Here is a 144,179-nt window from a genome sequence, read left to right as displayed (position 1 = left end):
GATCTGCTAGTTCATCTTAGACTTATGTCATTTTTGCCATGATTATTGTGTGCATGATATGCCTGTGAGTCCTTGATATGTTTTGTTAAGTATTTTGTCTCCTTTTCAGAGGTGCAACCCATGCATTTTTAGGATGTGTGTGGTGACTTGTGCAAGCTTGCAAAGTGAGGCACCCGGTAAATCTGTTTTCAGGGACTTAGTAGTTTTCACTAAGTCTGGGATTATTTAGTTCATGATGCCATATGTTCTTGTTGTTCCCTAGTGATCCGTGCCTCTTTTAAGGATGATCAGTAAAGGAGTTTTGTTTATAATGTTATGCTCTATCCATCCATGTCTTTGTTTGAAATTATGGAGCGCCCTAGCTTGAGTCAATCGAGCTCTACTTTTGCTTCGTGGTGAATCTGGGCAGATCGTCAACTCGTTTGCGATTTTGCCGATGTTATTGTAGTTGATCCGTGCATGCTATGCCATTGTTCTTGCCATGTCTAGCTAGCATTTTATGCCTTCTTAATGGATGTATGCTTTCCTTGCCATGACTTGCACCATGGTGAGTGCATCGAGCTCGTTTACATGCCTTCGTGAGTTATATTTCAGCATGTCTCAGTTTTCACCAAGTCTGAAAACTGATTGTGTTTGAGCTATGTTCGTGTGCTTGTTAGTATATTTTGTGAACCCTTTTGGCCCTAGGTCACTTAGGGACTTTTGTTAAGCTTGTTGAGTATCTCCATGCCATCTTCTTCTTTGTCATAATCAGGTCATGTATCATGTTGTTTTGTTGCTCCGAAGAGGGCTTCGTGGTCTGAAATTTCAGACTAGTGTTAATTTCACTAAGTCTGAAATCTGTTTTGCAATTGCGTTTTTGCCATGCTTGTTTGAACCTCATAATGGATGAATTAGCCGTGGCTCAGTGCTAGTCTTTTGTTAAGCATCTTGTGTGCATCCCTGCCATGTATTTTGTTGTCATGTTTGGGTGCTGTAGCATGTTCATTTCATTGCATTTAGATGCCTACTTGCTGTAGATTGCAGACCGGTGTCATATCTTAAAACGCTTGCCATTTCCAAACCGTAACTCCGATTCCGGCGTTCTTTATATCGTTTTCAAGCGATTTCATCTCATCTTTCCAGTGGCACCCTTGGAATTCCAAGTTGAGGCCAGGTTCATGCATTTCCTGTCATATCTTGCATATTGCATCCCGCATCGCATCCCGCATAGCATATCATCATTTCATCATATTGCTTGTTCTTGCACGTGGTTGATTGTATCCTTGTTGCTTGTTTGTCTTGTTTGGGTAGAGCCGGGAGACGAGTTCTCTACCGAGGAGCCCGTTGAGTTTGCTTGTGAGGATCCAGTCAACTCTGACAACTGTGCAGGCAAGATGATCATACCCTCGAAATCACTACTATCTTTGCTATGCTAGTTTGCTCGCTCTTTTGCTATGCCAATGCTACGATGCCTACCTTTTGCTTGTCAGCCTCCCAATTGCCATGTTGAAACTCTAACCCACCATGTCCTAGCAAACCGTTGTTTGGCTATGTTACCGCTTTGCTCAGCCCCTCTTATAGCGTTGCTAGTTGCAGGTGAAGATTGGAGGCCGTTCCTTGTTGAAACATTTACTTACTTGTTGGGATATCATTATATTGCTATGTTATCTTAATGCATCTATATACTTGGTAAGTGTGGAAGGCTCGACCTCTCGCCTAGTGTTTTGTTCCACTCTTGCCGCCCTAGTTTCCGTCATATCGGTGTTATGTTCCTGGATTTTTGCGTTCCTTACGCGATTGGGTTATAATGGGAACCCCTTGATATTTCGCCTTGATTAAAGCTTGTCTAGCAATGCCCAACATTGGTCTTACCTTTTGCCACCTAGCCTTTTCTTTCCCTTGGGTTCTGCAGACTCAAGGGTCATCTTATTTTAGCCTCCCCACGGGCCAGTGCTCCTCTGAGTGTTGGTCCGAACTGAGCTGCCTGCGGGGCCACCTCGGGGAAACTTGAGGGTTGGTTTTACTCGTAGCTAGTCTCATCTGAGTGTGCCCTGAGAAAGAGATATGTGCAGCTCCTATCGGGATTTGTCGGCACATTCGGGTGGTGTTGCTGGTCTTGTTTTAACCTGTCGAAGTGTCTTGAATTACCGAGATACCGAGTCTGATCGGAACGTCTTGGGAGGAGGTCTATTCCTCGTTGACTGTGAGAGCTTGTCATGGGCTAAGTTGGGACTCCCCTGCAGGGATTGAACTTTCGAAAGCCGTGCCCGCGGTTATGGGCAGATGGGAATTTGTTAATGTCCGGTTGTAGATAACTTGAACCTTAATTAATTAAAATGAATCAACTGAGTGTGTTACCGTGATGGCCTCTTCTCGGCGGAGTCCGGGAAGTGTACACGGCGTTGGAGTAATGTTTGCGCAGGTTGTTCTCTAGCTTCTCGCCCGTGCTTTGCATCCTCTTCTCGCTCTCTTTTGCGTATAAGTTAGCCACCATACTTGCTAGTCGCTTGCTGCAGCTCCACATATATTTTGCCTTACCATTCCTATAAGCTTAAATAGTCTTGATCGCGAGGGTGCGAGATTGCTGAGTCCCTGTGACTCACAGATTACTATAACTCCAGATGCAGGTCCAGGTGATTCCGCTCCAGGTGACGAGTACGAGCTCAAGTGGGAGTTCGACGAGGACTCTCAGCGTTACTACGTTTCCTTTCCCGATGATCAGTAGTGGTTCCTAGTTGGGGTTTGATTCGGGGCCGTGTAGCATGTTGGGTTCTCTTCTATTTTGGCACCGTAGTCGGGCCATGAGTGTTTTGGATGATGTTATGTTATTTATGTTCTTTGATGTGACGTGGCGAGTGTAAGCCAACTATGTTCTTCCCTTTATTATTCATATTACATGGGATGTTGTGAAGATTGCCTAACTTGCGACATATGCCTTCAATGCGATTATGTCTCTAAGTCGTGCCTCGACACGTGGGAGCTATAGTCGCATCGAGGGTGTTACAATTATTTTCATAGGAACTAGAAGAACACGCTTTTATAAAGGCATCTTACTTAGCACGCATCCTAGCGGTTCTTTCTTTGCACTCGTCAATGGAACTTCTCATGGCTTTGAGAGACTCATTGATATCATGCTTAGGTGGAATAGATCTAAGTTTCAAAGAATCAACATCAAGAGCAATTCTATCAACGTTCCTAGCCAAATCATCAATCTTAAGCAATTTTTCTTCAATCATAGTATTAAAATTCTTTTGCGAAGAAAAAAATTCTTTACTATTAGATTAAAAATCAGAGGGCATCTTATTATAATTTCCATAAGAATTGTTGTAGGAATTACCATAATTATTAGAGGGATTACTAGGATAAGGCCTAGGATTGAAATTTCCTCTATACACGTTGTTACCAAAATTGTTCCTACCAACAAAATTCACATCCATAGATTCATTATTGTTCTCAATCAAAGTAGACAAGGGCACATAACTAGGATCAGAAGAAACACTCTTATTAGCAAATAATTTCATAAGTTCATCCATCTTTCCACTCAAAACATTAATTTCTTCTATCGCATGCACCTTTTTAGTAGATCTTTCAGTATGCCATTGAGAATAATTAACCATAATATTATCTAGGAGTTTAGTGGCATCTCCTAAAGTGATTTCCATAAAAGTGCCTCCCGCGGCCGAACTTAAAAGATTTCTAGAAGCAAAATTCAATCCAGCATAAATTTTTTGTATAATCATCCACAAATTCAAACCATGAGTAGGGCAATTACGTATCATTAATTTCATTCTCTCCCAAGCTTGTGCAACATGTTCCTGATCAAGTTGCTTAAAAATCATAATATCGTTTCTAAGAGAGATGATCTTAGCGGGAGGAAAATACTTAGAGATAAAAGCATCTTTGCACTTGTTCCATGAATCAATACTATTTTTAGGCAAAGATGAAAACCAAGCTTTAGCATGATCTCTAAGCGAAAAAGGAAATAGCTTCAATTTAACAATATCATTATCGACATCTTTCTTCTTTTGCATGTCACACAAATCAACGAAGCTATTAAGATAGGTAGCGGCATCTTCACTAGGAAGGCCGGAGAACAGATCTTTCATGACAAGATTCAACAAAGCAGTATTAATTTCACAAGATTCAACATCGGTAAGAGGAGCAATCGGAGTGATAAGGAAATCATTATTGTTGGTATTGGTGAAGTCACACAATTTAGTATTATCTTGGGCCATTGCGACAAACAAGCAATCCAACACACGAGCAAACAAAAAGCAAACGGGAAAAAGAGGCAAATAGAGAGAGAGAGGGAGGATAGAGAGAGAGAGAGGGCGAATAAAACGGCAAGGGTGAAGTGGGGGAGAGGAAAACGAGAGGCAAATGACAAATAATGTAATGCGGGAGATAGGGATTGTGATGGGTACTTGGTATGTTGACTTCTGCGCAGACTCCCTGGCAACGGCGCCAGAAATGGCTCGTTGTTGGGAGTCAAATCTTGACTTGCACGAACCTCCCCGGCAACGGCGCCAGAAATTCTTCTTGCTACCTCTTGAGCACTGCGTTGGATTTCCCCGAAGAGGAGAGGATGATGCATCAAAGTAGCATAAGTATTTCCCTCAGTTTTTGAGAACCAAGGTATCAATCCAGTAGGAGGCTACGCGTGAGTCCCTCATACCTACACAAAAACAATAGCTCAACGCAACCAACGCGCTTAGGGGTTGTCAATCCCTTCACGGTCACTTACGGAAGTGAGATCTGATAGAGATGATAAATAATATTTTTGGTATTTTTGGTATAGAGATGCAAAGTAAAAAGTAAAAGCAAAGTAAAAGCAAAGCAATAATAAAGTGATGGAGATTGATATGATGAGAAAGAGACCCGGGGGCCATAGGTTTCACTAGTGGCTTCTCTAAAGAGCATAAGTATTCTAAGGTGGGTGAACAAATTACTGTTGAGCAATTGACAGAATTGAGCATAGTTATGAGAGTATCTAGGTATGATCATGTATATAGGCATCACGTCCGAGACAAGTAGACCGACTCCCGCCTGCATCTACTACTATTACTCCACTCATCAACCGCTATCCAGCATGCATCTAGAGTATTAAGTTAAAAACAGAGTAACGCCTTAAGCAAGATGACATGATGTAGAGGGATAGTTTAATGCAATATGATAAAAACCCCATCTTGTTATCCTCGATGGCAACGATACAATACGTGCCTTGCTGCCCCTTCTGTCACTGGGAAAGGGCACCGCAAGATCGAACCCAAAGCTAAGCACTTCTCCCATGGCAAGAACAACCAATCTAGTAGGCCAAACCAAACTGATAATTCAAAGAGACTTGCAAAGATAACCAATCATACATAAAAGAATTCAGAGAAGATTCAAATATTATTCATAGATAGACTTGATCACAAACCCACAATTCATCGGTCTCAACAAACACACCGCAAAAAGAAGATTACATCGAATAGATCTCCACGAGAGAGGGGGAGAACATTGTATTGAGATCCAAAAAGAGAGAAGAAGCCATCTAGCTACTAACTATGGACCCGTAGGTCTGAAGTAAACTACTCACACTTCATCGGAGGAGCTTGGATGATGATGTAGAAGTCCTCCGTGATCGATGCCCCCTCCGGCAGAGCTCCCGAACAGGCCCCAAGATGGGATCTCGTGGATACAGAAAGTTGCGGCGGTGGAATTAGGTTTTTGGCTCCGCCCCTGATCGTTTGGGGGTACGTGGATATATATAGGAGGAAGAAGTATGTCGATGGAGCTTCGAGGGGCCCACGAGGCAGGGGGCGTGCCCTAGGGGGGGGCTCCCTCCACCCGCGTGACCGCCTCGTGGCTTTCTTGACGGAGGGTCCAAGTCTCTTGGATCTTATCTGATGAGAAAATCACGTTTCCGAAGGTTTCATTCCGTTTGGACTCCGTTTGATATTCCTTTTTTTTTCTGAACCCTAAAATAGGCAAAAAATAGCAATTCTGGGCTGGGCCTCCGGTTAATAGGTAGTCCCAAAAATAATATAAAAGTGGATAATAAAGCCCAATAAGGTCTAAAACAGGAGATAATATAGCATGGAGCAATCAAAAATTATAGATACGTTGGAGACGTATCAGACACCGGTGCTACGACTCACATGTTTGCTCATCCTGATAACCTTGCCTCCTTCACTCCTGTCTCCACCGACCGCCGCATCATTGTCGGCGACGGTTCCACACTTCCTATCACACATGTTGGGCACACTTCTTTTCCTTCTACTTCTACTCCATTATCTTTGTCAAACATACTTGTGTCACCTCATTTTATTAAGAGTCTCATTTTCGTTCGTTGTTTCACTCGTGAAAATCCTGTTACCATTGAATTTGACAAGCTTGGTTTTTGTGTCAAAGACGCTCGAACCAGGATGGTACTTCACCGATGTGACAACCCCGACGAGCTCTATCCGGTGCACTCGCCTTCATCCACCACCACCGCACCGGTTGCTCTTTCCACTAGCGTCGATCTCTGGCACGCTCGCTTGGGTCATCCCAATCCCGTCACACTTCATCATATTCTTAGGAGTTTCAGTTTCAGTTGCAATAAGATCGAGGATCACACTTGTCATGCCTGTCGAGTCGGCAAACATGTTCGCCTGCCGTTTAATAATTCCACCACCATTGCTTCTTTTCCTTTTCAGTTGATTCATAGCGATGTGTGGATTTCTTTGGTTCCCAGTAACTCGGGCTATTTATATTATCTGGTCATTCTTAATGATTATTCTCATTATGTGTGGACTTTTCCTTTGCGCAGAAAGTTGGATGCACTCTCTACCTTGACGGCCTTTTACTCCTATGTCCGCACGCAGTTTGGGCGTCCTATCCTTGTGCTTCAGACGGACAATGGAAAAGGGTTCGACAACCTCGCTTTCCGCACCTTTTTGTCGCATCACAGCACAGTTTCCACCTCACATGCCCATACATTTCACAGCAGAACGGTCGAGCCGAACGCGTCCTTCGCACTTTGAATGACTGTGTTCGCACGCTCCTGTTTTATGCCAACGTACCGCCTCATTTTTGGCCGGACGCACTCGCCACTTCATCACTTCTTCTTAACATTAGACCCTGCCGCCCACGGTGGAACTACGCACCTCACCATCTTCTCTTTGGTATGCCCCCGTCTTATGACGACTTGCGTATTTTTGGGTGCCTTTGCTATCCCAGCACTGCCGGCACTACTTCTCACAAGCTTGCACCTCGATCTGTCGCTTGCATCTTCATCGGCTACCCCTCCAACTCCAAGGGATATTGGTGCTACGATCCCGTCTCCCACCGTGTGTTCACTTCCCGGCACGTTTACTTTGATGAGCATGTGTTTCCGTTTCACTAGGTACCCTCGGCTGTTCCTCCCGCCACTAGTGACGTAGGCTCCTCGACGCTTCTCCCAGGGCGCTCGCGCGCCTCTCTTGGCCTGCCCCTGGCTTTGAGGCGCGCCCCCGCATGCGGAGCCTCCTACAGCCGCGACGTTGGCGCCCTCGACGCCCCCGACGTTGGCGCCCGCGGCCCCCGCGGCTCCTCCGGCGCCCCCGGCGCCCCCGGTGCCCGCGGCCCCCCGGAGCCCGTGGCCCTTCTGACACCTGTGGCTGGTCCGGTCACCCGCGCCCGTATGGGCATTTTTCGCCCAAGCTCGCGCCACGCCTCGGATGACTACGTCCATGCAGCGTCCACCTATGAGCCGTCGCCGTTGCCGTCCTTCGTTCGAGCCGCTCTTCATGACCCGCTCTGGATGGCTGCGATGCAAGAGGAGTTTGACGCCCTATTGCGCAACCGGACGTGGCAGCTTGTTCCCCGTCCCCGGCACGCCAACGTGATTACCGGGAAGTGGGTCTTTAAACACAAGCTCCGTCCTGATGGTACCCTTGATCTACAAAGTGTGTTGGGTCGTTCGTGGCTTCCGACCGCGTGCTGGCATCAACTTCACCGACACCTTCGCTCCGGTCGTCAAGCCCGGCATGATACGCACGGTTCTCCACCTTGCGGTCTCCCGTGCTTGGCCGGTGCACCAGATGGATGTCTCCAACGCCTTCCTCCATGGTCACCTCGAGGAGCAGGTCTTCTGCCAGCAGCCCACTTGGTTTGTTGACCCGGTGCTTCCCGACCACGTGTGTCTGCTTTCGCGGTCCTTGTACGGACTCAAGCAGGCTCCGTGCGCTTGGTACCAGCGCATCGCGGCGTTTCTCCACCAGCTTGGGTTCCGCTCTACCCGCTCGGACGCCTCGCTCTTTGTCTATCATCAGGGCTCTAACACGGCCTACTTGCTGCTCTATGTCGATGGCATCATCCTGACGGCATGTACGGCTGGTCTTCTCAGTCAGCTCATGGCTCATCTTCGTGCTGAGTTCGCCATCAAGGACTTGGGTCCTTTGCACTGCTTCCTCGGTGTCGAGGTGGTGCACCGTCTGGATGGCTTCTTCCTTCATCAACGAAAGTACGCTCACGAGCTCCTCGCACGCGCCAGCATGCTTAACTGCAAGCCCGCCGCTACGCCTGTTGATACCAAGGCCAAGCTTTCTGCCACGGATGGTTCTCCTGCTTCGGATGCTGCTTCGGATGCTGCTTTCTATCGGTCTATCGTTGGTGCTCTCAAGTACCTCACTCTGACTCGACCGGAGATCCAATATGCCGTGCAGCAGGTGTGTCTTAATATGCATGCTCCTCGAGACGTTCACTGGGCTGCCATCAAGCGGATTCTCCGCTATATCTGTGGCACTATGGATCTTAGCGTCACGCTTCACGCCTCCGCCGACACCGCCCTCACCGCCTACTCTGATGTAGACTGGGCGGGCTGCCCTGACACTCGTCGCTCCACTTCGGGCTATTGTGTCTATCTTGGACCCTCACTCATCTCGTGGTCGTCCAAGCGGCAGCCTATGGTCTCTCGTTCCAGTGCTGAGGCTGAGTATCGTGCGGTGGCCAATGCCGTCGCCGAGTATTCATGGATTCGCCAGCTGCTTCAGGAGCTCTCTTGCCCTGTTGACCGTGCCACGGTGGTCTACTGCGACAACGTCTCGGCGGTCTACCTCTCCGCTAACCTGGTGCATCATCGACGGACCAAGCATATTGAGTTGGATATTCATTTTGTTCAGGAACAGGTGGCCCTTGGCCATATTCGTGTTTTGCACGTCCCTACTTCCCAACAATTTGCCGATATCATGACCAAGGGCTTACCTACAACGTCATTTGAGGAGTTCCGGTCCAGTCTTCGCGTCAGCTGCGGTGCCGCTTTGACTGCGGGGAGGTGTTGAGTATATGTGTTATGTGCATATTGTGTATTGGACCTGCCTCCTAGTTCTTTGTATAGTTGAGGTCTGTGGCGCACCTTTGTACATCATATATACGTGCCTATGCATGAAAGGCAATACATCATGCAATTCACATATTCTACACTTAGAAGTTAGAAATAATTTCAGACAACAGATGTAGCATTTATTCTATTTTTTTGAGAAGAGTAGGTTGAAGATGTTGTATCAATGTTAGCTGCGTCCATTAGTATTGACACGCGAGAATATCTTAATACGGTAATTAAGAAAAAAATTGGACTGTAATTGTTCATTACATGTGGTATGTTTATTATAAATAAGTCTATAGTTAGGAAACCGGTGGTCTACTTTGTTATGTCTCAATAATCTAAATTTTCTATGTTGCTAATGTACTTAATGATGTATGTAATTAGGTAAAATAATTCATCTTAGTAGCAAACAAGGAGGAGATGACGTGATTGAAGAAATTGTGTTTCCATCTTCGCTGTCGCTTTTGAGGTGATGACCACATACATCGAAGTGGTACTTCATACTTTTGATAGCAGAAAGGAAAATCTGTGTTTAATATTGATGTTCATGTGATAATAGGTTGACTCCGTTCATATAATACCGGTGATGGATATCTATTTGAACTATTTTGACGCTTAATTGCATTCGCAAGTACATCCATATTGGAGCTGAGATATAAATGATGTCATAATTTTGTTAATATTTTTTATATTGATGTACTGTTGTGAATAATGTGCATGCCGCTGCGAATAATATTATTTGTAAATAAATGATTATTATCGTATGATATAAAATTTTTATTAAAACCGGAAGATATCAAAAGTTTTACCCATATGATATTAAAATGTTATTATCACACTATTCTGTTTAGTGGTTGTTTGGATAGCGAGTAATTACCCTCAGTTTTGTCAAAACCTGCTGTAAGAAAATTTTGTAGAAAACCAATTTTTACTAATAGTCATTTTTCCGAATGCTTAGTTTTTGCATGTTACGATAACCAATTTAGGATATTATTGGGGTAGTTAGAGAAAAGCAAACAAAGTTTTAGTTTGTTACGCTGCTAGACGAGTTTGAGAAAAATGATTCTAAAAACAAACCGAATATTTATTTGAACTATTTTGACACTTAATTGCATTGATAAGCACATCCATATTGGAGCTGAGGTATAAATGACGCCGTAATTTTATTAATATTTTTAAAACTGATGTACTGTTGTGAATAATGTGCATGCCGCCGCGAATATAATTATTTGTAAATAAATGATTATTATTGTATGATATGAAAAAAATTATATAAACCGGAAGATAGTAAATGTTTTACTCTGGTAGAAGAGTTTTAGTTTGTTACGTTGGTAGACGAGTTTGAGAAAAAATAGATCTCTAAATACTCGTTAACCAAACAACCCCTTAAAGTCTAAGCAAATGATTCTTAAAAACAAACCGAATATTTGTAATGAAAATATGGTTATTATTTTAGTCTTATGATATGTAAATGTTGTCATCGTACTACTACTAAATGTTCAGTTACTAATTATTTGAAATGTAAATATGGATGTTGGTTAGGTGCTATGGAAATTTTAGTAGTGTACTATGGGGACGTCTTACGCGACGGTCCTTTCGGAGTGGACGTGTCATCGTGCGAGTTGACTACAATTGTAGTGAGAGACATGGTGAACGTGGGTTATGCAGCAGTCAGAAGGTGCATCCGAGCAGTGTTTGGCCCAGGGATGCAGGGAAAAAAATTGACAATGGAGGCCTTTGTCGTTGACGGAGGAAATGATGGGACAGTTGCCCGTTGGGGTTTGTGGCCTGTCACAGGTGATCAGTCGTGGGGGTCGTACATGAGGTTTGCAAGCAATCCCAATAACTCAATGTTTGGTCAGCCGATGGTGTATGTGGAGTTCATTTCAGTCACTGATGTTGCCGGATGCAGTAGCAGGGGTAGTGAGGTCGAGTTGGCCATCACATCAGCCCCTAGCATCGGCCCATCGGAACCGACAGACGGCCAGCCTGTGTATGCCACATGATATTGGTCTGCGGCCGTTGACATGAGCGAACACATGGAGGGATTGCCGGAGGCGCTATATGATGACGATCATTCTTCCGCGTCTTCAGACTCAAGCGAAGAAGCAGATGTTCCTCCTCAGAGGGCGGTCGCGGCGACACTGCAACCTGGGTTATTACAGGATATGAGCATCACTAATGAAATTCACTCTATTTCTGGCCTAGAAGCGGGAAGCCTGGAGGTTGGGTAGGTTTCCCAAACAAGAAGTCTGCTTACCAGGAAATGGGTAGCTATGCAATCGCCCTCCACCGCCAGCATAGAGTGAAGCAGTCTGATATAAAAGAGTTGAAGGTCATATGCATCCACTCCGTGAATGGTTGCCGTGGAAGAGTTCTCGCTAGACTGAAGCCAAGGGTATGCCAGTCATGGCATATCACAAAAATAGTGGAGCATAACTGTGAGCAAACTGGGACTCTTTCAAATCACTGCAATGTGACTGCAAGATATCTGGCACGGCAGATGGAAACCATCGTGTAGGAAAGTCTCAACATTAGTATTAGGGCTTTGCAAAAAGCTTCATAAGATCAAATTGGCTTCCCTGTCAGCTACAACAAGGCTAGGCGTGCGAAGGAAAAGATATTCCAGAACTTGTATGGAACCTATGAGCAGGCCTGTTCTTATGCCCCGAGAATGCTTCATCAGATAGCAAGTGCTAATAGGGGGACTCAAGTTTGGTGGAGAGAATGTCCAAACCCAATGAACCCGGGTGGGCTAATCCTGGACCGCTTATTCTGGGCATTCGCCCAGACTATACAAGCCTTCAGGCAGTGTCACTCGGTATTATCAGTTGATGGTACCTTTCTCACTGGAAAGTACAAGGGCACACTATTGGTGGCAATTGCAGCAGATGCAAATAATCAGCTTCTTCCTATTTCATATGCACTGGTCGAGAGCGAGAACAAAGATAGCTTGTGGTTCCTGAGCTGCGTGAAGATGGGTGTCGTGAAAGAGCGTAAAGGTGTTTGCATCATCTCTGATCGCAGCACTGGATTATTAAGTGCTCTTGACATAATTAAGGCGTCATCAGAAGAGTGGGGGTGGCCGGTTCTAGAGGGAAGGTGGTGCATGAGGCATTTGGCAGCAAACTTTTACTCCAAATTCAAAAACAAGGATTGGTTCAAGTTATTCAAGAGGATGTGCATGCAGAAAACTGAAGCCAAAATGAATGCAATTTGAGCAGGTATCAATAGCGAGATCGAGCGCGCGGCCTTGCCGTAGAGAGAAGACCGGAGGGGTCATAGGACGCCCATAAATTTGAGCCAGTGGATCGGCGAGAATTTCCCTCATTTGTACGAGTGGGCGCATGCTCACGACATTGGGGCTCGGTATGGAATAATGACCAGCAACATGTCAGAGGTGTATAATGGTGTTCTTAAAGGGGTCGAGCACTGCCTATCACAACCCTAATTGAAGAAACTTGGAACCAGACACTGTCATACTTTGCAGACAGGGTCACCGTCGCCAATGCACAAGTTGAATTGAACAAGCCATGGTATGAGAAGATGCAAAGACATCTAGACAAGAAAGCAAAGAAGTCCCAAAGTCATGGCTGCAGGAAAGTGGACGCACTTAGGAATAAGTGGGAGGTCAATGTGCGAGCCAAGTACGTTAAGGGTCACCACAGAGGATCAAAAAAGCAAGCTGTCACCCTCGGCCCAATGTCCTGTGAGTGCACTTGTAACAAGCCAAAGCTTGAGCACTACCCTTGCAGTCATGTGCACCGGGCGGCTGCTGATGAAAAAAATCAGTGTCAAGCCATACATATCACCGTACTTCAACATGTACAATCTATACAACACTTGGAACAGTGAGTTCTGGGCCTAGGGCATTGATATGAACTACAAAATGCTGTGGCCAGATGGGCCGAATGGGTTCTGAACACCGACTTGATGAGAACCGCCAAGGTACGACGTCAGTCTAGGCATCATCGCAATGACATGGACTATAGCCATATGGGAGAACCAAGGCGATGCCATGTTTGCAGGTGTACTGGACATTCACGTAGAGAATGCCCGTATAGAGCCAACAACACCACATGTTGTTGATATATCTGTACTCGCTATGTCTATTTATATTCGTACTCGTTATGTGCACTTGTATTTAATTTAAATTGAATCTCTTTGTATTTTTGTACTCATGATGTTAACTTCAGATAATTAATGTAAATAGTATATCTTTGTATTTTTAAGTTATTTTTTATTTGCATTTGTATTTGTGTCTTCCTCATAATTTATATTTGTATGTTTGTGTGCAAGTTATGGCTGAAGTGCCAGTGCTTTTGCAGGGGCCCCATGACGCCGGCCACCGTTGCCACCTATTTTTGAACCCAAATACTAAACATGATTATTGGACTTCCAGACTTCGAACCGTAAAGAAAACATGGCCAATACACAATTCTTTCCTTGCTCACCTTGACGCTTATGGACTACATGGTTTTGCTAGGCTCACATCATGCGAAGACCAATTATGTTCGGACCCATCCCTTTCGACATCCCTCGTTGACCGATGGAGACCTGGAACCCATACCTTTCACTTTCGTTTTGGGGAGCTTGCACCTACACTGAAAGATGTTTCTATGCTCACTGCTCTACCAATTAGAGGTGAGCCGTTAGTCTCTCCTCGTGTGTCTCCATCTTGGACATTAGATATAGCAGCCCGTCTTGGGATGGCAATGCCAGAATCACAACGTTCTGGTGGCCCTCAGTGCATCCCACTCGCTTGGCTTCGTGACAACTTTCATATTTTATCTAGCTACGCTGATTCTGAGACGAGAAAAAGACATCTGTTTGCATATTTGTTGTGGCTCCTCGGGACTCTATTTCCAAATTTACACGGGGACGTAGTTCTCACTGGTGTCATCTACATTGTAGAGAATATGGTAGATGAATCTTTACCCGAGCAGCCAAAATACAGGTTTGGTTCTACCATGTTATGTCATACATATAGAGGCTTGTGTGATGCCACACAAAAGCTTCTTCCGCACAAAAAGCTCCATTACTTTGTGTCGCATAGGAGTTTCTACAGTTGTGGTCCTAGGAATACCTCCCTGTAGGACGACCTCGTATACTAAATCCCGTACACCCATACGATTGTAGCGAGGGCAACAGTGCAACTATGGCCACCAGGTGGACAAAGGCACGGAAACAATGGTGTCCAAATATTGCGAAAAATTGTTACCCTATATACCACCAGCAGTTTGAGATACTTTATGAGTCAGAAGTCACATGGAACCCGTGGACTCAGGACCAGATACAAATGGTCTTTGATATACGACCCATTAGAGCAGGCATCTTGAGCGATAGTGCATTTTGGCTGACTCGCTGCAACTTATTGTTCCTGTGGTGTGTCGAGCCTTACAACCCAGAGCGTGTCATGAGATAGTTCGATCTCTATCAAGAGATTCCACCACCTTTTCCAGGACGTATCAATGAGGAAACCCATAAGTAAGATGTGAGCTCCCTAAATAGTTAGTGTCTTTTTTAATTTACTAAGCTCACACTTTGTTACATAATTTGAAGGCTAACCAATATGGGCAAGGGTTGGAGTTGTTACGATTGGAGGGAACACAACATTCAATGGGTACACAAGTGGGAAAATGAAGCACTAGCAGATATAGTGCATCAACTTAGGTACATTTTATTTACATTATTTTATTACGATGACCATACGATGCGTGAATATGCTTTGCTTTCATCACAACGGCTGATGTAATTATTTAATTTTGCAGATCGTACGATGGAAGTACAAATCAAGCGTACAAGCAGTGATACTGCATCAGCACACGTCCTAGCCTGGCCAGTCAACCAGCTATGGTACCAACACATCTCACACAGGAGGAGCAGATGCAGAGACATATTAAGCTACATGCAGCTTACTATCATGACCAGCTGGTAATCACTTGTAACTTTTTTAGGTCCATCATTTCATAACCATTTCAACCAAATAACAACCAAATATCGTTTAGCTTGAAACTTGCAATGAAGTAGGGAAGATGGCGGCGGAAAGCATGCCGACCCGGGGCCCAGGTCGCAAGTCATTCCAGAATCGTCTTAAAGACTACATGGCAACAAAGTTCAGATGCGGTAGAGGCGACGACATTGTCACTGGAGTGTACAACATGTCGGTAGTGAGGTTAGCCAGACCGAGTGCAGCGCCGTTGTCCAGACCGAGTGAGGCGCGTACGAGCCATGGGCAGTGGGAGGAGGGTACGAGTACTACAACGGCATTGCCACGACATGAATCATCTCTGCCACTGCATCGCTCTTCCTCGGTGTAGCTTCGTCAGGGGCAGACATCTCAGGACCATGGCACGGGCTTGGATTCGATGCCTGAGCAGACTCTTTCCCTGAACCCATATGCGTACACAGGATATGGCGCATACACCTAAGGTGACGGATCTCAGTCGTATCTCTCCACACGAGGGATCTCCATGCCCGAGGAGACTCGTGTCCCAGATTTAAACCAATACCACGTACAATGGCCAGACAGTACATGCGAGGGATCTGATCAGGTAGTCATGTTTACATTTCAATGCATTTAATATCATATATTATCCTCTAACAATTTGTTTACAATGTTTCTATCTGTAGGACATACCTGATGTTAATTGGGACGATGAGGACACCCAACATGGCCTCAACACATGCATCCGGGGAGCTTCACATGATCATGGCGACATAGTTACATCATTAGTTACAGAGTTCTTCGGAGGGGATGTTATTGGCTCATCTTTTATCCCCAAGGAGTCACAACCATACACCTACAATTACGCACCAGGTTCGCAACAAGGATTCCAGACTCCACCACCTATGCACGAGTCGTAAACACATGAAGCCGAAGTGGAGTATGGCCGCGGTCTTCGTGTAACTCGACCACCTAATTGTTTGTCGCTTTCCGGTCCTAAGTAAAGGCCAGGTGGCTGTCGTCGACTAGGGTTATTCATCTATCCATGTGTGCGACCCATTGTATCTACATATGTCAGTATCAGACTTTCTGATTTAAACATCTATGTATGCTCAAAGAAAAATGCACTAGTCGGCAACAATGTCTCCCGCCTATATCTCCCGCCATACTATCCCACTTCTGAGTTCCCGCGTATACATCGCACCGCCCTTTCCCGCCTATATCTCCCGCCATACTTTCCTGCTTCTGTGTTCCCGCCATACTAGGCCGAAATGATTTTTTTTTAATTTTGCCTTATGAATATTGTGCAACCATTGCCCATCTTAGACATTGGAAAAATATATTTTCGCGCAACCCTTTCCCCTCAATATTTTCCCGCCAACTCTTTCCCTCCATATGTTCTCGCCACCCGTTTCCCGCCAACCCCTTCCCGCCATATCTTCCCGCCACCCGTTTCCCGCCAACCCCTCCCCGCCATATGTTCCCGCCAACCCTTTCCCGCCATACCGCACACATTCTTTCCCGCCATTTTCTCCTCTCTACATATAAAATCCCCTTCACACGGAGGTGGATAAGCAGTCCAGTGTAGTGTAGTCGAGATGTCCCATTATCCTTTCGATCGTAGTTTTCACCCTAGGATGAGCAAATGTCTTTTGAGGCTAGCCACCGATTTCAGGATGGACAATAGGATAGTTCAATGGGACGAACTCACTGGTAGTGACACCATAATGAATGAGTTGGCTCACAAATTACGTAGGTCTGGGTGGCCTAAAAGGACCTATGAGCAGGTACATAAAGAAATTCTTAGGTTGCATGAAAGGTGGAAGAAGGTAGTGGAGCCGAAGAGTGAAACTTTCAGAAGGACTGCAACAAAGAATCCATATTTATGGACTGATGACAGCGAGGACGAAGATGATATCTTCAAGGCGCTGCTTCCAGGTTCTGCATCGTTGAAGGGAAAGAGTTCTGCATAGTCCAAGGGCAAGAGTTCTGCATCCTCGAAGGGCAAGAGTTCTACATCGTCCAAGGGTAAGAGTTCTGCATCCTCGAAGGGGAAGAGTTCTGCATCGACGGAGGATGACGATGATGCCTTCATGTAGTTTTTAAGCTGTATTCCAGTTCTACCGTTTAATTCAGATGTACTTGCATTATTAGTTTGTACTGTCTTATTGTAGGGAATTATTTTTCTATCTTAATTTCATTTCATAGTTGTTGCACAACGTTCAATAATTAGTGGAGGGAAAGAAAATGCCACATTTTATTCTAAAACTATGTTTTTTTTTCATTGCGACACGGTACAACTGAAAATAAGATACATCGTACTATTGAAATAAAGCTACATTTAACTACTGAAATAAAGCTACATTAAACTGCAAAAATTAAGATACAAATGAGTGCAAAATTTAAAATACTACCACAGGAATCTACTGAGTCCAGCATGGATATTTTCCTTTTCCATCGCCAGCTTCTTCTGCTGCCTTGGCTCACGAGCCCTTTCTTTCTTTCTCTGTCTCTCCGCCTCACGAGCCTCCTTTCGCTGTCGTTCCTACTCCTCCATGCGACGAGCCTCTTCCCTATTTTTCTTTCCTAAATCCTGAAAAAACGGTGTTGCTCCGCATAGTATTCTTTTAACTCTCTCTCTTGCTTTGCTTTCTCCTCAGCTTCCGCCTTCTCGCGTCGCTCTTCCACATAGAAACTATTCCATGCATGGTGACTTCTTTCATGAATCTCAGTCACTGCCCAAGCCGGTATCTCTGTGTCACTCCAACGATAGTACATGCACAGAGGCGGAGGAGACTACAACAAGAAACAAGAATGTTATTAAAGAATCAATCAAAATACCAACAATATCTATTCGTGATGGTTAAAGCATACCGGAGGCTTGTCGTACTCTGAAATAGCTACGGGTGGATCTTCCTCATAATTGGCACACATGAAAAACTTCATGCCCAACCAATCTGAAAAATCCTTCACCTCCTTCACCTTGCAAAGATCGCCACACCAACACCGCAGGACTGCCACCCCCAGAGGCAAACTTGCATTCTTCATTTTCCTCGGCCTAATGCTTTGATCTGAGCAAGGCAAACTCATACCGACTGAAAAAGGCGGACACACTTTGCACAGTGGCGATTTCGAGGGTGGCTGGATGGCGGATGATGAGAGCCTCAGTGCCTTGTTTTATAGGCTCGGATGACAAATGATGGCGAGAAAATAGGCGCAAACAGACGAAATTTTAGAGGAGAAATACACGTGATTCAAGCAGTGCAGAGGAGCACTGTAGAGTGTCGGCACAAGTGTAAAAAATGCACCTAGCGCACAACATCGGATTCCCACCCATGGAAATGAGCGTCGTCGCGTGGGAATCATCGTCGTATGCCACAGCACAAGCTGGCAGGCCGCATGCAGCAGAAACAGTGCGGCCGCCTCCAGTAGTGGCGGCGTGGCCCACTGTCTCGTCACGCGTGCAACAGGTGCTATCTGCCTGGGCACGACAGTAGCAGTGCCAGCCACCTCACCTAGTGGCGCGTGGCCCACCTCACCTGGCACGTTCCGTCGCAGCGGTAGGGTGGCACCAAAATCCGTAATCTGCAACTGGCTGCCTCGTCCTTTGGCGGCAGGGCTGGCCGCCTCCTAGCGTGGCGGCAGGCGCCACGTGTCGGCTGTCGTGCCTGCCGCCACAGCTGAGGGGGTCTCTTTTGTCACTTATATCCGCAGGTAGTCCTTTCTGTCAAATGCGTTCGGCAACCAGTCCTTTTCGACAAAAAATCCCCAATTGAGAGCAAACTTGTCCTCAAGGTTGAAAATCAGGGAAAACCTTCAGAATGAAATCTGAATCCTCCCAGGTAGTTTCTTCTATTGGCAAATGTATCAATTTGACCAGTCATTGCACCACTAGAACACTGATTTCTCCTTGGACTCTGGGAATTAATTTTCTTTCAAGTACATCCAGTTCTGATGATTCCTTTCTCATCAATCAGAGGTAGTTTTGATGTTGGAACAACTCCATCCCCAATGTGTTTCTTAAGCTGGCTCACATGAAATGTGGGATGCAATTTGCAGTCCTCAGGAAGCAGTAGCATGTAACGACCCGAGACCGACGCTCCAGAAGTCTTCCATTTATTTCTGTTGTTGCGTGTGTTTCTTTTGTTTGTTGCATCCTTCATTGCATCATTTGCATTGCATCATGTCATCATGCACCCCCTTTTAAAACTCAACTAAATAAATTGCATAGATCGTTGATCTATTTAAATCGAGGGAATTCACATGGTGATTTCTCTTTATAACATATCCTCCCAATATTTTAGGGAGCTAAAATAAATATTCCATTAATTTGGAATTCACCATAACACACGTGCAATTTAACTCCATGCCTTTTTCTATCTCACTTGTTGACCTCCAACTTTGCCCATTTATTCTTTCATCACTTTTCCAGGCAACGCCTAAGTTCTCAATATTTTTGGACCTTCCAAACCCCCAACTTCCTATTCAAACCATTTGAATTTAATTCAAATGAGTTTGAATCCAAACTTCACACACACGCTCACTTCTATTTTCTTGGATCAAGCTCATTTTTATGAGTCGGGAAACTAAACCCCATGCTCAAATTCTTTCCCTAACACTCTCTTTCTTTTTCTTCTCTCTAATTCTTTTCTCCTAAAGAATAAAAGGGAGGGAGAGAGAGCTTGCGCCCATCGGCCTCTTGGGCCTGACCAACCAGGCCGACCGGCCCACCTAAACCCTCTATAACCCTAGCCCGATCGAACCCCCCCTCTCGCTCCCCTGCTCGATCCACCCAGCGCCACCACTCAACGACGCACGCACACATCCAGGGCCAGGAGGAGTGCCCGCGCCCGATTCCCATGGTGCGCCTCCCCTGCTAGAAGCACCACCGGCAACCGAGGCCGCCGGAGCACACCCGCCGACCTCCTCTGCTCCGCCTCCTTAGCGCAAGCGCCGCCCCTTCATCGCGCCTCCTCGCTGAGGCCCCTAGTTCATCCTCCACGCCATGGCTAATCCGACCCCAAGCTCCTACTACAGCCGCTGCTTCCCAGGTCCTCCCCTACTTCTCCGTCTTCGTCCTCGGCCAGACAGCATCGACCGGCCTCGCCTCCAAGCCACTAGAGCCTCGCCGCTGTTGCCTCTGCTACGCGCACACGCTCGTACCGCATCGCCTGACCGCTCCTCGACCTACCGCGGGGGCTGCCTCCTTCACCGCCGCCTCAAGCCACACCCATGGAGCCACCGCCGGCTTCCCGCACCGCTGCCAGGAATGGGTTTGCCGCCCTGATCTGCCCAACTCCAGCCTCTCTTGCAACACTCTTACACGCGACCCTCGTTGGCCTTCGATCCCCTGCCCGATGCCAAGACCGCAACTCCTTGTTCCCGTGGACGCAAGTTCTCTTTCCCTCCCTTTTATTCTTTAGCAGAAAAGAATTAGAGAGAAGAAAAAGAAAGAGAGTGTTAGGGAAAGAGACATCTTCAAGACCAGGAACGCCCTGTCCGAGACCGACAAGTACCACTATGACCATCCCTCGCCAAGACCCCTTGAATGACTCGGATTCATCAAGTGTGCAACGAGCAGTGTACAACTACGTGGATTCACCGAGTACCCTTCGCTTACACCAAGTTCGACCATATGGATACGACAAGTTCCTCTCTGGGCATGTACGACTACCGTTGCCAAGAACGCGAGTACCACTACCATCGCCTTGTAAGACTACTTCGACGATGACCCGTGAACAAATACATCCCATCGAACCCGAACCATCTCGAATGCACGCTTTGAAGGTATAACCACGATATGACGTCCGTGAACGAATGCATGTGTGTTGTATGAGATGCTCGTGTTTGCACCTTGTCTGAGTTGTCATTGCACGTTCCTCCTTGTTTTCCATGCCGTCGACCTGTGGGAATCCGGTAACCGGGATCACCCCACCATCTTTTGCATGTTCCATACATCCACACTTTCTTTTGCACCGACATCTCGATGAGTTGTCGGATCATCGGAATATTGCCGTGGCACCCTTTTCGTTCCGCCATGGTGACCAAATGCTTCATAACATGCTGATGTCAACATTTTCATAAAATTGCATAAGACTTGTATATGTCATCCACATCATGATAACAACATTTAAAATGTTTAAAATTGTTGTTTGCATTAAATTGCTAAATGGCATGTGGGAGTTTACCAGAATTATTGTTTGTTATTTCCGGCCTCATTTAAACTTGCCTAAATAGTTAGTTTACTCATGCTTCACCTTTTTCCATGTTAACCAACATTTAATCTTGTCTTGTCATAAACGAGAGCAAACTAAATAATTTGAATGTGGTGTTTCATCAATATGCAACTCGTTGCATATTGAGTTCCACTTAATGTGTAGTATCATTTGTTGCACTTTGCCATGCCATGCCTTATTAAACCGGACATGCATCATACTTGATTGTGCATCATGCCATGTTTATGTTATAGTTGTTTACCATGATGTTTGCTTCTTTCCGGTTGCGCTTCTCCTTGATAGTTTTGGTTACGTTGCGATTGTGAGGATCCGTTCGACTATGTTGGTTCGTCTACTTCATGGCCCGGTCTTCTTCCTAGCGGGATTTCAGGCAAGATGACCATTACCCTGGATACCACTACTATCTTTGCTTTGCTAGTTGTCTCGATGTTATTGCTATGTCACGCTACCTACAACTTGTTTATCAAACCTCCTAATATGCCATGAAACAACCTCTAACCTTTTCCCCATCCCAGCAAACCGTTGTTTGGCTATGTTACCACGTTGCTTAGCCCCTCTTATAGCGTTGCTAGTTGCAGGTGCAGTTGTAGTTTATTCCATGTCGGAACATGGATTTCATGGGATATCACAATACCTCTTATTTAATTAATGCTATATACTTGGTAAAGGGTGGAAGGCTTAGCCTTTTGCCTGGTGTTTTGTTCCACTCTTGCCGCCCTAGTTTTCGTCATATCGGTGTTATGTTCCTTGATTTTTCGTTCCTAACACGGTTGGGGTTTATGGCCCCCCTTGACAGTTCGCTTTGAATAAAACTCTTCCAGCAAGGCCCAACATTGGTTTTAACATTTGCCAACATAATAATACTGAATTAATTAATTAACTCATCGGGCGTCATGAACCCGAGGATTCTTATTCCACATATTACAAGGGGCCAGTGCTGATGGTGTTGGTCCCAAATGGGCAGCCTGCGGGGCCACCACGGGGAAACCCGAGGATCTGGTTTTACTCGTAGCTTGTCCCATCCGGTCGTGGCCTAAGACGAGATATGCGCGGCTACTATCAGGGTGTCGGCACATCGGGAGGTCTTGCTGGACTTGTTTTACCATTGTCGAAATGTCTTGTGAACCGGGATTCCGAGTTTGACCGGGTTGTTCCGGGAGGAGGATTTTCCTCCGTTGATCGTGAGAGCTTGTCATGGGCTAAGTTGGGACACCCCTGCAGGGTTTAAACTTTCGAGAGCCGTGCCCGCGGTTATGTGGCAGATGGGAATTTTTAATATCCGGTTGTAGAGAACTTGACATCATATCCGATTTAAAATACACCAATCACGTGTGTAACCGTGACCGTTTCTTTTTGAGTAAGTTCGAGAAGAGAACACGGTGGGGTCATGTTTGAACATAAGTAGTTCAGGATCACTTCTTGATCATTACTAGTTTGCGACCATTTGCGTATTTTCTCATCTTACTCTTGTACTCGTAAGTTAGCCACCATACAATGCTTTGCTAGTCTTGATACCCATGGTAATGGGATTGCTGAGTCCTCGTGGCTCACAGATTACTACAACAACAGTTGTAGGTACAAGTAATGCCATGATCTGACGTGAGAGCGATGCTTGCTTGCTTTTGGAGTTCTTCTTCTTCTTCGATCAAGGGATAGGTTCCGTGTCGGGAGCCTAGGCTTAGCAGGGTGGATGTCATTCTTCTTTTTTGTTTGATTACATACGTAGTCAGATCCTGCTCTTTTGTATGATGATTGCTATGTATTGATGAGCTATTGTATTCGTGTTGTAGCTTGTGGCGAGTGTAAGCCTTTATCTTGTATTCTCATCTATTCAGTACACGGTATATTGTATTGATGTCCACTTTGCTTGATGTCCACTTTGCTACGCGCTCGAAATGCGATTGTGCCCTGATCATGAGTTCATCACGTGATTGGGATAGAATCGCCTCTTGGGTGCTACATAACAGTACCTTGTAAGCAGTTGCAACTCCATATCCATATGTGAAGGCTTCCCAAAGCCCTGTAAATAGAGGCCCTCACCTCAACTTTGTACCCAGACTATGTACCTACTACCTATAATAGAACTTGTTGTTCTTATCTAAGATCTTGGAGTAGATCTTGTGCTCTAGGAGTTCTGGATTGAACTCTTGCTGCCATATCGGCCTACATTCGTCTCTAGAGTGATATCTAGCGCAACTCGTTGAAGTTGTTCCTTCAACATTTGTGCTGTACACATTGTAGCAACAAGGTGGAGTTGCTCCTCCAAAACCTTTGTCCTGCTTCACTCAGGTAGCTGGAACATAGGGTCTCTGACAGGGAAGCTTCGGGAGCTAGTTGATGCAACGATGAGGAGAGGTGTTGATATCCTTTGCATCCAAGAAACCAAATGGAGGGGATAGAAGGCGAAGGAGGTGGAGGATACCGGCTTCAAGCTGTGATACATGGGGACGGCTGCAAACAGAAATGGCGTCGACATCTTGATCAACAAGAGCCTCAAGTATGGAGTGGTAGACGTCAAGAGACATGGGGACCAGTTATCCTCGTCAAGCTTGTAGTTGGGGACTTAGTTCTCAATGTTATCAATGCGTATGCCTTGCAAGTAGGCCACAATGAGAACACCAAGAGGGAGTTCTGGGAAGGCCTGGAGGACATGGTTAGGAGTGTACCGATTGGCGAGAAGCTCTTCATAGGAGGAGACCTCAATGGCCACATGGGTACTGTTGGAAATATGCCCTAGAGGCAATAATAAAGCATTATTATTATATTCCTTGTTCATGATAATTGTCTTTATTCATGCTATAATTGTGTTATCCGGAAATCGTAATACATGTGTGAATAACAGACACCAACATGTCCCTAGTGAGCCTCTAGTTGACTAGCTCGTTGATCAACAGATAGTTATGGTTTCCTGACTATGGACACTGGATGTCATTGATAACGAGATCACATCATTAGGAGAATGATGTGATGGACAAGACCCAATCCTAAACATAGCACAAGATCGTATAGTTCGTTTGCTAGAGTTTTCCAATGTCAAAGTATCTTTTCCTTAGACCATGAGATCGTGTAACTCCTGGATACCGTAGGAGTGCTTTGGGTATGCCAAATGTCACAACGTAACTGGGTGACTATAAAGGTAGACTACGGGTATCTCCGAAAATGTCTGTTGGGTGACATGGATCAAGACTGGGATTTGTCACTCCGTATGACGGAGAGGTATCACTGGGCCCACTCGGTAATGCATCATCATAATGAGCTCAGAGTGACCAAGTGTCTGGTCATGGGATCATGCATTACGGTACGAGTAAAGTGACTTGCCGGTAACGAGATTGAACGAGGTATTGGGATACCGACGATCGAATCTCGGGCAAGTAACATATCGATAGACAAAGGGAATAGCTTACGGGATTGATTGAATCCTCGACATCGTGGTTCATCCGATGAGATCATCGTGGAGCATGTGGGAGCCAACATGGGTATCCAGATCCCGCTGTTGGTTATTGACCGGAGAGTCGTCTCGGTCATGTCTGCTTGTCTCCCGAACCCGTAGGGTCTACACACTTAAGGTTCGGTGACGCTAGGGTTATGAAGATATGTATATGCAGAAACCCAAATGTTGTTCGGAGTCCCGGATGAGATCCCGGACGTCACGAGGAGTTCCGGAATGGTCCGGAGGTAAAGAATTATATATAGGAAGTGCTATTTCGGGCATCGGGACAAGTTTCGGGGTTATCGGTATTGTACCGGGACCACCGGAAGGGTCCCGGGGGTCCACCGGGTGGGGCCACCTGTCCCGGGGGGCCACATGGGCTGTAGGGGGTGCGCCTTGGCCTAGATGGGCCAAGGGCACCAGCCCCTATAGGCCCATGCGCCTAGGGTTTCCACCATGGAAGAGTCCATGTGGTGGAAGGCACCCCTAGGTGCCTTGGGGGGGAGGGAAACCTCCCCTTGGCCGCCGCCCCCCCTAGTAGATCTCATCTACTAGGGCCGGCGCCCCCCCATGGCACCCCTATATATAGTGGGGGGGGGAGAGGAGGGATTTCACACCAGCCCCTGGCGCCTCCACCCCCCCGTTACGTCTCTCCCTCGTAGTCTCGGCGAAGCCCTGCTGCTGTGACGCCCTGCATCCACCACCACGCCGTCGTGCTGCTGGATCTTCATCAACCTCTCCTTCCCCTTGCTGGATCAAGAAGGAGGAGACGTCTCCCGTCCCGTACGTGTGTTGAACGCGGAGGTGCCGTCCGTTCGGCGCTGGTCATCGGTGATTTGGATCACGTCGAGTACGACTACATCATCACCGTTCTTTTGAACGCTTCCGTGCGCGATCTACAAAGGTATGTAGATGCATCTAATCACTCGTTGCTAGATGAACTCCTAGATGATCTTGGTGAAACGAGTAGGAAAATTTTTGTTTTCTGCAACGTTCCCCAACAGTGGCATCATGAGCTAGGTCTATGCGTAGTTCTTCTTGCGCGAGTAGAACACAATTTGTTGTGGGCGTAGATTTGTCAACTTTCTTGCCGTTACTAGTCTTTCTTGCTTCAGCGGTATTGTGGGATGAAGCGGCCCGGACCAACCTTACACGTACGCTTACGTGAGACCGGTTCCACCGACTAACATGCACTAGTTGCATAAGGTGGCTGGCGGGTGTCTGTCTCTCTCACTTTAGTTGGAGCGGAATCGATGAACAGGGTCCTTATGAAGGGTAAATAGAAGTTGACAAATCACGTTGTGGCTTTAACGTAGGTAAGAAAACGTTCTTGCTAGAACCCTAATTCAGCCACGTAAAACTTGCAACAACAATTAGAGGACGTCTAACTTGTTTTTGCAGCAAGTGGTTTGTGATATGATATGGCCAAAGTTGTGATGAATGATGAATGATCTATATGTGATGTATGAGATGTTCATGCTATTGTAATAGGATTCACGACTTGCATGTCGATGAGTATGACAACCGGCAGGAGCCATAGGAGTTGTCTTTATTCTTTTTATGACCTGCGTGTCATCGAGAAACGCCATGTAAATTACTTTACTTTATTGCTAAACGCGTTAGCCATAGTAGTAGAAGTAATAGTTGGCGAGCAACTTCATGGAGACACGATGATGGAGATCATGATGATGGAGATCATGGTGTCAAGCCGGTGACAAGATGATCATGGAGCCCCAAGATGGAGATCAAAGGAGCTATGTGATATTGGCCATATCATGTCACGTTTATTATTTGATTGCATGTGATGTTTATCATGTTTTGCATCTTGTTTACTTAGAACGACGGTAGTAAATAAGATGATCCCTCACAATAAATTCAAGAAGTGTTCCCCCTAACTGTGCACCGTTGCGACAGTTCGCTGTTTCAAAACACCACGTGATGATCGGGTGTTTTATTCAGACGTTCACATACAACGGGTGTAAGACAGATTTACACATGCAAACACTTAGGTTAACTTGACGAGCCTAGCATGTACAGACATGGCCTCGGAACACAGAAGACCGAAAGGTCGAGCATGAGTCGTATAGAAGATACGATCAACATGAAGATGTTCACCGACGTTGACTAGTCCGTCTCACGTGATGATCGGACACGGTCTAGTTAAACTCGGATCATGTAATACTTAGATGACTGGAGGGATGTCTAATCTAAGTGGGAGTTCATTAATAATTTGATTAGTTGAACTTAATTATCATGAACTTAGTCTAAATATTTTACAATATGTCTTGTAGATTAAATGGCCAACGTAGTCCTCAACTTCAACGCGTTCCTAGAGAAAACCAAGCTGAAAGACGATGGCAGCAACTATACGGACTGGGTCCGGAACCTGAGGATCATCCTCATAGCTGCCAAGAAAGATTATGTCCTACAAGCACCGCTTGGTGACGCACCCGTTCTCCCTGCAGAACAAGATGTTATGAACGCTTGGCAGGCACGTTCCGATGACTACTCCCTCGTTCAGTGCGGCATGCTTTACAGCCTAGAGCCGGGGCTCCAAAAGCGTTTTGAGAGACATGGAGCATATGAGATGTTCGAAGAGCTGAAAATGGTTTTCCAAGCTCATGCCCGGGTCGAGAGATATGAAGTCTCCGACAAATTCTTCAGCTGTAAGATGGAGGAAAACAGTTCTGTCAGTGAGCACATACTCACTATGTCTGGGTTGCATAACCGCTTGACTCAGCTGGGAGTTAATCTCCCGGATGATGCGGTCATTGACAGAATCCTCCAGTCGCTTCCACCAAGCTACAAGAGCTTTGTGATGAACTTCAATATGCAGGGGATGGAAAAGACCATTCCTGAAGTATTTGCTATGCTGAAATCAGCAGAGGTAGAAGTCAGGAAGGAACATCAAGTGTTGATGGTCAATAAAACCACTAAGTTCAAGAAAGGCAAGGGTAAAAAGAACTTCAAGAAGGACGGCAAGGAGGTTGCCGCGCCCGGCAAGCAAGCTGCCGGGAAGAAGCCAAAGAATGGACCCAAGCCCGAGACTGAGTGCTTTTATTGCAAGGGAAGCGGTCACTGGAAGCGGAACTGCCCTAAGTACTTAGCGGATAAGAAGGCCGGCAAAACAAAAGGTATATGTGATATACATGTAATTGATGTGTACCTTACTAGTGCCCGTAGTAGCTCCTGGGTATTTGATACCGGTGCAGTTGCTCACATTTGTAACTCAAAGCAGGGGCTGCGGAATAAGCGGAAACTGGCAAAGGACGAGGTGACGATGCGCGTCGGGAATGGTTCCAAGGTCAATGTGATCGCCGTCGGCACGCTACCTCTGCATCTCCCTTCGGGATTAGTTTTAAACCTTAATAATTGTTATTTAGTGCCAGCTTTGAGCATGAACATTGTATCGGGATCTCGTTTAATTCGAGATGGCTACTCTTTTAAATCTGAGAATAATGGTTGTTCCATTTTTATGAGAGATATGTTTTATGGTCATGCTCCTATGGTGAATGGTTTATTCTTTATGAATCTCGAACGTGATGCTACACATGTTCATAATGTGAGTACCAAAAGAAGTAAGGTTGATAATGATAGTCCCACATACCTGTGGCACTGCCGCCTTGGTCACATAGGTGTCAAACGCATGAAGAAGCTCCATGCTGATGGACTTTTAGAGTCTCTTGATTATGAATCATTTGACACATGCGAACCATGCCTTATGGGTAAAATGACCAAGACTCCGTTCTCAGGAACAATGGAGCGAGCAACCGACTTATTGGAAATCATACATACTGATGTGTGCGGTCCAATGAGTGTTGAGGCTCGCGGTGGCTATCGTTATGTTCTCACCCTCACTGATGATTTAAGTAGGTATGGGTATATCTACTTAATGAAACACAAGTCTGAAACCTTTGAAAAGTTCAAGGAATTTCAGAGTGAGGTTGAAAATCAACGTGACAGGAAAATCAAGTTTCTACGATCAGATCGTGGAGGAGAATACTTGAGTCACGAGTTTGGGCACACTTAAGAAAATGTGGAATAGTTTCACAACTCACGCCGCCTGGAACACCTCAGCGTAATGGTGTGTCCGAACGTCGTAATCGCACTCTGTTAGATATGGTGCGATCTATGATGTCTCTTACCGATTTACCGCTATCCTTTTGGGGCTATGCTTTAGAGACTGCCGCATTCACTTTAAATAGGGCTCCGTCGAAATCCGTTGAGACGACACCGTATGAATTATGGTTTGGGAAGAAACCTAAGCTGTCGTTTCTAAAAGTTTGGGGATGCGATGCTTATGTCAAGAAACTTCAACCTGAAAAGCTCGAACCCAAGTCGGAAAAATGCGTCTTCATAGGATACCCAAAAGAAACTATTGGGTACACCTTCTACCTCAGATCCGAAGGCAAGATCTTTGTTGCCAAGAATGGGTCCTTTCTGGAGAAAGAGTTTCTCTCGAAAGAAGTAAGTGGGAGGAAAGTAGAGCTTGATGAAGTATTACCTCTTGAACCGGAAAATGGCGCAACTCAAGAAAATGTTCCTGAGGTGCCTGCACCGACTAGAGAGGAAGTTAATGACAATGATCAAGATACTTCTGATCAAGCCCCTACTGAAATTCGAAGGTCCACAAGGACACGTTCCGCACCAGAGTGGTACGGCAACCCTGTCTTGGAAATCATGCTGTTAGACAACGGTGAACCTTCGAACTATGAAGAAGCGATGGCGGGCCCGGATTCCGACAAATGGCTAGAAGCCATGAAATCCGAGATAGGATCCATGTATGAAAACAAAGTATGGACTTTGACTGACTTGCCCATTGAGCGGCGAGCCATAGAAAATAAATGGATCTTTAAGAGGAAGACAGACGCGGATGGTAATGTGACCATCTATAAAGCTCGGCTTGTCGCTAAGGGTTATCGACAAGTTCAAGGGGTTGACTACGATGAGACTTTCTCACCGGTAGCGAAGCTGAAGTCCGTCCGAATCATGTTAGCAATTGCCGCATTCTATGATTACGAAATATGGCAAATGGACGTCAAAACGGCATTCCTTAATGGTTTCCTTAAGGAAGAATTGTATATGATGCAGCCGGAAGGTTTTGTCGATCCTAAGAATGCTGACAAAGTGTGCAAGCTCCAACGCTCGATTTATGGGCTGGTGCAAGCATCTCGGAGTTGGAACATTCGCTTTGATGAGATGATCAAAGCGTTTGGGTTTACACAGACTTATGGAGAAGCCTGCGTTTACAAGAAAGTGAGTGGGAGCTCTGTAGCATTTCTCATATTATATGTAGATGACATACTTTTGATGGGAAATGATATAGAACTCTTGGACAGCATCAAGGCCTACTTGAATAAAAGTTTTTCAATGAAGGACCTTGGAGAAGCTGCTTATATATTAGGCATCAAAATCTATAGAGATAGATCGAGACGCCTCATAGGTCTTTCACAAAGCACATACCTTGATAAGATATTGAAGAAGTTCAATATGGATCAATCCAAGAAGGGGTTCTTGCCTGTGTTACAAGGTATGAAATTGAGCTCAGCTCAATGTCCGACCACGGCAGAAGATATAGAAGAGATGAGCGTCATCCCCTATGCCTCAGCCATAGGTTCTATTATGTATGCCATGCTGTGTACCAGACCTGATGTTAACCTTGCCGTAAGTTTGGTAGGAAGGTACCAAAGTAATCCCGGCAAGGAACACTGGACAGCGGTCAAGAATATCCTGAAGTACCTGAAAAGGACTAAGGAAATGTTTCTCGTTTATGGAGGTGACGAAGAGCTCGTCGTAAAGGGTTACGTCGACGCTAGCTTCGACACAGATCTGGATGACTCTAAGTCACAAACCGGATACGTGTATATTTTGAATGGTGGGGCAGTAAGCTGGTGCAGTTGCAAGCAAAGCGTCGTGGCGGGATCTACATGTGAAGCGGAGTACATGGCAGCCTCGGAGGCAGCACATGAAGCAATATGGGTGAAGGAGTTCATCACCGACCTAGGAGTCATACCCAATGCGTCGGGGCCGATCAAGCTCTTCTGTGACAACACTGGAGCTATTGCACTTGCCAAGGAGCCCAGGTTTCACAAGAAGACAAGGCACATCAAGCGTCGCTTCAACTCCATTCGTGAAAATGTTCAAGATGGAGACATAGAGATTTGTAAAGTACATACGGACCTGAATATAGCAGATCCGTTGACTAAACCTCTCCCTAGAGCAAAACATGATCAACACCAGAATTCCATGGGTGTTCGATTCATCACAATGTAACTAGATTATTGACTCTAGTGCAAGTGGGAGACTGTTGGAAATATGCCCTAGAGGCAATAATAAAAGCATTATTATTATATTTCCTTGTTCATGATAATTGTCTTTATTCATGCTATAATTGTGTTATCCGGAAATCGTAATACATGTGTGAATAACAGACACCAACATGTCCCTAGTGAGCCTCTAGTTGACTAGCTCGTTGATCAACAGATAGTCATGGTTTCCTGACTATGGACACTGGATGTCATTGATAACGAGATCACATCATTGGGAGAATGATGTGATGGACAAGACCCAATCCTAAACATAGCACAAGATCGTATAGTTCGTTTGCTAGAGTTTTCCAATGTCAAAGTATCTTTTCCTTAGACCATGAGATCGTGTAACTCCCGGATACCGTAGGAGTGCTTTGGGTATGCCAAACGTCACAACGTAACTGGGTGACTATAAAGGTAGACTACGGGTATCTCCGAAAGTGTCTGTTGGGTGACATGGATCAAGACTGGGATTTGTCACTCCGTATGACGGAGAGGTATCACTGGGCCCACTCGGTAATGCATCATCATAATGAGCTCAGAGTGACCAAGTGTCTGGTCACGGGATCATGCATTACGGTACGAGTAAAGTGACTTGCCGGTAACGAGATTGAACGAGGTATTGGGATACCGACGATCGAATCTCGGGCAAGTAACATATCGATAGACAAAGGGAATAGCGTACGGGATTGATTGAATCCTCGACATCGTGGTTCATCCGATGAGATCATCGTGGAGCATGTGGGAGCCAACATGGGTATCCAGATCCCGCTGTTGGTTATTGACCGGAGAGTCGTCTCGGTCATGTCTGCTTGTCTCCCGAACCCGTAGGGTCTACACACTTAAGGTTCGGTGACGCTAGGGTTATGAAGATATGTATATGCAGAAACCCGAATGTTGTTCGGAGTCCCGGATGAGATCCCGGACGTCACGAGGAGTTCCGGAATGGTCCGGAGGTAAAGAATTATATATAGGAAGTGCTATTTCGGGCATCGGGACAAGTTTCGGGGTTATCGGTATTGTACCGGGACCACCGGAAGGGTCCCGGGGGTCCACCGGGTGGGGCCCACCTGTCCCGGGGGGCCACATGGGCTGTAGGGGGTGCGCCTTGGCCTAGATGGGCCAAGGGCACCAGCCCCTATAGGCCCATGCGCCTAGGGTTTCCACCATGGAAGAGTCCATCTGGTGGAAGGCACCCCTAGGTGCCTTGGGGGGGAGGGAAACCTCCCCTTGGCCGCCGCCCCCCCTAGTAGATCTCATCTACTAGGGCCGGCGCCCCCCCATGGCACCCCTATATATAGTGGGGGGGAGAGGAGGGATTTCACACCAGCCCCTGGCGCCTCCACCCCCCCGTTACATCTCTCCCTCGTAGTCTCGGCGAAGCCCTGCTGCTGTGACGCCCTGCATCCACCACCACGCCGTCGTGCTGCTGGATCTTCATCAACCTCTCCTTTCCCCTTGCTGGATCAAGAAGGAGGAGACGTCTCCCGTCCCGTACGTGTGTTGAACGCGGAGGTGCCGTCCGTTCGGCGCTGGTCATCGGTGATTTGGATCACGTCGAGTACGACTACATCATCACCGTTCTTTTGAACGCTTCCGTGCGCAATCTACAAAGGTATGTAGATGCATCTAATCACTCGTTGCTAGATGAACTCCTAGATGATCTTGGTGAAACGAGTAGGAAAATTTTTGTTTTCTGCAACGTTCCCCAACAGGTACACCTAACACATGTTTTGAAGGGGTGCATGCTTTGGCCATGTCATCAGGAATCAAGAAGGAGATGCCTTAAGCTTTGCTCTAGCCTACAACATGATTGTAGATAACACCCTCTTTAGAAAGAGAGAATCATATCTAGTGACTTTTAGTAGTGGCCAACACTCTAGCCAGATTGATTTCATCCTCTCGAGAAGAGAAGATAGGCGTGTGTGCCTAAATTGTAAGGTGATACATGGAGAGAGTGTTGTCCCTCAGCATAAACTGGTGGTTGCTGACTTCCGCTTTCAGATTTGTGTCCAGTGGGATAAGTGTGCCAAAGTCGCTAGAACAAAGTGGTGGAAGCTCAAGGGGGGAGGTAGCTTAGGTGTTCAAGGAGAGGGTCATTAAGGAGGGCCCTTGGGAGGAAGGAGGGGATGTAGACAATGTGTGGATTAAGATGGCGACTTGCATTTTAAGGTGGCCTCGGAGGAGTTTGGAGTACCCAGGGGAAGGAGAAGCGAAGATAAGGATACCTGGTAGTGGAATGATGATGTCTAGAAGGCGATTAAAGAGAAGAAAGATAGTTTCAGACGCCTATACCTGGATAGTAGTGCAAACAACATAGAGAAGTACAAGATGTCGAAGAAGGCCGCAAAGCGAGCTATCAGAGAAGTAAGGGGTTGTGTGTATGAGGACCTCTGCCAATGGTTAGGCATGAAGGAAGGCGAAATGGACATCTATAGGATGGCCAAGATCCGGGAGAGGAAGACGAGGGATATTGGCCAAGTCAAATGCATCAAGGACGGAGCAGACCAACTCCTACTGAAGGACGAGGAGATTAAACATAGATGGCAGTAGCGGGAGTATTTTGACAAGCTGTTCAATGGGGAGAATGAGAGTTCTACCATTGAACTAGATGACTCCTTTGATGAGACCAGCATGCGTTTTGTGTAGAGAATCCAAGAGTCTGAGGCCAAGGAGGCATTAAAAATGATGAAAGGAGGCAAGGCGATGGGCTCTGATTGTATCCCCATTGAGGTGTGGAAAGGCCTCGGCGACATAGCGATAGTATGGCTAACCAAGCTTTTCAACCTCATTTTCGGGCAAACAAGATGCTCCCAGAAGAATGGAGATGGAGTATATTAGTACCAATCTTCAAGAACAAGGGGCATGTTCAGAGTTGTACTAATTATTGTGGAATTAAGCTGATGAGCCATACAATGAAGCTATAGGAGAGTCATTGAGCACCGCTTAAGAAGAATGGCAATCGTGACCAAAAATCACTTTGGTTTCATGCTTGGGAGGTCGACCATGGAAGCCATTTTCTTGGTACGACAACTTATGGAGCGATATAGGGAGCAAAAGAAGGACTTGCATATGGTGTTCATTGACTTGGAGAAGGCCTATGATAAGATACCGTGAAATGTCATGTGGTCGGCCTTGGAGAAACATAAAGTCCCAACAAAGTACATTACCCTCACCAAGGACATGTACGATAATGTTGTGACAAGTGTTAGAACAAGTGATGTTGACACTGCTGACTTCCCGATTAAAATAGGACTGCATTAGGGTTTCAACTTTGAGCCCTTATCCTTTTGCCTTGGTGATGGATGAGGTCACATAGTATATACAAGGAGATATCTCATGGTGTATCCCTTTTGTGGATATGGTGCTAGTAGATGATAGTCGGACGGTGGTAAATAGGAAGTTAGAGTTATGGAGACAAACCTTGGAATCGAAAGGGTTTAGGCTTAGTAGAACTAAAACCGAGTACAAGATGTGCGGTTTCAGTACTATTAGGTGTGAGGAGGAGGAGGAGGTTAGCCTTGATGGCAGGTGGTGCTTCAGAAGGACACCTTTCGATATTTGGGGTCAATGCCGAGGAGGATGGGGGTAAGAAGATGTGAACAATTGAATCAAATCCGGATAGATGAAGTGGCGCCAAGCTTCTGGCATTCTCTGTGATAAAAGAGTGCCACAAAAGCTAAAAGATAAGTTCCATAGGATAGTTGTTCGACCTGAAATTGTAAGGCACTGAGTGTTGGTTGACTAAAAGGCGACATGTTCAACAGTTAGGTGTGACGGGGATGCGTGTGTTGAGATGGATGTGTGCCCACACGAGGAATGATGGAGTCTAGAATGATGATATACGAGATATAGTTGGGGTAGCACCAATTGAAGAGAAGCTTGTCCAACATCGTCTGAGATGGTTTGGGCATATTCAGCGCAGACCTCCAGAGGCTCCAGTGCATAGCGGACGGCTGAAGCATGCCGAGAAAGTCACGAGAGGTCGGGATAGACCAAATTTGACATGAGAGGAGTCCGTTAAGAGAGACCTGAAGGATTGAAGTATCACCAAAGAACTAGCCATGGACAGGGGTGCGTGGAAATTTTCTATCCATGTGCCAGAGCCATGAGTTGGTTGCGAGATTTTTCTAACTTTCACCTCTAGCCTGTCCCAATTTATTCGGGACTAAAGGCTAGTACCTTTCCATATAAATGTTACTTCAGGTATTGCAATATTGATACACCATGTCATGGTAGTTTTTGCATTAGTGTGACTTATTATGCTGCCCTCGTCCCGGCCGCGGCGCTGAGCGGCGATCTCCTCGAGGGCGCGGTGTAACACCCCGGATATGATTTTCCTTATATGTAATCCAACTCTTGCCGTTTCCGGCCTTAAGTTATTTTATTTTCTCGGGTTCGGGTTTTGTCTCTGTGTGTTGTTGTCGTTGTCATGCATCTCATATCATGTCATCATGTGCATTGCTTTTGCATACATGTTCATCTCATGCATTCGAGCATTTTCCCCATTGTCCGTTTGGCATTCCGGCGCTTCGTTCTCCTCCGGTGGTCATTTCTACCTTTCTTTCGTGTGTGGGGATTAAACATTTCCAGATTAGACCGAGACTTGCCAAGCGGCCTTGGTTTACTACCGGTAGACCGCCTGTCAAGTTTCGTACCATTTGGGCTTCGTTTGATACTCCAACGGTTAACCGAGGGACCGAAAGGCCTCGTGTGTGTTGCAGCCCAACACCCCTCCAAGTTGGCCCAAAACCTACCTAAACCCTCTCCATCATCTAGAGCGTTCGATCACGACCGCGTGGCCGAAAACCGCACCTCATTTGGACTCTCCTAGCTCCCTCTATGCCTATTTAAAGACACCCCCGAATTTCTCCTTCCCCTTCCTCCCGAAACCCTAGATCCAACCTCTGTCGCTGCCGGACATGTCCGTCCCTGGCCGGACGCGCCGCGCCGCCGCGCCCAGCCAGTAGCCGCGCGCCACGTGTCCTCCCGCCGAACCGCCGCCGCCCGAGGCCCGCGAAGCCCGCTCGGGGCCCCCGCGAGCCCATCGCCTGCCGCCGCCGATCCTCGCCCGCACCCGCGCCGCTTCCTCCGTGCCTCCGCCGCCCGTCCGCCGCGCCGACGCGCCGCCGGCGAGCCTCGCCACCACCGGACGCCGCTTCCCCTGGCTCCTCCCGCCTCGGCGCCAGCCTCCATCGCCGCCCCCGACCACTACCTCCTCCGCCGCGCAGGATCCGGACCTCCCCGCTTCTTCTTCGACTCTGACGACCGGAGCACCGGCCGGATCCGGCGAAGACCCCATCTCCGGCAAGCTTCAAGTCCATCTCTGGCGAGCCTCGTAAACCGTGCGGCCAGATCTGGATCCGGATCCCGTCTGGGTTGACTTTTCTACCCGAAACCCTAATTATTTGCTCATGTTCATCATGTCGTAACTCCTCATCTGTAGCTCCGTTTTGGGCATATAGGATATCAAAATGTTCGCCTCAGAGAGCACATCATTTCATCTCATTGCATCATTTTCATTTGAGTTCATCTTGATGCCCGAAATGCTGTTAGAAGAGTAGTATTTGAGATAATTGTCAGATCTGCTGCTCCAATTAGATATTTGTCATTTTTGCCATGTTTATTGTGTGCATGATATGCCCCTGAGCTCTACATGAGTTTTGTTATATGTTTTACCATCTATCCAGAGGTGCAACCCATGTATTTTTGTGATGTGTGTGGTGACTAGCACAAGCTTGCAAAGTGGAGCATTCGTTAATGCTGATTTGAGGGACTTAGCATTTCCACTAAGTCTTTGATCTGTTTATCTCATTATGCCATATGTTCATGTTGTTTCCTAGTGATCCGTGCCTCTTTTGAGGATGATCAGTAAGGATGTTTTGTTAATCTTGTAGTGCTCTATCCATCCATGCCCTTGTTTGAAATTATGGAGCACCCTAGCTTGAGTTAATCGAGCTCTACTTTTGTCATTTCGTGAATCTGGGCAGATTATCTACTTGTTAGCGATTTTGCCGAGGATGTTGTCGTTGATCCATGCATGCTATGTTATTGTTCTTGCCATTTCTAGCTTGTATTTTGTGTATTCTTGATGGGTGTATGCTTAGGTTGTCATGACTTGCTCTGTAGCGAGTGCATCGATCTCGTAAACATGCCTACTTGATATCTGTTTCAGCATGCTCCAGTTTTCACTAAGTCTGAGAACTGATTATGTTTTTGCCATGTTCACATGCTTGCAAATGTATTTTCTGATCCCTTTTGGCTCAAGGTCACTAAGGGACTTTTGTTAAGATATTTGAGTAGCTCCATTCCATGCTTTATTTTGCCATGTTCAGGTCCTGTAGCATATTGTTTTCATGCTCCAAAGAGTGCTATCTGATCTGAAATTCCAGACAAGTGTTAATTTCACTAAGTCTGAAATCTGTTTACCAAATGCATTTTTGCCATGCTTGTTTGAACCTGTTAATGGATGAATTGGCCGTAGCTCAGTGCTAGTATTTTGTTCAGCATCATGAATGATCCCTGCCATGTATTTTTATGCCATGTTTGGGTGCTGTAGCATGTTCATCTTGTTGCATTTAGATGGCTACTTGCTGTAAATCGCAGAACGTGGTCATATTTGAATTGCTTGTCGTTTCCAAACCGTAACTCCGATTCTGGTGATCTTTATATCGTTTTCAAGCGATTTACTCTCATCTTTCCAGTGGCACACTTGGATTTCCAAGTTGAGTCCAGGTTCATTCATTCCTTGTCAAATCTTGCATATGCATCACATATTGCATCCCGCATAGCATACCATCTTTGCATCATATTGTTTGAGCTTTGCACATGGTTGATTGTGTCCTTGTTGCTTGTTTGTCTTGTTTGGGTAGAGATGGGAGACGATTTCGCTAACGAGGAGCCCGTTGAGTTTGCTTTTGAGGATCCAGTCAACTCTGACAACTTTGCAGGCAAGATGATCATACCCTCGAAATCACTACTATCTTTGCTATGCTAGATGCTCGCTCTTTTGCTATGACTATGCTACGATACCTACCACTTGCTTATCATGCCTCCCAAATTGCCATGTCAAACCTCTAACCCACCATGTCCTAGCAAACCATTGATTGGCTATGTTACCGCTTTGCTCAGCCCCTCTTATAGCGTTGCTAGTTGCAGGTGAAGATTGGAGACCGTTCCTTGTTGGAACATTATTTACTTGTTGGGATATCATTATATTGCCTTGTTATCTTAATGCATCTATATACTTGGTAAAGGTTGGAAGGCTCGGCCTCTCGCCTAGTGTTTTGTTCCACTCTTGCCGCCCTAGTTTCCGTCATATCGATGTTATGTTCCCGGATTTTGCGTTCCTTACGCGGTTGGGTTATAATGGGAACCCCTTGATAGTTCGCCTTGATTAAAGCTTTTCCAGCAATGCCCAACCTTGGTTTTACCTTTTGCCACCTAGCCTCTTTTCCCCTTGGGTTTCCGGAGCCCGAGGGTCATCTTATTTAAACCCTCCCGGGCCAGTGCTCCTCTAAGTGTTGGTCCAACCGAGCAATGTCCGGGGCTACCAGGGGCAACTCTGGGCTGGCCTACCCGACGTCTGGCTCATCTGAGTGTGCCCTGAGAACGAGATATGTGCAGCTCCTATCGGGATTTGTTGGCACATTCGAGCGGTGTTGCTGGTTTTGTTTTAACTTGTCGAAGTGTCTTGAAGAACCGAGATACCGAGTCTGATCGGAACGTCTCGGGAGGAGGTCTATTCCTTCGTTGACCATGAGAGCTTGTCATGGGCTAAGTTGGGACTCCCCTGGAGGGATTTGAAATTTCGAAAGCCGTGCCCGCGGTTATGAGCAGATGGGAATTTATTAATGTCTGGTTGTAGATAACTTGAACCTTAACTTAATTAAAATGAATCAACTGTGTGAGTTACCGTGATGGTCTCTTCTCGGCGGAGTCCGGGAAGTGAACACGGTGTTGGAGTAATGCTTGCCGCAGGATGCCCTCTAGTTTCCCGCTCGCGCTTTGCCTCCTCTTCTCACTCTCTTTTGCTAACAAGATAGCCACCACATATGCTAGTCGCTTGCTGCAGCTCCACATAATTGCCTTGTCTTTCCTATTAAGCTTAAATAGTCTTGATCGCGAGGGTGCGAGATTGCTGAGTCCCTGTGGCTCACAGATTTCTATTAAACCAGATGCAGGGCCTGATGTTTCCGCTCCAGATGACGCGCTTGAGCTCAAGTGGGAGTTCAACGAGGACTCTCAACGATACTACGTGTCTTTGCCTGATGATCAGTAGTGGTACCCAGTTGGGGTGATCGGGACCGTGTCGCATGTTGGGTTATCTTTTATTTTGGCGCAGTAGTCGGGCCATGAGTGTTTGAATGTTGTAATGCTATTTATGTACTTTGATTGACGTGGCGAGTGTAAGCCAACTATGTATCTCCCCTTTTATTATCTATATTACATGGGATGTTGTGATGATTGCCTAACTTGCGACATTGCTTTCAATGCGGTCATGTCTCTAAGTCGTGCCTCGACACGTGGGAGCTATAGCCGCATCGAGGGTGTTACACGCGGCGCTAGCGCTCCATCTCCTCGCGGACGTAGTCATCCCGCGCCCAATTCAGGTCAGTTTCCTCGTCGGCGGCCATGGCAAGGTGCTCATGCTTGATGACTGGTGGCATCACCGGCTCCTTCTTCGGCCTGACCAGGCGAAGGTGGCCGCGGGGAGGAGGGGAAGGCTGGCGGTGCCCCTTGTTTATGATGAGGCTGTCGTCGAAGTTACGCCAATGCTTTAGCGTCTCCAGGGGCTCGGCCTTAATGGTGGTGAGTGGCGCCATGCTGGAGGAGTGGGAGGAGGAGGAGGAAACACCCGCCATGCGCCTCAGCAGCCAAGAGCTGCCGCTCCTACGGGAGAACATGGGCGCCGGGTACTCGAACGGCGGCTCATTGCCGCCCAGGAGGTGCTCGAGGACGGCATGGAGCGTGCGCCCGGGGATGCCCTACCACAGGCGGTGGCCGTCAGAGCTGTGGCGCCCCCTCGGCGCCGACGCGTTGTTGGTGGAGGCAAGTTGCTCCTCGTGGCGGCGCTGGAAGTATGCCATCCATAAAACGTGGTTGTCGTCGGCATACTTCGGAAGGTCCCACACCTCCTCCGACAAGGATGCCCGAATGCGCGCGATCTCGCCGCGATGTTCGTCGGTCGACGGCAGGGGGATGGGGACGCCTTCGGCACCGAGCCTCCACGATCCCGACACACGCATGTCCGGAAACGTCGGGTAGTTTGCCTCGTGGAGGAGGTGCACCTCCTACTCGTGAAGGTGGCGGCATCCGAAGCCATTGGCCATCGCTCCATCGCCGAGGAATCGCTCGGCCATCTGTGGCTTGAGATGGGGAGAGAGAGTGAAAAAGGAGAGAGGGGCGTCGGCGGCGAGAGAGAGAGAGAGAGGCTGTGGCGAGGGAGTGTGGCTTTATAGCGGCAGGTGGGCAGCGTGTCACAACCCTAGAATTGCTTGTAACTAATTGCATGAAAGCATTCATGTCATCATGTTTAAACTCAAGAAATTCGAAATGGGGATTGATCAAACCCTAGCACATGAATTCAAATAGGTTCAAATAAAATCTTTTTCAAAGAACCCAAAATGCCCTTTGAAAATGTTCATGATTTCTGATAAAGGCGAAAACCTCTGCCAAAAATGATGAGCATATTTGTTGGCCATTTATGGATTTTTGAATCAACCCATATTGTATTTGAATTGGAGCATTTAAATACTATTAATATCTTAAATGACCCAACAATTTTGGAATTAGTTGAGTGCCTCTGTAATGACTCATTTAGTGCCCATAACTATTTTCAGAATTTTTAAAAGTGATTTGGTTTAAAACAAAATTAAAACAAATTTGCAAAATAGAAAATAGAAAACAAAAAATGGCAGAAGACTTACCTGGCGCTTTCCTGCAGCAGAGCCGGCCCAGCTCATATTCTGGCCCAACCCACCACCATAGCCCCCCTATCATCTTCCTCCATGCACAAAAGGATAGGGGCGCGTGGTCGCCGCGCGTGGGCACGCGCCCTGGCCAGCTCCGCCCTGCCTGCTATCCCCGACCTCCCCTAAGGACGCCACGCGACCCCCTAGAGCCGTTAGGCTCTCCCTCTCTCGCTCTCGAGCGTCCCCCCTCCCTTGGACCTCTCTCACCCACCCGAATGGGGTCGTCGCTGCCGCTTGCCATAGCCGTGCCCACCGTGCTTCCCTCGCCTCGCTGCTGTGTCCTAGTATTCCGCCCCGTCGCCAGCTTCATCTTCGTCAAGCCACGCAACTGGCGACACCCTGCTTCGACCTCGCTGCCATCGTTTTCAACCGCGGGCGTCCGAGATCGCCGTCGTTGCTCCGTCGCCTCCCTTGATCAGCTGCCCTGCTCTTCGACCTCGCTGTGAGCCCCGGCGTGTTTCTCCTCACCTCTCCCTCTCTGGCCCGTCCCCTAGCTAGCTGTGCCACCATGGCCGTAGCTCGCCATCCGCCATGGCCACTAGTCCTGCTGCTGCCGAGCCTCCCTCGAGCCCTGCTGCTGTTCGCCGTGCTCCTGGGGCATCCTAGTTGCCGCATCGCTGCTCGCCTTGCTCTCCCGCGTGCGCTAGCCACCCCAGCCGCAACCACCAAACTTTGGTCGCCGTCTCCCTCGCCGCCGCTGATGCCACAGCCCACCCGAGCACCTGTCATTGCCACCGTTCAAAGCGCCACAACAGCGGCTCTACATCACACCCACCCGCGCAAGCTCTAGCCAACGGAAACGGCTGGACGGGCATCGCCGCCGTGCTCCGGTTATCGCCAGAGTTAATACGGTGACGCGGACAGATTAGATTAGTCTAATTACTATGATTAATCTAACTAAAGCCACTGACACCGGGCCCCATAGTGGTCAATCCCCAGTCAGCGATGGGTTTGACCGGGATTAGTACCCATTTCACTAACGTGTGGACCCCACATGTCAGGTTTGACCTGGAGTGGATAGTTGACCTGCTGAGGTCATCATGGCATCATGCTGATGCAGAAAATGTTTTCTGGGATTTAAATAAATCAAAAATGATTTATTTATTCCAGAAAATGTTTAAAACTTCAAAAATTTATAGAAAATAAACCGTAACTCCAAATGAAATAATTTATATATGAAAAATGATCAGAAAAATTCAACCTATCCATCTGTACCATTTTCATGCATGTTGGAACAATTTATAGTTTCTGAATTGGAAAAATCAAACAAATGGCATTTGAATTTCACATATGGAGTTTGAATTTGAACCTCGGGTTCAAACCAACTTCATTTAACTTGTTGCTAGTTTCATTAGCTCAATCAACAACATATTGCCATGTCACATGCATGCATCATATTGTCGCATTGCATTGATTGTTTTCCCTCTTGTTTGCCGGTATCTGTTCCCCCTCAATGGACGTAGTTCCGACAAGGATTTCGATGGCACCGATGAAGAGCTATACTATCTTCAGTAGTGCGAGTCAAGAAAAACCCCATTGTTCATTCCGATACAATCCCACTCTCTCGCTGCTGCTCTTTTTTACAGCATTAGGACAACAATGATTCAACTGTTACCTGCTGCGGTAGTTGAACCTCTTTCCTCTGCATGACCTGTCATTGCCACTGTAAATAGATGAAACCCACTAGCATGAGTAGGAGTTGATGGAGCCCTGATATGCCTACTCATTCATGCTTGCTGTCATGCCTGCTACTGCTTAGAGTTGAGTCGGGTCTGATTCATCGGGGATGAATTGGAATGTGGTGAACATGTCTTACTGTTGAGAGCTAAGTGTGTGAACATGATTTGGTAAAGATAGCGGCGGGAGGCCATGTAGGAGTACATGGTGGGTTGTCTCATTGAAACCGTCCTCAGGAACTGAGTTCTGTGTTTGTGATCCATGAACATCTACTACCACACGTTGGCCCTGAAATATGACCCCACTCGACTTATTAACTTCCCTTGTCCTCTGTCCAGTAGTTGCAAGTAGTTTCTGGTGTTTGTAGTATGCTGGAGGCCGTGCGTAGCGCTGACCCGAGGGGTGGGTTGTGATGCGGTAGGCACGTGGCCCGGTGTACTAAGTCGCCTGTTTGGTGACCCGGAAACCCTGCACACATCGTTCGGGGCCGTAGTGGAAACCTCAACCGGACTCCTTGCAGATAGAACCTGAATAGGCGATAAACCTGGACTAGGGACTTGTGTGGTTAGTCAGGTCATGGTCTACACCCACATTGACTTTCGCTTGAAGTCTGCCGAGCACATGTCATGTGCAGACGCTAAGTGGTGTAAACATGTGTGAAGAAGTACACCCCTGCAGGGTTATAAATGATCTATTCGAATAGCCGCGTCCATGGTAAAGGACTTCTGGGTTGCCTATACAGTTCATAGACAAGTGAAAGTGGATACTCTAAAATGCGCAAGATAAGCGTGAGTGATATGGATGGCGTTCTCGTAGGGAGACGGGAGCGGTTCCATAGTGGTGTATTGATTGGTGAATCTGTGGACTCATGTGCGCCACCTCAAAAGAGTTACTTGCAGATGTAGTTCAGGATAGCCACAATCAAAGATGGCTTGCTAGAGTTAAATTCCACCACCCCTTTGTTGATACTGATGCATATGTAGCTAGTTCTGATGTAAGTCTTGCTCGGTACATTTTTACTCACGTTTGCTTAATTTATGTTTTTGGACAGAGACTTCAGTCTCACTAGTAGTTCTGCGTGGACTTCCACGTTTAGCTTGTTACCTCAGCTATGATCTTGTGCCCTCGGTAGGGTCTTGTAGATAGTCAGACTTCTCAGGCTTTTTCATTTGTAGTTGTCTGTACCCAGACAAGTTAAGCTTCCGCATGTGCTTATTGCTTGTATGACTTGAATGTAGGGTCATCAGACCCATGTTTGTAATATCGGGCTCCTTGGAGCCCAATGAATAAATACTCCAAGTCATGAAGTTTTGTTGTGATGCCATGTTGTATTTGCACATATCGAGCATATTGTGTGTATGTTATTGAAATGCCTGGTATGTGTGGGATCCGACAACCTAGTTGTTTATTCTTGGTAGACTCTCTTATCGGGAAATGTCTACTTGTGCTTCCACTGAGCCATGGTAGCTTGCTACTGCTTCGGAACACTTAGGCTAGCCGACATGTGTCCTTCTTCATTCCTGTGTCTGTCCCTTCGGGGAAATGTCACGCGTTGTTCCTTTAAGTTCTTGTAGCTTGCTACGACTTGGGTTCATACGTTGATGACCGACACGGTCATTGCTGGGTCATGTATGCCTGTCCCTGTAAGTTAGTGACACTTTGGATTCATGACTAGTCATGTCGGCCCGGGTTCTCTGTCATATGGTTGCTAGAGACACTATCATATACGTGAGCCAAAAGGCGCAAATGGTCCCGGGCCAGGTAAGGTGGCACTCGTGGAAATACCGTGCGTGAGGCCGCAAAGTGATATGATGTGTTACATGCTAGATCGGTGTGACTTAGGATCGGGGTCCTAACATCTTTGGTACCAGAGCCTGACTGCCTGTAGGATTACCAAGCAAAACTGGTCGAAGTCGTGTCTAGAAATGTTTTAGTTATATAAGGGAGTTGATTGTGGAAGGGAACATAAGGCTCTTTTTACTCCTTTACCTTATGCCCTTCTGATCTGAGTCAACCTCTTATTTTTCAACTAGGCTTCTCATCTTTCTATCAGGATCACGTGTTACTAATCCGTAAACTTATATGATTGATGGTTTCAAGCCCCAGTTCAGTTCCTACTACTTCTGTGTGTTGATAGTTGATCTCAGAACCTTGATATTGTGACGTTAAGTGGTTATGCCACCATTTTGCAGGATGTCTCAAATATTTTTGAGCATTTACAGCCGTTATGTTGTCCAAGTCATCCTAGGTTTCTAAATAGTCTGATGCATTTGCAAATCCCTTCTTTCCGTTCTCGATGTTCCTTTGGGCCAGATTATCCACACTAATCATCGAGTTGAGGTACTCCGTTGCCTCGACGTATATGTTGAAGCCATTATTATGACCCTAGGCGTCTTAGAGAACCACTCAGTAATCTAGCAATGCTTTGTATCCCCAGTGTGATGATTCTGGCCATTATTTTTGAAAGCATCCCGTGATGCCATTTAGTTAGTAGGCATTCTATTTCTGGGTTCTTGAGCCCAAGATTCACTCTACTTACCTGATGTTGGTAGTGTTTGCTCGTTCCTTTAGGATATTAGTAACCTTTGTGATAATATTTGAGGTCCGTGATATATCATTCTTCCAATACCATGAACCATTATGGTAGAAGATCTTTGAACCAATGATCACAACATGAGTGCTCTTGATGAGTTCTCCATTCAAAAATTATGAATCTGCCAGTACTTCCTCTTCCGCATGGATTATTCGAAAGAAATATGTTGAACTTGTTCGACATACTAATCTATGCGTCCACAACTCATAAAATTATGTGTTCCTTTGAGTTGTTCTCTTTAGTTGTATTCTGACCTCCATCTATCAATTAATAGTTAGGAGAAGTTGTGCATTTGTGTTCATCGATGCCTTTTACTCTTGTGGTCCGTCAAGCCATTCTATTTCGGAATGACAAGGAGAAACAAACTCCAGTACCTCATCCATATCCATGATTGAGTCAAAGTAGTCATACTCCGTAGATCAAAATGCCAATCCAGCTTCTGGTCTATTCTACCCTAAAGTATTACCCACTTTATGTCAGGATTGTCATGAGAATTGCACCACCTCTTATGAATTCTTGATGCAGTGATACTTCTCGCCATCATTGTTCATTTCTCAGTTCCTGTGTTATTGTAACCAGAATGCTGACAAGTGAACCATGATGTGTGAAATCAATACTTCTAGTAACCCTGTTGCTTTGTAGTTAAAGGATGATAATTTGATTCCTAGCATGTTGGTTACTGAGTCATCCTCCTAAGATTGATCGTGCTACCAGTCCATATTTCCTGGTGCACTCTTCGATCAATGAGTTAGGATCATATCAATCCCTTGCTTATTTGATCACATCAACTTGCCTCAAAAGTAAGATTGTTCTCGAGCTTAATAGCATATCGGTGGTTCGTGACTTTCCGAATATCTTCTCAGAAGTATTACCAGGTTGTCCCTTGACCGTTATGTTGAGTTCGTGATCAAGTTGGTTTCTTGTACACCACCCCTTCTCCAAGAATCTGTGTTGGATAGCCCTAAGCTAGTTGGTTAAGCTAAACAACAACTTGGAGAGTTGAAAGATAAAAGCTTGCCTGACTTAGTTAATTCCAAATGGGTATCTCTTTGTATATGTGTGTTGAAGAAAGATGATATCTTCATCGATTGATCTCCATGACCAATTGCTGGATCTATTGTCTTGTCCAAACTTTGATTTGAGTGTGGGATATCATCAAATCAACTCAGAACCAACGATATTCGTAATGTTGTCTTACTCGTGGTTGATCCCTCTAGCATACACCATTACATCTTTTGGTCTAACCAGTGCTATCACCCTGTTCACATAATGGTGAAATTCCAGTGATATGGAAATCCCGATGAGTTGTTGTTGAGCCCATCAGCAGCATTTTATCTCCTCCGTGATTCATGTTGAACATTAAGCTAGTGTTGGAAACTTTTGAAAGCATTTCTTCATGCTAGCTCATGAAGCATATGTTTGGATGGAAGAAGTGACTTCCTCTAATTCATGTGCATTTGATGCAAGTTGCCGCCGTGAATTCGATAAAGCTTGTTTTTGCTTCCTCTGGAATCGTCCGATTTAGTCACACACGTGCGAAGTACTCTATGGTTCGATAGGTTGGCCGCCTCCATTCTATATGTGTTCCTAGCACACCAAGCCACTGAATGACTTGTTCTAGGTAAATAAGTCTAATTTAAGTGCACAAGACTTCGATATCCTCGATGATGGTTCCCTACCAGGACTCGGTAGTGTTTTGTTGTAAGACTACCATGTGGTCATGTTTGTCTCGGACAACATGTTCACATGTGTGTAGCAGAACCAGCTCATGTTTTGGAGCTTACTACCATAGTCCATTTCCTGAGAATCTCACAACGTTATCTCGTCGATTTGTGTTGCAACTCTTCTTTTCACACATGTTGAGTCTGAAGTATCCTGTAACTAACCAGATCTGAATCTCAGGCATATATGATGGTTGGAACATTCCAACATTTGCATTTTGTTCCCATCTTGCACCGCCATTGTGCCAATTTCCCATGGGCTGCCCTTCACAGCAATTGTTATTCGGGATCATCTTCAAAAGTGGACTTACCATGGGTCCCATCCATTTCCGATGATAAGCAAAAATCATCCATTGCATTGTCTTCAACAAGGTAGTCCACATCATCCATTCTAGTCCGAGTATGTCATTCGTCCGGACTTCTTCGAACGATCGATTGCGAATTTCCCTAGCCTGGTATAGAGAGTTTCAATGATCTCTATATCAAAAGTAATTCTTTTTGCCACTTAAAGGAATATTCTACGAGTCACCTCTTCTAGGGTGCCCCGTTATGGAATCATGGCAATCTAGCTCCTAGCTACTTTGAAACGCATCCACCATCCTTTTAAGTTTGGGATTGTTGCTTCCCAAATTAAACCTTTGTCATCTATTACTTTCCATCTCTCTCGATGTGTGTTTTGACTCTCAACTCAAGAGGTGTTCCTACGTCTCATTCCGTGAGTTGATCGTCAGTTGCTCGATCTTCATGAAGATCGATTCTTCTAGAGTTTTCCCTTTCTTCTTGTTGTCATGTTGGATGAAGTTCTCAGAGTAAGACATCGAGACAAGGAGGATGATCGAATCAACATTCTTATGAAGTGCAACCTAGATCATGAAGACTGTGTTAGCTTTGTGCCCCCTTTGTCTTCTTACCTCACATCTTGAATCTTGGGACGAGATTCTTGTTTAGTGGGGGTGAGTTGTCATAGCCCTAGAATTGCTTGTATCTAATTGCATGAAAGCATTCATGTCATCATGTTTAAATTCAAGAAATTTGAAATGGGGATTGATCAAACCCTAGCACCAGAATTCAAATAGGTTCAAATAAAACCTTTTTCAAAGAACCCAAAATGTCCTTTGAAAATGTTCATGATTTTTGATAAAGGTGAAAACCTCTGCAAAAAATGATGAGCATATTTGTTGGCCATTTATGTATTTTTGAATTAACCCATATTGTATTTGAATTGGAGCATTTAAATACTATTAATATTCTTAAATGCCCCCAAAAATTTGGAATTAGTTGAGGGCCTCTGTAATGACTCATTTAGTGCCCATAACTATTTTCAGAATTTTTAAAAGTGATTTGGTTTAAAACCAAATTAAAACAAATTTGCAAAATAGAAAATAGAAAACAAAAAAGGCAGAAGACTTACCTAGCGCTTGCCTCTAGCAGAGCCGGCCCAGCTCCTATTCTTTCCCAACCCACCACCGCTGCCCCCTACCGTCTTCCTCCACGGACAGAAAGACAGGGGCGAGTGGTCGCCACGCGCGGGCACGCACCCTGGCCAGCTCCTCCCTGCCTGCTAGCCCCGGCCTCCCATGAGGACGCCACGCGACCCCCTAGAGCCGTTCGGCTCTCCCTCTCTGGCTCTCGAGCATTCCCCCCTCCCCTGGACCTCTCTCTCTCACCCACCCGAACGGGTTCGTCGCCGCCGCTCGCCATAGCCGTGCCCACCGTGCTTCCCTCGCCTCGCTGATGTGTTGCTCTGCCCCATCGCCTACACAACCCGGGACGCCCTGCTTCGACCTCGCTGCCGTCATTTTCAACCGCGGACCTCCGAGATCACTGTCATCGCTCCGTCGCCTCCAGAGCCTCCGCCGAGCCGCTGGCCTGCTCTTCGACCTTGTTTTGAGCCCCGATGTGTTGCTCCTCACCTCTCCCTCTCTAGTTCGTCCCCTAGCTAGCTGTGCCGCCATGGATGTAGCTCGCCGTCCGCCATGGCAACTGGACCTGCTGTTGCCGAGCCTCCCTCGAGCCCTGCTGCTGTTCACCGTGCTCCTGGGGCATCCTAGTTGCTGCATCGCTGCTCGCCTTGCTCGCCCGTGTGTGCTAGCCACCCCAGCCGCAACCACCAAACTCCGGTCGCGGCCTCGCTCACCGCCGCCGACGCCATAGCCCACCCGAGCACCTGTCACTGCCACCGTTCAAAACGCCGCAGCAGCAGCTCTACAAACGGGCATGGCCGCCATGCTTCGGTTATCGCTGGAGTTAATCCGGTGACGTGGACAGATTAGATTAGTCTAATTATTGTGATTAATCTAACTAAAGCCACTGGCAACCCGCCCCACAATGGTCAAACCCTAGTCAGCGCTGGGTTTGACCGGGATTAGTACCCGTTTCACTGACGCGTGGACCCCACGCGTCAGGTTTGACCTGGAGCGGATAGTTGACCTGTTGAGGTCATCATGGCATCATGCTGACGTAGTAAATGTTTTCTGGATTTAAATAAATCAGAAATGATTTATTTATTCTAGAAAATGTTTAAAACTTCAAAAAATCACAGAAAATAAATTGTAACTCCAAATAAAATAATTTATATATGAAAAATGATTAGAAAAATTCAATCTATCAATCTGTACCATTTTCATGCATGCTAGAACAACTTATAGTTGCTGAATTGGACAAATCAAACAAATGGCATTTGAATTTCACATATGCAGTTTGAATTTGAACCTAGGGTTCAAACCAACTTCATTTAACATGTTGCTAGTTACATTAGCTCAATCAACAGCATATTGCCATGTCACATTCATGCATCATATTGTCGCATTGCACTGATTTGTTCCCTCTTGTTTGCTGGTATCTGTCCCCCCTTAGTGGACGTAGTTCCGACGAGGAGTTCGATGAAACCGATGAAGAGCTATACTATCTTCAGAAGTGCCAGGCAAACAAAACCCCCTTGTTCATCATGATACAATCCCACTCTCTCGCTTCTGCTCTCTTTTACAGCACTAGGACACCAACGATTCAACTGTTACCTGCTGTGGTAGTTGAACCCCTTTCCTCTGCATGACCTGTCATTTCCATAGTAAATAGATGAAACCCACTAGCATGAGTAGGAGTTGATTGAGCCCTGATGTGCCTACTCATTCATGCTTGCTGTCATGCCTTCTACTTCTTAGAGTTGAGTCGGGTCTGATTCATCGGGGATGAATTGGAATGTGGTGAACATGTCTTACTGTTGAGAGCTAAGTGTGTGAACATGATTTGGTAAAGGTAGCGGTGAGAGGCCATGTAGGAGTACATGGTGGGTTGTCTCATTGAAACCGTCCTCAGGAACTGAGTTCTGTGATTGTGATCCATGAACAACTACTACCACATGTTGGGCCCTGAAATATGACCCCGCTCGACTTATTAACTCCCCTTCTCCTCTGTCCAGCAGTTGCAAGTAGTTTCTGGTGTTTGTAGTATGCTGGAGGCCGTGCACAACGCTAACCTGAGGGGTGGGCTGTGATGCGGTTGGCACGTGGCCCGGTGTACCAAGTCACCGGTTTGGTGACCCGGGAACCCTGCACACATCGTTCGGGGCCGTAGTGGAAACCTCGGCCGGACTCCCTGCGGATGGAACTTGAATAGGCGATAAACCTGGACTAGGGACTTGTGTGGTTAGTCAGGTCGTGGTCTGCACCCACGCCAGCTTTCGCTTGAAGTCTGCCGAGCACATGTCGTGTGCAGACGCTAAGTGGTGGAAACATGTGTGAAGAAGTACACTGATAACCCACAAGTATAGGGGATCGCAACAGCTTTCGAGGGTAGATTATTCAACCCAAATTTATTGATTCGACACAAGGGGAGCCAAAGAATATTATCAAGTATTAGCAACTGAGTTGTCAGTTCAACCACACCTGGAAACTTAGTATCTGCAGCAAAGTGTTTAGTAGCAAAGTAATATGATAGTGATGGTAACGGTATCAAAAGAGTAATGAAAGCAAAGTAATGTTTTTGGTATTTTGTAGTGATTGTAACAATAGCAACGGGAAAGTAAATAAGCATAAACCAGTATATGGAAAGCTCATAGGCATTGGATCAATGATGGATAATTATGCCGGATGCGGTTCATCATGTAACACTCATAACATAGGGTGACACAGAACTAGCTCCAATTCGTCAATGTAATGTAGGCATGTATTCCGAATATAGTCATACGTGCTTATGGAAAAGAACTTGCATGACATCTTTTGTCCTACCCTCCCGTGGCAGCGGGGTCCTAATGGAAACTAAGGGATATTAAGGCCTCCTTTTAATAGAGAACCGGAACAAAGCATAGCACATAGTGAATACATGAACTCCTCAAACTACGGTCATCACCGGTAAGTATCCCGATTATTGTCACTTCGGGGTTAACGGGTCATAACACATAATAGGTGACTATAGACTTGCAAGATAGGATCTAGAACTCTCATATATTGATGAAAACATAATAGGTTCAGATCTGAAATCATGGCACTCGGGCCCTAGTGACAAGCATTAAGCATAGCAAAGTCATAGCAACATCAATCTCAGAACATAGTGGATACTAGGGATCAAACCCTAACAAAACTAACTCGATTACATGGTGAATCTCATCCAACCCATCACCGTCCAGCAAGCCTACGATGGAATTACTCACGCACGGCGATGAGCATCATGAAATTGGTGATGGAGGATGGTTGATGATGACGACGACAACGAACCCCCCTCTCCGGAGCCCCGAACGGACTCCAGATCAGCCCTCCCGAGAGGTTTTAGGGCTTGGCAGCGGCTCAGTATCGTAAAATGCGATGATTTCTTCTCTCCTATTTTTCTCTCCCCGAAAGCAGTTATATAGAGTTTGAGTTGGAGTCGGGGGGTCTCCAGAGGGCCCACGAGGTAGGGGGCGCGCTCTAGGGGGGGCACCCCCACCCTCGTGAGAAGGGTGTGGCCCCCCTGGTCTTCATCTTTGGCAATGATTTTTATTATTTATTGTAAGATATCCTGTGGAGTTTCAGGTCATTCTGAGAACTTTTGTTTTCTGCACATAAATAACATCATGGCAATTCTGCAGAAAACAATGTCAGTCCGGGTTAGTTCCATTCAAATCATACAAGTTAGAGTCCAAAACAAGGGCAAAAGTGTTTGGAAAAGTAGATACGTTGGAGACGTATCAACTCCCCCAAGCTTAAACCCTTGCTTGTCCTCAAGCAATTCAGTTGACAAACTGAAAGAAATAAAGAAAAACTTTTACAAACTCTGTTTGCTCTTGTTGTTGTAAATATGTCAAGCTAGCATTCAAGTTTTCAGCAAAGATTACAGCTAACCACATTTGAAATAATTCTCAGGTCTCATGATTACTCATATCAATAACATAATCAACTAGCAAGCCATAATAATAAATCTCGGATGACAACACTTTCTCAAAACAATCATAATATGATATAACAAGATGGTATCTCGCTAGCCCTTTCTGAGACCGCAAAACATAAATGCAGAGCACCTTTAAAGATCAAGGACTGACTAGACATTGTAATTCATGGTAAAAGAGATCCAATCATAGTCACACCCAATATAAATTAACAGTAATGAATGCAAATGACAGTTGCGCTCTCCAGCTAGTGCTTTTTAATAAGAGGGTGATGACTCAACATAAAAGTAAATAGATAGGCCCTTCACTGAGGGAAGCAGGGATTTGTAGAGGTGCCAGAGCTCGGTTTTGAAATAGAGGTGAATAACATTTTGAGCGGTATACTTTCATTGTCAACATAACAACCGAGCGATGGCGATATCTTCCATGCTACGCACATTATAGGCGGTTCCCAAACAGAATGGTAAATTTTATACTCCCCCTCCACCAACAAACATCAATCCATGGCTTGCTCTAAACAACAAGTGCCTCCAACATACATCCGATCCCAGGGGAGTTTTGTTTGCAATTATTTTGTTTAGTTTGCATAAAGCATGGGACTGGGCATCCCGGTGACCAGCCCTTTATCTCGTGAATGAGGAGGAGAGTCCACTCCTCTTGAGAATAACCCGCCTAACATGGAAGATACAGACAACCCTAGTTGATACATGAGATATTTGAGCATACAAAACATGATGATTATTTGAAGGTTTAGAGTTTGGCACATACAAATTTACTTGAAACGGCAGGTAGATACTGCATATAGGAAGGTATAGTGGACTCATGTGGAATAACTTTGGGGTTTAAGGAGTTTGGATGCACAAGCAGTATTCCCGCTTAGTACAGGTGAAGGCTAGCAAAAGATTGGGAAGCGACCAACTAGAGAGCGACAACAGCCATGTACATGCATTAAAATTAATAAACATTGAATGCAAGCATGAGTAGGATATAATCCACCATGAACATAAATATCGTGAAGGCTATGTTGATTTGTTTCAACTACATGCGTGAACATGTGCCAAGTCAAGTCACTTAAATCATTCAGAGGAGGATACCACCCTATCATACCACATCATAACCATTTTAATAGCATGTTGGCACGCAAGGTAAACCATTATAACTCATAGCTAATCAAGCATGGCATAAGCAACTATGATCTCTAATTGTCATTGCAAACATGTTTATTCACAACAAGCTGAATCAAGAACGATGAACTCATCATATTTACAAAAATAAAAGAGGTCGAGTTCATACCAGCTTTTCTCATCTCAGTCAGTCCATCATATATCATCATAATTGCCTTTAACTTGCACGACCGAACGATGTGAATAATAATAAGAGTGCACGTGCATTGGACTAAGCTGGAATCTGCGAGCATTCAATAAACAGGAGAAGACAAGGCAATATGGGCTCTTTTGTCGGATAAACAATAATGCATATAAGAGCCACTTCAACAATCTAATCAAGGTCTTCTCCTACTGACCCCCAAAGAAAATAAATAAAACTATTTACACGGGAAAGCTCCCAACAAGCAAAAGAAGAATGGGAAATATTTTTGGGTTTTCTTTTTAATTACTACTACAAGCATGGAAGGTAAATTAATTAAAAGCTACAACTAAATTTTTTGGTTTTTTCTTTACTTAAGGTTTATCAAACACACAAGAAGAAAACATAAAAGAAAATAAACTAGCATGGATGATACAATGAAAAAGTATGAGCACCGACATCTGGCAATGAGTGTGTGTGAACATAAATGTAATGTCGGTGAGAGATACGTACTCCGCCAAACTTAGGCTTTTGGCCTAAGTTTGTCTATGGCCACGGCTGGCCTGGCTGATATCCATAATAATAGTTGTTGGGGTCATACTGTGATGAGGAAGAAGAAGGCTCCTGTTGCCACTGGTTGGCAATCATCTCCGGATCCCACTGATAGTTAGACTATCGTGAAGGATCAAATTGTGGTTCCGGTTCTGGCTCCTCGGCTGGTGTAGGGTTCCGGTAGGCGTGGGTAGCCGTCAACGAAACAAGGTACTTGCCTACAGTCAAATCAAACAAAGCAGGAGCAGGCAAGGTAATAGTCTCAGGATGATGTTTATTAAAGAACAATTGATATTTAAGCTCTCCTGCCCTATTCTTAACAATAAAATCATGTGCCACCATACTTTTATAATCTAGATAAACACGAGGCAGCACTTTTTCCCCTTCTCAGCATGCCTAATAGGTATGTTAAAATGTGCAGCTAGGCGTGTGGCATAGACGCCTCCAAAGATGGGACACTTAGTATGGTTCATACTTAACCGTCTAGCACTAATGCCGCCCATACTAAAAGTGTTATCACTGTATAAACCTTGGAGCAAAATAATAATATCAGGGATACTAAGGTTTCCAGAGTTTCCGCGACCAATTAAGCAACGACTAGCAAATAATGCAAAGTAACGTAAGACAGGAAAATGTATGCTAGTGATTCGTGCATCAGAAACCTTCCTAGTTTCCCCTACAGTGATAGTATTAATAAATCCCTCCACATCATCATGATGTGGTTCTTCTGTCTTGCCCTCAAAAGGGACTAAACAAATCCAACAGAAATCATAAAGTGACATCTCCTTATCCTCATCATATAAATGAAACTCCACCATAGGTGGCGAGTTCCTAGAATGGAAATGAAAGTCTTGCACAAAGGTATTTGTGAGTAAGAGATACTGATCACATTGGTCGTGGAGGAAAGCGGTGAGGCCTGCATTATGAGCCAACTCATGAAAATCTTCATAAATCCCGGCTGCTCTCAAGAAATCCTTAGAAGGCCATTCACACGCCCGAACCTCCGCAGTGCACGACAAATTATACCTAGGCTTCGTTGCCTTTTCCTTCAAGCTTTGGCTCGATGAGCCCCTCAATAATCTCCTCATCATTTTCTGAAAAATTCTGAAATTTTTAGTAACTTCAAAATAAAAGTAAACCAAACTCAATAATATTGATAGCAACTACTCCTACAAGTGCCTAGGGCCTATATCATGCATCAAAACTACTTTTGACCATATAAATTTTACATGCAAGCTCAAGAACAGGGTCACCTAAACAACACAAATTTGCAATGAATAAAGCACTAGAACAAAAACTAATTGGACCAATGGAGGAGTCACATACCAAGGAACAATCTCCCCAAGCAGTTTTGTGAGAGGTGCTTTGAGCAAGGAGATCACAAATGGCAGCAAAACGAGCTTGGACTTGGGTTTGAGTTGGTTTTTCGTGTTTGGGGGAGGAAGATGAAGTGTGTGGCTGAAAGAATAAGTGGAGGGGGCCACCATGGGCCCACGAGGCAGGGGGCGTGCCCTAGGGGGGTGGGCGCGCCCTCCACCCTCGTGGCAAGGTGGTTGGCCCCCTGGTGTGTTCTTTGTTCCATAAATCCTCAAATATTCTAGAAAAAATCATATTTAATTTTCAGGGCATTTGGAGAACTTTTATTTTCGAGGTATTTTTATATTGCGCGGATAATCAGATAACAGACAGAAAATTATTTATTTTTATTTTATTTCAACTAAATAACAGAAAGTATAGAGAGGGTACAGAAGGTTGTGCTTCTAGTTTCATCCATCTCATGCTCGTCAAAAGGAATCCACTAACAAGTTTGATCAAGTCTTGTTAACAAACTCATTCCGATTAACATGAAACCAGAGAAATTTCGAATAACACTAGGTTACCTCAACAGGGATATGCACATCCCCAATAATAAGTATATCATATTTCTTCTTGACGGTAGGAAGAGGAAATTCAAAACCTCCAAATATAATCAATGGAATTTTTCCGATAGAATTGATACTATGAACTTGAGGCTGTTTCCTTGGAAAGTGTACCATATGCTCATTACCATTAACATGAAAAGTGACATTGCCTTTGTTGCAATCAATAACAGCCCCTGCAGTATTAAGAAAAGGTCTTCCAAGAATAATAGACATACTATCGTCCTCGGGAATATCAAGAATAACAAAGTCCGTTAAAATAGTAACGTTTGCAACCACAACAGGCACATCCTCACAAATACCGACAGGTATAGCAGTTGATTTATCAGCCATTTGCAAAGATATTTTAGTAGGTGTCAACTTATTCAAATCAAGTCTACGATATAAAGAGAGAGGCATAACACTAACACCGGCTCCAAGATCACATAAAGCAGTTTTAACATAGTTTCTTTTAATGGAGCATGGTATAGTAGGTACTCCTGCATCTCCAAGTTTCTTTGGTATTCCACCCTTAAAAGTATAATTATCAAGCATGGTGGAAATTTCAACTTCCGGTATCTTTCTTTTATTTGTAATAATATCTTTCATGTACTTAGCATAAGGATTTGTTTTGAGTATATCAGCCAATTGCATACGCAAGAATATAGGTCTAATCATTTCAGCAAAGCGCTCAAAATCCTCATCATCGTTTTTCTTGGATGGTTTGGGAGGAAAAGGCGTGGGTTTCTGAACCCAAGGTTCTCTTTCTTTACCATGTTTCCTAGCAACAAAGTCTTTCTTATCATAACATTGATTCTTTGATTGTGGGTTATCAAGATCAACAACAGGTTCAATTTCTACATCATTATCATTACTAGGTTGAGCATCATTATGAACATCATCATTAACATTTCATTAGGTTCATGTCATTACCAGATTGTGTTTCAACATCAGAAATAGAAATATCATTTGGATTATCAGGTGGTTCAGCAATATGTTCACTAGAAGTTTGCACAGTTCCATCATTTTTCTTTTTCTTCCTTTTAGAAGAACTAGGTGCATCAATTTTATTTGTCTGAGAATCTCGTTCAATTCTCTTTGGGTGGCCTTCAGGATACAAAGGTTCATGAGTCATTCTACTAGTTCTAGTAGCCACTTTAACAACATAATCATTTTTCTTACTATTCATCTCATCGAGCAATTCTTTTTGAGCTTTAAGTACTTGTTCTACTTGAGTGGTAACGATAGAAGCATGTTTGCTAACAAGTTTAAGTTCACCTATAATATTAGCCATATAGTCACCCAAGTATTTAATCATATTAGCATCTTGTTTTAATTGTCTACCAAAATAAGCATTGAAGTCTTCTTGCTTAAACATAAAATTATCAAACTCATCCAAGCATTGACTAGCAATTTTATTAGGAGGGATTTGAGCTTTATCGTATCTATAGAGAGAAATTACCTGTACTACCTGTGTTGGGTTATCGAGGTCTGGAGGTTCTTCAATAAATAAAGGATTAAGATCATATATTTCTTCATCGGGCGGTAAATTGAGACCATGTAGTTCTTCAATAGGAGGTAAATTCTTAACATCTTCAGCTTTAATACCTTTTTCTTTCATAGATTTCTTTGCCTCTTGCATATCTTCAGGACTGAGAAATAGAACACCTCTCTTCTTCGGAGTTGGTTTAGGAATAGGATCATTAATTGGAGCAGAAGCTGGCTCAGGAGGTGCCCAATTATTTTCATTTTTCAACATATTATTCAATAAGATTTCAGCTTCATCCGGTGTTCTTTCCCTGAAAAGAGAACCAGCACAACTATCCAGGTAATCTCTGGAAGCATCGGTTAGTCTATTGTAAAAGATATCAAGTATTTCATTTTTCTTAAGAGGATGATCAGGCAAAGCATTAAGTAACTTGAGAAGCCTCCCCCAAGCTTGTGGGAGACTCTCTTCTTTAATTTGCACAAAGTTGTATATTTCCTTTAAAGCAGCTTTTTTCTTATGCGCAGGGAAATATTTAGCAGAGAAGTAGTAAATCATATCCTGGGGACTACGCACACAACCAGGATCAAGAGAGTTAAACCATATCTTAGCATCACCCTTTAATGAGAACAGAAATATTTTAAGGATATAAAAGTAGCGAGATCTCTCATCATTAGTGAACAGGGTGGCTATATCATTTAATTTAGTAAGATGTGCTACAACAGTTTCAGATTCATAACCATGAAAAGGATCAGATTCAACCAAAGCAATGAAGGGACCTTCCCATTTGGGCTCAAGCTTGTTCTTTTTCTTATCCGGCAGACGTAGAACTAGTTTGCCAACGTTATAAGTTTTGGCCCGTACTTCTCTGCTTTGGTATCTGCGAGCCTATTGCTGATAAAATGCGGAATGGGCTTTTGCCACGTCGCGCTCCTCCTCCAAGTTGTCCAGACTGTCCTACCGATCAAGCTCGGCTTCTCTTTCTTCGTACATGCGCACTCGAGGTGAGTCATGAATTATGTCACAGGGCAAGACTGCCTCTGCGCCGTACACCATAAATAAGGGTGTATATCCGGTACTATGGTTCGGCGTGGTCCGCAGCCCCCAGAGTACAGAGTCAAGCTGCTCTACCCAGTGTGTGTTAGACTCTGTTAAGGACCGCACTAACCTGGGTTTAATGCCGCTCATTATAAGACCGTTCGCGCACTCCACTTGACTGTTGGTTTGTGGGTGATAGACCGAAGCATAATCGAGCCTGATGCCCATTTTGCTGCACCAGAGTTTTACCTCATCGGCAGTAAAGTTCGTGCCATTGTCAGTGATGATGCTGTGAGGGATGCCATAACGGTGTACGACCCCGGATATGAAGTCTATCACCGGTTCGGATTCGGCTGTTTTAACAGGTTTGGCCTCTATCCATTTGGTGAATCTATCCACCATGACGAGTAAGTATTTTTTCTTGTGGGTTCCCCCTTTAAGGGGTCAACCATGTCAAGCCCCCACACCGCAAAGGGCCACGTAATGGGGATTGTTTGGAGGGCGGTGGGTGGCATGTGGCTTTGATTTGCAAAGAGCTAGCAACCGACGCAATGTTGGACCAAGTCCTATGCATCTGCCCGGGCCGTTGGCCAATAGAATCCTGTACGGAAGGCCTTGCTTACGAGAGCCCGGGCTGTGGCGTGGTGATCGCCGAGTCCGGCGTGAATTTCTGCCAAAAGGTTCCGCCCTTCCTCTTCGGAGATGCACCTTTGAAGGACTCCGGTAGTGCTTTTCTTGTACAATTCTCCCTCATGGACCCTGTAGGCCTTGGATCGCCGCACCATGCAGCGTGCCTCATTTTGGTCCTCCGGAAGTTCCTGTCTAGTTAGGTATGCCAGGAATTGTTCTGTCCACGGGGAAGTGATGGCCATTATTATGTGGGCTGAAGGTGTTATTTCGGTGACGGAGCCTCCGATTGTGTCAGAGTGTTTGGTATCGGGTATTTTGGCCGGGTCCGGGCTGTTGTTACTAGTGTCCCCTTCCCATACTACGAATGGCTTGAACAACCTCTCCAAAAATATGTTGGGGGGGGGGACCGCATCGCGTTTGGCGCCGATGCGGGCGAGGATATCCGCCGCCTGATTGTTTTCCCGAGCCACATGGTGAAATTCGAGCCCCTCGAACCAAGCTGACATTTTTAGGACGACATTTCGATAGGCCGCCATTTTCGGATCCTTGGCATCAAAGTCTCCATTTATTTGGGATATTGCGAGATTTGAATCCCCACGCACCTCCAGGCGTTGAATGCCCATGGAGACTGCCATCCGAAGACCATGCAACAGAGCTTCATATTCGGCTGCGTTGTTGGAGTCTGTGTACAGTATTTGTAGTACGTACTGAATGGTATCTCTAGTTGGGGACATCAGGACGACACCAGCCCCTAGACCAGCCAGCATTTTAGAACCGTCGAAGTGCATGATCCAATTGGAGTATGCACCATACTCTTTAGGGAGTTCGACCTCCGTCCATTCGGCGATGAAGTCGGCCAATACTTGTGACTTAATGGCTCGTCGAGGTTTGTATGTTATGTCGAACGGGAGGAGCTCGATGGCCCATTTGGCAATCCGGCCCGTAGCGTCGTGGTTGTTTATAATATCATTAAGTGGCACTTCCGAGGCTACTGTAATCGAACACTCTTGAAAGTAGTGTCGCAACTTCCGGGATGCCATGAATACCGCATAGGCTATCTTTTGATAATGTGGGTACCGTGATTTGCATGGAGTGAGGACAGTGGATACATAGTATAGCGGCTTTTGAAGAGGGAATTTATGTCCGTCTACTTCCCGTTCGACAACAAGCACTGCGCTGACAACTTGATGAGTTGCTGCAATGTACAACAACATTGGTTCACCGATGTTTGGCATGGCCAGGATTGGGCTGGTTGCCAAAATGGCCTTTATTTCTTCCAATCCGGTTGTGGCCGCGTCCGTCCACTCGAAGTGTTCGGTGCGCCGAAGGAGGCGATAAAGGGGTAAAGCCTTTTCTCCTAAGCGGGAGATAAAGGGCTTAGAGCCGCCACGCATCCAGTTAACTTCTGGATTTGTTTGAGGTCTGTTGGGGTAGCCAACTGTGACAAAGCTCAGATTTTGACCGGATTAGCTTCAATACCTCTACCGGAGACAATGAAACCCAGGAGCTTTCCGGCTGGTACGCTGAAAACGCATTTTTCCGGATTGAGCTTGATGTCGTATGCTCGGTGGTTGTCGAATGTGAGCCTCAAGTCGTCTATCAAAGAGTCGACGTGTTTGGTTTTGATGACCACATCGTCTACGTATGCCTCTACTGTTTTGCCGATTTGTTTCTCCAGACATGTCTGAATCATGCGCTGATATGTTGCGCCGGCGTTTTTGAGCCCAAAAGACATTGTGTTAAAACAGAAGGGACCGTATGGTGTGATGAATGTCGTTGTAGTTTGGTCGAACTCCGCCATCTTGATTTGGTGGTAACCAGAGTATGCGTCGAGGAAACACAATGACTCGTGTCCTGCGGTAGCATCAATAATTTGATCGATGCGGGGGAGGGGGAAGGGATCCTTTGGGCAAGCTTTATTGAGGTCCTTGAAATCGACACAAAGGCGCCAAGATTTATCCTTCTTTGGTACCATCACCAGGTTTGCTAGCCAGTCTGGGTGTTTTATTTCTCTGATGAATCCGGCCTCCAATAACTTGGCTAGTTCCTCTCCCATGGCCTGTCTCTTAGGTTCGGAGAAACGCCGAAGAGCTTGCTTGACCGTCTTGAATCCCTTTAGGATATTGAGGCTATGCTCGGCCAGCCTGCGTGGGATTCCTGGCATGTCTGAGGGATGCCAGGCGAATATGTCCCAATTCTCGTGCAGGAACTCTCGTAGTGCGGCGTCCACAGCGGGGTTTAACTGTGCCCTGATGGAGGCTGTTTTTGTAGGGTCCGTTGCGTGGACTTGGAACTATTTCATCCGCTGGTTTAAAAGAGGTGGAATTGGATCTCTTGTCGAGTATTACATCGTCCCTGTCCACTGTGGAGCGTAGCATGGTTAATTCCTCGGCCGAGAGGGCTTCGGATAATGCCTTGAGGGTCAGGGCGGCTGTTTTGTTTTCAGCGCGGAGTGCTGTGTCCGGATCGCTGGCGAGAGTGATGATTCCTTTGGGCCCGGGCATTTTGAGCTTCATGTACCCGTATTGGGGTACGGCTTGGAAGATTGTGAATGCCTCCCGTCCTAAAAGAGTGTGATAACCACTGCTGAACGGGGCCACTTGGAATGTAATTTCTTCGGACCTGTAATTATCCAGCATGCCGAATACCACATCTAGTGTGATTTTCCCAGCACAGCGTGCTTCCCGAATGGGGATGATTCCTCTAAAGGTTGTGCTACTTTGCTCAATGCGGTTCCAGTCTATTTCCATCTTTTGAAGAGTTTCCTCATAGATGAGGTTTAATCCACTGCTGCCGTCCATGAGTACTTTAGTGAGTCGAAAGCCATCCACGATTGGGCTGAGGACCAGTGCAGCTGGTGCTCGGGCTGTTCGGAATTTAGGTTCATCACTGGTATTGAAGGTGATAGCCGTGTCACTCCATGGATTTATTGCTGCCACATGGCAGATTTCGGCAATGCTGCGAAGTGTTCGCTTGCGCCTATTATTTGATGCGAAGGTCTCAAAGACTGTTAATACCGTATTGCTATCCGTAGGATGCTGCTCTGCGGCATCTGGGATGAGAAGATCCTCACCGCTTTTAGCCACCTGCCGGAGTATCCAACATGCTCTAAGGTTGTGTGTTGGTATGGTATCCACCGTACTATGAATTTTGCAGGGGCCGTTAAGCCATCCCTCCAATACGGTTCCATGCCCTGTATAGGGTTTTTGCTTTTTGGTAGTTGACCCGGGTGTCTTTTGATAGTGCACCCTTTTATTTCGGACTGAGTTCGTATTTAGGGCCGGATTATCCCAAAAGTTTGTTTTGGTTTTCCAGGCACTTTCCATCGCACAGTACTTTCGTACTATGGACGCCAAGTCAGCGAAGCGTGATATCTCACGGTGATTTATGGCGTTAAGGATTCCCTTGTCCATGCAATTATTGCAGAAAAATAAGATTGCGTCTTCCTCGCGACAGTCCTTAACCTTGTTCATCGCAAGGAGGAATCTGGCCCAATAGTGATGTACTGTTTCATGGGGCTCTTGTCTGATGTTGGAAAGATTGTTTATGTCTGGGTGGGTGGGTGGATTTGAGTCCAAACCCCTACCCGATCCGAGACCCAGGGGCCGAGGGGTTTTCGATCTTGGAAGTTTGGATTCCGGTATGTTGCCCAATGTGTCTGGCCCGCTGCCTGACTCTAGGTTTAGGGTTTGGGTGATGTCCTCCCGTGAACGGGTATCCAACTCGGAGAGCTCAGGTATTCGGACATAGTTAGTCCTCAAAATAGAGGAAGAGTTGCCGCATTGTTCCTCCACAACCGCAACATGATGGGTGACCGGTGGAGAGTTAATCTCCCGTTGATCGGGTTTAAGCCCAATCCGATCATAGTCCGTAGCGACTCCCAAGGTGGCGATGCGATCCAAGAGTTTGTTTAGGGAGGAGAGCTCCATTGGATCCATCTGCTCGGCGAATTCCGAGCCGACGTGGAGGCTGTTTTCGATGACCCGAGAAGTCATTTTCGGTGCAGCAGCCGAACAGGCGGTCATGACGAAGCTGCCTAGCCGGAGAGTTTGGCCGACAGCCAGGGCTGCTCCGGCGATAATGTTGTTTTTAACAACGAGATGAGGCATCCTTCCTTACCGCGACGACAGAGAGGAACTCTCAATGAAAGCACCAATGTCGGTGTCAAAACCGGCGAATCTCGGGTAGGGGGTCCCGAACTGTGCATCTAGGCGGATGGTAACAGGAGGCAGGGGACACGATGTTTTACCCAGGTTCGGGCCCTCTTGATGGAGGTAAAACCCTATGTCCTGCTTGATTTATTCTTGATGATATGGGTATTACAAGAGTTGATCTACCATGATATCGGAGAGGCTAAACCCTAGAAGCTAGCCTATGGTATGATTATTGTCCTACGGACTAAAACCCTCCGGTTTATATAGACACTGGAGGGGGCTAGGGTTACACAAGGTCAGTTACAAAGGAGGAGATATACATATCCGTATTGCTTAGCTTGCCTTCCACGCCAAGTAGAGTCCCATCCGGACACGAGACGAAGTCTTCAATCTTGTATCTTCATAGTCCAACAGTGTGGACGAAGGATATAATCCGGCTGTCCGGATACCCCCTAATCCTGGACTCCCTCAATGATCTTCCAATTTGATTCGTGCAGAAAAGGGAAGATTCGTGTGATTTGTATTTCTGGGAAGTTGCTGATGTGGGGGGAACGCAACTATGCGGATTATTTGGTTAGCCGAGGAATCCCAATACCAGCAGGTTGGGGTGTTGGGCAAGTAACTGAAGGAACGACAGAAGAGGAAGAAGCAGAGCAGAAGGTTAAATATGCAGTTCCTCTAATCATGGCCAAGCAACAGCTGCTGAACGGCCTTGACAGCAATGAGGATATGAAAGAGCTTGTGAAGATAATGGGCAAAATCGATGTGCTTTGTAGGATGATTGTCTCTTTATTTGCAGTGTATGTAGCACTCATGATGTATTCAGTGGCTATGACATGAGCACTTTGCTGAAACTAGTAATGAATGAAACCTATGTAGCAGGCTGGGCGTAGCGTTCTGAACATCTAATGATTTCTATTAACAAAAATCAGAGGGTATGCCCTTTTGCTCATAAATAAATAAATAGCATAGGACCTTTTGGTAATAAATAAATAAAATAGCACAGGCCTTGTCGGGTTAGCTTTGTTCCCATTCGAAGACGTCGAGCAAATTGTAGTCCAACAGCAAACTATGTCATCAAATTCAAGTTTCACAGCCAAATATGATACAACCAAACAACAAGGTCATCATGTTTTAGTCGTCATACAATCACCAAACACAAATGAACATACATAACAAGTGATGTTCTCACAACAAAATACTAAACAACACGTTCATCAGGTTTCAGTTGTCATAGCAAACACAATTTCACATAGTAGATAAAAAACATCTTCTGACAAGCAAATACGACAAAAGCAATCTAATCATCATCCGCAGCAGCAGCGTCAACATCTTCGCCATGTGTATCAGTCTGAATCGTAATTCCCCAGAGTGTCATCATCTTCTTCATCCCCAATGTCCTCAAACGTTGGCTTCTTCTTGATCAACTCTTCTATGTCCACAGCACGACATGCAATTTTTTCGCCAGCGTCATTGACGTGATGGTTCTCAAAGATATTAGGAACATCTGTGGAATCTTGTACATCATGAGTAGTGTAAACATCATCTTTTTGTGCAACTTCATTAAACGAATTCCTCTGCTCAAACCTTTGCAATACTCTCCAGTCATCGCTACGTGCAAATGTGTCTTCCAAGAAAATATCTTTGTTGCTTGATTTGCCAAAATAAAAGGCTCGTTGGTCTGGTATGCTGCCTTGACATTGATGGATTTGAAATAATCATCAGCTCTAGGTTTTGCGATCCTGGAAAACAGGTTATACCAACGATAGCACAACAGAACCACACACCGATGATCCTCGAAACTGGAGATATACTGCAACTGAACAATGTCTGTTATGTTAGCATACATTTTAGTTGTCTCTCTGTCGTACGTATTGGTGCTCATGATGGCGCTGTTTTGTGTCTTCATGCCTCCGTCACATGCAAGGGTGTTGTAGCGCACATCTCCAACAACGTAAGATTCATAATGTCTTACCCGAGTATCAGGACCCATTGCTAGTGCGTAAAGGGCATCATCAACTGCCTGCCCATCCTCCCGCATCTTCTTAACCTATGGTTAGAAAATAGACAAGTTGATCATCTTATGTACTCAATATATTAAAAAACTGGTAGTGCAATTCAAAAGCTTACATGGCTCTTGAACCATTTCGCAAATCCTGCCATAATCAGTTTGTCAATGTTTCTTGTATTTTGCGGCAGTAACTCCTTTTTGTAGATGCTGCACAACATAGTGATGGCGTCAAACATGTAAATATATAAGAATGTGCTGCAAGTTTAGTAGATTACGATGTATAAGCTGCAGTACTTAGCGCTTACTTGATATAAGGTAGTATCTCAGGACAATTATTCAACACATACGAAACCATTTTGTCCAAATCTTTAGGTTTGTCCTCTTGTCGACTCTTCCCTGTAACTCGAACACAATAGTCGAAAACATTGAGCCCAGGATTGTCTTCACCCATCTCTTTGCTAAGCTGATCAGCTCTTTCAATGTATTTTGAGAAGAATGTCAATGCTTTGTAGCAATGTAGGCCTCTGCAATGGAACCATCGGGTCTAGCTCTGTTCCTAACATAGCCCTTGAAAGTGCCTAGCCTCCTTTCAATAGGGTACATCCATCCATACTGTACTGGACCTCTAAGTAGTGCCTCATCAGGTAGATGAACAACCAAATGCACCATCACATCAAAGAAGGCTGGAGGATATATCTTCTCAAGGTCGCATAGGATACTTGGTATCTTGTCTCTAAGACGCTCCAAAGCATCTACCCTAATATTTCTACTACAGAGTTCCCTGAAGAATTATCCCAACTCTACAGCTGCTCCGTATAAGTAAGGGCGGCCCAATCCTCTAAGGATAACATGTAAAACCCTTTGAAGTAGGACGTGGTAGTCATGAGTTTTCAACCCTTGTACCTTGTTTCCATCTGCACTGACTCTCCTTTCAGGGCTGGAAGCAAATCCATGTGGGAATCTCACACGTGATAGGACCTCGCATAATTCTTTTCTTTTTACCTTGTCCAAGACGTACACAACTCGTGCCATATCCCGTGGTTTACCTTCATCTTCCACCTGCAAATCCTTTCTGATACCCAAGTGTGTCAAATCAATCCTAGATTTTAAGTTATCTTTCGTCTTGCCTTCAATATTAAGAAGTGTGCCAATAATGCTGTCACATATATTTTTCTCGATGTGCATCACATCAAAATTATGCTGTAGATCCAAATCTTTCCAATACTCCAAGTCCCATAAAGTGGACCTGCGGGTAAACAATAATCTCTCTTCTGCCCTGCCACGCTACCTTTTTCCGCTACCATTACCAGGATGGTTTCCTGGTGTAATATGCCTGACCTTCTCTAATTCTAGTTGCAACTCATCGGCGGTGAGCCTCTTTGGCGCATCGCGGTTTCCATGCTTTGCATTGAACACATGTCTTCGGTATTTTGTAGGACACGGCTTGTCCTTGGCAAGGAAACAACGGTGTACAATGTAATAGATCTTGCTAGGTATTGCGTATGACAGCGGGTTCCTGTCACATCAAACACATGCATTGTAACCTTGTGTCGTTCACCCTGACATAGTGCCCAAAGCCGGATAATCATGGATGCACCAAATTATAACAGCACGCAGAAAGGAATCAGCTGGTGGGTGATATGTCTCCAACGTATCTATAATTTTTGATTGTTCCATGCTATTATATTACATGTTTTGGATGTTTATGGGCTTTATTATACACTTTTATATTATTTTCGGGACTAACCTATTAACCGCAGGCCCAGCCCAAAATGTTGTTTTATTGCCTATTTCAATGTTTCGAAGAAAAGGAATATCAAATGGAGTTCAAACGGAATGAAACCTTCGGGAGAGTTATTTTTGGAATGGAAGCAACCCAGGAAACTTGGAGTAGACGTCAGGGAAGCTTCGAGGAAGCCATGAGGCAGGGAGGCGCACCCTACCCCCTGGGCGCGCCCCCACCCTCGTGCGCCCCTTGTGTCTCCCCTGACCAACTTCTTTCGCCTATATATGTCCATATACCCTAAAAACATCGGAGAGTAGAATAGATTGGGAGTTCCTCCGCCGTAAGCCTTTGTAGCCACCGAAAACCAATCTAGACCCGTTCCGGCACCCTGCCGGAGGGGGGAATCCCTCTCCGGTGGCCATCTTCATCATCTCGTGTCACACCCTAGCTAGTTCATGCATTAGAGTGTTGCATCATGTCTATTTCATTTAACAGAAACCTGAAATGGGAATGACAGAACCCCCAGCCCCCTCTGAATCCAACTAGGGTTTACTAAAAATATTTTCAATGAACTTGAAATGCCCTTCTAAAATGTCCATCATTTTTGTCTTGGTCCAAAACCTCTGCCAAAAGTGATGCACAATTTCCTAGGTCATCCTAAGGTCTTTGAATTAAATCATAATTATTTGAATTTGGGCATTTAAAATTTATGAAATATTTCAAATGCTCAAATATTCCCAAACTAAAATGTTCCATGCTGGAAATATTCCAACTAAGGACCAGAGGCAGTTTGGTGAATTTTGGAATGACATAGGTATTTTTAGAAATTCAACAAACCTACAGAATAAAAACAGAAAACAGAAAAAAGGGAAAACTTACCTGGCGCCACCACAGGCCCACCAGCCAGCCCACCTGGCCGGCCCAGCCCGGCCACCGCTCCAGCGAGCTGCTTGGCTTGCCAGGCAGGCAGCCAAGGTGCTCGGCGGCGGCACCGCAGCTCGCCACGCAGCTGCACGTCGCCCTGCTTCCCCCTCTCGCCGCCCTGCTGGCCTGGACGAGCTCCACGTCGCGCCCCGACCCCCCTGGACACCTCCATTCGCCCCCAGTTCCTCTCCCTCGTGCTCCCACGCCATGGCCGACGCCACCGTCGCCGCACCGCCGCCGTAGCCGTGCTCCCCGTCGTCTCCACGCCGCGCCACCGTGTCCAGAAGCTCCGCCGTCCTCTACTTCTTCGAGCTAGCCGAGCCCCGAGCGCTCGCGTGCCCCGGAGCCGCCGCACCAACCTCGCCCGAACCGCCATCGCCGGAGATCCCCTTCGCCGTCGCCGCCGCAGCAGCTCGTCCCCGACCACGCCGTCCTTTCCATCAAGACCGCAGTGAGCTGGGCTAACTTCCCCTTCCTCTCTTTCTCTCTCTCGTGCACCACAGCGAGCACACTAAGCTCACCCGCACGCGCCGTCGCGGACCTCTTCGCCGACGTGCTCCCGGCCATCCTCCGGCCACCTCACCTTGCCCATCGCACTCACCACGCCGCGTTGGGGCTAACCATGCACTCCCCGCACCTCACCGCACACTCTAGCCACGAGTTCGTCTTCAACCGAACTCCGGCGGCCGCCAAAGTCGCCGCCGGCGCCAACTCCGGCCACCCCGAGCCCAACCACCACCACCAATAGTCGCGGCTCAACCTCAGCAACACGTAGATGCCTTCCGCCGTCCATTTGGTTGCCGGAATGGCAAAAAGCACTTTCGCCGCCGCGTCGGGCTCGCCGGCGGCTAGACGCCGGCGTGTTTGACTCTGACTTTGACCACGGGTGGGCCCCGGTTGACCCCCTGGGTCTATGACATGTGGGGCCCCCCTTGTTAATTAATCCAGTTAGTTTAAATCTAATTTAGTTAAACTAATTGAATACTGGCATGCGGGACCCACTGGTCAGTTTGACCTGGACCAGCCCGTTGACCACTGACGTCATCATGACGTAGTGCTGACGCAGTAATTTAATTACTGGAATTATTTTTACACAGGAAATTCCAGAAAATGTTTCAAACTTCCAAAATTCATATAAAATCAACCGTAGCTCCAAATCAAACAAATTATATATGAAAAATGATCAGAAAAATCCAATCTTTCCATCTGTACTGGTTTCATGCATGTTTAAACAAGCTAACCTGCTGTTTATCACAGAACAAGATAAAACACCTTAAATGGCAACTTATGAGTTTGAACTTTGAATCAATGGTTCAAATTAGTTCAAACCCATCTGTTCTTAGTTGCATTAGCCCAATACACTCATTTTGCCATGTCTCATGCATGCATCATATTGTTGCATACTGTTTGGTAATGTTTGTGTATCGGTGCTCTCTGCGGCAGGTTCTGCCCCCGAGGAGTACCGTGATAACCCCGACGAAGAGCAATACCAGTGCACCGACCCGTCAGGCAAGCAACCAACCATTTGATCATATCGATACAATCCCATGTTCTCGCTCCTGCTCTCTTTTACTGCATTAAGACAACGCGTTTCAAACTGCTGTGTGCCACGGTAGTTGAACCCATTTCCTCTGCATGACCTGTCATTGCCACAGTAACTAGATGAAACCCACTAGCATGTGTAGGAGTTGATTGAGCCATATGTATGTGTTGTTCCTACCTTGCTATGCCTGCTATGCTTAGAGTCGTGTCAGGTCTGGTTCATCTGGGTGATGGGCTAGAGTGAAATGATTATGTCGGTAATGAGAGTGGTGTGGTGAACACGATTTGGTAAAGGTATCGATGAGAGGCCATGTAGGAGTACATGGTGGGTTGTTTCATTGAAGCCGACCTTAAGCACTGAGATCTGTATGTGTGATTTAAGATACAGTTACTACCATGCATTGGGCCCTGAAATATGACCCCGCTCGACTTCTTATTCACCCTAGCTCTCTGTCCAGGAGTTGCAAGTAGTTTCTGGTGTTTGTAGCCTACTGGAGGCCGTGGACAGCGCTGACCGTAGGGGTGGGCTGTGATGCGGTAGGTACGTGGCCGGGTGTACCGAATACCCGTTAGGTATCTCGGGAACCCTGTTCACATCGTTCGGGGCCGTATGGGAAACCTCGGCCGGACTCCCTGCGGATGGAACCTGGATAGGCGATAAACCTGGACTAGAGGCTTAAGTGTTTAGGTAGGTCGTGGTCTACACCCACGTCGGCTTTCGCTTGAAGTCTGCCGAGCACATGTCGTGTGCAGACGCTAAGTGGTGGAAACATGTATGAAGAAGTACACCCCTGCAGGGTTATCATGATCTATTCGAATAGCCGCGTCCGCGGTAAAGGACTACTTGGTTGCCTATACAGTTCATAGACAAGTAAATGGAAACTGCTAAAAGCCTCAAGATAAGTGTGAGTGCCGAGGATGGCTCTTCCGTAGGAAGACGGAGGTGGATCCTCGGTAGTGTATTGAAGTGGTGAGTAGTGGACTCGTGTGCGCAAAACCATTTCAAGTTGAGGTATCGTAGGATAGTCTAGCCAAGAGTCAAAGCTGGCTTGCTGCAATAACTCCACCAACCCTTCTTGATAATATGCATGTATGTAGGATCTGATGTAAGTCTTGCTGAGTACCTTCGTACTCATGTTGCTATAATCTACATTTTTACAGAAGACGCTGCAACCCCTTCTGATGGGTTCTATGTAGACGTTGACATCAACGAGTAGGCTAAAGGCCCAGGTGGTGACCCTGAGCTTGTGAAGGACCACGTAATATAGCTAGGCTTTCCAAGCCTCTTTTATTTTACTAGTTGTCTGTACTCAGACAATGTACTTCCGCTGCTGGTTTGTATGACTGTATGACTTGTATGTTGGGTCGTGAGACCCGTACCTTTGTGTATGTTATGTATGGCTCTCTGAGCCTTAAATAAAGTACTTGTGTCATAGAGTCATGTTGTGATGCTTCGTTGTATTTGCACATATCGAGCATATTGTGTGTATGATTGAAATGCTTGGTATGTGTGGGATCTGACTACCTAGTTGTTTATCCTTAGTAGCCTCTCTTACCGGGAAATGTCTCCTAGTGTTACCGCTGAGCCATGGTAGCTTGCTACTGCTCTGGAACACTTAGGCTGGCCGGCATGTGTCCTTCTTCGTTCCTGTGTCTGTCCCTTCGGGGAAATGTCACGCTTTGAGTACCGGAGTCCTGTTAGCCCGCTACAGCCCGGTTTACCGGAGTCCTGCTAGCCCAGTGCTACAGCCCGGACCCATTTGCTGATGACCGACACGTTCGAAGCTGGGTCATGGATGCCTGTCCCTGTAAGTCTGTGCCACTTTGGGTTTACGACTAGTCATGTCAGCCCGGGCTCCTTATCATATGGATGCTAGCGACACTATCATATACGTGAGCCAAAAGGCGCAAACGGTCCCGGGCAAAGGTAAGGCGACACCCGTGGGGATACCGTGCGTGAGGCCGCAAAGTGATATGAGGTGTTACCAGCTAGACCAATGTGACATCGAGTCGGGGTCCTGACAGCGTTGGCATCAGAGCCGGACTGCCTGTAGGTTCTCCAAGCCAAACTGGTCGATGTTGAGTCTAGAAATTCTTTAGTTATATGTAGGGGAATTGTTTGTGGGTTGGAACATAAGGCTCTTTTTACTCCTTTATCTTGTGACATTCTGATCTGAGTCAGTCCATTCTTCCACCAGGGGTTAAGGAATTAGGACCTATTCTCTCTATCAGGATCACGTGTTACTAATCAGTAGTACCTTATAGGTATGATGGATACAAGCCTAGTTCAGTTCTTTTACCACATTATGTTGCTAGGATGGTCTCAGAACTTTGATATGATGATGTTGAGTGTGTATGAAATCCTTTGTCAAATGTCTCAAAATCCTTTTTGAGCATTTACAGCTGTTATGCTACCGAAATTTTGCTAGAAATTCTAATGCCTTTGCATTATGATTGTGCTTTCAGATGGCCACTCGCGACCTCAATCAAGTGGTTCACCTGACTCGATGCCTAGATGTACCCGGCCATACTGCCAAGTTGGTCAGGGTAATGACTGAGGCTGGATACCGCTGGTATCCTGAGTACACGGTCGAAGAGCAATTTCGGGACTTCAACCAAAGCCAGTATCTCTGCACTGTCCGGATATTTCCATCTTATCCTGGATCCACCGAGCCCCTTCACTGCTCCTATGGACTCGGGGTTACTATTGAGATGGCTGTGCAGGACGCCGCCTACTCTATGATGACCATTATGCGAGTCAGATCTGGTCTATTTCGGGACTCTGATTTCCGGTATATGCCAGGATCACTTCCGGGAGCACAAGGGTATCTCCAGGCTATCTATGCTGACCCCACTCAGGAGGATTCACGGACTCGCACCACTGCTGAGATGCTCGAGGATAAGGACCATGAAAATCGGGCCTTGAGGTTAGAGCTCTTCAATACCCGTGCTGACCACTGGGCCACTTTGACTCGGTTCGCACCGGCGGTGCAAGCTGGATATTCAGATATGCGCGATCTCTATCCTGTGAGATCTGCTCTGCCAGACGTGATGGGTTGGCGTGATGTAGGAGGCATCACCCCAACTCGCGGTCCCCGCAGGCCACCGTCTGTTGGTCCAAGGCCTCATCCTAGCCCCTATGGTCCACAAGCTCCGCGAGATCGTCTGTTTCCGGATGATCATGTTGAGCTTCCAGGCTATGGAGGTGACTTCTACGAGGACTACTACGGATCGGTCTGAGTTAGTGGTAGTATCACTAGTTCGCACTAGCTGTGTCATCTATCGTCCTGCGTGACTCGTGGGATATGACCTAGTTGTAATCTTTCCGGAGGTGTAGAAAAATAATGTATAGGAGCTTGGGATGCCTCCGATGAGATGTAATCCTTTTTTTTACCGTAATAGTACTTTGTTTGGTCTTGTACTAAACCCTGCATGGTGTGTATGACGATGGAATAAAAGAGGCAGTTTCTGTATCTACCATGTCATACGGATGATCATCTTGCATTCCGAGTTATTCCTTACATTTGGTATCCTATGTTGGAATTTTATCATCCTGACTAAATCATTGTCTTGTTTACCTAGGATGGTCAACACGCGCGCTAACCCTGCTCCTCAAGAGCAGGCCGAAGGCAGTGAAGTCAGGGATGCAAATCTGCCTCATCCTCCTTCACTAGCCGAGGTTATGATGGAAGCTGAGAGAAACAAGCGGGAGACCAACCGTTTGTTGGAGCGTATTGAACAGAATACAGCACACCATCAGAGGACTAACGTGGTGTCACTCAGTGATTTTATCAAATTGCATCCACCCACGTTCCACCACTCCGTCGAGCCTCTCGACGCTGATGACTGGCTTCGAGTATCGCTCACAAACTGCGTTCCGCGCTGGTAGCGGAGGATGACAAGGTCACCTTTGCTGCATATCATCTTGAAGGCCCCGCCAGTCTATGGTGGGAAAATTATGGAGCTATGCGCCCAGCGGGCCATGTCACTACTTGGGCTGAATTCAGCGAGGCTTTCCATGAACATCACATTCCGGAGGGTCTCATGGACCGTAAATGTGAGGAATTTTGCAGTTTCTGTTGGAAATATGCCCTAGAGGCAATAATAAAAGTATTATTATTATATTTCCTTGTTCATGATAATTGTCTTTTATTCATGCTATAACTGTATTATCCGGAAATCGTAATACACGTGTGAATAAATAGACCTCAATATGTCCCCAGTAAGCCTCTAGTTGACTAGCTCGTTGATCAATAGATGGTCACGGTTTCCTGGCTATGGACATTGGATGTCATTGATAACGGGATCACATCATTAGGAGAATGATGTGATGGACAAGACCCAATCCTAAGACTAGCACAAAAGATCGAGTAGTTCATTTGCTAGAGCTTTGCCAATGTCAAGTATCTCTTCCTTTGACCATGAGATCGTGTAACTCCTGGATACCGTAGGAGTGCTTTGGGTGTATCAAACGTCACAATGTAACTGGGTGACTATAAAGGTGCACTACAGGTATCTCCGAAAGTATCTATTGTTTTATGCGGATCGAGACTGGGATTTGTCACTCCGTGTAAACGGAGAGGTATCTCTGGGCCCACTCGGTAGGACATCATCATATGCGCAATGTGACCAAGGAGTTGATCACGGGATGATGTGTTACGGAACGAGTAAAGTGACTTGCCGGTAACGAGATTGAACAAGGTATCGGTATACCGACGATCGAATCTCGGGCAAGTAAAATACCGCTAGACAAAAGGGAATTGTATACGGGATCGATTGAGTCGTTGACATCGTGGTTCATCCGATGAGATCATCATGGAACATGTGGGAGCCAACATGGGTATCCAGATCCCGCTGTTGGTTATTGACCGGAGAACGTCTCGGTCATGTCTGCATGTCTCCCGAACCCGTAGGGTCTACACACTTAAGGTTCGATGACGCTAGGGTTATAAAGGAAGCTTGTAGGTGGTTACCGAATGTTGTTCGGAGTCCCGGATGAGATCCCGGACGTCACGAGGAGTTCCGGAATGGTCCGGAGGTAAAGATTTATATATAGGAAGTCCTGTTTCGGCCATCAGGACAAGTTTCGGGGTCATCGGTATTGTACCGGGACCACCGGAAGGGTCCCGGGGGCCCACCGGGTGGGGCCACCTGCCCCGGGGGGCGACATGGGCTGTAGGGGGTGCGCCTTGGCCTACATGGGCCAAGGGTACCAGCCCCAAGAGGCCCATGCGCAAGGAAACTTGGGGAGGGAAGAGTCCTCAAGGGGGAAGGCACCTCCGAGGTGCCTTGGGGAGGATGGACTCCTCCCCATCCTTAGCCGCACCCCTTCCTTGGAGGAGGGGGCAAGGCTGCGCCCTCCCCCTCTCCCTTGGCCCTATATATAGTGGGGAAAAGGAGGAGCAATCATACCTAAGGCCTTTGGTTGCCTCCCTCTCCCTCCCGTGACACATCTCCTCTCCCGTAGGTGCTCGGCGAAGCCCTGCGGGATTGCCACGCTCCTCCACCACCACCACGCCGTTGTACTGCTGTTGGATGGAGTCTTCCTCAACCTCTCCCTCTCTCCTTGCTGGATCAAGGCGTGGGAGACGTCACCGGGCTGTACGTGTGTTGAACGCGGAGGTGCCGCCCGTTCGGCACTTGATCATCGGTGATCTGAATCACGACGAGTACGACTCCATCAACCCCGTTCACTTGAACGCTTCCGCTTAGCGATCTACAAGGGTATGTAGATGCAAACTCTCCTCTCCTTTCTACTCGTTGCTGGTCTCTCCATAGATAGATCTTGGTGACGCGTAGGAAAATTTTGAATTTCTGCTACGTTCCCCAACAGTGGCATCATGAGCTAGGTCTATTGCGTAGATTCTTTGCACGAGTAGAACACAAAGTAGTTGTGGGCGTCGATATTGTTCAATATGCTTGCCGTTACTAGTCTTATCTTGATTCGGCGGCATCGTGGGATGAAGCGGCCCGGACCAACCTTACACGTACGCTTACGTGAGACCGGTTCCACCGACAAACATGCACTAGTTGCATAAGGTGGCTGGCGGGTGTCTGTCTCTCCCACTTTAGTCGGATCGGATTCGATGAAAAGGGTCCTTATGAAGGGTAAATAGCAATTGGCATATCACGTTGTGGTTCATGCGTAGGTAAGAAACGTTCTTGCTAGAAACCCATAGCAGCCACGTAAAACATGCAACAACAATTAGAGGACGTCTAACTTGTTTTTGCAGGGTATGCTATGTGATGTGATATGGCCAAAGGATGTGATGAATGATATATGTGATGTATGAGATTGATCATGTTCTTGTAATAGGATTCACGACTTGCATGTCGATGAGTATGACAACCGGCAGGAGCCATAGGAGTTGTCTTTATTTTTTGTATGACCTGCATGTCATTGAAGAACGCCATGTAAACTACTTTACTTTATTGCTAAACGCGTTAGTCATAGAAGTAGAAGTAGTCGTTGGCGTGACAACTTCATGAAGACACGATGATGGAGATCATGATGATGGAGATCATGGTGTCATGCCGGTGACAAGATGATCATGGAGCCCCGAAGATGAAGATCAAAGGAGCTATATGATATTGGCCATATCATGTCACTACTCTATTTGATTGCATGTGATGTTTATCATGTTTATGCATCTTGTTTGCTTAGAACGACGGTAGTAAATAAGATGATCCCTCATTAAAATTTCAAGAAGTGTTCTCCCCTAACTGTGCACCGTTGCTACAGTTCGTCGTTTCGAAGCACCACGTGATGATCGGGTGTGATAGATTCTTACGTTCACATACAACGGGTGTAAGACAGTTTTACACAGCGAAAACACTTAGGGTTAACTTGACGAGCCTAGCATGTACAGACATGGCCTCGGAACACAGAGACCGAAAGGTCGAGCATGAGTCGTATAGTAGATACGATCAACATGAAGATGTTCACCGATGATGACTAGTCCGTCTCACGTGATGATCGGACACGGCCTAGTTTGACTCGGATCATCTAATCACTTAGATGACTAGAGGGATGTCTATCTGAGTGGGAGTTCATAAGATGAACTTAATTATCCTGAACATAGTCAAAAGACCTTTTGCAAATTATGTCGTAGCTCACGCTATAGTTCTACTGTTTAGATATGTTCCTAGAGAAAATATAGTTGAAAGTTGATAGTAGCAATTATGCGGACAGTAGAAAGCTTATGTCCTCAATGCACCGCTCAGTGTGCTGAACCCCAATCGTCGTCTGTGGATGTTGCGAACATCGGACATGCACGTTTTGATAACTACGTGATAGTTCAGTTAGACGGTTTAGAGTAGAGGCACCAAAGACGTTTTCGAAACATCGCGGAACATATGAGATGTTTCGAGGGCTGAAATTGGGATTTCAGGCTCGTGCCCACGTCAAGAGGTTTGAGACCTCCGACGATTTTTCTTAGCCTGCAAACTAAGGAGAGAAGCTCAATTGTTGAGCTTGTGCTCAGATTGTGTGAGTACAACAATCACTTGAATCAAGTGGGAGTTGATCTTCCAGATGAAATAGTGATAGTTTCTCCGAAGTCATTACCACCAAGCTGCTAGAGCTTCGTGATGAACTATAACATATCAGGGATAGATATGATGATCCTTGAAATATTCGCGTTGTTTGACACCGCGAAAGTAGAAATCAAGAAGGAGCATCAATTGTTGATGGTTGATGAAACCACTAGTTTCAAGAAGGGCAAGGGAAAGAAGGGATACTTCATGAAACGGCAAATCAGCTGCTGCTCAAGTGAAGAAACCCAAGGTTGAACCCAAACCCGAGACTAAGTGCTTCTATAAGGGGAACAACCACTGGAGCAGCATTACCCTAGATACTTGGTAGATGAGAAGGCTGGCAAGGTCGATAGAAGTATATTGGATATACATTATGTTAATGTGTACTTTACTAGTACTCCTAGTAGCACCAGGGTATTAGATACCGGTTCGGTTACTAAGTGTTAGTAACTCGAAATAAAAGCTACGGAATGAAACGGAGACTAGCTAAAGGTGAGCTGACGATATGTGTTGGAAGTGTTTCCAAGTTTGATGTGATCTAACATCGCACGCTCCCTCTACCTTCAAGATTAGTATTAAACCTGAATAAGTGCTCTTGCACCTATAGGAATGGTTTATTGAATCTTGATCGTAGTGATACACATTTTCATGCCAAAAGATATAAGATAGTAATGATAGTACCACTTACTTGTGGCACTGCCATGTAAGTCATAATGGTATAAAACGCATGAAGAAGCTCCATGTTGATGGATCTTTGGACTCACTCGTTTTGAAAAGTTTGAGACATGCGAACCATGTCTATTGGTGTATATGCATGAAGAAACTCCATGCAAATGGATCGTTTGGACTCACTTGATTTTGAATCACTTGAGATATGCAAATCATACCACATGGGCAAGATGACTGAAAAGCCTCGTTTTCAGTAAGATGGAACAAGATAGCAACTTGTAGGAAGTAACACATTTTGATGTGTGCAGTCCAATAAGTGCTGAGGCATGCAGTGAATATCGTTATGTTCTTACTTCACAGATGATTCGAATAGATGTTGAGAATATTTACTTGATGAAACACAAGGCTGAATTATTGAATGGTTCAAGTAATTTCAGAGTGAAGTAGAAGATCATTGTGACAAGAGGATAAAATGTCTATGATACGATCATAGAGATGAATATCTGAGTTACGAGTTTTGGCACACAATTAAGACATTGTGGAAATTGTTTCACAATTAATACCGCCTGGAACACCATAGTGTGATGGTGTGTCCGAACATCATAGCTGCACCCTATTGGATATGGTGCGTACCATGATGTCTCTTATCGAATTACCACTATCGTTCATGGGTTAGGCATTAGAGACAACCACATTCACTTTAAATAGGGCACCACGTAATTCCGATGAGATGACACCGTATGAATTATGGCTTAGAGAAACCTAAGTTGTCGTTTCTTAAAAGTTTGGGGCTGCGACGCTTATATGAAAAAGTTTCAGGATTGATAAGCTCGAACCCAAAGCGGATAAAATGCATCTTCATAGGAAACCCAAAACAGTTGGGTATACCTCCTAATTCAGATCCGAAAGCAATATGGATTGTTTCTAGAATCGGGTCCTTTCTCGAGGAAAAGTTTCTCTCGACAGAATTGAGTGGGAGGATGGTGGAGACTTGATGAGGTTATTGAACCGTCTCTTCAACTAGTGTGTGACAGGGCACAGGGAGTTGTTCCTGTGGCACCTACACCAATTGAAGTAGAAGCTTATGATAGTGATCATGAAACTTCGGATCAAGTCACTCCCAAACCTCGTAGGATGACAAGGATGCGTACTACTTCAGAGTGGTACGTAATCCTGTCTTGAAGGTCATGTTGCTAGACAACAATGAACCTACGAGCTATGGAGAAGCGATGGTGGGCCCGAATTCCGACAAATGGTTAGAAGCCATGAAATCCGAGATAGTATCCATATATCAGAACAAAGCATGGACTTTGGTGGACTTGCCCGATGATCGGCAAGCCATTAAGATAAATGGATCTTTAAGAAGAAGACGGACGTGGATGGTAATGTCACCGTCCATGAAGCTCGACTTGTGGCGAAAAGTTTTTCACAAGTTCAAGGAGTTGACTACGATGAGATTCTCTCATCCGTAGCGATGCTTAAAGTCCGTCGGATTCATGTTAGCATTAGCTGTATTTATGAAATCTGGCAGATGGATATCAAAACGAGTTTCCTTACCAGTTTTCGTGAGGAAAGGTTGTATGCAATACAATCAGAAAAGTTTTGTCGATCCTAAGGATGCTAAAAGGTATGCTAGCTCCAGCGATCCTTCTAAGGACTGGAGTAAGCATCTCGGAGTTGGAATGTACGCTTTGATGAGATGATCAAAGATTTTGGATTTATACAAAGTTTATAAGAAACTTGTATTTCCAAAGAAGTGAGTGGGAGCACTATAGAATTTCTGATGAGTATATGTTGTTGACATATGTTGATCAGAAATAATGTAGAATTTCTAGAAAGCATATAGGGTTATTTGAAAGGTGTTTTTCAATAGAAAACCTGGATTAAGCTACTTGAACATTGAGCATCAAGATCTATAAGGATAGATCAAAATGCTTAATAATACTTTCGAATGAGCACATACCTTGACATGATCTTGAAAGTGTTCAAGATGGACCAGTCAAAGAAGGAGTTCTTGCCTGAGTTGTAAGGTACGAAGCTAAGACTTAAAGCTCGACCACGGCAGAATAGAGAGAAAGGACGAAGGTCGTCTCCTATGCTTAAGACGTAGGCTCTTCAGTATGCTATGCTGTGTACCGCACCTGAAGTGTGCCTTGCCATGAGTCAGTCAAGGGGTACAAGAGTGATCCAAGAATGGATCACAGGACAGCGGTCAAAGTTATCCTTAGAAATTAGTGGACTAAGGAATTTTCTCGATTATGGAGGTGATAAAAGAGTTCGTCGTAAAGGGTTATGTCGATGCAAGCTTGACACCTATCCGGATAGCTCTGAGTAGAGAGACCGGATACATGTAATGGAGCAATAATTTAGAATAGCTCCAAGTAGAACAGTTATTTGGAATAGCTCCAAATAGAGCGTGGTAGCTACATCTAGGAGATGACATAGAGATTTGTAAAGCACACACGGATCTGAAAGGTTCAGACCCGTTGACTAAGACCTCTCTCACAAGCAACATGATCAAACATAAAACTCATTGAGTGTTAATCACATAGTGATGTGAACTAGACTACTGACTCTAGTAAACTCTTGGGTATTAGTCACATGGCGATGTGACCTGTGAGTGTTAATCACATGGCGATGTGAACTAGATTATTGACTCTAGTGCAAGTGGGAGACTGTTGGAAATATGCCCTAGAGGCAATAATAAAAGTATTATTATTATATTTCCTTGTTCATGATAATTGTCTTTTATTCATGCTATAACTGTATTATCCGGAAATCGTAATACACGTGTGAATAAATAGACCTCAATATGTCCCTAGTAAGCCTCTAGTTGACTAGCTCGTTGATCAATAGATGGTCACGGTTTCCTGGCTATGGACATTGGATGTCATTGATAACGGGATCACATCATTAGGAGAATGATGTGATGGACAAGACCCAATCCTAAGACTAGCACAAAAGATCGAGTAGTTCATTTGCTAGAGCTTTGCCAATGTCAAGTATCTCTTCCTTTGACCATGAGATCGTGTAACTCCTGGATACCGTAGGAGTGCTTTGGGTGTATCAAACGTCACAACGTAACTGGGTGACTATAAAGGTGCACTACAGGTATCTCCGAAAGTATCTATTGTTTTATGCGGATCGAGACTGGGATTTGTCACTCCGTGTAAACGGAGAGGTATCTCTGGGCCCACTCGGTAGGACATCATCATATGCGCAATGTGACCAAGGAGTTGATCACGGGATGATGTGTTACGGAACGAGTAAAGTGACTTGCCGGTAACGAGATTGAACAAGGTATCGGTATACCGACGATCGAATCTCGGGCAAGTAAAATACCGCTAGACAAAAGGGAATTGTATACGGGATCGATTGAGTCCTTGACATCGTGGTTCATCCGATGAGATCATCGTGGAACATGTGGGAGCCAACATGGGTATCCAGATCCCGCTATTGGTTATTGACCGGAGAACGTCTCGGTCATGTCTGCATGTCTCCCGAACCCGTAGGGTCTACACACTTAAGGTTCGATGATGCTAGGGTTATAAAGGAAGCTTGTAGGTGGTTACCGAATGTTGTTCGGAGTCCCGGATGAGATCCCGGACGTCACGAGGAGTTCCGGAATGGTCCGGAGGTAAAGATTTATATATAGGAAGTCCTGTTTCGGCCATCAGGACAAGTTTTGGGGTCATCGGTATTGTACCGGGACCACCGGAAGGGTCCCGGGGGCCCACCGGAAGGGTCCCGGGGGCCCACCGGGTGGGGCCACCTGCCCCGGGGGGCCACATGGGCTGTAGGGGGTGCGCCTTGGCCTACATGGGCCAAGGGCACCAGCCCCAAGAGGCCCATGCGCAAGGAAACTTGGGGAGGGAAGAGTCCTCAAGGGGGAAGGCACCTCCGAGGTGCCTTGGGGAGGATGGACTCCTCCCCATCCTTAGCCGCACCCCTTCCTTGGAGGAGGGGGCAAGGCTGCGCCCTCCCCCTCTCCCTTGGCCCTATATATAGTGGGGAAAAGGAGGAGCAATCATACCTAAGGCCTTTGGTTGCCTCCCTCTCCCTCCCGTGACACATCTCCTCTCCCGTAGGTGCTCGGCGAAGCCCTGCGGGATTGCCACGCTCCTCCACCACCACCACGCCGTTGTACTGCTGTTGGATGAAGTCTTCCTCAACCTCTCCCTCTCTCCTTGCTGGATCAAGGCGTGGGAGACGTCACCGGGCTGTACGTGTGTTGAACGCGGAGGTGCCGTCCGTTCGGCACTTGATCATCGGTGATCTGAATCACGACGAGTACGACTCCATCAACCCCGTTCACTTGAACGCTTCCGCTTAGCGATCTACAAGGGTATGTAGATGCAAACTCTCCTCTCCTTTCTACTCGTTGCTGGTCTCTCCATAGATAGATCTTGGTGACGCGTAGGAAAATTTTGAATTTCTGCTACGTTCCCCAACAGTTTCACCCAAGGCCGACTTTCTGTGGATGTTTACAGCAGGGAGTTTGGTAACCTCGCACGATATGCAACTGAGGAAGTGTCTACTGATGCCAAGAAGCAAGCAAGGTTCCGTAAGGGCCTTAGTCCTGAGCTTCGCCGTGACCTCCGTCTGCATGAGTGCACATCTTTTCAGAAACTTGTCAACAAAGCCATCAGTGCTGAAACTGGTCAGACTGACTATGACGCAACACGCAAGCATGGCCGTGATATGGGTTCCTCATCCGGTGCTGGTCCTCAGAAGCGCTGCGTGTGGGTACCCAACACCGCCCTGCCACCCAGGTTCACACCGAGGCCATCCTTCCAGGCGCCTCGCCCCGTTCAACAGTCTGCACCGGCCAAGCCCTATGGGGGTCCAGCCAACAATGTTCCTCCACGTACCAGTTCCGTGACTTGTTTCAAGTGTGGGGAATCTGGCCACTATATGCGCGAGTGTCCCCAGACCAACCCCAACCAGTCTGCTAAAGCTGTTGGCCGTGGCAAGCCGACAGGGAATGTATTCCACGCCAAGCCGATCACCGCTTCACGTGGCCATGTCAACTGTATCTCTGCCGAAGAAGCTCAAGAGGATCCCAACATCGTTCTCGGTACGCTTCTTGTTAATTGCCACCCGGCATCTGTTCTTTTCGATACAGGAGCCTCTCATTCTTTTATATCCGAAAATTATGCTCGTTTGCATAACGTTGCATTCTGTGACATGCCATCCACTATGGAAATTTCTACTCCTGGCTCTAGATGGCAAACCTCTAGGGTAAGTTATGGAAATGAAATCCAAGTCGACAGACTTGTTTTTCTTGCATCTTTGATAGCCCTTAAATCTTCAGATATTAATATCATTCTGGGTATGGACTGGATGTCAGCTCATCAAGCCAAAATTGATTGCTTCTCTAGGACTGTTCAACTCACCCATCCTTCGGGGAAGATAGTCAATGTCTTGACCCGAATAGCCAAGCGACAGTTATATTCTCTTAACGCCAGCCCTTTGCCAGACCTTGAGGACGTTCCGGTAGTCCGTGACTTCCCGGATGTCTTCCCAGAGGAATTGCCAGGTGTTCCACCTGACAGGGATGTTGAGTTCGTAATAGACCTCATTCCAGGAACCGTTCCGATTGCTAGAAGACCTTATAAGATGGCACCACTAGAACTAGCCGAGCTTAAGAAACAACTCGATGAGTCCTTGAAAAAGGGTTTCATCCGACCTAGCTCATCTCCGTGGGCTTGCCCCGTCCTATTCGTCAAGAAGAAGGATGGTACGGACCGGATGGTTGTAGATTACCGACCTGTCAATTTGGTCACAATCAAGAACAAATATCCGCTTCCCAGGATCAACGACCTGTATGATCAGCTCGCTGGATCCTCAGTCTTCTCCAAGATGGATTTGAGGTTGGGCTACCATCAAATCAAAATCAGAAATGGGGACATTCCTAAAACAGCCTTTGTTACTCGTTATGGCCAATACGAGTACACCGTCATGTCCTTCGGTTTAACCAACGCTCCAGCCACCTTTTCTCGGTTAATGAACTCAATCTTTATGGAGTATTTGGATAAATTAGTCATGGTTTACCTCGATGATATACTCATCTACTCCAAGAACGAGGAAGAACATGCCGAACATCTAAGGCTAGTGTTGAAGAAACTTCGAGAGCATCGCCTTTATGCCAAATTTTCTAAATGTGAATTCTGGTTGTCAGAAGTGACCTATCTGGGTCATGTAATATCTGGTAAAGGTATTGCTGTTAACCCTGAGCGAGTTCAAGCCGTCCTTAATTGGACTCCACCTGAATCGGTCAAGCAAGTTCGGAGTTTTCTGGGCTTAGCGAGCTATTGTCGTTGCTTTGTCGAGAACTTCTCCAAAGTTGCCAAACCTCTAATCGAACTCCTCAAGAAAGATAAGAAGTTCGAATGGACTCCACAATGTGAGCACAGCTTTCAGGAACTGAAAAGACGCCTGCCCTCTGCTCCCGTACTGGTACCGCCAGACTTCTCCAAGGACTTTGTTATCTACTGCGACGCCTCGCGACAAGGACTAGGTTGCATTCTCATGCAAGATCGACACGTAATTGCTTACGCCTCACGGCAATTGCACCCACATGAGGAGAATTATCCTACTCATGATCTAGAGCTTGCAGCCGTAGTCTATGCACTTAAGACCTGGCGACATTACCTCCTCGGTAATCGTTGCGAAATATTCACTGATCACCAAAGTCTGAAGTACATTTTCACCCAACCGGATCTGAATCTCAGGCAAAGACGTTGGGTTGAGTTGATCATAGACTTCGACTTAGGAATAACCTACACCCCAGGGAAAGCCAACGTCATGGCTGATGCGCTAAGTCGTAAATCTTATTGTAACAACCTGATGTTACAACAAAGTCAACCGCTTCTCCATGAGGAATTTCGGAAGCTTAACCTTCACATTGTACCTCAAGGTTTTCTTTCCACCTTGGTGGCAAAACCTACCCTTACGGATCAAATCATCGCTGCCCAAAAGCGAGATAAAGGAATATCTAAAATCAAAGAGAACATTGCTAGCGGAGGTGCTAGTTGTTTCTCCACAAATGATCATGGTGTTGTGTACTTTGAGAACCGTCTAGTGGTTCCCAAGAACCAGCATCTACGGCAGTTGATCCTTAAGGAGGCTCATGAATCTCCTCTCACCATTCATCCCGGTAGTACTAAGATGTATCAGGACCTATGCCAGAGGTTCTGGTGGACTAGGATGAAGAGAGAAATTGCTCAGTTTATTGCAAATTGCGACGTCTGTCGTCGTGTAAAAGCAGAGCATCAACGGCCTGCTGGCACCCTTCAACCCTTAGCTATTCCTGAATGGAAATGGGATAAAATTGGTATGGATTTCATTACCGGTTTTCCCAGGACCAAGAGAGGGAATAATGCTATTTTCGTCGTGGTCGATCGTCTTTCCAAAGTAGCCCATTTCTTACCTGTTCGTGAGAGTATAACCGCTAGTCAGCTGGCAGACTTATACATCTCCCGAATAGTGTCCCTTCATGGTGTTCCTTTGGAAATTAACTCGGATCGAGGAAGTCTTTTCACCTCTCGATTTTGGGAAAGTTTCCAAAATGCTATGGGGACTCGTCTCTCCTTTAGCACCGCTTTCCACCCTCAGTCAAGTGGTCAAGTGGAACGCGTCAACCAAATTCTAGAAGACATGCTTCGAGCCTCTGTTATCTCATTCGGAATGGACTGGGAGAAGTGCCTTCCATTTGCCGAATTCGCTTACAACAACAGCTATCAATCTAGCTTGGGTAAAGCCCCTTTTGAAGTTCTCTATGGACGACGGTGTCGAACACCCCTTAACTGGTCAGAGACCGGGGAAAGACAATTCTTTGGCCCGGATATGATTCAGGAAGCAGAAGAACAAGTTCGTATCGTTCGTGAAAAGTTGAAAACAGCCCAATCTCGTCAAAAGAGTCAATATGACCGAAAACATAAGGCTATGACTTTCGAGGTTGACGAGAAGGCTTATCTTCGGGTCACCCCTCTGAAGGGAACCCATCGTTTCGGTATCAAAGGCAAATTGGCTCCTCGTTACATTGGACCTTTTCGCATTCTCGCCAAACGAGGAGAAGTTGCCTACCAGTTGGAACTACCTCCGCACCTCTCCAGAGTCCACGATGTCTTCCACGTTTCTCAACTCAGGCGTTGCTTCTCGGATCCTGTCCGTGGAGTGGACCACGAAACGCTTGATCTCCAAGATAATCTTACATATCGAGAGTACCCCATTCGTATCCTCGATCAGGCCGAACGTACCACCCGACGTCATAATATCAAGTTTCTCAAAGTTCAATGGTCGCACCATTCTGAGGATGAAGCAACTTGGGAAAGGGAGGATCGTCTTCGACTTGAGTATCCCGCCTTCTTCCCGGAGGAACCCAAATCTCGGGACGAGATTCTTTTGAGTGGGGGTGAGTTGTCACACCCTAGCTAGTTCATGCATTAGAGTGTTGCATCATGTCTATTTCATTTAACAGAAACCTGAAATGGGAATGACAGAACCCCCAGCCCCCTCTGAATCCAACTAGGGTTTACTAAAAATATTTTCAATGAACCTGAAATGCCCTTCTAAAATGTCCATCATTTTTGTCTTGGTCCAAAACCTCTGCCAAAAGTGATGCACAATTTCCTAGGTCATCCTAAGGTCTTTGAATTAAATCATAATTATTTGAATTTGGGCATTTAAAATTTATGAAATATTTCAAATGCTCAAATATTCCCAAACTAAAATGTTCCATGCTGGAAATATTCCAACTAAGGACCAGAGGCAGTTTGGTGAATTTTGGAATGACATAGGTATTTTTAGAAATTCAACAAACCTACAGAATAAAAACAGAAAACAGAAAAAAAGGGAAAACTTACCTGGCGCCACCACAGGCCCACCAGCCAGCCCACCTGGCCGGCCCAGCCCGGCCACCGCTCCAGCGAGCTGCTTGGCTTGCCAGGCAGGCAGCCAAGGTGCTCGGCGGCGGCACCGCAGCTCGCCACGCAGCTGCACGTCGCCCTGCTTCCCCCTCTCGCCGCCCTGCTGGCCTGGACGAGCTCCACGTCGCGCCCGACCCCCCTGGACACCTCCATTCGCCCCCAGTTCCTCTCCCTCGCGCTCCCACGCCATGGCCGACGCCACCGTCGCCGCACCGCCGCCGTAGCCGTGCTCCCCGTCGTCTCCACGCCGCGCCACCGTGTCCAGAAGCTCCGCCGTCCTCTACTTCTTCGAGCTAGCCGAGCCCCGAGCGCTCGCGTGCCCCGGAGCCGCCGCACCAACCTCGCCCGAACCGCCATCGCCGGAGATCCCCTTCGCCGTCGCCGCCGCAGCAGCTCGTCCCCGACCACGCCGTCCTTTCCATCAAGACCGCAGTGAGCTGGGCTAACTTCCCCTTCCTCTCTTTCTCTCTCTCGTGCACCACAGCGAGCACACTAAGCTCACCCGCACGCGCCGTCGCGGACCTCTTCGCCGACGTGCTCCCGGCCATCCTCCGGCCACCTCACCTTGCCCATCGCACTCACCACGCCGCGTTGGGGCTAACCATGCACTCCCCGCACCTCACCGCACACTCTAGCCACGAGTTCGTCTTCAACCGAACTCCGGCGGCCGCCAAAGTCGCCGCCGGCGCCAACTCCGGCCACCCCGAGCCCAACCACCACCACCAATAGTCGCGGCTCAACCTCAGCAACACGTAGATGCCTTCCGCCGTCCATTTGGTTGCCGGAATGGCAAAAAGCACTTTCGCCGCCGCGTCGGGCTCGCCGGCGGCTAGACGCCGGCGTGTTTGACTCTGACTTTGACCACGGGTGGGCCCCGGTTGACCCCCTGGGTCTATGACATGTGGGGCCCCCCTTTGTTAATTAATCCAGTTAGTTTAAATCTAATTTAGTTAAACTAATTGAATACTGGCATGCGGGACCCACTGGTCAGTTTGACCTGGACCAGCCCGTTGACCACTGACGTCATCATGACGTAGTGCTGACGCAGTAATTTAATTACTGGAATTATTTTTACACAGGAAATTCCAGAAAATGTTTCAAACTTCCAAAATTCATATAAAATCAACCGTAGCTCCAAATCAAACAAATTATATATGAAAAATGATCAGAAAAATCCAATCTTTCCATCTGTACTGGTTTCATGCATGTTTAAACAAGCTAACCTGCTGTTTATCACAGAACAAGATAAAACACCTTAAATGGCAACTTATGAGTTTGAACTTTGAATCAATGGTTCAAATTAGTTCAAACCCATCTGTTCTTAGTTGCATTAGCCCAATACACTCATTTTGCCATGTCTCATGCATGCATCATATTGTTGCATACTGTTTGGTAATGTTTGTGTATCGGTGCTCTCTGCGGCAGGTTCTGCCCCCGAGGAGTACCGTGATAACCCCGACGAAGAGCAATACCAGTGCACCGACCCGTCAGGCAAGCAACCAACCATTTGATCATATCGATACAATCCCATGTTCTCGCTCCTGCTCTCTTTTACTGCATTAAGACAACGCGTTTCAAACTGCTGTGTGCTACGGTAGTTGAACCCATTTCCTCTGCATGACCTGTCATTGCCACAGTAACTAGATGAAACCCACTAGCATGTGTAGGAGTTGATTGAGCCATATGTATGTGTTGTTCCTACCTTGCTATGCCTGCTATGCTTAGAGTCGTGTCAGGTCTGGTTCATCTGGGTGATGGGCTAGAGTGAAATGATTATGTCGGTAATGAGAGTGGTGTGGTGAACACGATTTGGTAAAGGTATCGATGAGAGGCCATGTAGGAGTACATGGTGGGTTGTTTCATTGAAGCCGACCTTAAGCACTGAGATCTGTATGTGTGATTTAAGATACAGTTACTACCATGCATTGGGCCCTGAAATATGACCCCGCTCGACTTCTTATTCACCCTAGCTCTCTGTCCAGGAGTTGCAAGTAGTTTCTGGTGTTTGTAGCCTACTGGAGGCCGTGGACAGCGCTGACCGTAGGGGTGGGCTGTGATGCGGTAGGTACGTGGCCGGGTGTACCGAATACCCGTTAGGTATCTCGGGAACCCTGTTCACATCGTTCGGGGCCGTATGGGAAACCTCGGCCGGACTCCCTGCGGATGGAACCTGGATAGGCGATAAACCTGGACTAGAGGCTTAAGTGTTTAGGTAGGTCGTGGTCTACACCCACGTCGGCTTTCGCTTGAAGTCTGCCGAGCACATGTCGTGTGCAGACGCTAAGTGGTGGAAACATGTATGAAGAAGTACACCCCTGCAGGGTTATCATGATCTATTCGAATAGCCGCGTCCGCGGTAAAGGACTACTTGGTTGCCTATACAGTTCATAGACAAGTAAATGGAAACTGCTAAAAGCCTCAAGATAAGTGTGAGTGCCGAGGATGGCTCTTCCGTAGGAAGACGGAGGTGGATCCTCGGTAGTGTATTGAAGTGGTGAGTAGTGGACTCGTGTGCGCAAAACCATTTCAAGTTGGAGTATCGTAGGATAGTCTAGCCAAGAGTCAAAGCTGGCTTGCTGCAATAACTCCACCAACCCTTCTTGATAATATGCATGTATGTAGGATCTGATGTAAGTCTTGCTGAGTACCTTTGTACTCATGTTGCTATAATCTACATTTTTACAGAAGACGCTGCAACCCCTTCTGATGGGTTCTATGTAGACGTTGACATCAACGAGTAGGCTAAAGGCCCAGGTGGTGACCCTGAGCTTGTGAAGGACCACGTAGTATAGCTAGGCTTTCCAAGCCTCTTTTATTTTACTAGTTGTCTGTACTCAGACAATGTACTTCCGCTGCTGGTTTGTATGACTGTATGACTTGTATGTTGGGTCGTGAGACCCGTACCTTTGTGTATGTTATGTATGGCTCTCTGAGCCTTAAATAAAGTACTTGTGTCATAGAGTCATGTTGTGATGCTTCGTTGTATTTGCACATATCGAGCATATTGTGTGTATGATTGAAATGCTTGGTATGTGTGGGATCTGACTACCTAGTTGTTTATCCTTAGTAGCCTCTCTTACCGGGAAATGTCTCCTAGTGTTACCGCTGAGCCATGGTAGCTTGCTACTGCTCTGGAACACTTAGGCTGGCCGGCATGTGTCCTTCTTCGTTCCTGTGTCTGTCCCTTCGGGGAAATGTCACGCTTTGAGTACCGGAGTCCTGTTAGCCCGCTACAGCCCGGTTTACCGGAGTCCTGCTAGCCTAGTGCTACAGCCCGGACCCATTTGCTGATGACCGACACGTTCGAAGCTGGGTCATGGATGCCTGTCCTTGTAAGTCTGTGCCACTTTGGGTTTACAACTAGTCATGTCAGCCCGGGCTCCTTTTCATATGGATGCTAGCGACACTATCATATACGTGAGCCAAAAGGCGCAAATGGTCCCGGGCAAAGGTAAGGCGACACCCGTGGGGATACCGTGCGTGAGGCTGCAAAGTGATATGAGGTGTTACCAGCTAGACCAATGTGACATCGAGTCGGGGTCCTGACATCTCGGTGCTCTCCATGATGAGGAGGGAGTAGTTTGTAACATCCCAAAATTCTAAATTTTGGAATGTTATAATAAATAGATAGATTTGATTGATTGTTTGATTGATTGACTGAAAGTGAGTGAATTCGAAACTTTTGAAAGTTAAATGAGAGGGAATAAAAGGACTTTCCCAAACTTTCATATTTGCTTTCTGATCTCCGCGAATTCAAATTCTTTTCAACCCAAAATCCTAGAGAGAAGATGACATGACTTCTTCCATTTAAATTAAATGAAAAGGGTTGTTGAAAATATTTGAATTTCATTTGAAAAATATTTCCAATTCTGAAACTTTATGCAACTCAATGATTTTCATGAGAGAAGATAAAATGACTTCTTCAAATTATATGAAATATGAGTTGGGAGTTTCAAAGAATTAAATTCAAAGTTCTTTTGAATTTCATTTTCAATTTGGATTTATTTGAGCTTTATTCAAATTATTTTTCTCCAAAAATAAAATATATGGAAATTAGGGTAACATGATTCCCTACAACAGAAAATTGGAGAAAAATTAATTTGAAATCATTTTGGTATTTTTAAAATGATTTTTGTTGAATTTTAATAGACCAGTAGCACTGTTTGAATTATCAGATTTTGTGTGTATTTTATTTAATGCTAGAAAAATGTTCATGTCGTAGAAAATCTTTTTCTGAAAATTTTGATATATTATATGCCTATATAATATTTTTAGTTATTTTGTTTTTATTATTTTAAGTTCTCTGAAAAAAAGGGTTTATAAAAAAAAGGGGTTTCCCCTCGCCGACTGGGCCGGCCCAACATCTCGCCAGGCCGCGGCCCAGCTCCCCGCCACCGTCCCAGCCGTCTCCGACAGGGCCTCCTTCCCCGGAGTCCGCCGCGCCGCCGCCTCCTCTGCCCCCTTCCCCACGCCACCCCTCGCCTCCTCCCGTGGCCTTTAAAAGGCGGCCCCCCGACGCCGCGCCCTCGACCTCGCCTCCTCACCGCGTTGCGCCGGCGCCGCCGCCGCCAGATCCATTGCGCCGCCGCCCGCTGCTGCTACCGCGCCGCACTTCGCCTCGCCGCCGCTGCTCGCTTGCCTCGCCACCGCGCGCTGCCACCTGCCGCCTTAGCCGCGCCGCCACCTGCCGCTGTCGCCGCTCCTCGCAGTCGCCGGAGCCGCGACACCCTCGCCGTAGTCCGTCACTAACTGCCGCCGGCGGTTTTCGATGGAAAACCGCCCCAAACCGGTAACCACCCCGGTTTATTCTCGGTTTAGTCCGGTTCTTAAAAAAAACCTAGAACGTTTTTTTTATAAAACCGATTTTCTTTCAAAGGGATCTATTTAGAGAACGTTCGCTGGTTAGGTATAGAAAACGAACGTTCGCCTTTTAGTTTTTTTTCTTTCTTTTTCTGTTATTTTGGCCAGGGACCCGTTTGTGAATAACTTATTTGCAGAATAGCCCCTGTTCTTCAAACAAGCATAACTTTTTGCTCGTTAGTCCAAATCCAACGAAACCAACGCCCACGTCTTCGTTATGATCTCCTCTATCCAGTAATCCAACTCAAACATTTTTTTCAAAGTTTAAAATTTGAATTAGATCAGATTTGAATTCAAACTTCTTTTGATCATAACTTGAGTTCCGTAGCTCCGTTTGAGTTGATTCTTTTTGCAAATCGAAGCTCTTGACCTAAACATTCTAATAAGGCCAAATTCACATAATTTTGGTACTGTTAGAAATTGATTTATGTTGCAAGATTTATTTGCTTGGTTTTGACGTTTTCCGAATTGTTTTCTTTGTTCTCTCCAATCTTTGAGTGATTGCTTATGTGTGGTTACTATTGCTTGCTTACGATAGATTGACCGGAGTGAGACGAGTAGATCTATCAAGATTTTTGAGTGCGAATCATCTTCAACAACATTGCAGGCAAGTTCACTCTTTGATCATATCCCCTTTCATACCCAGTTTTTATGCATTAGCTTCACCCTCAAACATTGCATGAGTAGGATTGATAACATGTGGGTATTGGGAAGTAGTTGATGAGGTAGGAAGCTATTGCCCTGCATTCAAACCTTGGGAGTTACTTTTACGTTATGCTTACAAGGCCATGCTATGCTCGTAGACGTGGATTGGGTTTGAGAGAATTTCATGACAGATGTGAGAGATTATTGTTAACTAAGGTTTAACTTAAGGTGGCTACTTTAATACACATCTGGGTGGATTGGTTGGGGCACCCTGGGGATATACCAGTGGACTTGCCCGGACACCTGGGGATATACCAGTGTTGTCCTAGGAGATCCCAGGGATATACCATGTGATCATCCTACGGTCCGCCACCCAGGCTCAAAGGGATCATGAGATTATTCATACTAGAAACTTCCATGTGCAGCCACAAGCCATTATGGGCTCTGGCATAGTTGATTAAGTCGTGCGAACTCTTACAGGGTAGACTAGCAGATGTAGGGGAAAGTAGGTGTACCGGTCTATCCAACGTAAGGTGCTAGCGCTTCTGAAAGGCTATGTCTCGGTCATCCGTTTCTCAAACACCATGTACTGCGATAAAACCAATGGAGGAGATCGAGTCTTGTGGGGAAAAGTGCGCAAACCTCTGCAGAGTGTATAAACTAATCATGATTAGCCGTGTCCCCGGTTATGGACATCTAGAGTATCTAGTTCTTGGATTATCCTGTTGATCTCATCACGTTACTTTAAATGAATATTGTTGGGTTTTAATGATGTTACTTAATTGGGATTAAGAATGCTGTCAACCATTCTCAATGTTCAACAACCACCATTATAGTTAAATAAAATGTATTCCTTTGCAGTAGGGAAAAATTGGCTTTTCGCAAAAACCTTATAACCATAGAGCTTTTCCACCAGCCAAATATGCATGTAGTGATAGCCTTTATTCATCATTCTCTATGGTGTGAATTTGCCAGTACATTCAATGTACTGACCCTTTGTGGCTGCAACGTCTCATGTTGCAGGATTATCTTACGACGAGTAAGTGATACATTAGGGTTACGATTTCTACACTCAACTTTGCCGTTGGTGTTGATGGGAATCCACAACCTTGTTACTTCCGCTATTTTGGATTGAGGTAATAGTATTTACGTTACTTATACATGTGATTTACCTCTGTTATAAATCCTCGAGTACTGTGTGTGTCAGCATACCGATCCAGGGATGACACTTAAGCACAGAGACTTGACCCATTCGGGTCGGGTCGCTACAAGATGGTATCAGAGCACATGTTGACTGTAGGACGTGACCCTAGAAGCTGGCAAGCCCATAGGAAAGATTTTCCCTACAACTTTCCTTTTCAAAAAGACCTTTTTACCTCTCTTCTCTTCTGAGCTTATTCAAATATTCCCTTTTAGTGAGGCTATACCCCTTTCCCCTTTTGACCACACGAAGATTCGACTGATGAGACCACTTCAAGAAGTACAAGATATTGGACAACTAAGACCACTACGGAATGAAGAAGATTTTACCGTGCATTATGATAATGGAAACTACAACGGTTGAAGACCGAAGACAAGTAGAATTTGAAGGCTCTGAAGAATTCCCAGATTTGTATGACCTAGGAAGGCTACCCTTATGGAACTTGATAGATTATGGAAGTTGTCAATACCCGAGATCAAGGTGTATCAGAGAAAGACTGAAACAAGGAGTATGAGAACTCGAAGTTTTGTCAAAGAAACCCTAAGGCAGGAGATATCAACTATGGAGATATAGCTCATGGAAATGACAAAGGGAAGAAACATGGATATCCATGAGGTTATCGCCCGCTTATGCTATTGTCACCGTGCTGAGTTAAGCATGCCTATGCATGGAAGGATTAGGTGGTAGAAGGCTGATGGATCACCTATCAGCAACATGAAGTTTTTAACCTTATCTAGTGTATCACCATGATCTGGAGTATTACATCAAGGATTTTAAGATGGACCTGCAGGAAGCTATATTCGACAAAGAAGCATTCCGTGAAGAACTTAGGACCAAGGAGCTGAAGTAGCCAAGCTGGAGGAGCAAAACCTCGAGATATCGGAGATTCATTAAGAACTGAAGGACAGCAGGATCATGGTTCATGTCAAGGATGTTGAAACCCGGAAGTTTGGAATGCAACTCCAGAAATATTAAAGGAGGTCACGAGAGACTTCACGTCAATAGAGATGATCTGGCAAAAGAACTGGAAAAGGACAAGCATGATCGGAAGAAGCCATTGGAGGCATGAACAAGACTTGATGGGTTTGATGACTTTGAAGATTTATTGACCTTTAGAAGACCAAACCCCTGTTATATACCTACGTTAGATGCGACGTTTGTGAGCTGTCATTTGTTTGATGTTTTTCCGACAGCCACAATAAAATCTGTCTTTTCAAAACTTTGTTTGTATTGTGTGTATCCCTCTCTATCTCTCTTATCTCACCCCAAAACCCATGGACCCAATAGAGGATGAATGGAGATGAGCTTGTATTTTCTGGACCGATGAGTCAATTGGAGACAGACCGATGGATTCAGAACATGGAGGATCACATGGAGAATAACCCTATAGTTGGAAATGATATGACCCAGCATGCTCTTCAGTGCTTTGAAAGAGGTGCTGCTACTTGGTGGAGGATGTACCAAACCATCAATGGATGGCAAGGAGTAACCACTTGGAAAGAATTTAAGTTGACTTTGCAAAGTCTCGGTTTGTGTCCCAGAAGTTGAAGCCTTATGGAAAGGATATGAAGAAACCTTGTGCATGCAAGATTTGTGGAGAAATAGGACACACCCATAAAGAACACAAGGATGAATGCCCTAATTGTGAAGGAAGTCACCCAGTTGAAGAATGCCCAACTAGGCAGATTACTTGTTTCTTGTGTGAAGGGACTACCCACTATCCTGCTCAGTGTCACATTTACCCCATGGTACAACGAACCATCCAGCAGAAGAAAGAAGTAATGAAAGGAGCCCTCATGGAAATTTTAGAAGAAACTTGATGAAGGAAGAGTGGAGGACACACCTAAAGAAGACCCGAGTAAACCCTGCACTAAGTCTTGCTATTCATGTGGAGAAGAAGGACACATCTCCCAAAATTGTTTGAATGGGGATCTAGTAGAATTCCCGACAGAGGAAGTAGAATATGACCCACAAGAAATAGAAGCCATGATTGGCATGGAAAGGTCCAGGAAGAGAAGCAGATTGGATTCCAGGAAGGACCTGAGTCATATCACCTGTTACAGGTGCAAGGAGTCAGGGCACTACCTCAACAGTTGCCCAAAAAGGAAACCTCGATACTTGTCAGAAGTAATATGTTTTAGTTGTAATGGAGCAGGGCACTTTGCCAGAGAATGCCCCAAGGAGAAGGAAACTTGTGCTAGATAGTTGAGTTTGCAACAAAAGAAATGGAGTAGTAGAAGTGAGAACATTTTCTTTTATATTGAGGTGTTGAGTTGAGACATGTAATGGAAAAGCGAGAGATTGTAATCATTGAGAATGAATAAAGTTAGCATCGTTGGTACTGATATGGATTTTATGAGTTGTTACTCTATGAAGAAGGATTTTGACCATTTTGAGGATATGAGAAATATGGTCTATGGAAGATTTGTGCATTTTAAGGGTGGTAGTACCCTGTAAGAACCTTGACCCCTGGAAAAGATAAGGATACTCCACTGAGTGGATTTCGGACAAAATGAATACGAGTTTTGTCTCGATATGTGTGATACCCCAAGAGTATGTGGGATGAAGTTGGAGACCGTCAGTTGTTTGGACCAAATGTGATCAAGGAGTCAGAAGAGAATGTTAAGTTGATTCGAGATAGACTGAAGGTAGCTCAGTCCAGGCAGAAGAGTTATGTAGACTCAAAAAACTCAAGGAGGTAGTCTATGAAATTGGAGACAGAGCATGTCTTCGTGTGACCCCTCTGCGAGGAGTTAAACGATTTGTAGTTAAGGGAAAGTTAGCCCCGAGATTTGTAGGACCATACCGAGTTTTGGAGCGTATGGGAGAAGTGGCCAACAAGTTGGAGTCACCCGAAGGACTGTCAGGAGTTCATGATGTGTTTCACGTTTCCCAGTTGAAGAAGTGCCATGCAGAGATGGCCAATATTCCCCTGTAAGGACGCTTGACCCTGGAAAGGATAATGATGTTCCACGAAATGAATATGGACTTCATAAGTATAAGTTTTTATCTCGGTATGTGGGATATCCCACGAGGATGAAGAGATAAATTACTATTGGATATAAAGGAGGTATGATGTCGGAAATATGGATCAATGGAAACTCCATGATGAGTCTGAGTAATCATGTCCTAGTTTGGTGCCAATAGAAGGAAGGAAGACAGTACAATTGGATGGATTTAAGAATACTAGGAAGTTGGAAGTTGGAATAATGATCAGTTGCCCGATGATAAGTTCAAGGATTACAAGTGATGAGATGGGCCATAACCCACAGGCCCCAGGACCTGCCAAGAAGCAAGCACATTCTTGCTGAAGGAAAAAACCCTGGAAGGGATATACCTTTTATCGATAGGATTTTATAGGAGTTACGCAAAACCTGAGAGTTGTGAAGGAACGATAGATGTTTGTTTGGCTTGCAGAATCAATGGATTATTCCGAACTTGGTTCGTCGACGAGAGAAATTCTGCAATGCTTGTGAGGATGACCGAGTGTTAGAATGCGAGATTCGCTAAACCGTATACAAGGTAATGATTTGGGTGCGGGATGGATTGATCACCATACCGACTTACTCTTATTATTCGCCTTGCTATATGGGATGGTAAATCTGAGTGACTTACCTATAGTAGAGAGACGACGATCAAAACCTTGTTTAAGCCTTAGAATGGTATAGGTATTTTTCCCTTGTACAAGGCAGCTTTGCCAACCGTAGGTTATACGGTGAGGATCACCCAGACCCATTTCCTGCAGGAGAAACCATAAATTGGTTGACCACCATGAGATATCGATAGTTGTTTAGTATTGGCGCCAGACCCGTCAGCTAAGAAGACCCAATCTCGGAATAACCTTACCAAGATGAAAGGACAGAAGAATTGAGGAAAAGGTTATGCCACTACCGGAAGAGCTCAGAGAAGGAATTTTCTCGAGGATCTGAGAAGACCGACACTGTCAAGAATAAGGATGGAGTATATGAGTTTTGATGGAACAGTAACCATGCTTCTAAGGGTGGTAGCACCCCAGACCCCTGTGATGATCGATGGATTTTGAGAAGACCCCAAACCCTAACCTTTTTCTTGCTAGCCTCTCCGAATCTCGAGGACGAGATTCATTTTAAGGGTGGTAGGTTTGTAACATCCCAAAATTCTAAATTTTGGAATGTTATAATAAATAGATAGATTTGATTGATTGTTTGATTGATTGTCTGAAAGTGAGTGAATTCGAAACTTTTGAAAGTTAAATGAGAGGGAATAAAAGGACTTTCCCAAACTTTCATATTTGCTTTCTGATCTCCGTGAATTCAAATTCTTTTCAACACAAAACCCTAGAGAGAAGATGACATGACTTCTTCCATTTAATTAAATGAAAAGGGTTGTTGAAAATATTTGAATTTCATTTGAAAATATTTCAATTCTGAAACTTTATGCAACTCAATGATTTTCATGAGAGAAGATAAAATGACTTCTTCAAATTATATGAAATATGAGTTGGGAGTTTCAAAGAATTAAATTCAAAGTTCTTTTGAATTTATTTTCAATTTGGAGTTATTTGAGTTTTATTCAAATTATTTTTCTCCAAAAATAAAATATATGGAAATTAGGGTAACATGATTCCCTACAATAGAAAATTGGAGAAAAATTAATTTGAAATCATTTTGGTATTTTTAAAATGATTTTTGTTGGATTTTAATAGACCAGTAGCACTCTTTGAATTATCTGAATTTTGTGTATTTTATTTAATGCTAGAAAATGTTCATGTTAGAAAATCTTTTTCTGAAAATTTTGATATATTATATGCCTATATAATATTTTAGTTATTTTGTTTTTATTATTTTAGTTCTCTGAAAAAAAGTTTAAAAAAAATTCCCCTCGCCGACTGGGCCGGCCCAGCATCTCGCCAGGCCGCGCCCAGCTCCCCGCCACCGTCCCTGTCGTCCCGACGGGACTCCTTCCCCGGAGTCCGCCACGCGCCGCCTCCTCTGCCTCCTTCCCCACGCCACCCCTCGCCTCCTCCCGTGGCCTTTAAAGGCGGGCCCCTGACGCCGCGCCCTCGACCTCGCCTCCCGCCGAGTTGCGCCGCCGCCGCCGCCGCCAGATCATCGCGCCGCCGCCGCTGCTGCTACCGCGCCGCACTTCGCCCCCGCCGCCGCTGCTCGCTTGCTTCGCCGCCGCGCGCTGCCACCTTAGCCGCGCCGCCACCTGCCGCTGTCGCCGCTCCTCGCAGTCGCCGAAGCCGCGACACCCTTGCCGGAGTCCGTCGCTAACTGCCGCCGGTGGTTTTCGATGGAAAACCGCCCCGAACCGGTAACCACCCCGGTTTATTCTCGGTTTAGTCCGGTTCTTAAAAAAACAAAAAAACCTAGAACGTTTTTTTATAAAACCGATTTTCTTTCAAAGGGATCTATTTAGAGAACGTTCGCTGGTTAGGTATAGAAAACGAACGTTCGCCTTTTAGTTTTTTTTCTTTCTTTTTCTGTTATTTCGGCCAGGGACCCGTTTGTGAATAACTTATTTGCAGAATAGCCCCTGTTCTTCAAACAAGTATAACTTTTTGCTCGTTAGTCCAAATCCAACGAAACAAACGCCCACGTCTTCGTTATGATCTCCTCTATCCAGTAATCCAACTCAAACATGTTTTTGAAAGTTTAAAATTTGAATTAGATCAGATTTGAATTCAAACTTTGTTTGATCATAACTTGAGTTTCGTAGCTCCGTTTGAGTTGATTCTTTTTGCAAATCGAGGCTCTTGACCTAAACATTCTAATAAGGCCAAATTCACACAATTTTGGTACTGTTAGAAATTGTTTTATGTTGCAAGAGTTATTTGCTTGGTTTTGAAGTTTTCCGAATCGTCTTCTTCGTTCTTTCTGATCTTTTGAGTGATTGCTTATGTGTGGCTACTATTGCTTGCTTACGATAGATTGACCGGAGTGTGACGAGTAGAGCTATCAAGAGTTTTGAGTGCGAATCATCTTCATCAACATTGCAGGCAAGTTCACACTTTGATCATACCTCTTTCATACCCAGTTTTTATTGCATCAGATCAAACCTCAAACATTGCATGATTAGGATCTAATTAAATTGTGGGTATTGGGAAGTAGTTGATGAGGTAGGAACCTATTGCCCTGCATTCAAACCTTGGGAGTTACTTTTACGTTATGCTTATATTGCCATGCTATGCTCGTAGACGTGGATTGGGTTTGAGTGAATCCATGACAGATGTGAGATTGTTATTTAATGGTTTAACTTAAGGTGGCAACTTGAAACACAATCTGGGTGGATTGTAGGGCACCCTGGGTATTACCAGTGGACTTGCCGGACCTGGGGATACCAGGGTTGTCCTAGGAATCCGGATTACCGTGTGTTCATCCTACGGTCCGCCACCCAGGCTCAAAGGGATCATGAGATTATTCATACTAGAAACTTCCGTGTGCAGCCACAAGCCATTATGGGCTCTGGCATAGTTGATTAAGTCGTGCGAACTCTTACAGGGTAGACTAGCAGATGTAGGGGAAAGTAGGTGTACCGGTCTATCCAACGTAAGGTGCTAGCGCTTCTGAAAGGCTATGTCTCGGTCATCCGTTTCTCAAACACCATGTAGTGCGAGAAAACCAACGGAGGAGATCGAGTCTTGTGGGGAAAAGTGCGCAAACCTCTGCAGAGTGTATAAACTAATCATGATTAGCCGTGTCCCCGGTTATGGACATCTTGAGTATCTAGTTCTTGGATTATCCTGTTGATCTCATCACGTTACTTTAAATGAATATTGTTGGGTTTAATGATGTTACTTAATTGGGATTGAGAATGCTGTCAACCATTCTCAATGTTCAACAACTACCATGATAGTTAAATAAAATGTATTCCTTTGCAGTACGGAAAAATTGGCTTTTCGCAAAAACCTTATAACCATAGAGCTTTTCCACCAGCCAAATATGCATGTAGTGATAGCCTTTATTCATCATTCTTTATGGTGTGAATTTTCCAGTACATTCAATGTACTGACCCTCTGTGGCTGCAACGTCTCATGTTGCAGGATTATCTTACGACGAGTAAGTGATACGTTAGGGTTACGATTTCTACACTCAACTTTGCCATTGGTGTTGATGGGAATCCACAACCTTGTTACTTCCGCTATTTTGGATTTGAGGTAATAGTATTTACGTTACTTATACATGTGATTTACCTCTGTTATAAATCCTCGAGTACTGTATGTGTCAGCATACCGATCCAGGGATGACACTTAAGCACAGAGACTTGACCCATTCGGGTCGGGTCGCAACATAGTTCACCCTCGGGGCTGAGGGTATGTACTAGTAGCTATGTGTTTGATCTCTCTCTCTCTCGTGTTCTTGATTCGCACGATCTTGATGTATCACGAGCTTTGCTATTATAGTTGGATTTTATGATGCTTCTCCCCCTCTACTCTCTTTTAATGGATTGAGTTTTCCCTTTGAAGTTATCTTATCGGATTAAGTCTTTAAGGATTTGAGAACACTTGATGTATGTCTTGCATGTGCTTATCTGTGGTGACAATGGGATATCACGCAACCCACTTGATGTATGTTTTGGTGATCAACTTGCGAGTTCCGTGACCTTGTGAACTTTTACATAGGGGTTGGCACATGTTTTCGTCTTGACTCTCCGATAGAAACTTTGGGGCACTCTTTGAAGTTCTTTGTGTTGGTTGAATAGATGAATCTGAGATTGTGTGATGCATATCGTATAATCATACCCACGGATACTTGAGGTGACATTGGAGTATCTAGGTGACATTAGGGTTTTAGTTGATTTGTGTCTTAAGGTGTTATTCTAGTATGAACTCTAGGATAGATTGAACAGAAAGAATAGCTTCGTGTTATTTTACTACAGACTCTTGAATAGATCGATCAGAAAGAATAACTTTGAGGTGGTTTCGTACCCTACAATAATCTCTTCGTTTGTTCTCCGCTATTAGTGACTTTGGAGTGACTCTTTGTTGCATGTTGAGGGATAGTTATATGATCCAATTATGTTATTATTGTTGAGAGAACTTGCACTAGTCAAAGTATGAACCCCAGGCCTTGTTTCCTAGCATTGCAATACCGTTTACGCTCACTTTTACCACTTGCTACCTTGCTGTTTTTATATTTTTAGATTACAAAAACCTTTATCTACTATCCATATTGCACTTGTATCACCATCCAATCGCCGAACTAGTCCACCTATACAATTTACCATTTTACTAGGTGTGTTGGGGACACAAGACTCTTTGTTATTTGGTTGCAGGGTTGCTTGAGAGAGACCATCTTCATCCTACGCCTCCCACGGATTGATGAACCTTAGGTCATCCACTCGAGGGAAATTTGCTACTGTCCTACAAACCTCTACACTTGGAGGCCCAACAACGTCTACAAGAAGAAGGTTGTGTAGTAGACATCAAGCTCTTTTCTGGCGCCGTTGCCGGGGAGGTGAGTGCTTGAAGGTATATCTTTAGATCTTGCAATCGAATCTTTTAGTTACTTGGTTTATCACTAGTTTAGTTTATAAAAGAAAATTACAAAAAAATGGAATTGATTTTGACTCATATGCTTCATCTTTTTAATGTCTTTCGTGAAAATAAGGATTCCGATAATTGTGCCATAGTGTTAGAAGAAGAATGTATTAAAATGTTTGGCACTAAATATCTGGATGACGAGCATGCTTGCAATGTTGTTAGTATGAATTCTTTGAATATCCATGATGCTAATGATATGCAAAGCAACAAGCTTGGGGATGCTATGTTTGATGAAGATGATATTTTTTGTCCCCCAAGTTTTGATGAGAAAATTTATTTTGATGATAGCATGCCTCCTATTTATGATGATTATATTGATGAAAGTGGGTTTGGAAGAGTGTCAACTTTAGGAAGTAATGATCCCACTATTTTGGAGGGTGTTGAATCTTATTGTGATAATTATGAAAGTGGGTTTGGAGAGGTCATGACTTTAGTTAATGTTAATCCCACTATTTTGGAAGAGTGTCAACTTTGCATACATGTGGATTGTGTTAAGAATATGTTTTGTGATAGCTATATTGTTGAATTTGCTTATGATCCTACATGTAATTATTATGAAGGAGGAACATATGCTTGTAGGATTTGCAATAATATCAAGTTTCCTCTCTATGTGTTGAAAATCTCAAAGATTTGCTTGTTTTACCTTCCTATGCAAGTTGATTCTTGTTCCCACAAGTTGTTTGCTCAAAAAATCTCTATGCATAGAAAGTGGGTTAGACTTAAATGTGCTAGTCATATTCTTCATTATGCTCTCTTTATATTTCAATTCTTATCTTTTATGTGAGCATCATTGAAATCATCATGCCTAGCTAGGGGCGTTAAACGACATCGCTTGTTTGGAGGCAACCTAATTTTATTTTTGTTCCTTGCTTTTTGGTTCTGTTTAGTAATAAATAATTCATCTAGCCTCTGTTTAGATGTGGTTTTATGCTTTTACTTTGTGTTTGTGCCAAGTAGAACCTTTGGGAAGACTTGGGTGAAGTCTTATGATCTTGCTGTAAAAACAGAAACTTTAGCGCTCACGAGATTAGCGGCCATTTTTTACTGGAGAGTGTTATTAAGTTGATTCATTTTGCAGAGGGTTAATAGAAAAATTACTCAGGTCCACCAATTTATTTGAGAATTTTATGAGTTCCAGAAGTATACTAAACCTACAAATTACTACAGACTGTTCTGTTTTTGATAGATTCTGTTTTCATTGTGTTGTTTGCTTATTTTGATGAATCTATGAGTAGTATCGGAGGGCATGAACCATAGAGAAGTTGGAATACAGTAGATATTACACCATAGAATGAGTTCACAACAGTACCTAAGTGGTGATTTATTTGCTAATATTAACGAGCTTACGAGTTTTCTGTTAAGTTTTGTGTTGTGAAGTTTTCAAGTTTTGGGTAAAGATTCGATGGACTATGGAATAAGGAGTGGCAAGATTAAGCTTGGGGATTCCCAAGGCACCCCAAGGTAACATTCAAGGACAACCAAGATCCTAATCTTGGGGATGCCCCGGATGGCATCCCCGCTTTCGTCTTTGTTCATCGGTAACTTTACTTGGAGCTATATATTTATTCACCACATGATATGTGTTTTGCTTGGAGCATCATTTTATTTTATTTTGTTTTGCTTCCTGTTTGAATAAAATACCAAGATCTGAAATTCTTAAATGTTAGAGAGTCTTCATATATTTACATAATTATTCGACTACTCATTGAGCTTCACTTATATCTTTTGGAGTAGTTTGTCATTTGCTCTAGTGCTTCACTTATATCGTTTTAGAGCACGGAGGTGGTTTTATTTTGAAGAAATAGATGAACTCTCATGCTTCACTTATATTATTTTGAGAGTCTTTAGAACAGCATGGTAATTTGCTTTGGTTATGAAATGAGTCCTAATATGATAGGCATCTAAGATCGGTATAATAAAAACTATCATAAAAAGTGCATTGAATACTATGAGAAGTTTGATACTGGATGATTGTTTTGAGATATGGAGATGGTGATATTAGAGTCATGCTAGTTGAGTAGTTGTGAATTTGAGAAATACTTGTTCTAAAGTTTGTGATTCCCGTAGCATGCACATATGGTGAACCGTTATGTGATGAAGTCGGAGCATGATTTATTTATTGATTGTCTTCCTTATGAGTGGCGGTCGGGGACGAGCGATGGTATTTTCCTACCATCTATCCCCCTAGGAGATTGCACATAGTACTTTGTTTAGATAACTAATAGATTTTTGCAATAAGTATGTGAGTTCTTTATGACTAATGTTGAATCCATGAATTATATGCACTCTCACCCTTCCACCATTGCTAGCCTCTCTAGTACCGCGCAACTTTCGCCGGTACCATAAACCCACCATTTACCTTCCTCAAAACAGCCACCATACCTAGCTATTATGGCATTTCCATAGCCATTCCGAGATATATTGCCATGCAACTTTCCACCATTCCGTTTATTATGACACACTCCATCATTGTCATATTGCTTTGCATGATCGTGTAGCCGACATTGTATTTGTGGCAAAGCCATCGTTCATAATTCTTTCATACATGTCACTCATGAGTCATTGCACATCTCGGTACACCGCCGGAGGCATTCATATAGAGTCATATTTTGTTCTAAGTATCGAGTTGTAATTCTTGAGTTGTAAGTAAATAAAAGTGTGATGATCATCATTATTAGAGCATAGTCCCAGTGAGGAAAGGATGATGGAGACTATGATTCCCCCACAAGTCGGGATGAGACTCTGGACAAAAAAAAAGAAAAAAATAGGCCATAAAAAATAAAGAAGGCCCAAATAAAAAAAATGAGAGAAAAAGAGAGAAGGGGCAATGCTACTATCCTTTTACCACACTTGTGCTTCAAAGTAGCACCATGATCTTCATGATAGAGAGTCTCCTTTGTTGTCACTTTCATATACTAATGGGAATCTTTCATTATAGAACTTGGCTTGATATTCCAATGACGGGCTTCCTCAAAATGCCCTAGGTCTTCGTGAGCAAGCGAGTTGGATGCACACCCACTTAGTTTCATTTGTTGAGCTTTCATACACTTATAGATCTGGTGCATCCGTTGCATGGCAATCCATACTCACTCACATTGATATCTATTGATGGGCATCTCCATAGCCCATTGATACGCCTAGTTGATGTGAGACTATCTTCTCCTTTTTGTCTTCTCCACAACCACCATTCTATTCCACCTATAGTGCTATGTCCATGGCTCATGCTCATGTATTGCGTGAAGATTGAAAAACTTTGAGAACATCAAAAGTATGAAACAATTGCTTGGCTTGTCATCAGGGTTGTGCATGATTTAAATATTTTGTGTGATGAAGATAGAGCATAGCCAGACTATATGATTTTGTAGGGATAGCTTTCTTTGGCCGTGTTATTTTGATGAGACATGATTACTTTGTTAGTATGCTGGAAGTATTATTATTTTTATGTCAATATTAAGCTTTTGTCTTGAATCTTGTGGATCTGAATATTCTTGCCAAAATAAAGAAGATTACATTGATAAATATGTTAGGTAGCATTCCACATCAAAAATTCTGTTTTTATCATTTACCTACTCGAGGATGAGTAGGAATTAAGCTTGGGGATGCTTGATACATCTCCAACGTATCTATAATTTTTGATTGTTCCATGCTATTATATTACACGTTTTGGATGTTTATGAGCTTTATTATACACTTTTATATTATTTTTGGGACTAACCTATTAACTTGAGGCCCAGCCCAAAATGTTGTTTTATTGCCTATTTCAATGTTTCGAAGAAAAGGAATATCAAATGGAGTCCAAACGGAATGAAACCTTTGGAAGAGTTATTTTTGGAACGGAAGCAACCCAGGAGACTTGGAGTAGACGTCAGAGAAGCTTCTAGGAAGCCACGAGGCAGGGAGGCGCACCCTACCCCCTGGGCGCGCCACCCACTCTCGTGGGCCCCTCGTGGCTCCCCTGACTGACTTCTTTCGCCTATATATGTCCATTTATCCTAAAAACATCAGAGAGTAGAATAGATCGGGAGTTCCTCCGCCGCAAGCCTCTGTAGCCACTGAAAACCAATCTATACCCGTTCCAGCACCCTGCCGGAGGGGGCAATCCCTCTCCGGTGGCCATCTTCATCATCCCGGCGCTCTCCATGACGAGGAGGGAGTAGTTCACCCTCAGGGCTGAGGGTATGTACCAGTAGCTATGTGTTTGATCTCTCTCTCTCTCTCGTGTTCTTGATTCGCACGATCTCGATGTATTGCGAGCTTTGCTATTATAGTTGGATTTTATGATGCTTCTCCCCCTCTACTCTCTTGTAATGGATTGAGTGTTCCCTTTTAAGTTATCTTATCGGATTGAGTCTTTAAGGATTTGAGAACACTTGATGTATGTCTTGCATGTGCTTATCTGTGGTGACAATGGGATATCACGTGATAAACTTGATGTATGTTTTGGTGATCAACTTGCGAGTTCCGTGACCTTGTGAACTTATGCATAGGGGTTGGCACACGATTTCGTCTTGACTCTCTGGTAGAAACTTTGGGGCACTCTTTGAAGTTCTTTGTGTTGGTTGAATAGATGAACCTGAGATTGTGTGATGCATATCATATAATCATACCCACGGATACTTGAGGTGACATTGGAGTATCTAGGTGACATTAGGGTTTTGGTTGATTTGTGTCTTAAGGTGTTATTCTAGTATGAACTCTAGGATAGATCGAACGGAAAGAATAGCTTCGTGTTATTTTACTACGGACTCTTGAATAGATCGATCAGAAGGAATAACTTTGAGGTGGTTTCATGCCCTACAATAATCTCTTCGTTTGTTCTCCGCTATTAGTGACTTTGGAGTGACTCTTTGTTTCATGTTGAGGGATAGTTATATGATCCAATTATGTTATTATTGTTGAGAGAACTTGCACTAGTGAAAGTATGACCCCTAGGTCTTGTTTCCTAGCATTGCAATACCGTTTACGCTCACTTTTACCACTTGCTACCTTGCTGTTTTTATATTTTCAGATTACAAAAACCTTTATATACTATCCATATTGCACTTGGATCACCATCTCTTCGCCAAACTAGTGCACCCATACAATTTACCATTGTATTGGGTGTGTTGGTGACACAAGAGACTCTTTGTTATTTGGTTGCAGGGTTGCTTGAGAGAGACCATCTTCATCCTACGCCTCCCACGGATTGATGAACCTTAGGTCATCCACTTGAGGGAAATTTTCTACTGTCCTATAAACCTTTGCACTTGGAGGCCCAACAACGTCTACAAGAAGAAGGCTGTGTAGTAGACATCAAGCTCTTTTCTGGCGCCGTTGCCGGGGAGGTGAGTGCTTGAAGGTATATCTTTAGATCTTGCAATCGAATCTTTTAGTTTCTTGGTTTATCACTAGTTTAGTTTATAGAAGAAAATTACAAAAAAATGGAATTGATTTTGACTCATATGCTTCATATTTTTAATGTCTTTCGTGAAAATTAGGATTCCGATAATTGTGCCAAAGTGTTAGAAGAAGAATGTATTAAAATGTTTGGCACTAAATCTTTGGAAGATGAGCATGCTTGCAATGTTGTTAGTATTAATTCTTTGAATATCCAAGATGCTAATGATATGCAAAGCCGCAAGCTTGGGGATGCGATGTTTGATGTAGATGATATTTTTTGCCCCCCCAAGTTTTGATGAGCAAATTTATTTTGATCATAGAATGCCTCCTATTTATGATGATTATATTGATGAAAGTGGGTTTGGAAGAGTGTCAACTTTAGGAAGTAATGGTCCCACTATTTTGGAGGGTGTTGAATCTTATTGTGATAATTATGAAAGTGGGTTTGGAGAGGTCATGGCTTTAGTTAATGTTAATCCCACTATTTTGGAAGAGTGTCAACTTTGCATAAATGTGGATCATGTTAAGAATATGTTTTGTGATAGCTATATTGTTGAATTTGCTTATGATCCTACATGTAATTATTATGAGGGAGGACATATGCTTGTAGGAATTGCAATAATATCAAGTTTCCTCTCTATGTGTTGAAAATCTCGAAGATTTGCTTGTTTTACCTTCCTATGCAAGTTGATTCTTGTTCCCACAAGTTGTTTGATCACAAAATCCCTATGCATAGGAAGTGGGTTAGACTTAAATGTGCTAGTCATATTCTTCATGATGCTCTCTTTATATTTCAATTCTTATCTTTTATGTGAGCATCATTGAAATCATCATGCCTAGCTAGGGGCGTTAAACGATATCGCTTGTTGGGAGGCAACCCAATTTTATGTTTGTTCCTTGCTTTTTGGTTCTGTTTAGTTATAAATAATTCATCTAGAATCTGTTTAGATGTGGTTTTATGCTTTTACTTAGTGTTTGTGCCAAGTAGAACCTTTGGGAAGACTTGGGTGAAGTCTTTGTGATCTTGCTGTAAAAACAGAAACTTTAGCGCTCACGAGATTAGCTGCCATTTTTTTACTGGAGAGTGTTATTAAGTTGATTCTTTTTTTCAGAGGATTAATAGACAAATTCCTCAGGTCCACCAATTTATTTGAGAATTTTATGACTTCCAGAAGTATTCGAAACCTATAGATCACTACAGTCTGTTCTGTTTTTGACAGATTCTGTTTTCATTGTGTTGTTTGTTTATTTTGATGAATCTATGAGTAGTATCAGAGGGCATGAACCATAGAGAAGTTGGAATACATTAGATATTACACCAATATGAATTTAGAATGAGTTCACAACAGTACCTAAGTGGTGATTTATTTTCTTATACTAACGGAGCTTACGGGTTTTTTGTTAAGTTTTGTGTTGTGAAGTTTTGAAGTTTTGGGTAAAGATTCGATGGACTATGGAATAAGGAGTGGCTAGAGCCTAAGATTGGTTGGGGGGGGGGGATTTTCACGCAATGGGCGGGGGGAGTTTGGCGCATGGTTGGTTTCTCCAAGTGCAGTCCCACGTGTCAGTGAAGAGGCAAGTTGAAGCGCGTTCCGTTTGCGTAAGCCATGTGCAGGGCTAAACGTGTGTGGGGTGCAATGCGACCACGATAGGGGTGCTGTGAGTTAACCCCCTTTTTCCTTTTAAGATAGGTGCTTCGCCCCCTTGAACAAAAACTTGGCGCCTCGTACGATCCATCGATACTACTACTAGTAATCCGGTAATCTCGACTAAAATGGAGCGGACGGGTCTTTTCCCGCGTGATATGCTGGGAGGTTGGCTTAGTTGGGTTTTTTGGACGAGTAATGCTACACCTACATAATATCAGTTACATAATTAACGTAATGTGAAACGTGTGAGCTGTTGATTGTAGATTGGGGGGAGGGAGGGGCCCACCACCATGAAAATTAGGGAGGAGAGAGAGAGAGGCAATTTACGTTAACCCTTTTGTAGGTTCTCGTAGATGTAGAAAGATGTGAAATGCGTGAATGTGTAGTGGACGTACTATTGGAGTGCCTAAGATAAATTGTGTATGTAGACCCTATGTGTTTATTTACTTTGCATGTTAGCTTTGTCTCGGTTCAATAAAAATAAAAAGCAGAGTTGGTGATGACACTATAGGAAACAGGAGATTTGCCGTCAGTACTGCTCTTTGCCGTCAGCATTTCGTCGGGGCAGACGGCAAAGACCAGTTTTGCCGCTAGCTGCTGACGGCAAAGAATGACTGGCGACAAAGACGTATTTTGCCGTCTGCTTTTTTTAGAGACGGCAAAGACATAATTTGCCGTCTGCTTTTTTTTTACAGACGGCGAAGACATAATTTACCGTTTGCTTTTTTTACAGACGGCAAAGAATGTCTTTGCCGGCTGTGAGAAAAAAGCAGACGACAAATTATGTCTTTGCAATCTGTAAAAAAATTGAAGACGGCAAAGTATGTCTTTGCCGTCAGTGTTTTATTTACAGATGGCAAAGAAGAAAACACACCACGGGGATCAAACCCACAGATCGATGACATGGCATCATCTGCTCCACACACACCCCGATCTCTCTCTGTCCCACGCCGACTGCACCACTCTCTCTCCCAACCCGCGCCGACCCCACCACTCTCTCTCCCAACCCGACCCCATCTCTCCCTTATCCCCTTCACGATCTCTCTGTCCCAACCCGACCCCATCTCTCCCTCGATACCTTCCTCCTCTGCCTCCCCCCTCCCTTCTCTTGATCTACCTCGCCGCCGCACTGGTCGACCCCACCTCGCCGTCGCCGGAGATGGAGGGCACCGCGTGATCTTCCACCTCCTCCTCGCTGCGGGATCCTCCTCCTCCTCCGTGCCTGCGACCTCGCCCCTCCTCCCTATCCCGAGCTCCCCAGCTCGTCAACTACCGTCGTCCTTCGATCCAGCCGCACCACAAGAGCTCGACGCCGCTGGAGCAGGGGGCCACCGCGGCATCCTCTCCCTCCTCCTCGCCGCGGAGTCCTCCTCTTCCTCCCTGCCGCGACCCCACGCCTCCCCCCGAGCTCTTCTATTCGTCAACTGCCACTGCCCTTCGATCTAGCTGCGCTGCAAGAGCTCGCCGCCGCGCGAGCGGGTGGCCATCGCTGGATCCTCCTTCTTCTCCCCGCCACGGGATCCTCCCTGACCGCGACCCCATGCTTCCTCCCGATCTCGAGCTCCCCTGCCCATCAATCATCGCCGCCTTCGACCTTGCCGTGCAGCAGCTTCATCAAGAGCTCGCCGGAGCTACGCTGTAGCACCCCTTTCTCCTTCCGTCTCCCTCGCCATCCATCTGCCCCTCTGCCATGGTAAAATTCGCCCAAGACCACCATCCGTCGCCTTGAGCTCGACGCTCACGCTCGGATCTAGCCGCTGGCAAGGGCCAGCGCGTCCTTTTTTGTGAAATATTGCTGTTTTTACGTGTGCTTATTCATTCATTTGTTCGTCATGTAAATGGGGAGCTTCATATTGTAAATAGTGTATTTCTGTGTAAATATTCTGATGATGGATATATTGTGCAAATAGAGTATTCATGTCTTGTAAAGTCTGTTCTATTGTCATACATTCTTGAACTGTAGATGGTGAAATCGCTGTGATTTTTTGTCTACGCCATCGAGCAACTGCGACCTCTGCACCTCGACTGGTGGTTCATATTTTTTAAATTAAATAATTTTCTTTGCCGTCTGGGGTGTATGAGGCAGATGGCAAAGACAGAGTCTGGCTGACGGCAAAGCTGCCTTTCTTTGCCGTATGCTATTATTTGGTTGACGACAAAGATGAAGTTTTGCTGACGGCAAAGATTTTGCCGTCTGCCCGACGAAATGCTGACGGCAAAGAATTCTTTGCCGGCTAATCTTTGCCGTCTGACTTTGCCATCTGCTGACTGACGGCAAAATCTTTGCCGCCTGTTTTTAGGCCTTTGCCGTCTGTAATCCACAGACGGCAAATTACCTGATTCCTGTAGTGTGATGGTGTGCCTACCATCCTGCAATATAGGCCGTCCAATTTATATCTAACGGATAGGAAGGAAACTATGAAAATTTACCCGCACTCCTCTCCACATTTGCAGATAAGGCCTTCCCTCATTCATCCTTTTCTCCCACAATATCTTGATGTTCCGTGCAACGCACGGGCATGTTGCTAGTACTCCTACAATATACTATATTGTTGTGAAAGTTCATATACACCGGCTGAGATTAATGCAAACACGAGAGCTTTTCATTACATTTCAAACTTTTATAGGACAGAAAAATAAAAGAAACCCAACCCTAAACCTATTCTATGGCGGCGACCGACATCCTCCATCTGCAATCTCCATGTACGGGGGCGGGCTTCAAGACGAAGGTGCGGTCTCCGGCAAGGAAGAGTAGAACACGAGAGATGGACCGGCCAGTTGGCACACCATGCCCTGCCGCCTCCCATGCCCTACTCATCCTTGAAGGAGTCCCCGACCTCGGCGGTACCGGACATTGGACGACAGCATGTAGGACGCATGGCTGACGGTGCTCCCGTCGTCGTCCGCCATCGTGGCCACCGCTTGTGCGGCCGAGTCCGTGTCTGGCTACGCCGCTATTACACCGTGAGCAGCGAATTGAGCAAGGGCAGCGACCTCGAGCTTCATCCCCGAAGACAAAGCTCTCCCGCGGAGAGTTCGCGGTCGCAGTCATGGCGGATGTGGCGCCAGGTAGCAGGACGATGCGCTATCGTGTGGAGGTTAGCTGGGCATTGCCGATTTAAGTAGCACATTCCGGTGAGGCCAAAGCGTCCGGGCACGTCATTAAGTCGCCGGAGTTTGTTCCTCGGGCACCAGGCCTCTTAACGATGGCATACATACGGACGGCATGAATGCGGGCAGCTGGCGGTGGCTGGGAACGCACCGCGCGACGGCGCGAGGGACGATGGGTTTTGGTGTGCCAGGGTAGTGAGCCGTGGTCGTGGCTACGTTGGAGATGCCCTTTGCTCACATGCGACCCCACATGTCATTGAAAAAGCAAGACGACCCGGCATGGTCTCATGTCCTGGGGATGCAGTTGGCCGCGCTACACCACTCCACGGACGCGTCACAGCGTGCACACACTTCGGTGCCCCGTGCATCCTCGACGAGCCGGGTGTTGATCTGCTGGTCGTACCACAATGCTAACGCCACCCCCGGCACACTGAAACCGACCATGTCCAGCGACGATGAGCATGCTGCTCACCGCGGTCACCCTGTCCAAAGGCGGTGCTGGAGCTGCGCCACGTTGCCGATCCCCACAACTCACATGAACGGTTGCTGGTGGCGAGGAGGTCATGAGCCAGATCCTCCATCAGACTAGTCTGCGCCATGTCGTCCCGACAGGTGTGCCCCACATGCTGGTTTCCCTATTTTCCCGGCCATATTTGAGCGTCAGTGCTCCGCATTGCGCATTAGGCGCATAATAGGTGGTTTTTGTGCCCTGGTTCAAATGTGGTACAATACCAAGTTGTTACCCTAGCCCCAAGTGTGGTGGTTTTGGGTACGGTACCACCCTTTTCCTTTTCAAGTAGTGAAGCGTAACACTTGATTAAGTAGCCGGATGGTATGCTAAATGTAGGTGTCCCACTGTTTGAAAGAATAATTGAGGTGTGCCCGGTCCGTGCCCGCATTTAGGGGTCCAACTTACCATGTTCCGGCAGTAGTAACTATACTAGTCCTTGCGTACTCCCTCTGTTTTTATTTACTCCGCATTTTAGCTTTGCTCAAAGTCAAACTTTGTAAACTTTGACAAAGTTCATAGATGGAAATAATAACATATACAATGACAAATCAATACCATTAGATTCATTATTGAATATACTTTCACATCATATATATTTTCTATTGTAAATGTTCATATTTCTACTCTTACTAGCAACATGCCCGTGCATTGCAAGTAACATCAAGATGCATTTGTATGACTAGTTTATCTTGTGAGAGAAAAGGATGAACGAGGGAAGCCCTTATTTGCAATTATGGAGAGGTGTGTGGGTATCTTTTTGCAAAATTGCCATAGTTTCCTTCCCATCCGTCAGATATAAATCGGACGGCCTATATTGCAGGATGGCAGGCACACCATCATCACCAACTCTTTTTTATAAGAGACCGTCCGATTTATATCTGACGGATAGGAAGGAAACTATGGCAGTTTTCCAGAAAGATACCCACACCCCTCTCCACATTTACAAATAAGGCCTTCCCTCATTCATCCTTTTCTCCCACAAGATAAACTACTCATACAAATGGATCTTGATGTTCCATGCAACGCACGAGCATCTTGCTAGTGTACATAAAAATTAGAGTTGGTGATGATGGTGTGCCTGCCATCCTGCAATATAGTTCGTCCGATCTATATCTAATGGATAGGAAGGAAACTATGACAATTTACCCGCACTCCTCTCCACATTTGCAGATAAGGCCTTCCCTCGTTCATCATTTTCTCCCACAAGATCTTGATGTTCCGTGCAATGCACGGGCATCTTGCTAGTTTTCTATAAACTTGGTCAAATTTTATGAAGTTTGACTTCAGTCAAACCTAATATGCAGAGTAAAAAAAACAGAGGGAGTATATTACTCCGTGACCGAGACGGACGGGAAAACGAGACAACTTATTGTTTATTTGAGCCGTTCAAGTATAATCATGCGGCATTGCTTATTTCTCATTCCTCTCCAACCCTGTTCTCCATCGATCATGCTGCCCTCTGGTCGAGTCCATCCTCCCGCATGCGTCATTTGAACACTCCGCCGAGTATCATTCGCATGTGGGCCTAGACCATGCCTGTATTTCCAATGTTGTAATTTGTCCGACATGCATACAAACAAATGGTTCGTTTGAAGTTTCACTTTGCCTCCACTACGTGTCGCTTCCCGTCTTAGTTTTGACATCCCATTCGGTTCATGCCCCGACACATCTTGACAAGATCGATTGATGTTGAGAGATCAATTGCGTGTCGTGCAAGGAGATAAAGGTTTGGTCTGTTTCTATGATAGAAATGACCCGAGGGGGGGGGGGTCTGTGGGGATTAGAGGGAGTATATTGTATGTTCATAAGAGAAAGGAACATATTGTACCCACCCTAGTCCTCTTTCAATCGATCTCCGGACCTCGAGATGAAATCGAGAGAAAACGGGTGGGTGCATGTGTGATACCTAAGGCGGATTGAAAATTTTGAACCGGTGATCATAGCATCCACAAATCATATATAAAGGGTATTCAATGTTCGTTCGCTTTTGAACATACAATATACTCCTTCCGATCCTTTCTACTCCCTCCGTTCCTATATATAAGTCTTTCTAGAGATTTCACTATGGACTACATACGGATGTATATAGACATAGTTTAGAGTGTAGCTTCACTCATTTTGTTCCGTATGTAGTCTCTTATTGCAATATCTAAAAAGACTTATATTTAGGAACAGAGGAAGTAGTTTACATATAAGTTTTATGTGTAGTCAAAGTATCTCTACTTTGATCAAGCTTGCAGAAAAAGTATCAACATTCAACAACGCCTAATGAATATTGTTAGATTCATACGTACTCCTAGATTTGTATTCAAACAGAGATGGTTTCCAATTTGTTTTCAACCAGGTGAATGTGCTTGTTCTCGCGCATTCTCTTCCTACTAGGATTTCTCCACGCATAGCCAGTCAAATAGTAAATTTTTTTAAGCTCCCTGTCCAATAGTACTAGTGGAGTACTGACAACATCTGTACTAGAGTATGCAGTGCTCATAGTACTCCCTCCTTCCATTTATATAGGGCCTAAGAGTAAGTCTAATAAGGCCTAGTCAACAGGCTATAAGACTTGTATGTCATTAAAATCCTACTTGGAGGAGTGAGAAGAGAGAAGAGAGAGTGAAGCGGGCTCTTCCAATCATATACCTTGCTCATAGATCAAGAAAATATAGTATGCATGCAACTCTCTTCCAATCATATACCTTGCTCATGCAAATATTAAATGCTTAGAGCCAACCTAATAGCCATTCTACTACTAAGAGCCAACTTACATGGCACTTTTGCCTATGTGAAGGAGAGAGATGTGAAAAAGTACATGGTGCTCGGCCGGAACCACTATTCACACTAGAACCTTCGCTGCTCGGCCTACGCCAGCCACTGCCCCAAAACCACACCTCCTCTCCAGCCCATTCCCCCACCTTTCGAACCCCTAGCCCGCATCAAGCGTCCCCTACTTCGCCGGAAAGCCATGGTGCGCCGCAAGATCACGTACTACAAGATGCTGACGTCGGAGCACCGCGCAGAAATCACGGCGGTGGTTGGCGCCACAGACCTCTGTTCCCAAGTTCACTTTGTGGCGGGCCAATCCCTGAGTTCTCTGGAGCCAAGCTACAAGGAGGAGGAAGCCGATCCAATGTTCACGGCGGAGGTCGCGGCGCAGAAGGCCCCCGATGGGTATGAGACGATGGAAGTCGACTTCGTGCCGGCGTTGTTTTTAGGGATCTTTTGCTGTGTAGAAACATATATTGTTATGCAAGTTGCCCTAGTTTCATCATTTGGGTCAGTCTACCATTTCAGGCGGTTGGATGAATATCCTACGTCTCCTAACCCTTCTTCCTCACCTCTTCTTCTTCCCCAACAGACCACCGCACGGGCCGTACGGATCCACCCCAACATGAGGTTGGATAAACATAATGTATGAACGAAAATTACCTGTCAGCAGTAGCACGTGTCAGTGAGGGTGCGTTCCCTTGGTTGGGTTTGCGGCGTGCAGGAGCGACTGCGTGAGGGTGTGGTGCGACCGCGGCCTGCAGGTGCGACCGTGTGAGGGTGCGGTGCAACCGCGACAGTTGTGCGCAAGTGTACCTCCTTTTCATTTTGAAAACTTTAGGCAAGCTTGGCAAAAATGTGTGGCGAAGTGTGGCAATGGAAGGCCTGGACCGAAACAGGATAAGTACGTACGTACTAGGAGTACTAGTGTTAAAAAAGAAAGGCGGGGTTTTCCTTCGCGGGATTAATCGATACAAATCCTTGTTTGACATGTCAATTAATGCATATTTTTCTCCAAAGCCGAAAGAGCTAACCATCTCACTCCTCATCACGTGATTAATGCAGCGCCATGCAAACAAACCTTCTCACTTCCGTATGCATGCAAGGGTATATTAATGTCCTTGGTTGCTAGTACGAGGCAAACCCCATCAATCTTGCCTCGATTAGTGTTAGTGGCCTTTTGCATATTGTAATTTTGATATACTAGCCTTGTGTACAAAAAAATGGATGTAGTAACTATTTGACTTCCTTACACATTGCGGTGACGTCGATGATATCTCGAACGTTGTGGTTTGGCGAAGTGCGTTCGACGGAGAACACAATTGAGGGAGACCACAGTAAAGTCATTCGCAAGTGCCGCCTGCAAGCCGAGACAACCGCCTTATTTGCATCCAGGAAGTCCGTTGAACCAAATTACACGTAAATGTACTAATACTACTAGTACACAATAGCGTCGTCCATCCAGCTTAGTGCAGTGAGGTGGTTTCTCGAAGAAGACGATGGAGAAGCGGAGTTAGCGAAGAGTGAAATGATGGTTGCTTCGTCCGTGCTTTGTGATTTGACGCCTCACTACTTTGTGATTTGTGATAGAAGGGACAGGGGAGTACACTCTGTGCTCTATACTGTACATGCATCCAAGCACAAGAGAAAGAGGAGAGACATTGCATTTTTCTATTCCTTCAATCAATCAATTAGGGAGCTTCGGTTCCATCTTTTTGGCTTTGGCAGCACCGTCCACAATGGTTCCCATCGATGACAAAAGCTATTTTCACATTTGGCTACACATTGTGGATGCCCTTAACCGTACCACTTGGTTTTGCTCCTGTGTGCTATCTATACAAATCTCAATTATATTGATCTAAAAAATTATAGAATCAAGATTAGTAAAATGGAGGTGATTTTGCCGCGCGGATGGCAGGGGAGGTTTCTTATTTTTAGAGGACGTTGGCCTGGTGGTTTGCTAACATGCGGTCCCACTTGTCAGTGCCTTACCAAGCCGATCCGCGTCCCACATGAGGCAGAACAATGGCAGAAGCAACACGTGGTTAACTTGAACAAGATGAGGGAGAAGCGGATTCAACAACGAGTGAAATGATGGTTGCTTCGTCCCTCCAACTTCTTTTTTTACTAGCATTATTATTACTTCGTCCCTCCAACTTAACTGAGGGAAAGGTGCAGCTTTGTGATTTGACGCCTCATTGCTCATTACTACGCCGACGCCATGACTGGGGTGCTTCACTCCTGCTGCTCTGCACTATATTTCGGTATGGCACGTGGACCCGATAGCTTGATGTCCCACATGTCGGCGAAAGGGACTAGAACATTTATGAAAGCGAGCGCTCCACTCTTACGACGGAGGAGTACACAATACGGCGGCCCAGTGAACTGTCACTTGTACTGTATAGTACTATAGTTTTGTTGTTCCGCACGATCCATCGATACAAACCTGATTAAATAGGAAAGGGCGGGATTTTTCCCGCGCGGTAGATAATACTAGCCATACATTTCAAAGGCAATTTTAATGTATGCAAACCGAATAATTAAGTAACAATATGATATCTAGTAAAACTAACAACACATATGATTTATTGTGTTAGAGTGTAGTAGTAGTGCTGTATTGCATAGTTGTTAGATGTAACATGCGAGAATGTGTAGAGATGTAGTTTTGGAGGGCCTACAGAGAGAAAGCATAATACGGTCACCGAACTTCAGAATACCCTCATTACGGTCACTATATACGTTTTGCGGTGATTATACGGTCACTTGCTCACCGTTCAACATCGGATTACACTCTGTTGACCGGCCAGGCCAATTAGTCTACATGGCACCATCTTGACTAGTTAAATTGACCATGTTCCTTGTGGGTCCCACCTTTCAGTTCGCATAGGAAAAAGGTCAGATAAACACAAATTTACGCAAGTGTTACAAGACTCCAACCCGTGCGCGGGAATCACCTGGTTGTGTATGTGTCTGTCAGGGCCTGATGTGTGCGCATGCACGTGTAGGTTGAGCACTTGAGCGTGAGAGTGTGTGTTGGTCGTGTGGTGTGTGCATGCATCCGTGCGTGTGTGCGTGTGAGTGTTGCGTGCGTGCGTGGCTGTGTGTGTACGTGTGAGTGTTGCGTGCGTGCGTGGCTGCATGTGTTCGTGTGAGTGTTGCGTGCATGCAGTTCGTGTGCATGCGTGCGTGTGTGTATAATCACCACACCAATTCCTGTGTGTTAAAATAGACGGCTCAACATACCAATACAAGGCCACCTTGTCCGCTGTGCCCGCGGTCATGACATCGAACCACCGTCCAATATTTTTTGTCGTTTGTTTTCATTCTTACTAGCAAGATGCCCGTGCGTTGCACGTAACATCAAGATGCATTTGTATGACTAGTTTATCTTGTGAGAGAAAAGGATGAACGAGGGAAGACCTTATTTGCAAATGTGGGGAGGTGTGTGGGTACCTTTTTGCAAAATTGCCATAGTTTCCTTCCTATCCATCAGATATAAATCGGACGACCTATATTGCAGGATGGCAGGCACACAATCATCACCAACTCTGTTTTTTATAAGAGTGTAGTTACAAGAGTGTAGATGTAGATGTAGAGTAGATACAAGCCGACATGTGGGCCCAATGGTAGTGAGATAATGTGATGCAACACTAGAGGTGCCATGTGGAGTGTTTAGCTGGTCAACTAGGCGTGTCTTGAGAAAATACAGAGTTGTACGGTGAGCCCATGACTCTATAATAACCACAAAATATAAATGGTGACCGTAATGAGTGGATTCTGAAGTCCAATGTATATATCATGAGAGAAAGATGAAACATGCGTGAATGTGCTGGGGGCTTACTTTTAGAGGACCTAGAGATAGTTTGTGTGCATACGTGAAAGGGACGTAGAGGGGGTGTATGCGATGGAGAGAGAGATGCTCTTCGTTTCTCTTTATTATGACTAACTTTATATATAGTATAAAAATGGAAAAGTTCACAATGCGGAATAAATATCATTGTGGGAACCATGCAATGCAAATAAACGTTCATACTCCTCCATATAACTTAGTAATGTCGTATATTTTTAGAAATTCTAAAAAAATTGGCCACACTTTATTCAAAAGGAATGGTGTATGCGAAATAAACGTGAAGAGATGGCTTTTTAGATCAATGGGGTACGTGATGTAACATGTGTGAATGTGTAGTTGATGTATTTGGCAGGGCCTAGAGAGGTATGTGTGTGTATTATGCATTCGAGAGATGCATGGATAGAGGGGCCGGCAGGGAGAGGGGGCGTGGGAGAGATAGCACGAGAAATGAGAGAGGTCTAGAGAGAGAGACGAATATGATGTCACGGCGAGAGATTCCCTTGAGTGTGTATATGCAAGGGGGGAGGGGATAGAGGCACGAGGAAAATTTTTGTGTGTGGTGTCTGTGTTGGTATGTGTGGGTGTGAGAAGATAACGAGACCTAGGGGCAGAGGGTGTGTCACCGCGTGAGGTCCGGTGGGTCGAGGTGAGGCCCTTGGTTCAGTTCCGTCCTGTGCAACATTGGTTGGCCCGTGACGCATGATGACTAGTCGTACAAGACAAAGATAGCAGAATTGTCAAGGACCCTGTGTCCACTGACAAAGCCGGCTAGGATTTGTAACCCTAGGTTCTCAGACTAAGGTAACCCCTTATATCTGATAGTACTATTCATCCAACCTAACCTTAAGGGCATCCTACAGAATGCTCTGCTAGAATCATACTCGTCGATTAGGAAGAGAGGTGTGAGACAATGCGTGAGAGACATGCCTAAAGATAATGTGCGTATAGGAGACACGTAGGCATGTCTATGTATATAGAAAGGGTCGATGGGGATTGTGCGTCTGTATGCTTGTGAGAGGAAGAGTGCTTATGATAAAGGTTAGTGAAAACAGTCGTAAATGGTTACGAGAGGGAGGGAGGGTTATATCGAGAGCATGTCTGGGAGAAAGACACCTCGGGAGAGAGAGTGTGAGCATGTGTGAGAGACCACCGATGGAGAGTGAAACTACACGTAAAAGACTGATGTACACATTGATTAAACATATAAATTGTATCCAAATATTAGGATGGGATCATGATATTTGCAATTCGCATAAGGAACGGTCATTGATCCATCAGACATCTAGATTCTATCGAATTTGAGCATGTCTGTGTTATTATTTGACATAATTGATCCATGTAGTTAGTATTTTGAACTCCAGACAATGCATCGCTTTTGCAATCGAATATAACTTGAGTATAGTTCATGTTGTGTGTGTAAAGCACATTATACATACGAAAGTTACACAATGAACATTATAAATAGCTAGCTATGAACTAGCATACATTTGAATTCAACTTAAGGTGGTTTAAAAAATCGAATTCAACATGAAGTCCATTCAATTATTTGAATCCGATATCATGGCATTTGTAAATCATACCTAAATTATGGGGGCACCAATCTTTGCTCTGATTTTGTACATAATAGCATATATAGTCGTGTACAAAATAGATTCAAATTTAGCTCCTCCATTCCAAAATAATCGTAGTTATAGGATATTCAAGTGTCAAAATTTCAAAAAGAAGCGGATAATTTGATGAGGTTTTCAAACATACAAGGTCAAATTGAATGTTGTCTATTTAGGTCAATCCTCAAAGTTCAAGAGTACTCTAAACATGAATGCTTCTGTTTCAAAATTTCGAACAAAGCGCCAAAAGAGCCTCTACTCGCCCGAAACCGCGTGAGACCAATGTTTGGTAGTAGAAGGAAATTACTTTTCTAACTCCGACCCATGAAACCTACCAGCCCGACGTCCAAAGGTCTAAACCGGGGTAGGTTTGTAGCTTCATCTAGACGCCACACAACCGCCTCCGAAAAACATTCATACACAATGGCCGCCTAAGCACACATGCGCGCGGCCGAAATTGCTCCCGCCCACTATTTGGGACACCTGGGATTACCATCCTACCCCGACCCGCAGTTGGTCCGAAATTTAAGAGGCTCCCAGAATGAAACATGGTTCTCCCTTAGCTCCCCCGCCCTCCCATCTGATTCCCCGTTCGTACTCCGTGGGCACCAAAACTACCTCTCCAACAGCCGCGAAACCCCGACGTGCTCTGTCTGCCACCCCATCCCACCCATCAACCGCCGCCCTGCTCCATCACGCCAGAGCTGATACCCCGATGTCATCGTCCACTGTAACCTCAACCGCAACGCCCTCCAAGGCTAGTAGTTGAAGGCGACGCCGAGCCGTCCGTACCCGAGCCAGTTCAGCGCCTCACCACTGCCGCTCCAACTTCGCCACCGTCCACCGCACCGGATCTGTTCCTGCTACGCCGTCCTTCGCCGCCTCGGATCTACTTCCCCTCCGCCGACATACGGCCACGGCAACACAGTCAACAAATTGGCCATGGGTTCATCCAAGCCTGCACCCTCCTCCAAAACTTTGGTTTCCCCGGCAAAAAGAAGAAGATCAGCGCGACATATCGAGGCGACTACACTGGCAAACGGAAATGGTACTCCTCTTCCCTTATTCGTGCAAATCTCATGTCTCTGCTTGCACGGTATTCATCCCACAGAAGACACTAGTTGACTGCTTCTTCTTGATACTAGATGTTCCTAGTAACTCGCGATGCACAAGGTTTCTCCCCATATACTATTTCACTGTAGCTAGAGGTCCGTCGCCCCTGGATTTCAATTCCTGGCCAGTTGATTCCCAATTAACGGAAGCATTCCCCGGCGTAACAGGCACTAGTCCGCCTATTAGGGGCGTGTGGGGACTAGAGCTGCTGGCGCCCATTCTGGAGGTCGGCCGGGATTAAAGGGATAGCCTGGGGCGCTGCCAAGCACGGCAGTGGTGTGAGGTTGAGGGAAGGGTGGGGTGGCGGAGGCAGGGATCTGGGCCGGTGGTCGCTGGCAGTTCGAGAAAGATCGTCAACAGTGACTGGCGGGAGGCAGACGAAGGCCATCTGCCCATTCCTTATAGATCAGACGGTTCATAAAAAAATTGACTCACCTATTTATTTTCAGTCGACTGTTATCTTGATAGGACCACATGTGGTAGTGTGTTGGAGGAGTACCTGCATTTCCTGTGCTCATATATTAAACATCATACAGAGTAGAATCTAATTTTTTTTGCCATGCAATGTTGTAGAGCTATCATATGTCTCCTGTCATTTATTTTTCAGCCACCTGCTATCTGCTACTTTTATAGTGCACTATGCACACACTTCACCCATACTCTCACTATTGTGTTTTTATGCAAGGTATTTCAGACTCTGTTGCTATGAGAGAAGCGAAAAATAAAAGGAGAAGTCGCTCCAGCGTCGTATGCGGATAGGCCAGACACGTTTCAACCTTATAATAGGTGCAGTGTCAGTAGATGGAGACGGTAAATGTAGCTCTGGAGTTGATGACCTCACTCGCAATGAATCACCATCCCAGGTGCTTCCTTTAACTTCACGGTGCCATATGTGGTTGCATGTTGCATATGGTGTCTAGCTTGTATTCGAAAGGCCGAAGTCGGTCTTTATTAAGATAAGGAAATCTATTTTTTACATGAACCACCATCGCGTGAGCACCCGAAGACAAATAGCTAGTCAGGGCACTGGCCGAGCCAGTGACAAGCCCAGCACAGACATGCATCACCTGGAACCCAACTAAAAAGCCACGATGGTGGCGAAGCAGCCCGCCTCCCACCAGGATCAGGTCCTAGATGATCATGCTCACCACTCCAGCCAGATGTCTAGCTTGTATTGCTTCCAATTTGGTTAAATTGCATCTGCTTAGCTTACACATTATACCTTTGAGTATGACGTGCCTTCCTGTTTTTGGTACATACTAGTACATCTATCTATTAACCATGTTCTTACATCGAACTAATGTTATTGTGTATCCCTCATCAATCACTTATGATGAGGCAGTCAGGCCAGTGGACTACTGTGAGTAAAGATCCTCATTTAAAGAATGCAGCGTCAGCCTTCCGACATGATTCTCAAGAAATAGCAAGGCTAGATGAAGATAGTGAACGTAGCTCTGTAGTTGATTACCGCATTTCCCCTACACTAGCATCGCAGGTGCTTCCTCTAACTTGGTAGTGTGATATGTGGTTGCATGTTGCATATGGTGTCTAGATTGTAATTCTTCCAATCTGGTTAAATTGCATGTGCTATTCTTCTTAGTTTATACATTATACCTGTTAATGTGACATGCCTTCCTGTTTTTAGTACATAGTACATCTGTCTATTAAGCATGTCCTTACATAAAACTATTGTTTTTGTATCCCGCATCAATCAATATGACGAGACACCTTTAGTATATGCAGTGTGATATTATTTGCATCTTTCATATGATTTATAGCATGCTGCTTCTAATTTGTTGAAATGCCATTTATGATGGGACGCATTTAACTTGGCAGAGTCATATTGGTTGCATCTTTCATGTGGTGTATAGCTTGCATTGCTTCTAATTTGTTGAAATTGTTTATGCTTAGTTTACACAAACAATTGTGAATATGCCATGCCGTCCTTTTTTTCATACATATTCCATCCTAGTATCATGTGTTTGCCTTACATCAAAGTAGTGATTTTCAGTATCATGCACGAATGATTTCTGAAGAGTGAATTTTATTGCTTTTTTCTTGTCGGTTTTACTTGACAATTCAAAATCAATAAAGCGGAAGGAAGTTATCAAGGCAGTGGATAAAGATGCTCCTTCCAAACTGAGGGCCTCTACAGATTCTACTCCTCCACCCCCAAGATGATTTCCAAGACAACACATGCATACACACTCAACGTAGCTGTGTTGATGATGAGCACGTCTCTCCTAGTGCACCATCACAGGTGCTCCCTCTAATTTGGCACTGTTATATGTGGTTGCATGTTATGTATGATGTATAGCTTGTATTGCTTCTAATTTTGTTGAATTCCATCTACTTAATTTACACATTATACTTGTGAATAAGACACGTGTTCCTGTTTCTAGAATATACAATATCTGTCTATCACACCATGTTCTTACATCAAAGTACTACTATTGTGTAACCTGCAACAATCACTTATCATAAGACACATTTGACTTGGGAGTGTGATATAGGTTACATCTCGCATTCTTTTCTAGCTTGTACTACTTCTAATTTGTTGAAATGGCACTTATGACGAGACAATTTTAACTTGGTAGAGTGATATTCATTGCATCTTTCATATGGTGTCTAGCTTTCATTGCTTCTAATTTATTGAAATGCCTTCTCCTTAGTTTACACATCATAAGATGTGAATATGCAATGGCACTAATGACAAGAGACCTTTAACTTGGTAGTGTGATGTTGTTTGCATCTTGCATATGATTTATTTTTTGTACTGCTTCACATTTTTTAAATGCCATTTATGATGGGACACTGTTAACTTGGCAGAGCGATATTTGTAGCATCTTTCATATGGTGTCTACCTTCCATTGCATTGCTTCTAATTTAGTGAAATGTCTTCTGCTTAGTTTACACATCATAGTTTTGGTTATCTCATGTCGTCCTGTTTTTCGTACATATTACATCCTCCTATCATGTTGTTGTCTAACATCAAAGTTTAGTTCATCCGTGTCACGCATCAATTTGTTCTGAAGAACTAAATTGTTATTCGTTTTTCTTGTCGGCCTGACTTAACATGGCACAAAGAAAGAGGAAGCAACACAGATTGACAGGGAACAGGAAGCGGAAGAATCCTGCAGATTCTGCTGGTACTGATGGTGCAATAGAAGGTCAAAGTCCAGCGGAAAATTGTACAAACAGGGTATCCGGTGCTACACGAGTTGCAGAACAAGCCAAACATAAACAAATAGCTACCACCAAACAAGCAGAGACAACCCTAGTTGTTGCAACACCTTCCACCGTACCACCAGCTGCATGCTTTACTCGTTGGTCAACTCAGCTAGCAACACGTTCCCAAGCTCCCTTGCCACCTGACACTACTTCCGAAGAACTCTTGACACAAGATGAGTTGGCAAGATCATATGAACTTTGTGAGCTTCAACAGGAAGAAGGTAGTTTCTAGAGTCAAGTTACAGTTGCATGCTTCTTTATATGTAGTCTCACAGTTTGATGTACACTAACACTTCCTATGTTCGTTGTTGGACTAGCACCTAGGCGCAAGAGGAAACAAAACATCAGGGATAATGCTCGATAGGTTAACTAAATCTAGAGGAGGAAGAATGGAGATCCGTTTTGAGGCAGGTTTAAAAAGGCCACGTGATGCTACAGAGTCAGCCAAGTTAGTATTAGAGGCAGCGGTTGCCGTTAGGTGTCATGTACATATCCTCCCAACATGGATTCTGTACAGGAATGACAAAGACGAAATCCAGTTCAACACCTTCCTCGGCCATTTATCTGTAAGTATGGTTATGTATGGAAACTATTAATATCGTCTTGCTCTGTCCCATACTTTCTAGGTTGCTAATAATGAGGCTCCCATAATTTTCAATAGATGAGGTTCAAGTTGGATAGCCAAGATGATGCAACCAGACAAGCTTGCACCCATGCTTTCAAGTCTGCTCTGCGACAGTATCGGTATAACTTGAGGAAAACTCACTTTGAAGGCAAGGCTAACAGTGAACTTACCCAAGCATCTCCAGTGGAAAATATATCAGATGAAGACTGGAGAGGCCTCGTTAAACACTGGTCTGATCTCAAGTATCAGGTACATTATATATATGTGATCAAATCACATGTTGAAGTCCTATTTACGCATGTGCCACACAAATCTATCTTCTTGTAGGTGAACTATTCAAAGAACAAGGCCAACCATACGGAAGTGAAATTCCAACAGACGACAGGATCCCGTAGCTATATTGCACACTGCGAGGCTCTTGTAATTAGCTGTTGTTTCACTCTTTTCACTCTACCATATTATCAGATCTATATTGACTTGTTCCAAATGCATAGGAAAGCCCGCAAGGACCAAAAAGTACCTGAACCAAATGCTGTGGAAATCTTCAAGGACTGTCACACCAGCAAGACGAAGGGCATGACTACACCAATCAAAGGCGCTATTGTAAGTCCTTAATCCTCACGCCTTTTAACTACTACTTACTCTGACTCGTGCCTTGAACTGCATGGTTTGCAGGCAATGTCTATTACTCTTTCAATTTTATACACAATTGTCTTAGTGTATCATTGCACCTTACAAGGTTTAAAAGAGAAGAGTGATGTTCCTTTGATGTTGACCTGTAATCTAGTTCCGTGCTGGACTTGCCCACACAACGTTACAATTGCCTGTTTGACTGTTCTTAGTTGTTTTGTGATATGAATGATGTCATACTATGCTTACCGTATTATAAACTTTGTCTCTTTATCCTTAGCTATCAATACAATGTGAAGAAATAGACAATACATAGCCATGGTACATGGTCATATGTTTGAAACCTGGTTTTATTATGTACTTTGCAGTGAAATACAACTAACATTTTACATGGGTTCACTAGAATAAGTTCTGTATATAGACCAAAGCTATTTTGTTTGGTTTTGCTGCCTCCTTAATATCTTCAGTTCTGGTACTACTAGTGTAAAAACTCAACTTTTTAGCAAGCTATGGAAAAATGGTGGAACCGCCACCTTTTGAAGGTGGTGAGGCAACTATAACCGCAATGTCAACTCTTGATGCAGTGGGTCAGTACCCGTCCTGCATAATACTGGGTTGGTTGTTAAGGCAATCTCGTCCAAACTGCCTCATGATCAAGATATGCAAGCTCAAAACAATGTTATATCTGCGCTCCAGACACAAGTCCATTCCCTAACAGAGACCCTTTGTGAAACAAGGACATACATTTTTTGATGTCGTCAAGATATGCATGGTTTTGAAACCAGACTATCCGAAATTTTCTATGTTGTTTAGGAGCCTAGGAGAAATGAAGGCGAAGGTTATGGTGCTCCACCGGACAATACATCATGAAAACGTAACAATCAGGTCAAATGAACTGAGCTTCTGAACTTCTAGTGGTGCATTTATCTGCCAAACTGTTAACTTTTATGCCAACCTTCCTTTTGTTTTATAGTTGTAATTTGTTTTGTTGCGATACAAAATTTGTTCTTAACGTGCAGCCACCGGCTGAAGAAAACATCAAGCCATTTTTGTATAGTGTAGGGTGTTCCCTATATTTGCACTGGTGGCGATCTTTGATGCCCAGTGGATGTAATCTGTGCAATGGCCTTAATAGCCTAGCATTAGTTTCGGGCTTATTTATTTCCTAGTCTTCCTTTTCCCTGGTTTGGTAGTGGCCGCAACAACTATGGGTCATATATGGACCGTGGTAACCTTGACCCTGCTACGGGCCATAGGATCCATGGGCCCCCTACGGGCCGTAGGATCCATGGGCCTCCTATGGGCCGTTGATAAATGGGCCTCCAACAGGGCCGTAGAATCGGTGGGCCTTGGGCCGTTGGATAAATGGGTCAACATGGGCCATAAACGGGTGTAATTGGTATCGGCCCAGCACGGTAACGGGCCGTTAATAGGCCGGAGGACATCAAAGGCTTAATTCTGTCACAGGCATAACATGTCGTCAATGGGCCATAATATAGGATGGGCTGGAAACAGCGCAACGGGTAACAGGCCAGAAACAGGCCGACTCTTGCCACGGGCCGAATTTGGCCCATTAGGTAAACATGCCAATAACGGTACGGAAGTAATTGAGGGCCGAAAAGGATCCCAAGAACGTATGGGCCGTTAGTAGGCCGAAAGCTAACACGGGCTGGAAACAGCCCATGTGAATCATGGGCCGTTAACAGGTACAAAGAAATTTACTATTCATTATGGGCTAGAGTCACCGTGGGCCTCTAAAGGGCCTAAAGATACGAAGGCCTCATATGGGCCGAAAGATGTTGTGGGCCATACATGGGCCGAAAGTAAAACAGGCTGGTGTTATATTTGACGGCCCACATGACTTTATTGGGCCGATTTTGGGTAGGCCCTAACGGGCCGTGAGTTACAGGCTGCAAAATGGGCTATTTGCAAAGAGACCGTTAACATGCTTTTCATGGGCCAGCCCGCTAACTTTTGACTAAGTAAAATAGACCGGCCTTTGTAAGCTAAATGGGCTAGTGGTGGGCCGTGCTCACGTGTCGACATATCATAGGCGCCTATCTGACCCACTGACGAGCTGACACGTGTTTTCTCCGGCCAATCAGAATTTTCCACGTGGAAATTTCCCATTGGTCCGGGCTGTTAACGGGTTATCGGATTCAAAACCAGACCCGATAGCTTAACGGCAACCCGTTACGGTGGATGCCACGTGTCGGTCACCCTTGATGAAAGCACTTCTGTGACGCGCGATTTATCGTCATGGAAGTGGACACTTCCACGACAACACAGGTATGACTATCTTGATTCTGTCATAAAGTTGTCATGGATGTACATGCATGACAGAAAACGTGACCTACTGTGACAAACACGTATCATCATGGAAGTGTCTTTGTTTTGTAGTGATGGAGAGTGTGGTATAAAGTTTAGCAACGACTCTGGCTAGGTACAACCTGGTAAATAAATTCGTACGTGCACGCGACACCAATTGGATATATGTGTCAACGGCAGATCGCCTAGGTAAAAGACATGTCACATGAGCTGTAAAAAAAGTCAGAATCTCTGATCTGGTTGTAGCGCCTAGTCTACTCACATATTTAATCTTGCTGTGACTTCGCAGGGTAGCGTGTTGTCAAGCACAAAGCAGAAAAGTCGGATGGTCAGACAGGCATGCAACGCCTAGGCAGTGCGCGCCGACCAAACTTGTACGATGGAACTGCGCTTGGCCGCATGTTGTCAAGCACAAGCCAGAAAGACAGATGGTCTGATTGGTCATGCAGCACCTAAGTAGTACGCGCTGCCCAGACTAGTACTATGGGTTGCATGGGGCATCGTGTTGTTAAGGAGAAGCCAAAAAGTCATATGGTCTGACGGGTCATGAAGCGGCTAAGAAGTGCACGCAGCACATGACCTACAAATAAGGTAAGATTGAATGTATGAGCCTTGGTCGCGCCTGGTGTATTGGCTTGTTTGTGCTCGCTCTATCAACCTAGCATGTGCACCGCGACACTGCTATGATGGGGCAGCATGTTGTGAAGCTACCTATGTTATGTTGTGCAGGACAGCAAGCTAACACAGATAACCTTCACAACTCACAATAAGTTTCTGTAATCACATAAGCAAGCATGATGACATAGGGTACTAAACCACAACTGGCGAAACAGGCAATGTCAACCAGTTATTCTGACATAAGGAACTAAAACGAACTATGATGATTAGTACAATCATTACATAGATGGTAACTAATGGCATGACAAATTGTCCATGCGGCCACGTTACGGTAGCCTACTTCACTCCCCCTGCTGCTCATGCTAGTCTGCCATGTTACCAGAGATGGCACCATCCATACTAGATGGTCAAATCTTTCTGGCGATGATCCGTTCTTGAGGTAGATGCCCTACGTCGGACTACCGTCAAGGCCATACAGGCTGATTTCAGGGAGGGGACCATTCCAGCAGGTAGAGCGTCATTTAGCTGTGAAAACGCATCCTCGCTTAATGAACGGTAGGCCATTGCCATCTTGATCAGAAGGTGGTATGTCCATCTTCAGGGGGTAGCTTTGTCCTACAAAGAGAGAGCGTGAACCGAGGTCGATGTTCTGCGACCACTGTGCACCTTCAAAATGGCCACCCAGTCTGTCGAAGCGGAACACCCGGCAACCGAGAGATGGGTATGGGCGCACAATTCGATCTTCATGGATGAATCCCTTCTCCTGCCCTATCACAATGCCACCAAAGCGCACAAGATACATGATGTTTGGGTGATCAATCCTGTCTGGCACTAGGTTGCGGAAACTGGGCCGCGGCCCATCGTGCATGAGCGGCGCTTGTAGGCACATAGGTGGAGCCAGCATTCCTGGTGTTTAAACATAAATAGATTACCATGCCAATTGTGCAAGACAAATGACAGAAACATAGTTGTGTCAAATGGTCTAGTTTTCATGTACGTGCCGTAGTTTGAAGGATCCCACACAAATCAAGTACCGGTTGTGGTGACCGTGCAGATTTGAGCATGAACTTAGACTGCATCCTCATAGTAGTGCGGTGCTAATGCAGCTGCTGGCATTATTTTCCACCTGTCTGCACCATGATTGAAACCCGTGTTCACGGCGATTGCTTTGTCGAAGACCGCTATGATGATGTAATTGGTGTAGCCGAATCTTCTGGTTGGCGGATCGTCGATTGCAACCTTGAGTAGCTCCACCCTGAAATGGTTGTACCCGAATTCGAGCCTCCCAGAAATCTGGACTAGATCGAATCCTTGTGTAGATAGTGCAGGCAGGTTTACATTGTGACCATTGTACATATTGTGCAGGTGAATGTTGCCTCCCAGATTGACGTCCTACATTGCCGGCAAGCCTTGCAGGGGTTCATCGTGGGGCTCTGGCCTAGCCATGGGAGTGGAAGGGAGTGGAAGGGATTCTTTGAGGGAGAGAGAGAGATAGGTAGTGGAAGGGATCGCATGGCGGTTCTATGAGGGAGAGGAGAAGTAGTGCTGTTGGCAACTGCCTTGCACCAGTTCCACTGACATAATCAATCGTGTGCAATCTGAGCGGTTGCTACCGCGCCAAGGCAGTAGGTAGTTCAAGTGAGCTGTAAAAAACTTAGACCTTCTGATTCCCTAGAAGAGCCTAGTCTATTGGCATTTGCAGGTAGTGCACCGCTATGACTGGTACGATGGGACTACACGGTGCCGTCTTGTTGTCAAGCATGCGTGCGCGCCTCGAGAAAAATTTGGACCGTCCAACTTGTTTATGAAGCGCCTAGGCAGAGAGCGCGGCGTCAAGTGACAAGACCTATCGTAGTGTGCACAACACTCCACTCTGACATCACCTAGTGCCCTACCAAAATATTTGATTTAACTAGACCGGTCCAACCATGGCTTACGCGCCAAATGGGCTAGCGTGTAATTTAGCCTCTCAGTGAAGCAAGGATGACCCTGTATTTATGCACTCAGACCTTGTGATCTCAGAAACACTAATTGATTTAGGGTAACTAGGACAAGTAACATGCCAAGTGATTTAGCATTTTCGTACAAACTAGCTATTTTCCCTTAAAGTCCACAAACACATGAATTGATCAGACTACTGTAGACACGCCACTCCAGCACTATAGAGCAACTATGATTGCACGCACACCTTGTGACTTGGCGTACATTCTATTCAACATGCTTTAAACAATTAATGCGTCTCACTAGAATTATATGGTTCACATAACTTATCAAATTACATGGTTGACATAACTTATGACTAGAATTACATGGTTCATGAAAGTTCACAGTGAGCATATGCCAGGACGGACTACCTACTGCCACTCATCTCTGTTACATAGGGACGACACTAACCAGACTAGGTTGTCATGCTGTTCTTCTTCGCAGCTCTTCAGGTACACGCCCATCGTAGGAGGACCATCGACGCTGTACCGACACAACTCTGGGAGACGTCCTGTCTCGGTGCTGCTGCAGCTATGAGCTATGAAAACACACCTTTGCGTTAGGAATGGAAGGCCATTTTGATCATGACCTGAACGAGGCATCTCTAGCATCAGTGGATAGCTATGTCCAATGAACATAGATCTCGCACCCAAGTACCAAAAGTTCTGCCAACGTGCACCTTGGAGATCTCCATCCAATGCTTCGACGCGGAGTAGCCGGCAAAGAAGTGTAGAGTACGAACGGACGGTTCGATCTTGATGTTGAAACTCTTCCTCCCCTCCTGTTATGTGGCCGCACGTATTCACAAGAAACATACAGTTCGGGTGCCCATCCTCATCTGGCACGAGGTTCCAAAACAATGTCTCAGGTAATAGGGCTGATGTTCAAAACTGGAGGCCGGATGCACCTGGGTGGTACCAGTGTGCCTAAATTTGATGCCAGATTAGTACGAGTACTTACAGATCTTAAATACATACAAAAGCATTCAAACAGATAAATCCCACGCACTACATGATCCGCTAGCCTAGTCCTTATTGGAGATGTCGACTATCTCCATGCCAGGAGGCGGGTACATGTGTGGCAAACGTAGCTCCCCCTTCGATGGCTCGTCCGGCACCTGCGGCTGCTTCACGATGGCTTGCGCATCCACCTCCACGACGGCATGCTAGATGAACCGCCGGTTCGCCTCATCGAGGATGGACTCCAGGATGGCCTGCTGCTCAGCCATCTGATATACTTGGGCGACGGAGAACTCCGCCTCCGACTATTCCAAGTCGAAGCGTCTGGCCAGCGGCTGGTCATGCTCCAGCTCCTCTGCCTCCTCCTCATCCAGCTGATAGGCAAACTCCATCGGATATGGCTGCTACTGCTCCTCGTGCTCCACAACCTCCTCCTCCTCCACATTCGACAGCTTCTCCTCGTCCCTGTCCGCCTGCTCCCACTCCTCCTCCTCCGCCTGCTCCTCCTCATCGTCTAGCTCCTCCTCCTCCCCTCCCTGCTCTTGCTCCTCCCCATCCGCCAGTACCTCCTCCTCGGCCTGCTCCTGCTCCTCCTCATCTGCTAGCTCCTCCTCCTCCTCCGCCGCCTGCTCGTTGTCCCTGTCCTCCGTCTCTTGCGAGTCAAGAGGCACCCGGGGAGCGATGCAGGCAGCGCCCCTCGCCCAGATCTCTTGCTCCATCTCGTACCAGTGCTCCGGCTTTAGCATGGTGTAGGTTGCTATCTTCTTCCTAACCATGTCAAAGCAGGAGAGCGTGGAAGAGCATCGGAGTGGGAGAATGAAGGTGGATGGGCTCATTGCGGCATGGAGAGGGAGGAGGTGGTTCGTCTAGGGTTGGGGGACTTCGGCCAGGTTAAATAGGTGGATTTGGCCTGGGACGGCTAAGCACACTGGCGCTACGCGGTGTTCACCTGTCCTTAGCACAACCTCCCCCACCCCCAACACACACACACCCACCCACTAGGTGTAAATGCTCTTAGTTCATTAAATTAAGCCTACGCGCATATGATCGGTGGATGCGTTGGTTATCATGCACTAACCATATGTTGTAGGATCCCACACGAAGCAGGTTCCGCCACTGGTGACAACACATATTCGGCCGCCATGATACACGGGATCTTCGTAGTACTCCGATGCCAAAGTGAGAGGAGACATGACTTTCCAACTTGAGTCAGCTGGATTGTCCCTGGTGTTTATAACTATCGCGATGTTAAAAACAACAAGGATGATGTAGTCTCTTTATCCATACAACCGAGAAGGGGGTGTCGGCTTCTGGGAACGGGGGTACCTAGACTTACCTGCCTGCGGCCCATGGCGTGGCTCCATCAACGACCTGGTACGGCCTAGCTTCAACGTCGACAGCTCAAGACCCTCGCGAGGGGCCAAGCCTTGCGAGGTGGATGACACCAAGACCTCCATGTGGGGTGGCTTCCCTAGGCTGGCTCCCGAGGAGCGGAGATATCTATGCAAGGTGCACCTCATGAGGTTCAGATGACGTGAGCCATGACGACCAAGGCCAGGTGGGCGCCAGCGGGCACAGTGTACTAGTTTCCTCTTTGGTGCCAAGGAGGCAAGCGCAGCCGTGGAGTCCCGAGGAATCAAGCAAAGGTCTCCATTCCGGTGCAACAAGACCAATACCACTAGGAAGGTAGGACAGAGGTCATCGCCGAGCCCACCATGGCGTCACGACCAGAGGCTTTTGCAGGCGAAGACTAATTTTGTCAGGATAGCACGTACTAGTTGTCTCCCTTCAAATTTGGCCATTGTGGAATCCCTTCCCGCCTTTATTTGGGAAGAGGACCAAGGCCACTATAGAGAGGACCTAGCCACCACCATAGAGATGGATCATTCAGATCATCCACACACCCACAGGCTCATCGAGCTCAAGGACACCTCTCCTCCCGAGGCTGTTCTCCACTGTACTAGTTCATCCTCAGCCCCTCGAGGCCAATCCACCACAAAGCATGAATAGGATTTTACACCGCAAGGTGGCCCGAACCTGGGTAAACTGCTGTGTCTCATGTTCATTCGGTTCATCGAGCTAAGCTGTGAGATTAGCGAGCATGCAGACTGGGGAGGACGAGTTCTCTGCATGCACCCCAGAGTTCAAACCTCTCAAGGGTTTGCGGAACCCGAAATCTGACATTTGGCACACCAGGTAGGGGTGCGTCGAAGATCCGCCACTCTGTCTGCCGCGCTCCACCGTCGGCTCTCATGGAAGAGCGGACGCCCCCTCCATCGATCAGACCGGTGCGTGCTTTCAGGGAGGTCGAGGGCCTCCGAGCTTTTACCCCCGCCCTGCGGCGGGTGTAGTGGCCACCCAAGTTCAGGCCGGGGCTGCCACCCTGATACGATGGTGCGACAGACCTGGCAGGCTTCCTCCAGGTGTACGAGGAGGCTGTTTGGGCAGCCGGCGGAATGAAAAGGTCATGGCAAACTGGCTCCCCATGGACCTGGCGGGTGTGTCACGCTCCTGGCTTCTCAGCTTGCCAGGGTCTTCTGTGGTGTCCTGGGAGGAGTTGCGCGACCTCTTCGTCGGGTGATTCGCGACACCAGCACCCCACGCCTTCGCAGCCCTCCTGGGGAGGATGAGTTCTTCGCATGCACCCTAGAGTTCGAACCTCTCAAGGGTTTGCGGAACCCGAAATCTGACAGGGGGTTGTGCGATCGCAACCTTCAGTAGCTTTGCAATAGCATTGTTGTACCTAAACAAGTGAGTGCGTTGTAGGTGGAGTGCCTCGAAACCTTGTGCCGATATCAGTGGCAGTTGTATGTTTACGACGTTGTACACGTTTTGAAAGTGCATTTTGCCTTGCGCATCGATTGATGCTAACTAGTCCCCATTCGCACCGAGGCGGTACTTCATCAAATCCTTAAGAAATGAACCAATTTAGTACTTCTTCAAATGCGTAAGCCACAAACCAATTAACTATGTAATGAAATCAGTAATAAATATATGCGCTCTGCCACTGCGATCCTCGTACCCGTGCCGTGGAATCGTAGCCATTAGGAAGATCGTCAAGAATCGTTGCCATCATCGGTGGGGAGTCCATCGGACTTAGCATAAATCAACCTGTACGCTGCGCTGACCTTATCATGGAGGACACGTCGTCCTCGAGGACGACGGGCATGTCGAGAGCCTTGGCCACCACTAGAGATACTCTTGGTAGGGACTAGACAAGGCTGTCAACAGAGTCAACAACTCTAATGCACTGCAACATGTTGACGTGCCACAGAGTGTCACATAGGGTGTCGTCATGCATAGCCCTCAAGGCTGTCAGTGCTTCACCATGGGGCGGAGGTAGCTGGGTTGCCATGGCTTCATTGTGGTAGGGAAGTAAGCGGGGGTAGGAGCAACCAATGGATTGAGGACAGGGTTGTGGGGGTGAGGAAGTGCCTACCGGTTTCATCTTCTTAAAACTATCGGAGGTTCCGAGAAGTACATTCTGACTTAGTATTGGGCGTGTTATGTGTGCTCGCATTGCACATATTGAAAAACTCTGACGGCTATGTCCCACATACTGAATAACCATCGAAACACTGACGCTATGTAAACACCAGGCCAGCAGCAGGTCTCCCACCTCTTCAAACATAAGATGAAATGGCGTCGTTGGGCCACGATAGCAATTCCTCTGGTGGACAGGACTTCGAAGCCGCCGGGATCAACATGAGTACACATTTGGCCTTCTTTATTACCCGCAATCGATCTATTTTTCCTCTCGCTATGGCAAAGAGCATTTTATCAGATCCAATCCAACTTGTTCCTCTTGCTAGATTCCCGATACCAGACCTGACGACAGCTACTACGGATTAGAGGACAATGCAGACGTACGTTGCTGTCACAAACCGAGATGCAACAGGTTCGTTGTGTTCTAGGGCACCAACACTGGGAGGAGGTTCATCGCTTGCGGTAACAAAGTGAGGCAAAAAATGTTGACTATAAACTAATATTTGTGAAAGCTTTGTTTCACAGGTTCCCCCCTGTCTTGGTAATGCAGGAAGGAAACCATTGCGGATTCTTGGAATTTTTTTGATCGGAAAACCGTAGGACAATAGTTCTACGATATTTATATTAATAATACATATGTACAAACAACGTCCAAATTACAAAGTGGTCACCCAATACCCGTTTTGTGAAACATGGAAACTACTTAGATGTTCTGTGTGACCCAGGAACTGATCTTGACTGCTTTTGAGTGCTTTGCTTTGAGCTGTGCTGCCCAGTGTCCTTCTTGGAGGTAAAACTTCCATCCTTGGATGTGAGGAGCAGCAGCTCGAAAGATCTTATCATTTCTAATCAACCAAATACCCCAACAGCCCATAGAGACAATATCTAGTGCAATCTCTAGGGGTAGCTTTGACATGGCCAGTTGGAAATCATCAAAGATGGAGATGCCTCTCAGTTTGGAAGGGATGACAGAGTCCCAGCATTGCATTGCAAATGGACAATTCCAGAATAGGTGAATCATAGTTTCCTCTATGTTGTCTGAACAGAGCACACAAGTATAGTCTTCAAGGTGCATACTCTTTCTGTTGAGTAGGTTGCATGTGTTGATCCCGTCATGAAGTAGTAGCTAGATAAAAATCTTATGCCTCAACCTACAAGATGTTTTCCATATCTAGGAGAATATGGGGTGGACCAGGTTGGGTCCTTTCATATGATGGTACATCTTGATGGAAGAGTAGCCTTTGGTAGATCCCATAATGCTCCATTCATCTGAGTTACTGGTAGCTGGTCTGAGTTGCAGTTGTTGCAGAAGTAGGTTATACTGGTGGAAGGCTTGTTCAGACATTGCAGTGTGGAAGAGAACTGACAAATCAGGGCCATTCATAGCTGTCTTCAAAGATACAGAATCATCTCTTGCAAATGAGTGAAGTTCAGGAAATTTGGTATCAAGTGATTGATCCCACCATTTATCAGACCACAGAAATGTAGAGTCTCCAGAGTTTGCCTTGCATATTGCAAATTGCTTATTGACTGGCAGAAGTTTGAGGATAGCTTTCCACCAGAAAGATCCTACCAGCCTCTCCCCAGGAAGTGAATTGGAATAGTAAGTTTCCCAAACAATATTGATCCAAGGAGTATCAACCTTATTCAAAAATTTATGAAGCTGCTTGAGAAGGAGAGCCTTGTTGTGAGTCTCTATATCCAAAATCCCAAGACCTCCATTAGCTTTAGGTTGACAAGCTGTATCCCAAGCTATGAGTGCTGCACCTCTCTCAGTTGTTCCAAATTTCCTCCAGAAGCAGTTCTTAAGATAAATGTTTAATTGTTTAACCACCATTTTAGGTAGACTGAGGGTGCACATGAAGAAGATTGGCAAGCTGGAGAAAACTGACTTAATGAGTGTTAATTTGTCTCCCATGGAAAGCAGAGTTGAACAACCAAGCAGCCTGTTTTCAACTATCTTCATAAGTGGTAAGTAATCTTCCACTCTAGGTTTGTGCAAACTGAGTGGTAAACCCAAATAAGTATGAGGAAGTGTTCCAATCTGGTATCCAAAGATAGAAGACAAAAACTGCATCTGTTCATCAGAAGTGTTGATGGGAATCATGATTGACTTGCTGTAGTTAACTTTCAGACAAGTGAAGGCAGCAAAATGCAGGAGCAGATTTTTGATATGCATCAATTGTGAGGCATCAGCTCTGACTATGAGGATGGTATCATCAGCATATTGAATGATAGGAAAATCAGGGCTGGATTGGTGGACCAAAGGTGCTTGGATCAGAGAATTATGCATTGCATCATTCATCATAGATTGAAGTAGATCTACTGCTAGCACAAATATGAGAGGGGAGAGAGGATCACCCTGCCTTACTCCACATTTGCATAAGAACTGCTTGCGAGGAACTCCATTGAGTAGCACAGATGAAAACCCAGTGCCATAAATCATCTTAATCCAGTTAATCCACTTGGGCCCAAAACCTTTGGCTTGTAAGATCTCAATAATAGTATCATGATTTAGCATATCAAATGCTTTTTTAAAATCCAGCTTCAGAAGACTAACATCTTGATTTGATTGGTAACATTGATGGATATATTCATAAGACCAAGCCAAACAATCCTGAATACATCTGTTGGATAAAAAACCATACTGATTAGGATGAATCATTTTTAGAATCTTAGCTTGCAATCTGTTGGCCAACAACTTGGTTAAGATCTTCAGTGTGATAGCCTGGCTTATTAGGGATGATAGACTACTCATATCAATAAGGAATTCCTTCTTTTTCGGGAGCCCACTCGGACAGAACTCCAAAGTTAAGCGTGCTCAACTTGGAGTAGTTTCAGGATGGGTGACCGACTGGGAAGTTGCTCCCGGGTGCGCATAAGTGAGGACAAAGTGCGTAGAAAAGACTAGTATTGATCTGTGGGGCCAGTCTAGATCCCGCCAGGAGTAACGACCACCGGCGGGTGTGTCCGGGGCGTTACAAGTTGGTAATCAGAGCCAGCCCCAACTTTAGGAGCCCCCTGCTTGATCGAATCATTGGCATTGTTGAGTCTAGAAAAATGTTTTGAGTCTTTTAGGATTTATATATATCAGAGAGTAGGATTCTTTTTACTCCTCAGTTCCTTCGTCGCTCTCGTGAGGCATCCTGACGTAGAGTTTTGACTATTCTCTTCTCAAATTTCATTATTTTTTTTAGGATCATGCGGGTATCTTGGAATTGTTTCAATGGTTTTGTGACGAGAACATTGTTCTTGGTGCCTCCTGACATTTAGGGGTTGTGGCAGTGTCCCAGGGAGTTGAGCTCCGAGGTGTTGTCGTCACAATTTTATCATTGCAATTCTGGAATACCTGAGTTTCGCCGACATTGAAAATCTCTTTTATGCAGTTGTTGGTGAGATAACCTCGACGCCACCCAGTACTAGGGCGGGAGTTCGAGAGTATTGCCATAACTCGTATAACGGATGCTTTTGGGAGGTTGAGGTAAATGATTTCCGAAGGTTTCTTGGTTATGTGTTGAAGGATGGATACAGCTGGATGTAGGATTTGCTAGTTTTGGGTGAGATATTATGCTTCCCCTGTATCCCTAACACCTGATTGCATAACCAGAAAATTTCGGGAGTTTGTAAGTGGGAATTCAAGTAGCTCTTAGGATATCTTTCCGACAGAGGTATGATATGAAATTGGGGTTCGACGTCTAGTGGTCCGCCTATCCACGGTTGGTTTTACAGTGGTCTCGTTGTGTCTTAAAGAGTCCTTGGCTATGCTGACTCGGGGACACTTCGTATGTCATGTGCACTGCCTTGTACATGATGGTGCTGTACGATCGAGCCCGTGTAGGCCCCACCATGAAAACTTCGGACGAAATCTCTATCATATGTTTGTTCCGGCTTATTTTGCAAGCTAATCCTTTGTTTTGTTTTGAGTTGTGGTATTCGAGTTGCTTCGAAGTCAAGTGTTGATTCCATACCTTTCCTAAGAGGTGTTCTCATATTCCTATGTGAATACAAATCCTTCTTGTAATCAGGATTGTCATGCCAATCCTTTTCAACCGGTGTGTCTCTCTTTAAGCGGATCCGATCACTTCAACATCCGCAAGACCAACTCTAAGTATTCTCAACGTTGTTCGTTTCATCCTCCCCCAAGTTGCCTTTGTTTTCCCACCCTCCCTCCCTTGTTTTTCCTCAAGGACTAAGTTTCTTAATCAAGTATCCAGCTTATGGATGTGAAGTCTCTCCATTCTTTTCAATCAATGTTCTTATTCGGTGATTCTCATGGACATTCTAACGAGGCCTCAAGTTCATCGTTCTTCATTCTTTTTCTTCTCCGATGAATTTAATTCAAGTTTTGTAGTGGATCATATCCTTTTTCCCCGTTTCAAATACCTTCTCATGCCGGTGCACCTCATAATCATTCACTTCTCGCTATTCATTTGTTCGGGAGTGCTGAAGATATCTCAGAAGGTTCGTCTTTTCATTCAAGATCCGTTCAAACCTTATCTCGAGGTTGTTGTCTTATTCAAGCCATTTAACTCAACCGGCGCAATCTATCTTTTAAATCTCTCAACGGTGTTTCTTTTGAGTGGGCCCTAACCCACAGGTCTTTTCCCAGGATCTTACCTGACTCTTCTAATTTTTCCAGAGTTATCCTCAATTTTTCTAAAAGTTTGACGTAAGAATGAGTTATCATCAGTCAAATGCCTTTCTCCAAGATCTTTCTAATTCTTTTCATCGTTGGTTCAACCTTTCTATTCTTCATCTCGGAGTGCCTCAACAATTCAAGGTGGTGTTTTCTCATCGTCTTTCTCAACATTTGAAGACCGAAGAAGAGTTTTTCCTCCAAATCTTGTTCGTTCTCTCATAGATGCGTAGTTCTAGCTTCTTGCCATCCTCTCATAATTGTTTTGATTGTGAGAATTCTTTTCACCCTTCCGGAGTAATTCAGGAGTCTTTTCAGTTTGATTCTCCGAAGCCCATCATCTCAGATTTATTCATTCTCAGCTTTCAGCTATCATTCTAAAAATCTTACCGGTGCATCGTTCAAGTGTTCTCTGATCAGCTCGTCATCTCTTTGTTCTCATGTATTTAAATGCTCTCAAGCATCTTCGTTTATTTGCTAATTCTTCCCGGTGTTTCCTTATCTTTTCATCATTCATTTTCAATTCTTCCGGTGGTTCGTTCAAGAGTTCTCTTCCTTGGTTATCATATCAATTCATTCATTCTTTCCAATCCTACCGGTGGTTCGTGGAAGACCTTTCTCAAGTTTATGCTATATCTCTCTTCAATCCTTTGCAACGGGAATAAGTAGTGTGCCAAGTCCATTGTTTATCATCAAATTAATTGATGAAGGACAAGTATAACATAATTCTTATTCTTGTTCATCCAAGTGATTAATTCCTTATTCCGGAGGTTCATTGACAAATTCTTGGTTTCTTTTGCTCATCTTTCTTTTCCGGAGTTCCAAGTTTCCACTTTATCTTGTCGCGAAGCTCCATTTAAATCATCGCAAGGCTTTACCTTGTGTTTTCAACTTCTTTTTCCTTTTGTCTTCATCATCCTTTTTGTTACCGGAGTTCTTCATGGATGTTCAACATGATGGTTCATCAAGGAAATAATTCCTTCTCCAAGTGTTCATTGAGATTCTTTTCTAAGGAGCTCAAGCATATCTTCATCTCGCATTCCGAAGTGCAATCCTTTCTACCATATCATTGGAGATGGTATTATGTCATTCTTGATAATTTGAGTTCATGTTTCATGATTCACTTGTTGTTAAGAATGAGATAGTTAAACCCATCAATCTCTTCTAGCATAAGCTCTTCTCAATCCATCAATCTCTTCATTGGAGTTATCTTGGGTTATATTTCACCTAAAGCTTTCCCTAAGGATTGTTGCTATTTATGGTGCTTATAAATGACCCAAGTTCTTCATTTATCCTCCCGGTGGAATAAGTTTCCCGTCTCCTTGTTGATATCAATCCAATCCATTGTTTTCGTTTGTGGAAGGTTTTCACATCATAGTTTGGAGTTGTTTCCCATAAGCCCACTGTAAGCTTACTCTTTTCGTTGTTGATTTCCCAACAACTCCATTCAATCCTTCTTTTTAAGGATGCTCTCTCAAATTCATTTGAGGTAGAACATGTTTTTTTCTTCTCTGTTCTTTTCTTTGCATTCTTTCATTTCTTCTGGAGGCATTGTGATGATGCTCTCTTCACTCATCATCTCGTATTGTGAAGATCATGTTCTTTCCTTTGCTTATCCATTCAACCGGAGTGTCGTGTTTTCTTTCGAGTTCTCTCATCTTATCAAGTTTTACCTCCCTTCTCAACCGGAGTGCTGTTTGAGATCTTTCTTAATCCTTGTTCCATTCATTCAATAGTTTCGGAGGCAGTGTGTTGTGATTTCTTCAAGTATCTTCTCATCTTACCAAGCTCTTATTCAATTCCTTTTCTTTCTAATCGGAGTGCTACCCGAATTTGTTCTTCCTTGTTCCTCTTTTCTATCGGAGTGCTTTCAACTTCGTTCATCTCCATTGCATTCTTTTTTTGAATTGGTTTAACCTTTTCAAGGTTCTTTGGTTTCACTCGTTTGTCAAAGAAGCAACTTAGTTTTACCGCTTATCTTCCTCTTCCGTTATCCCTTCGGTGCCATCCTAGATCTCGGGACGAGATCCTCTCGTAGTGGTGGAGTGTTGTGACGCCCCAAGACCGGAGCTTCAGATGCCTTCGAGGGTTTCCGGGTTTTGTCGTGTGATTTGTTTGGTTCATTGCATTCATCATTGCATCATGTGCATTTGCATCATGTCATCATGTCATTAATCTTTGCATCTCAAATCAACTAAATAAACCGTATGGACCTTCGAGCCATTTAAACCGAGGGAATTCACATGGTGATTCTCTTTACAACACATCCTCTCAATATTTAGAGAGCTATAGTAAATATTCCAATTATTTGGATTCACCCATGAACACACTTGCAAATAATCACTTGCCTTTTCTCGCTTCAAGTTTGGTCCCCAAACTTTGCTTATATTATTTCATCATTTTCCGGAGCTCCACCAAAAATCCAAACATTTTTGGACACCTCTAATTCCTAGCCCTTGTTCAAACCATTTGAATTAAATTCAAATGACGTGGAATTAAATCCTTGCAATCATGCCTCTCCTATTTTTCGTGGACCGTGCACATTTTTACGAGTCCGTGAAAATTATGCCCGTGCCCAAACTCTTTCTCTAACCTTTCTTTTCTTCCCTTTTTCTTTCTCTTTATTTTCTGTTTTGAAGAGAGAGAGAGAGGGAGCCCAATAGCCAGCAGGCCTCCTGACCTTTTCCCTCTCCCCACCTAAGTGGCCTAAGGCCCAGCCGCCGGCCTCTAAGGCCCATCTGCACCGAAGGCCCATTCGGCCCCTGTCTACCGAACCCTAGCCTCCCTGATTTCCTTCCCCTTGCTCCCTCCTCGTCCCTCAATGCCGCCAGAGAGGACAGAACGCACGCGCAGCCCGACTCCTCTCTCCCTCGTCGCCTCCTCTCGATCCCTCCTTCTCCCAGCGCCGCAACGCACCCCGTGCCCGATCCCCTCGAGTCTCCTCTCCGTGCGCGATGGCCCTGCAGACGCCCGCCTCTGTTCGTCGGTGCCCGTCGCCGTGGGATTTTCCCTCATGCCACCGGCCTCTGCTTCCCTTCTCCAGGCCGCGCCGCTGCCTTTCTGCTCTGCCTCCTCATCATCGCCTCATTGTCCGAGGACCGGCGTCGCCTCCAGCGCCCACAGGTCCTGCGCCATGCCCCGCCTCCAGCCCTCGTCCATGACCGTGACTCTCTTCATCACCACCAGCAGGAGCAGGAGCCCCATGGCCATCGCTGCCCCGTGCCTCAAGCCCCGAGCGCCACCATCCACACCTCGCCGCTGCTGTGATCTGCTCCGCCCCGAGCGCCTCCTCTACCTCGACGGACAAAGCCCGGCCGCTCTCAGCCCCTGTTTTCTGACGAGGCCCGCTGCCTCGCCCTGCGGCCCTGGCCTCCGACCGCGACAACCCCGGTGCCCCTGCTGCCTCCTCCTCCAGCCACGCCTCTGCTATGTGCGAGAAGAGGACAAGGCGCTCGTTCGCCCCCGCCATGGTTGCTCGCCTCTGGAACCACCTCCTCGACATCTCCTCTGCGCCCAT

Source organism: Triticum aestivum, chromosome 5A, assembly GCF_018294505.1.
Source record: "Triticum aestivum cultivar Chinese Spring chromosome 5A, IWGSC CS RefSeq v2.1, whole genome shotgun sequence".
In the NCBI taxonomy this organism is placed as follows: domain Eukaryota; kingdom Viridiplantae; phylum Streptophyta; class Magnoliopsida; order Poales; family Poaceae; genus Triticum; species Triticum aestivum.
Note: the sequence above shows the minus strand (reverse complement) of the source record.